The sequence below is a fragment of the Pseudonaja textilis genome, chromosome 2 (assembly GCF_049901715.1).
Source record: "Pseudonaja textilis isolate UNSWEBS1 chromosome 2, rPseTex1.2, whole genome shotgun sequence".
Lineage (NCBI taxonomy): Eukaryota > Metazoa > Chordata > Lepidosauria > Squamata > Elapidae > Pseudonaja > Pseudonaja textilis.
The window spans coordinates 139,948,608-140,089,737 of NC_141991.1; the positions used below are offsets into that span (position 1 = coordinate 139,948,608).

The 141,130-nt window shown below is 41.4% G+C and overlaps 3 protein-coding genes and 1 long non-coding RNA gene across 8 annotated transcripts in view; 1 reads left to right on the plus strand and 3 right to left on the minus strand.

Annotated features, from left to right (window-relative positions):
• Positions 1–193, minus strand: part of ENDOU (endonuclease, poly(U) specific) — a 28,384-nt gene extending 28,191 nt beyond the window's left edge. For both annotated transcript variants that reach the window (XM_087925498.1, XM_026713840.2), the window contains exon 1: positions 57–193. In XM_087925498.1, coding sequence (XP_087781624.1) covers positions 57–114 — 58 coding nt within the window. In that variant the 5' untranslated portion in view covers positions 115–193. The remainder of the gene's footprint in view (positions 1–56) is intronic.
• Positions 194–13,245: 13,052 nt separating this feature from the next.
• On the minus strand, positions 13,246–28,956 carry LOC113444875 (E3 ubiquitin-protein ligase TRIM58-like). Its single transcript, XM_026713793.2, has 6 exons — positions 28,308–28,956; positions 23,796–23,891; positions 18,922–19,152; positions 17,993–18,015; positions 17,266–17,366; positions 13,246–14,551 (listed from the first exon to the last, which is right to left on the minus strand). The coding sequence occupies exons 1-6, from the start codon at positions 28,737–28,739 to the stop codon at positions 13,968–13,970; spliced, it is 1,467 nt and encodes a 488-aa protein (XP_026569578.2). The 5' UTR covers positions 28,740–28,956; the 3' UTR covers positions 13,246–13,967.
• On the plus strand, positions 27,997–60,899 carry LOC148127116 (uncharacterized). Its single transcript, XR_015741947.1, has 3 exons — positions 27,997–28,055; positions 58,432–58,485; positions 60,781–60,899. It is a non-coding gene; the product is annotated as an uncharacterized LOC148127116 (long non-coding RNA).
• RAPGEF3 (Rap guanine nucleotide exchange factor 3) lies at positions 34,707–108,170 on the minus strand. 4 transcript variants are annotated; one of them, XM_087925494.1, is made up of 28 exons: positions 107,767–108,170; positions 106,580–106,795; positions 78,071–78,124; positions 74,629–74,735; positions 72,600–72,721; positions 60,770–60,932; positions 59,915–59,999; positions 57,435–57,495; positions 56,867–56,943; positions 55,651–55,797; positions 54,214–54,329; positions 52,706–52,794; positions 50,998–51,076; positions 49,794–49,944; positions 48,142–48,224; positions 47,735–47,774; positions 46,737–46,818; positions 46,376–46,522; positions 43,479–43,576; positions 42,375–42,500; positions 41,972–42,153; positions 41,286–41,376; positions 40,896–40,946; positions 39,601–39,688; positions 38,866–38,930; positions 38,547–38,601; positions 37,924–37,995; positions 34,707–36,965 (listed from the first exon to the last, which is right to left on the minus strand). In XM_087925494.1, the coding sequence occupies exons 1-28, from the start codon at positions 107,770–107,772 to the stop codon at positions 36,847–36,849; spliced, it is 2,772 nt and encodes a 923-aa protein (XP_087781620.1). In that variant the 5' UTR covers positions 107,773–108,170; the 3' UTR covers positions 34,707–36,846. The 4 variants fall into 4 exon arrangements, with proteins under 4 accessions (XP_087781620.1, XP_087781619.1, XP_087781621.1 ...); XM_087925493.1 differs by lacking the exon at positions 107,767–108,170 and adding an exon at positions 107,535–107,642; XM_087925495.1 differs by lacking the exons at positions 106,580–106,795; positions 107,767–108,170 and adding an exon at positions 95,031–95,366.
• Between the last annotated feature and the right edge of the window lie 32,960 nt (positions 108,171–141,130).

Genomic DNA, 141,130 nt, shown 5'->3' on the forward strand with positions numbered 1-141,130 from the left:
CACCCATGGTTGCAATTCTTCTAAACAATGAGAGGTCTATTTACAAGTCAACTTACATCCAGATGCTAGATTGGAAATCACTACTGGCAGGAGGAGAAATGCCCAACTCTTCATTTTCGCCACAGCCCATATGCTGAGTCTCCAAGAGGTACAGAAAACAGACTCAACCAACTTCAGCCAGTTGTCTTTGCGACATCAGTATATATTACATGGGTGGTTCATGTGGAGACAAACTAGGAGGAGCTTGAGGTTCAAAGGTAGATAGCACAGCATCCCACAAGGAAGGAAGAGGCGTGTCCACCAATATCAACCCTTGCCATAGGCATGAGTCTATGTGTTCTAGTCTGATATAAATCAAATTAATCCAAGCAGGAAATTCCTGTTTGCAGCTACTGTGACACACGCATCTGCCCATAAGACAAAAAGTGTGCTGAGATACAGCTATTTGTAGTGAATTCATTTGGGGAGGCCTTTATTTGTGTAGGATGCCCATTAGCACCTTCAAAGCATGATGCTAAAATGATAGCATCACTAAGAAGTTGATCCAGGTCAGTCTCATCTCTCAAATCTCAAATCTCACCTCTCAGACATAAAATTTGCAGCATGAGACAAGCTACATATTTTCAGCCACGAATCTTCATATCCATTAGCAACGTATGAGGATTCCGCAAATACCACCGGGATCCTTAGAGTCAGAGAAGAAGACTTCAAAGACCAGATGCCTTACAGATAGTAAATCCCCACATGGATGGGGAGGATTGGCCAAGATCTTTTTAAATTTTAACATTCTACGATTCTATATGCAGATTAGTAGCAGCCAATGGTATGCGCGCACATAAGAGGGAAGAGGAGGAGGTGGAAGAAGAAGGAGGAGGAGGAGGAGGATGGACAGGTAGAAGGGTGGATGGATGGATGAATGGATGGATGGATGGATAGATGGGGGGATGGACAAAGTGTAAATGGCCTAGAAGTGTAGAGACCCAGGTTCAAGTCCTCCCTTAGATATGGAAGCTGGCTGGATATCTTTGGGACGGCCACTGTTTTTCAGCTCTGGACTGGGAAATCAAAAAATCTCTATTTGTTATTTACTATGGTGGACATTTTAAAACAGGGAAGCTGAAGTTGTTCTAATGTAGAAGGATAACAGTTCTTTTAAAAAAAATAATTGCCAGGGTTCAATTTTCTGTTTCACTTGATCCCCATAAGATTTGAAGATAAGACATTAAGTAACTGGCAGAGAACCAATTTTATATGAATTAATGATAAAAGACCAAGAGTAAATTTCAATGTTTTATAAAATTCAAAAAAACAAGACAGATTGGCAGTAGTAAAATTTAAATTACCAAGATAAATGGATAATTTAATTTATCAAGATAATTTAAATTGCCAAGCTAATTTGGACATCAGACTGGATGATAATACTTTGTGGCTAGATTGCTTCTATGGAAGAAATAGGACCTTCAGATGTCAGCTCAAATACCTTTCTTTAATATAAATAGAAAAGTACAAAGTTTAAGAAACGACTCAAGAATAAATAGCATTTTAAATGTATGGGATGGAGCAAGAAACAATCCAGATTTATGGCCGCTTACTTTGATATTAAACTTACTTTGATATTAAATAATTTCCATGATAGAGAATGTACAAAGAAATGTAATCAGGAAAGGACAATAACTTATTAATAAGATGAAGATGTAATACTTCAAAAATTTCTCCTCCAAATTGCTAGAGCCACATCTTCAGTTTCAGTGTCTACAAATAAGCAGTATAGTTCAAAAGGGATTACAAAACTCAGACAGAATGCTGAGAAATTCAACTGTTTGGAAAAACCTATTACACAAAATTCAGATCATTCACTGGAGCTTATCTATATCTTGAAATAGAATTCAGAAAGGAACAAGTCAAAGACAATGAGTAAAGTGATGTAGAATTTAAGCAGATCAATTGATAATGCAGCAGTAAAAGTATCAGTGGAAGAAAAAAATGTTATATTTATGGTTAATATGCACTTAGAAAAAAATTGCTACACGATGTAAACGACAATGAGAAAGGACTTCAATGTAAGAAAGTATGCAATTGACTTACTAAAAAAATCTACCAAGGTTTTTCTCTCCACTGCCAATTCAAGCAGGAGTTATGAATCCAGGAAGATTCGCAAATTGCACATCAGTTCTACCTAAGGAAAGTGCAACTCCATTTAGGATGGAAAATGCAACTTCATTTAGGATGGAAAATTCCTGGCATAAGAAGAACCTTGCGTTGTGTAGCTACTTGTTCTTATCAGGGTTGCCTGTTTTTTGTTTTTTTGTTTTCAATTCAAACCACATCCACCTCCAAGTATTGGAATGAGACCTTGATATCATGACATGATTGACCTATAACTGAGTATCAATGCCATATTTGTGATACTTGATGTTGTGTTGACAGATGATCTCATCTACTAGCTTCATGTAGACATTGAACAGGAGGGGTCAAAGTGACATCCTACAGCACCTGACAAACCAGGGGGTTGAGTTCAACCTCTTCCCCTTCTCAACGCTGTTAGTAGCAGAGATGGAGAAAAGAGAACCACTGTAACCAAATGCCTTTCACTCCCAATTCCCATAATCAGTCTAGAGGAGCATCATGATTGATGATACTGAAAGCTGCTGAGTGATCAAAGAAAATTAGGATGACTGTACCATTTCCATCCAGTCTCCATCCAAAATCATCTATGAGTGCCATGTCCACCAAAAGCCTACCTGAAATGGGTTCAAATAATCCCATACTTCTAAATCTGCAATCTGATCACTTTCTCATCAACCATTCCTAAAAAGGGAAGGTTACAGACCTTGTCCAGAAGTGTTGGGCTTTGGTGGAATCAACATCTGATAGGAAGGAGGTTCTGGTAGAATGGGGGAAATTGAGTGATGTTCCAGTTGGGATTCCATCAGAGATAGTATTCAGCAGGTTCTGACCAGTTCTGGAAAACCGGTAGCAGAAATTTTGAGTAGTTCAGAGAATCGGCAAATACCCCCTCTGATTGGCCCCGCCCCCATCTATTCTCTGCCTCCCGAGTCCCAGCTGATTGGCTGGGTCTTCTTTTATAGCCCTGCACAGGAGAACGGAGCTGGAAAGCTGAGGTGGGGAGGGAATGGGGATTTTGCAGTATCCTTCCCCTGCCATGCCCACCAAGCCATGCCCACCAAGCCACACCACACCCACCAAGCCACGCCCACAGAACCAGTAGTAACAAAATTTGAATCTCACCACTGGATTCCATAAGTAGGAGGAAGCATATGAGATCAAACACTTAGGTCTATATGAGGCTTTTCCAGGGGAAAGCAGGCAATCTACTGAGATTCCTGTAAACTGGTGAATCAACAATAAAGAAACCTCTTGATCTAAGCTTCAGAGCTATTCCGGTTGCTCGTCCCTGACAAGGGTCGAGCAATGATTAATTAAGGAGGAAGGAACCACCTGCTCATCAGGTATCTATCTATTCATCACCATATCGACCCAATCACCTCACCTCATAGAGCAGTGGTGTCAAACTCATGTTGTCATGTGATGTATCGTGACATTTTCCCCCTTTGCTAAAACAGGGGTGGGGTTGACCAGCATATGACTCATCCAGCCTGTGGGCCAAGAGTTTGACACCCATCATAGAGGCTCTAGTCAACGAGGAGAAATATGGATTACACATCTACAAATAGGAATGTTTTTCGCCCACTGATTTTGTAAAACCTAAACAGGGTAAGGTAGCTTTATATCCTGTCTTGAGCAATACCATCTTCTCATGGGGCCTCAGAAACAGATCTGTTGCAAGACCTGCTGCCTGGAACAGCAGGCCACTCCACTGCCCTTAAGAAGTTTTATTAGTCCTGAACCTGCTATCTGTTCAACAGGTCTTGAACACTGGGCTTTTACTCCGATCCTGGATCGCATAGTTACCTACATTGCTTCATGTTGTATTAATTTATGGTGTATGTCTGTCAGTGGTGGGATTCATTTTTTTTTTACTACCGGTTCTGTGGGCATGGCTTGGTGGGCATGGCTTGGTGGGTGTGGCAAAATCCCATTCCCTCCCCACCCCACTAACCTGCTTTCCAGCTCCGTTCTCCTGTGCAGGACAACAGAAGGAGACCCAGCCGATCAGCTGGGACTCGGGATGCAGAGAATAGATGGTGTTTGCCAGTTCTCCGAACTACTCAAAAAAAGTTTTCTCAAAATTCTCCAGAACTGGTCAGAACCTGCTGAATACCACCTCTGATGTCTGTTCCTCCTTTTATGCTTATATTTTATTATTTTGATTTTATGTACTGTGGTTTTGTTTTTAATGTGAATGCTGCCCAGAGTCATTGTTGAGTCTCTCTCTCTCTCTCTCTCTCTCTCTCTCCCTCCCTCCCTCCCTCCCTCCCTCTGTGGGTGGGAGGGTGTTTGCTATACAGTATTATAGTTCAGGGTGTCAACTCCATGGAGCAATTTTTGGCCAGCTTGCTTCATTTTCGAGACATATTTTACTTCTGGTTTTTTTTTTATTGTTTCAAGAGAGCAATTTTTAAAAAAAAAAACAGCAACAACACTTCTTATCATTTGTGGCAGGAACATATCTCAAGTAACAAGGCCAATCCAGGAAATAGAAAAAGAAACTAAGTTGGTCAAAATCCCCAAAATTCAGCCTTCAACTCAGAAATGGGTTTTTATTTATTCTTATTGCTAGCAAGACAAAAGCTTCTAGCTGACATACTAGCCACAACAAAGAACCTAGATTCTTTTACTCCACCCATTTGGATGAGAAAGCTCATCAAATAATCTTTTAGCACAAATTCATACCTGCCAGCGCGTCACACAAAAGATTCATGTGAAACAATTGTGTACACGCAGTTGGCACTTCCCATTCAATCTCTATGAAAAATATCTGTCCGTCTTTGAATTTATGTCCCATGATAAATCTTTGCTAATGTAAACAATACTGGACAATCTGTGGGACTGCCTTTCCCTAAGGACATCTATCCATCCTACCAGGTAGACAGGATGAGTACACTCCTTGTCGCTTTCCCAAATGTTGTCATTTCTTGGGAACCAGGAAGTGTGCCTTTTCTGTGACAGTCCCTGTCCTATGGAACTCTCTTCCTCCTGAAGTTCAGCAGATCTCTGCCCTTTTTGCCTTCCATCAAGGCTTGAGAGAGGATTAGATAATGGCACATCTGGACTGGTGCCAGATGTGCCATTTTTGTTGTTTTAATGTTTTGTGTTTAACTAGTTGTGTTTTGTAGTTTTTAAAATGATCTTATATGTCTGTTGATTTTTGATTGGGAAACACCCAGTTGGCTGAAAGTTGGGTGTCTACATAAATATTTTTAATAAATAAATAGAGGGGGTGCCTTATACTGTAGGTCAGGAGTGAGGACCGATGGTCCTTATATGACTTGTGGACTTCAACTCCCAGAATTCCTGAGCTTATGAATTCTGGGAGTTGAAGTCCACAAGTCATAAAGGGGCCATCATTCCCCACCTCTGCTGTAAACAGTTGCAGTTTGCACATGAGGAAGATTGAACTGAAATGACATCTCACATCCAGTCACACCAGAGTCGTCACACCAGAGTCACATGACATATCGGGACTTTTCCCCCTTCGCTAAACCCTGCGTGGGTGTGGTCATCATGTGATGCATCCGGCCCACGGACCGGGAGTTTGACAGCCCTGGTCTATGCTGTGTCCATCTTTATTGTCCCCACTCACTGGAAGAGGGTTTGTATCACACAAAACATCTGTGTGATGAATCACCACGAATAGAAGTCCACCATGGGAAACACTAACCTTCCACGCATGAAGAACAAGGGAAAATGTGAGAACAGGATGAGCATGTTTACTCTAGTTTCTCTGAAATAATAGCAGGAGCTTTGTTCTTTCCTTTGTCTCTGTTTTTCAGAGGCATCTTCATCCTTTTCTGCACCTTCATCCTTTTGCCCACTTTTATTAATATTTTCCTTTACTATTTATTCACTTTCAATACAACTTCCTCTAGCAGCACATCCTTATTGAAAATAAAGCCACCACCACGCCATCACCCCCAATTCACAGGTGGAGGGAACCTCATTTAAATATAAGATATGGATATTTGGAGAAGAAAATATTCAATAAATGTACTCATTTTCCCATGATCTGCAAAGACACTATCTTTCTGTAAGCTAATTTCCCTTGGGACTTGCTATGGAGGAGTAGCCATAGTTGACAGCTATTTCATTTCCCCTATCCCAATGAAACCTTTGAGAGATTGTAGATAATGCAAGGCCTCCTGTTAGGTGTTTCATCTTCAAACTATCTAATTTGAAGATAGAATCGATAAACCAGGAAACTACTGTTCTGGCTTATCTAGATAAGCCAGAACAGTAGTTTCATCAGAACAGAACATAGTTTCATCTCTGTGGTATTCCAAGTTTGCATCAAATCTTAATGCCCTTTAGCTTGCTTAATTCAATAGAATTGTTCCTTGGGGAGAGGGGAGGGAAGCTTGGAACACCAGATTGGATGAAGGTTTAACATCATGGCATTAATATTAAACAATAGGTTCCTTAAATGGCTTTTGATTTTTAAGAGTATGCTTCAGACCAGATTTCCAAAGCAAAAGTTGATCAGAACAATGATCAGCTGCGAGTTCTTAAATACCAGGTTTAAACTGTGTGCGGTTTTTCTTGTAGCCCTAATTGTTTCCTCCCACCCACACCAAAAAAAAAAAGGAAAAGGAAAAGAAGTTGTTAAGAAATAATAGGTTATAGTGTTTGCAATCTAGCACAGAGGATTTTGTCAGCCCATTCCCTTTTCACAACAGGAGGGAGAAACTACACAGTGTTACAAAGTTCTCTAATTTCCATTCTAACTTAGAGTCAATAACAACAAAGTGTTTAGTATGGCAGCACCTGCAGGGTTGTTGTTAATTTTCTAGTGTAATTAGCAGCGTTGAGATTCCCTGATGGCCTCTGATCCAAATACTAACTTGATCTTGCCTTGCTTGACTTTTTCTGGATCCCTTCCTGTCTTAAGCACCTGTATGAAACTTCTGGGAGAGGAAGACACCGATCAGATATCACCAGCATGCACAGATACTCAGTTACCCATCTCCATTCCAAGTGAAAGGCAATACTTGAAGTCCTGACCAACTGTTTGGAGTCTATCAAGGTTCTGGATCAGTAGGAACGAACAAGTCAAAATGGCCCCCCAATTCAAGATTCTACTATCTTTGCACTCTCTTATGGAGAACAGGCTCCAAGACTGGGGTCGCTCCAATGTCATGGTTCCTGCTAGAACAGCCAACAGAATTGACAGTCAGGTGGGCATTTCACTTGCTGAAGTTGGACTATCACATTACAGATTTACCGAGAACAGAAGGGCCTTAAGGTAAACACTCACTCAAACTGATATGGATTGCTGTGATTTGCTTTGTGTAGGAATGCCTCTGAAGACCACTTGGAAATCTAGTTGTAGCCCACAGAGTTACTGAACACTCTTTTTATATCACATCATTGCTGGGGGAGCAGCACAAGAGCAACTCAAGGTGCTAATTATTACCTGTATAGCCCAATGTTGCTCAAGATATTTTCAAGACCGCCTTTCCCATACACAGATTCCACCCAAACAATCTAAGGACACAGAATATAACAGTATGTGAGAATAAGACAGGGGAAAGCACCACAGCCGGCCCAATGGTCAGATAAGAGACAACTTATCCCGCAGCAGAAATGTAGATATGGCAAACATCTTTACCTCCCTAATTTCTTGACAGGGAAGAAACAGTATTTTCAAACTTGCGCAAGATTTTGTTGACAATAAATTAGAATTAATTCATCTGGGCTTGCTTCTTTTCTGCACTACCGTGCAAGATGGACACAGAGCCCCAAAGCTTACTGAAGATCCTCACCTATTGAGAAGTGTAATGGGAAGGGTCCCAAAGATAGGCATTCTCTGAGGCAACCATCCCCCCTTGAAATATCTTAACCACTAGGCAGGGGAGGGATTCAACCTTTGTGATCTTACCCAAAACTCTTTAAAAACTATCTTGTTTGAGGTTTTGGGGACTTGAATGCTGTTATATTAATTAGAATAAAAACAGTAATTATATATTTTGTTTCTTTTATTATAGTTATTGTCACTTTTGCCATCAGAGTCACCTGAAAACAGCTTACAAATTCAAAAGTAAGTGTGTGAGGTGCTGCTGAGGATTTGAGTCAAGACTGTGGGCTCTGTGTTGTAAGCAGCCTTCCCTATTCCTAATTGTATCCTCCCACCCCCCAAAAAACCTTCTTCATCTCTGAGTAAGACCCAGTTACTTAGGCTGCTTAAAATTACATTCATCCAAAAGAAACTCAGTTGAGCAAAGAACAATTAAGACATCCTGGAGGGAATTGCTGAACTTCCCTACAATTGTATCCCAAGTGATCTCACTTGTATCGTTCTTCCCACCTTTAGGACGTTCATTTGCGTATCCTTGGGTGTCACTGTAATTTGAGCTGTTTGAGAAGATGAGGGTGATGGCTCCCATCATTAGGTAAGACAATCACAGAATCCAAAGTTAGGCATCTCCAGGGACGCGTGCAAGGATCCAGTGATTGTCATTACTCCCATTGTGATCTAGCTAGAGAAGAATTAGGATGCTAAAATAAGCAGCTGCAAGAAAAGGCGAGGCCTGGGATGTAAGGCCCAGATCCATCCGCATCTGGAAGAAAGCCACATATGCAAAATAGATTTGTCCACGTGATGCCATCAGGGTGTGTGCCACTTTACATAAGTAAAGTGCCCTGCATACAGATGGCATAATGAAATTAACAACTGCTGATGTTTAAAGAAGATAGTGAAAGGATTGGAACAACATCAACAAAATGAGTTCACGCGTAGCCTGTACTATTTCTGTAGCCATTCATCCTTTGGTTCCCCTTTTACAAATAACATTTCTCTATCAATTCACACACACACACACACACACACACACACACACACACACACACACCCTTTTTGTGGGGGGTAATATATTTTTGCATAGATTCTAAGCTTGATCTGGAAGCAAAAGGTATCCTTTTATTCTACAATGTGGTGGGAACCTTTGCCAGCTTTAAAAATCACATCACTATCTTCCGCTTTATGTTGCCTCCCAAGTTCTCCAGTTTTCCCATAAGGGCATTTGTGACCCTCTTTTATTAAATAATTGATTAAATGCCTTGGATGATGTTGACTGTTAAGACACCAGTCCGATAGATTGTCTCAGTTGTCAGCTTGTTTTTTAGATCTCAGTGAATCATTCATTATTGTTGAAATCAAGTCTGCTTTACTACAGACCCTCTCCACTCCCCTCTCCTCTCCTTCTTTCCTTTCCCAAATGAATATAGCCACCTGTCTCACACAAAGTGACTCTGGCAGCATACAATAAAACCAACAATTGAAAGTTGTTCTCTTTCCATTCTTACCAGCATTGTGTGGGAGCTGCGTCTTTCCATACAATAGTCTGTCAAGCATACAATAGTCTGAGCCTGTGCCTTGAGTAAAAAAAATCTGGATTAATTTGTTCTATGGTCTGGGGTTTTGTTTTGTTTTTTCCTGACTATTTATGGTATCCTCACAATGTCTTGGTAGGAAAGCTAGACAAAAACATTATTTATATTATCACTGGAACAAATTACAAAAAACCGAAAGGTTCACTTTCTGTGGCAGACTTCCTTCTCATGTTACTTTTGTGTTTTCTGCTGGGGTAGTTCTATGGATGGATCATTCATTCATTTAATCAATCAATCATGTGTCTAGGTCCTATTGCTTCTCTTTTTTGGTCCTAGATGAGTGTGGGACCTTTTATTTTAAAACTCCAGGATAGGAAAGCAGATTGGGCATTTCATACTTACACAATCCTTCTTGTACCATTTTTTTTTCCTGGTCAGCTTTACCTAAAGCAAGGGTCTTCAAACTTGACAGCTTTAAGACTTGTGGACTTCAACTCCCAGAATTCCTGAGCTAACATGACTGGAGGAGGAATTCTGGGAGTTGAAGTCCACAAGTCTTAAAGCTGTCAAGTTTGAAGACCCCTGGCCTAAAGCATCAGGCCCTTAAACTCACAAGAATCACACAGATATTTTGAATGGACCACTTGGGAAAGGACAAAGAGATTATTTGATACTAAACTGCATCCCTTCTATGGGCTGCAGATGGTCCAGAATGTAATAACTTGGGTAGATATGGGTATTAATTGGTCTGCTCTTAGCACTGCACTGATTTGGTTACCATTTGAATTCTGGGTGCCACTCATGGTGCTGGATGTTACCTGAAACCCCTTCTTGTCTCAGGACCTGAGGACCTTTGGGAACCACCTTTTTCCAGTGGCTTTTCCTTGTGCAGCAGGTTGGGTGGGTTCCCTTAGGAACCTACTGTTAGGGAAGATGGCTACTTTGGGGACAAGCTTCCTGTGTCGCTTTTCCCTTCCCAAACCCCACTTTTATGGAATAGTTCTCCTAATGGAGGCCAGACTGTCCCTTACACTTTTTAGTGTTCTGTATGGCAATTAAGACAAACGTCTGGGATCTAAAAAAAAAAAATCTCTTATGGCAGAGGTGTCAAACTCAGGTGCATTGAGGGCCACATCAGGGTTGTGTTTGAACTCGAGGAACTGAGTGGGCGTGGCCAGGGTGGGCGTGGCCAGCTCGACACCATTCATGTTGGGGGCATCTGTGGTGGCCCTGGAGGGACTGGGGGAGATCCTTCTGCAGCCCTCCGGCAGTGAAAATGGAGCCTGGGAGATCCTTCACGATTTCGAAGGTGGCCCCATAGGATCTAAGCACCTTGCGAGCCAAATCCCTTGAGTTTGACACCCCTGCCTTATGGGAAGGTTTACTGGTTATGGGATTTCCCAGCACTACGTTCTGGATTGTCTTGGAGTAATTGTTATTCTGAATGTTATTGTTCTTATGGTTGTTTCTTTAACCTGATTATTGCAAAGGATATGGAAGCTGCTCTGAGCCACTTGCTGACTAGAGCTTTGCATCTAATGAAGATATATATGAAGTTTCCGCTGAGATGAATAATCAGGCTCAAAAATCATAAGCTTGGCTCTTCTCTCTGAAAACAGGTCCACTCTGAAAGCAAGAAGGTAAGAGCAGTAGGTAGTCAACTATTTGTACAAGAGTAATGACGTTGCCCACCTGTACAAAACACAGAGCTTGCATTGTGACAGCATTACATTGCTTTCGGCATTTGAACAAAAGCATTGGATCCTGCGGATACTTCTGCATCAAGGCCAGCTTGTATACAATCAACTAGAACTGTAATAACCTAGGGGAGTGGGGGAGAGACTTTTGACTTCTTTCTGACAATTGGCAGAAGGATAGGGAGACCTCTAGGGGTGAAAGAGTATCCTGCAACTAAATTTTAAAGACATTCTCAGTAAATGACAAACATGAAAAAAGTGATAATGCTAAAACATTAAGTATATTATTAAACAAGACAGTCAATAGATAATGAGCAGACTAAATAGAAGCCACCTAGTCTTCATGCTGGTACCATCAACACACAAAGGAGTGAAAAGATGTGCTCTAGAGTAGCGGTCGCCAACCAGTGGGCCGTGGCCCATTGGTGGTCCGCGAGAAAATTTTGGTGGTCCGCAGATAAATATCACCCCCAGAGCACTCCCCAAAGCAATTAACCGCAGGAATAGAAGGCTGTGCCGCCCACATGGCCGGTCCACGGGAACACAAAGCTTGCGTCGGAACAAGAAGAGGTAGCGAGGGGAGGGGGGGAAAGGGTGGAGGGGGGGGGAACTTGCCTGGCTACCGAGCTGTTTTTTTCCACTTCTTTCTTCTTCTAAGCAGGCTAGGAATGTGGCTGCCTTGGAGGGTGTGTGTGTGTGTGTGTGTGTGTGTGTGTGTGTGTGTGTGAGGGATCTCTGTGTTAGATCGGATCTCTCTCTTCCCCTACCAAACGGAGCTCAAAAGCAGGAATGTGGCTGCCTTGAAGGGTGTGTCTGTGTATATGTGAGGGATCATGTGTGTGTGTGAATGAGAGAGAGAGAGAGAGAGAGAGAGGGAGATTAGAACAGATCTCTCTCTCTCTCTCTCACCAATGTCAGCAAGCCACCATCAGTCAAAATTCATATTAGTGGTCCCTGGTGTTAGGAATATAAGTCACCTAACAGGTATTTGGGTTAGAAATATATAAACCAGGATAAACATTTTCGTACTATGTCTTTAAGAGATTGCAAAAACTGCAATTGGGTGTGGTTTTTCAAAGGGCCATAAGATGGAGCCAGAAACCTGATTTGTTTAGTCTGAGTCTCAGAAGAGAGTGTGAGTGTATCTCTGTTTCCTTCTGTTGGAAAATATTGCCGTTCCTCCATTTTTTCTAATTGACTGATATTACTGGATTTAATGTAAGTCTGATACTGAACTGTTTTTTGACACTGGACTTCGATATTTGGATTATCCCTGGGTGAAAACTGACTGATTTTACCTGTGAATGACTTTGGATTGCTTATTTTGGACTTTTCTAAAACCTTACTGGAAGTAAAAACCTACATTTACTGTACAGTGTGTCTGTGTACTGTGTGTGTATTATTCAAACACTTCTCTCAAATACGTCTCCCTGTATGCGCTCATTCTCCTAACGGGGAATTACCTCAACACCTGGGATTTAAAATTATGAGTTTGGTGGTCCCTGAGGTCCAAAAGGTTGGTGACCTCTGCCCTAGAGTATAAGCACACTTAGTTTTAGTGACAAAGGAAGTTTTCCTAAAGCCTAGCATTTGGGATCTAGGAGTGTTCTCCATCAATGCTATTATAAAGCAGCTACCTAATACACCTCCATCCAAGAGAGAGAGAGACAGAAAGAGAGAGAGAGAGAGAGGGAGAGGGAGAGAGAGGCACAGAGAGAGAGGGGGAGAGAGAGAGAGAGATAGCCAAATTGGAGGAGAAAGAGAAGAAGAAACAAAAGTAATTTGAACAAAGAATTAAGGAAAGGGAGAGGTGTGGAAGGGGAAGGGCAGAAGAAAGTCAGAGAAAGACATAAAAGAAACAGTGAGATATTTTTTAAAACCACACATACAAACCACAGGATCAGAAGAAAAGATTCCCAAAGAAATTAAGCATCTGAGTTTAAATTAGACTTCCCTCAGATGTTATAAACACTTGTCCTCTCAGAAAACCCTTTTATGTCAATTTGGTTTCTTGCTGTTTTGAACTTCTGCATATTTATTCCTCCGGTAAATTAAATTCAATGATTTTGGATATTGTTGCCTTTGTTATTTATTTATTTATTTCAGGTACTTTTGTGACTTCCAACAGAAGCATCCAAGCAATTTACAAAAGATGTGGAAATAATATTAACTAAAATAAATATCCATAAAAATCCAACATCAACAACAATAATAAAGACTAACGCTAACATACATCCTCGGCAGTCAGTACCTACTCTATTACCTCCTCAATCACCAAGAATTGTTTTTCAGACGCCCTTTTGGATAAAAAAAAAGAGGAGGGGACTGATTTAGAGATAAAGGACTTTATGACAGAATAACTGTAGAAAGGCAACGTTGCATGAAATTACAGGAATAAGCCATGTCTATTCCATATCCAAAGATCCATTTGGAAACATTTTTTCTGATGCAGGAGTGACCTCTGTCTCAGAGGGTGAAAATGTGTTAAAGAGACCCAGACAAGAATAGCATAAGTAAGGAAATGTCCCAAAGATGCTTTTTCAAGAGGCAACTGGACTTTTTGGTTTTTCTTTGAAGACATTTCATTTCTTATCCAAGAAGCTCTGAATCAGAGCTGAAGAAGCTTCTTGGCTGAGAAGCGAAACGCTTTCAAAGAAAAACCAGAAAGTCCAGTTGCCTCTTGAAAAAGCACCTTTTGGGACAACCATGGCCTGGATGGCTGGGAATCTCCACAGACATAAGTACGGAATAGCATCACCTGGTTGTCCCATTCCAGATTAAATGCTTCGTCTGGAACCCGCCCTAGAGATGTGAAAAGGTCTCAATGGCCAGAAGAGAAAGTCCTGACTGGTCTTTGGCGGGCTGGATAATGAGGGGAGCATCATTGAGACCCCCAGCCCGGATTCCAGGATAGAAGTAAGGCCGAAGGGTCTCAGAGAAGGAATCCAAGAAGGTAAAGATGTGGGAACCGGTACTGCTATTATAGAAAGAAACCTCTCCTGCGTCATAGTCCAGGAAGATACCAACCAGCTTTGGCTTTGCTCTGACCACTAGTTCTGTGAGTGGAGAGGTAAGTGCTGCATACTCATCCCCATTCCTCAGCCATATTGTCCAGAACCCTGCTGCCGGTGAGGGGGTGAAGATACCTTGGCGGCTCACTGATTCTTTGCACACTCCCAGTGTCCAGCTGGACTTGCCTTCCACACACACCACCCAATAATGCTTTCCAAAAGTGAACTGCTCGCGGCCCATTAAACAGGTGCACGTTTCAAAGCGAGAAGAGCTCTTGGGCAGATCTTGCCTTTGATCCACCACTTGAACGCTGAGGAGGTCCTCGGATAAGAGCAAGTAAGGATTAGCTGTATCCGGATCAAAGGTCACCGATGCTGAAAGCAGAAAGAGAGACTATCAAGACTGCTCTCATTTTTCCAGTCGTAATTTAGCAGGGGTGTCAAACTCAAGGCCCTCAGGCTGGATCTGGCCCATGGGGTGCTTAGATCCCACAAACCCACACTGGAAGCAGGAAAGGACCAGCCCAGGGTGCCTCTGCCAGCAGCCCTTCCAGGCTCCACTTTCAGCCATGATGGCCTCCTGCAACCCTCCGGAAATGAAAATGGAGCTCAGGAGAGACTGCGCACTGCCCACCCGAGCTCCGTTTTGGGCTGTGACGGCCTCCTGGAGCCCTCTGCCTGTGAAAATGGAGCCTCAATGAGTGATATTAAACTCGCCAAAGCCACCCTGGCAGTGGTGGGATTCAAGGTTTTTTTACTACCAGTTCAGTGGGCGTAGCTTGGTGGGTGTGGCAGGGGAAGGATACTGTAAAATCTCCAATCAGAGGTGGTACTGTGTCTCTCCAACAATACGGCCTCCACCAATAGGAAGGACCAGCATGTTTTATCGGCATAAAATCAAATTAAGCCCCTACCCCCAAATTAAGGCCTATATTAAACATGCAAAATCGGGAGGAATGGTGGGGCGGGGCTTGCTGTTAGGAAGTACTTTTGTTGCATACCCGGATATGGTGCTGCCTGCGTTGACTTTGGCGTTGATGGGGCACTTCGTATCAGGAGACCTTCCTCCACCATTGCTTTCCCTTCTCCCTTGCTGCCATGGCGTTTAGAGCAATGCCGTGGCGTTTGGCACAGCCACGCACAGCCATCCAGGGCTCCTCCCTGCAACCAGACCGCGGCGGAGACACCCAGCTTCAGGCGCTCATGTCACCGCCTTCCCTTCGCCTTTGAAGGCAAAGCCAATTCTTTTAAAAACAACACCCTACTACCGGTACGACAAAGCCTCCCCTGCCCGAGAGGGCAGCCCAACCCCACTTGGGGAGGCAAATCTCCCGGGGCCGCAGCTCAGGATTGGCCCACCCCGGGAGAAGCACCCAGCCACCATCCCTGCCTGGCGCTGGACAGAGTGTGAAGAGTTTTGCCTGGGCCGCCCAGCGCAACTGACAGGCGGGTCCTCCTGCCCGGCAGTGGAGCTCTCACCAAGGCAGCAAGCGCCTCCCCACTGGACCCTCTGCTCATCCTGTCAGGGCCGCGCCAGAGCCGTACAGGCTGGGCAAAGCCAGGAAAGTGAGCCATGGGTGCGCATCTGCCTGCCAAGCGAAAGAGCCAGGCTGACCCGAGCTTGGCTTCCTTCCCAAGTCCCTCCAGCCCGAACCCGAAGGGGCCACCAGGAGAGGCTGCCCGAGGCAGTGATAGCACCCACCTGTCCGTGGACAGGGAGGCAAGGTGACAGCCTGCGCCATGTCCTCCTCCGAGCTGAGCCCCGCCGAGTCAGCACGTCTGCCTGATGCCCGTTCCGCTGCAGCATTTGGAGCTGCCGACGCATTTGGAGATGCATGGGGACAGGGCTGGGCTGGGCGAGGGGTGGAAAGGATGGGCAGCTTCGGGTTCTCTCCGCCAGCCAGGGAAGCAGTGCTGCCATCACCTCACCTCCCTGTCCGCGGACCGGTGGGTGCTATCACTGCCTCGGGCAGCCTCTCCCGGTGGCCCCTTTGGGTTCGCGCTGGAAGGACTTGGGAAGGAAACCAAGCTCAGGTTGGCCCAGCTCTTTTGCTTGGCAGGCGGGCACGCACCCATGGCTCACTTTCCTGGCTCTGCCCAGCCCACACGGCTCTGGCGCGGCCCTGGCAGGATGAGTGGAGGGTCAGGTGGGGAGGCACTCACCACCTTGGTTAGAGCTCTGCTGCCAGGAAGGAGGGCCCACCTGTCAGCTGCGCTGGGCACCCCAGGCAAATCTCTTCGTGTTCTGCCCGGTGCCAGGCAGGGATGGTGGCTGGGCGCTTCTCCCGAGGTGGGCCGATCCTGCACTGCGGCCCTGGGAGATTCACCTCCCCACGTGGGGTTGGGCTGCCCTCTCGGGCAGGGGAGTCTTTGTTGTAGTAAGGCATCGTTTTTAAAATAATTGGCTTTTCCTTCGAAGGCAAAGGGAAGGCGGCGACAGGAGCGCCTGAAGCCAGGTGTCTCCGCCGTGCTCCAGTTGCAGGGAGGAGCCCTGGCTGGCCGCATGTGGCTGCGCCAAACACCACGGTGTTGCTCTAAACGCCACGGCAGCAGGGGAGAAGGGAAAGCAACAGTGGTGGCAGGTCTCCGATACGAAATGTCCACCAATGCCGAGGTCAACATCCAAGCTGTCGCTGCCCGCCCACCCGAGGATGCAAGGGGGGGAATTTAGTCACCCCCAAAAAGACGGCCTCGCCGTTTTTTCAGGGGTCAAAAAAAAAAAAAAGGCCCGGCCTTATTTTGTGAGAAACACAGTATTTGCCGGTTCTCCAAACTACTCAAAATTTCCGCTACTGGTTCTCCAGAACTGTTCAGAACCTGCTGAATCCCACCTCTGCCCCCTGGCCCTCTGAGGTCAAACACAATCCTGATGCAGCCCTCAATGAAATCAAGTTTGACGCCTCTATAATTTAGGAAGCTATACCACTGTCAAGCTTTGGGCCAGACTCTTAATTTGCCCCTCCCCACCCTCGATGATCTTGTGATCCTAGGAGGGAACCTGTCCAAATCACTGAGATCCAAGTGAGAACTTGAATACATGACCTATCCAATACATTAAGCCCAGCATGACATAAGCACCTCTCAATTACCATTGTATCTTTGCAATGACTCCATCAACCCAGGAACGTCATAGGAGTCTTGCAATTCCAACGAAATCGGCTGTGGTTCTTTCAAGGTCAGTCCTTCACTCCTGGGGAGAAATAGCAATAGCATTTAGATTACTTCTATAGCACTTCACAATGCTTTTACAGCTGTTTATGGAGTCAGCATATTGCCCCCAACAATCTGGATCCTCAATTATCCCATTAAAAGCATCTTTTTTTTTTTAAGTCTAAGGACAACGAAAGTGACTGCAGGTAGTTCTTGCCATACAAGAATTTGTTTAGCGATTGTTCAAGCTTACAGTCGCCCTGAAAAAAGCGACTCCTCGTACTTATGACTTTTGCAGCATTTCTGTGGTCCTGTGATCAAAAATTTAGGCTCTTGGCAACCAGCATGTATTTATTTATACAGTTGCAACATGCCAGGATCAAGGTGATTGCCATTTGTGACCTTCCCAGCTGGCTTCCAATAAGGAAAGTCAATGGGGAAAGCCTGATTCACTTAACAACGGCAGTAATTCACTTCATCGTCACAAAGAAAGGCTGCAAAATTGCTCACAACTCACTTAACAACTGCCTTGCTTAGCAACAGAAATTTGGGGCCCATTGTAGTCCTAAGTTGAAGACTACCTAGCCTTTATCAGGAAGCAAACTTCAATCAGGATTTATTACAAAATTAAGTCTGCAAATAACTGTCTAAATTTAGTGGACTGACCTGGTCAAGGTCCTTTTCACATCCTAGAAGAAGAAACAAAAAAAATATGATAAATGCTTCAGTATTTTTTTTTAAATGTTGCTGAAAGAACTTATAAAGAATCCTATTGTTAACGCTGCTCAATCAAACATTATACTATTTGTTGTCTTTTTGTGTGTGAGGGGGAGGGTAGATATTTTGTTTCTAGTCCTCAAGGTTCTAAGGAACAAAGTCCAGTTAAAAAGTTGGGCAAGGGGAAGAATGATGCTTTCAGCAGCTTTGCTGTTTTCTTAAAATATAACATCAGAAGTTATCCTTCAGACAACACAGGATTTAACAACACAGGTTGTCTGAGGTATAACTTCTGATGTTGTATTTTAAGGGCTTGGTTATTCTATCTAGGATATATGCAATTCATAGCTTATCAATCACTTTGTATGCTCCCTCAACTTCCAAAGTCACAATTCTAGAAATGGCAATGAACCAATGTTGCCTTCTGTTAATTCTACATTCTATCCTTTTGCAGCACCAGTTCTGGAACAATTTGGTGATTAATATCTACAAGAAACCTAGCAAAACAACATGAAAAGAAAGTTACAAGAAATTATTGAGCTCTTTAGCAAGGAGTCCCTGCCAATTTTACTGTTATGCTGTTTACTGTATGCTGTTTCCTCCCCACCACAGTAGTACCTATTTATCGACTCACATTTACACACATTTATTCACATTTACATGCTTTCAAACTGCTAGGTGGGCAGGAGCTAGGCGAAGACAGACGCTCACCCCATTGTGCAATGCTTGTCGGCAGGCTGTTCCAGCCAACAAATCCAGCATCTTAACCACCGAGCCATTGGGCTGTCCTCTCCAGCAAGAGACCATGGCAAATTTGTTGCCTGTAGCCATTTGCTTTCTCTTACTCCTTTCAGCTGGCTTATCCTGAAGGACCTCACCTTGAGCAAGATGGCTGCAGGTTCTTGGCATTTATGCTCCATCTCTGTGATGAGGTTCTGCAGCCCAGCACACTGCTCAAGAAGGAAGTCTGAATTCCTCTCCAGCTTCTTCAGTGTCCCCAACTCTTCCTCTTGAAGATGCTTCAAAAGTAGCTTCTCTTCCTCAGCCATTGCCTGGCGACGTTTTTCAAACCCTAATACAATGAGCGTTCTGTGTTTCTTGACTTTGTCCTAGCAGGGGGATTGAGAGAAAGCAAGACTGGACATTGGATGAATCAAAGTAATATTAAAGGAATATATTAAATATATGAGAGAAATATATCAAAATATTTATTTCATTTGAAAGAAATAGGTTAAAACATTTCTTTCATATTTAATAAACATTTTAATAAATATTAGATATTTATTAATAAATATTAAAATATGGCTAATATTAAAATAATATCATATTATTTTCCTTAATAATACTAACCCCATTCAGGAGGTAACCCTGAAGCACCTGCCCTTTCTAGAAAGAAATAATCCATTAGGGAGCATATACAATTGCATTCAGGATCAAATTGACATCCATCAATGTATGACAAAGGAGCAATGGATAGTTAATAAATCCATTACAGAGCCGCTTTAGCTCAAAGCAGATTCCACCACATCCAGATGGCAACAACAAATGGAGTCCTTTATTGTCCTGCCCTTTAAAAAATCATTCAAATTAACCAAGTTTGTAGAAGGTAATATAAACGGAATGTAGCTTTGAGGGGAAAAGTAATAAAGATTGTTAATACTTGGGCAGGGGTGGGATTCAATTTTTTTAACAACTGTTTCTGTGGCTGTGGCTTAGTTGGTGGGTGTGGCTTGATGGTAATGTGACTGGCTGGGCATGGCCAACTCAACATCACTCACATCGATCTCCTCGCCTGGCCTCTCGTGACTGTGGGGATGCTGAAACAGTCGTAAGTGTGAGAAATGGTTATAAGTCACTTTTTTCAGTGCTATTGTAACTTTGAATGGTCACTCCACACAAGCAAAGTACCAGCAAAGGAGGGCAAAAAAACTCCAGAGACATTCCTGAGACAGGAAGACTAATCCTGCCAAGAATGTAATAAGGGTTAACGGAGAGGCAGCAACACCGGAATGTTTCCTTCCTACCTTCCTTACAGGATTAGGCCAGTAATTTCTTCTAAAACTGGTTCTCCGAACTGCTTAGAATGTTAACAACCGGTTCTACTGAATAGGTGCAAACCTGTAGAATTCCACCCCTGTACTTAGGTCCGTGTGCAAATGATCTACTGCCGTGATGTGAAACGTGTTGATTTGCATAGTTTGTCTCTATGTACTTTATCCTTTTTTTTTTGTCTTTGATTGCCACTTCAATGAATTTACCTGGGACCCACCTTAAACTGACTAGCCCATCCCCAATTTTTCTTGGTTCTTTTTACAATTGGTTTTACATTGGCTATCTTCCAACCTTCTGAACCAGAACGGAGGAACTTCAAATTGCATGGTTTTGCTTTCAGCAATGCTTAAATCATTATCACCACCTGTACTTCCTGGTTTTCCTGTCTTTAAAATAACCCCCTTTGCTGTTTCCCAAAACCATGTTTTATATGTATTTATACTGATAACTGCCAAAGTGCAATATTTTTTATTGTAGCGGATTTGTGGTTTGCCTTTAAAGTGTTACAAAACAAACTTTGTAACTGTAAGAAAGTACAGCAATATGTTGATCTTTCTAGAATTTTTTTTCCTGCTGAGTTTTGAGTTGCTCTGGGTATTTTAGCTGATAATTGGTGCTTAGAGATCCATACCTAGGTTACTTAGCAAATTTTAAATCAGTGCTCAAGGACAAGTCAGAGATGCAAGTCGATTATGGTTTGATTTGGGGAAAATGTTTGTTAGTGCCTGAAAATCCAGCTGCTTTTTAAAACATAGCTTTAGGGAGTGGCCCAGAAACCCTAAACTGGTCTATGCAAGCCCAGGATTTTGTGAATCTTCTTTGAGGGAAGGGGAGCCAGAGCAACCCCCATGGTTTGATGGTAAAGAGTCTCAGGCAAATGTGTCATTCTTCCTACCTGTTGAAGTTTAGCCACATTCCTTATAACCGAAAAAGCAAAACAAAGAATTGCAGTTCTTTCACATATAATAATCCCAATCCCCAGAGTCAAGAGCCTCTGAGAAATGGTGAAATACTTTACACACAAGCAGAGGTCAGGTCATCAGAACCAGCTCCTCACACTTGTGGGATCAGAAGGTGATATCCAGGCAGCTTTAAGCTCTCCAGCTTCGATGACATTTTTCATCTTTGAACCGGGAGAGCTTAAAGCCGCCTTGATACACCAACAATTTGAGCAACTGTGGATCTTTCCCAACATCTGAGCCAAATAGCTACTGCTGACTCACTTCTGAGTTGTAAGAGAGTTTGCGGGAAAGAAAGCCAACACACCCGAGGCAAATACACATGCAGTCAGCGTGTGCTGCTACTTCTTGCCTCGCTGAGAATGAGGAACCTGCCACATAAATCCATCACTTCTTTGGCACCTTTTGTCCTGCTTCTATTCCTTGTACGGGGCTGTTCTTCACTTCCCCCAACTACTATACAAATAGGCCCCCATAACTGTTATATTTTTCTGTTGCGGACTTCGGTTGTCTTGATTTTATGCTCAGCCCACTGTGGAGGGAGCATAAAGTCATCTATTTCAGTATTAAGATAGGGTTTTTATTCTTTACCCATTAGGATACCCTGTGGAAAATTGCATGTGGATGCTGATGCAGTCAGAATTTAGGGTCTAGTCCAGCTGCTTTAAAGTCACTTTAGGCTTGGTGGGTACCCTCTCTTCCCCCCACCTTCCAACCACTTCTGGAAACTGTCCTTCCATGACCATTTTGGCTTGGCTGAGAGATAACCAAGTTACATAGAGGCACCTGCTGTCTTAAGAGTTAGTCAGACCTTTCACAACTCTTCAAACTTGGCAAGTTTAAGACTTGTGGACTTCAAGTCCCACAATTCCTGAGCTAACATGACTGGAGGAGGAATTCTGGGAGTTGAAGTCCACAAGTCTTAAAGCTTCCAAATTTGAAGATCCCTGCCTTATATATTTGGGTTTAGCACTTTTGAAAAAGTACTAGACTGGTGTTAAAAGAAATAAGCATAATACTCTCTTGGACCAGTTCTGTCAGCTGTGTATTCCTGATCCTATTACCATTGAATCCATTATTACATTTCCTTTGCTTCTGTCGATGAAGGATATCATATGGTTCTACTTCTTACTGTTTCTATTACTTTAGTGGCGAAAGCAATGCTATTTTATCTACTCCATGAGTTACTTCCAGGTGTTACGGCCTCAGGCTCTCAGTACTGCCATACTCTTGTAATAGTCATTGTTGACCACTCTTTTCTGCTTCATCCTCTTCTAGACATTGTGAGATGCCACCAGGCTAGTTTTTGGATGCTGATTTAATTTATTTCAGAAGAATGCTACAGCTCTGCAGAAATATAGCCCAAATTGCACAGGTAAGAGACAAAGAACCTCTCCACAACGATAACTGATGAGCAACTTGGAAAGTGACCAAACTAGCCATTTTAAGCCTTGTCCATCCTCATCCATCACCTTTTAAGGACAGGAGCTGTTGCTTGTTCTTTGCAAACTGTTGCTTATTCTCTGGGCTTTGTGGTAAGAGATATGAAACATTGCTTTCTTCACTTATCCACATGAGCCACAGTGTCTCTGTCTCTGTCTCTCTTTCTCTCTGTCTGTCTCTCTGTCTCTGTCTCTGTCTCTGTCTCTGCCTCTATCTCTATCTATCTATCTATCTATCTATCTATCTACCTACCTACCTACCTACCTACCTATCTATCTATCTATCTATCATCCATCTATGACCCATGTGGCACAGTGGTTAGAATGCAGTACTGCAGGCTACTTCTGTTGATTGCCAGCTGCCTGCAATTTGGCAGAGCGAATCCCACCAGGCTCAAGGTTGACTCAGCCTTCCATCCTTCCGAGGTGGGTAAAATGAGGACCCAGATTGTTGGGGTCTCTAAGTGGTGAACAGTTTACAGAGGGCTGTAAAGCACTGTAAAGCAGTATATAAGTCTAAATGCTATTGCTATCCTTCATTAAAATGCTAAAAACAGTGCCACTTGTGGCTTTGCTCCTGAAAGATAGAGCACAGGCATCAGCAGTGAGGGCACCTTTCCATTGATTCATGGAATGCAATATAGCATTTTAATGTATCTTCCTAGCAATTCTACTCCTTCATGATTAGTAGGGTTGGTCGAATCTCTTCTTTGGGATCTGCAGTGGATATTTGGAGCTGTTCAAAAACTTTGTACACAATAGTGGTGAACATCTGTAGCTTGGGTATAAGATGAGGGTGGAGGTTCATCCTCCGAGTTGGTTTCTATGACTTGGTTTCTGAACGTTTCATTACCGGGCTAGGTAACATCTTCAGTAGAATTTAGGGGATGTCAGTGTCAATGTCTCCTGTTTATCAGGGCTTAGTGTGGTCAGCAGATCTTGTGATGTGAGGTCACATCAGGTCAAGGTCACATCAGGTTAAGGTCTTGTCATGGGTTTCATGATGGGTCAGGTGTGGGTGTGTCAAGTGAAGGTTTCTGAAGATATTACCTGGCCTAGTAATGAAACGTTTAGGAACCAATTCAGAAGCTCGAAGAATGAAACTCCATCCTCACTTTGTATATGGTCCTGTTGAACCTCTAAAAGGCTGTAGCTGCCTGGCTATGCACCTCCCCCACCACAAAGCTAGCAAGGCATTTAAAAACACCCCACTGAAAATTCTGCACATGACCCTGTTAGTTAAGATTCAGGGTAAAAAAGAGCTAGTCAAGAGTCATAGGGACATGATTAGGGGCTTGCCTTCCATTGGTCTGTTTTCTCCTTCTCTTGGACTTCCAGCTTTGTTGCTTCTGCCAGTGTTTTTCTGAGAATGTCCACAGCTTCCTGGAGCTTCATCTGTGAAAGAAAACATATATGAGACCTGGACGTAGATGAATAAACCTTCAAACCAGGGATGGGCTGCTGGGGGTTCGCTAGCTAAGATTCTGCACAGAGTTCAGAGAACCTCCAAATCCCACTCCTGACTGGCCCCGCCCACCCCACTCCACCCCGTCCTACCCAGGAGTCTCCATGTGGCCCGTTATGGATGCAGGTAAGTGTAGGTGCGCACGGAGGCTCGGGGAGGGCAAAAAATGGGCCTCCCGGAAGTTTGGGAAGGCTGGAAATGGGCCCGTTTCCAGCTTCCAGAGAGCTTCCAGAGCCCAGGAAGGCCATTTTTGCCCTTCTGGAGGCTTGAGGAAAGCCTCCGGAGCCCGGGGAGGGCAAAAACGCCCCCTTCCCTGCCATGATGCAGGAGGCCGACTAGGCCACGCCCATCAAGGCCAGACCCACACCGCAACCGGGCAGAGAACTGGTTGCTAAAATTTTTGAAGCCCACCTCTGCTTCAAACTAACATACTATACTGGGAAAGTTGGGGGCACAGGGCTTGGGAACTTCAAAGCTACAATTCCCAGCAACCTCAACTAGTAGGTCCAACAGTGAAGGAGAGGTTGTAGTTCATAACTTTTGGAGAATGACAGGCTCTTCTCTTTTCTTCAGGAAATGTTTCTGTGTGAATAGAGTTTCTCTAGCAATTGTTCTGTAGGACTATCATCTATGACCCACAAGATGATGTTCATGTCTAACAGCTCTTGGCTAACGCTTACCCATGTTGCCAATGTCCACAGTGATAATCATCCATGGATCTACCTAGAGCAAAAACTCCAAGGAAGGTTCTGTTAACCCATCTCTGTTTTGATGTGTCATTTATGAGGGAAAGGGGAGGGTGAAAGAAAAAAAGGCTTCCCCCTCACCACTTCAGTAAGGCCAAAGAATTTGAAAGAATACAATAAATTTTGTAAAAAAAAATGGTGATAGTTCACAAAGATTACTAGGTGTAAATAGAAATACATACTATTTCCATAGCAAGGAAGATAAAGCAGAGATGGTTAAATTGAATACTTTATTTAAAGAGGAAAATATGTTTTTATGTGGATATCATTTCTGGAATTTGTGTTTGTGAAGAAAAAAAATGAAACTTTGGTTTTGGTTTTGTTGATTAGAAAGATTTGGTGTTATAGAAGTGGCTAGTTATATATTAGCAATAGCAATAGCACTTAGACTTATATGCCACTTTATAGTGCTTTACAGCCCTCTCTAAGCAGTTTACAGAGTCAGCCTATATGTCCCCAACAATCTGGGTCCTCATTTTACCCACCTCAGAAGAATGGAAGGCTGAGTCAACCTGGAGCCTGGTGAGATTCAATCTGCCAAACTGTAGGCAGCTGGCTGCGGCAGAAGTAGCTTGAAGTACTGCACTCTAACTCTAACTACTGTGCCACAGAGGCTCCCTATTATTAATATGTAAAAGCAAAAAGTTGAGGTTGGAATATATTTATCTTGTACTTGTGCTGGGAAGAGTTAGAAGTCAATGCCCCTTTTTCTTTCTTTTTCTCTTCCCCCCTGTATTTCATACCCCCTGTTCCCCGTTCCCTTTCCTTCCCTTAATTTTCTATCTTCTTGTCTTTTTTTTTTGTATTTTATACAATTTTTTTAAAAAATTAAAAAATAGATGTGTCATTTATGGTTGATAGGAGAAGATTATCAACTGGAGAAAGTAATTATTGGAGAAATCACTGAACTTAGAGATAAGGTTTTAAAAACTTTTACACCTCAAGTTGACATTTAAAGCACAGAAACTCATTAAGTGTATGATAAGAGGGAACGGTCAGTAGAGTGTTGACGAAACCAAATTTCAGTGAAGGAAGTGCTTTACATTTTCCCAAGGGCTTTTCATTTATGGGGGTGGGGGTGGGGGGGACACAGCATGACATCCTGAGGAAAGTCGGTTTTATGATAAAGGTTGTGAAATGTGGAGATAAGCATTGTCTCCAAATGCTTTCACTTCCACTTGTTATTTTTAAAAAAGACAGGAAAAGAGTTGGCAGCAATGATGTGAGGTCACTACTGCTACAGGAGGAAAAAAGAGAAAGAAAGAAAAAGGGGAATGTACTGGCATTTTAATGAATAATGTCAGAATTTCTATTTATTTTCCAAATGTGTTCTGTTGCACTCTAGCAGCTGCTATATAGAAATGGGTGGCAGCGGGGGTGTTGTTGACTATTTTTTAAATCCATTTTTTCTGTCTGCTCAGGAAAGCTCATTTGGCTTAATTCTGCCCAAGCTGTAAAAAGTGAAGAAATGGGGGGCGGGGGGGGGGAGGAATGCCAAGTGAAAACGGAGAAGAAGCTAGCAATCCTAATTCCTAAATGTAACACTTAGAAGCACAAGGATCAGGAAAAATTGGTCAACGTCTGTTTGTAGAACATGCAAACTGCCATCTACAAATGTCACAGCAGAGCTGTTTCTAGCTGTTTGTTTGTTTTTTTAATATATGCATTTGTTAAAAATATCTACTTTTTCTTCCAGTTTTGATGCTCAGTGCCTATAGTAAATTTAATCTGGGAAGTGTATAAATTTAACCTGGGAATAGTTTGAGATTAAAGCCATTTGCAAGTTTTTGTCTTACCGAAACAACTCTTCTAGCTAGACAGTCATGGATTGTAAAGAAAGGAGGGGGAAGAAGAAATTGGTCCAGAAAAAAGGAAAGGATTTTCTTGAATAGTTATGCTTAGATTATACAAAAATGAATGGCAAAATTTCCCACAATTTTGTGGATGGATATACAGGAAAACTGTACTCTAATTGCTAATATATGCTTCCAAAACACACAAACAAAAACGCCCTGTTAAAAACTAACTTTCCAGGAAATACATAAATTATCCATCCTCATAACGAGATGCAATCCACTTTATAACATAATGCTGCTCAGTTAATTTCTAGTTCCTTATGTACACACCCATGCTCAATATAGCCTTTGGGAATAAAAAGAAAAAAAAATTGCATAACCTTTGGTACTAAGATGCAGATCTTTTTAGAAGCTATAGCTATTGTAAGAAGCAGAGATGTATAATTTGGTTAAATTGAAACAAGTTGATGAATAGCTTTTTATAAGTCTCATATTACAGAGAGGGACTTATCTCTCTTAACATTTTGCAAGGGCTTCATTGTTATTGCTTTTAGTAAACTACCAAAGCAGGCGATTACTTGTTTAAGGGGGAGAGAAGTAACTTTTTGGACTTCATTAGGAGTTCCACTCCATCCCAGTGCTACTTCTTCAGGGCTTAGAAATAAAAACAAATCACGGATAACATCCTCTCTGTAAACTTGTAACATTGCATGGTTCCTGCCAGGCTTTGTTTGGAAATTTCTCAGTTGTTGAAAGCTAAAAGTCAGTCAGTCAGTTTATCTGTTTCTCCCCCCTCCCTCCCCAAAGCAAATCACCTCTGGATTATAGGCAGCATTTAAAGAAGGCAAGGATAAAATTGGATGGGGATATGAGGGAATATTGGCTTTAAAATATCTGCAATTTTGAAAGAATCTAAGAGTTTCAAGCTAATCAAAACAGTATGATGTGACTCAGAAAGAAATCTCAGAGCAGACGATGCTGTAAGAGTTTGGAAACTAAAAGTGCCTGGACGGGAGGCCACAAGGAGACCCATATGTACTATTTCAAGAATCCTAAAAAGCCAAGAGAAGGAAGGCAACATTTCCTCCCCACTTTTAACGTTCACAAAATCTTCTAGGTTGTTCAGAGATCCCTAGAGCAAGGGTGAAGATTAATTTTCCCAAGCAATATGCAGTAAGGATTTTAAAAGTAGCAAAATTAACCTTGTGTTATTCTCCAAAAGCCTAACTAATGCTCTTGGCACAGTTTCATAGCCCTCAATGCCAAGGGGGTTGAGAGAGCCATTTCATCATTTATGTATTTTCCCCCCCACCAATATAAAGTTGATGGTAATGGAGGTCTTTTTAAAACAAAAACAAAAAAAGAGAACATATAGGCCCACACAACTGTTAGAAGCCACAACGACGTCCCCTACATGAGAATGTCATTGTGTAATTTATGCAAATTTCATCACTGTGTATTATTTACATGCAACAACACTGCCCTTCCAGCAGAGCTCAAGGGTCAAGGAAGAACAGTTGAATACTGCCTGAACAATTTGAATCTAAGAATGGTAAGAGTTTTCTGCATTTTTGCTTCATCTATACGCACCACCACCCTTTCTCTCCAACAGCAAAGGAAGTTTCCCTAAGAGGTCTCCCTTCCAAAACAGCAACCCTATCAGGTAGGCTGGATAGGGCATGCATAACTGGCCCAAAGCTTCCCTAGTGAGCCATGGAGGATTTGGATAGGCAAAGAAAAAGACCCCCAGCCTGTTTTCACTCATAGCTCTCTGTTTGGAATCCAAGCCCAGCTCCCTCCTTACCTTGTAATCATGAGCGGCCTCCTCGATGGGCAGGACCGAATGCATACGGTGCTCCCGAGATTTGTCACACACCAAGCAAATGGGCTCTCCATCATCCTGGCAGAAAAGCCTCAACTTTTTGCCGTGCTTCTCGCACAAGGCCTCAACAAGCCCTTGGCTGGGCCTCCGAGCCAGCCGCTCAATGCCCTCCACGATATTGGCCAGCTGCTTATTGGGGCGGGAGCTGCTTAGCAAAAACCCCACCCGGCACTGCGGACAGAGAGCTGCCCCAGTTGTGGTACCAGCTCCTTGGTTGCAATAGTCTGAGATGCAGGCCTGGCAGAAGTTGTGGCCACAGTCGATGGTCACTGGCTCCCTCAGATACTCCAGGCAGATGGAACAAGATACCTCCTCCTGAAGCTTCTCCACAGGGTCATCCACCAAGGAGGCCATGCCTGCTTAAAAGACCATTAAAATCTAGCTGGAGATGGGCAGCAGTCTCATTTCCAAAGGACTGTCAGCATACGAGGGAGTGGTTACAGCAGGGAGGAAGTTTGGGGCAAGAATTTCCTCCTTGGAACCCTTCCACCCCGTTGCTTTCGCTTGTTGACGCTTTTCATTCCAGAACAAGACAAGCACACAGAAACCAAAATTTCTTTTGCAAGGAGATAGAAAGGGGAGGCGGGGAAACAGGACGTCAGCCAAAAGTCAAAGTCACCACTTTACGTGATTTCCCAAACAAGGTAAACAAGTTTCGGGGGTGCAAAGCAAACAGGGCTGGGTTTTTCGGATTCCTGCAGAAATCTGTGTGATCTGAAGTCTCCTCTAAAAAAAGATCTGGGGGATTAGAATTGTGCATGGTTATTGATGATTTGGGGGTGGAGGGAGGCAGGCAAAAGAGAGACAGGAACGAAGGTACTAGATTTTGTTAAAATAGTTGTGACCTATTTTTTTCCTCCCAAAAGTACACTAGTCCTTATTGTTACAATGCAGATAAAACAGCTAATTTTATTATTCAGGGCAGGGCTTTCCCAGGATTTTTCAGAACAGCCCAAACCCTGAGAATTACTGAGAAATACACTCTATTGAAAGCTGCATCTAATATTTCCAACATGAGATATTGCACAAGAAAATCCCAGGCAAAAATTTTTCCAGCAGGAATAACCCAGATAGATGTGGTATCCGTTTTCCGTTAGCTCTAACTGTAAATTTAAGCGCTGAATGCAAAAATAGTCAGAGCATGCTTGGGAAATCACATTTTGTAGAAACGTGTCTTTTCTTCTGAATTAAAAGGATTTCTGCCCTGACCTCACAAAGTTGCTCGAAATTGAGTGGCGTATATATCAAATTGAATTATTATTTGGGATTGGTCACATAGCCAGCCAGATGTTTAAACTGGATTTGGCATTTTTATCCACCTATCAAGTTCTCCCCAAAGACCTGGGATAGGCAGATGTTAAAGATATTGTTGCAAGATGTAAGCTGTTCCAAGTAAAGTTGCCTTTTGCACTGCCGATGGTATCCAAGTGGTGCTTCAATTGTTTTGGAATTTCATGTAAGGTGCCTGTTGTTATTGATACTATTTTGCTTTCTTTTGCCACTTTTGTTCTACTTCTATTTGCCAATCTTTTTATTTTGTGATTCTCTTTTTTCTTTTCTTCTCCTCTCCTCTCTTCTTTTCTCTCTTCTGTTCTCTCCTCGTCTCCTTTCTTTTCTCTTTTCTCTTCTCCTCTCTCCTGTCCTCTATTCTTTTCTCTCTCCTCCTCTCCTCTCCTCTTCTCTCCTCTCCTCTTCTCTCTTCTCTTCTCTCCTCTCCTCTCCTCTCGTCTCCTCTTCTCTTCTCTTCTCTCCTTTCCTCTCCTCTTCTCTTCTCTTCTCTCTCTCCTCTCCTCTCCTCCTCTCCTCTCTCCTCTCCCCTCTCCTCTCTCCTCTCCTCTCCTCTCCTCTCCTCTTCTCTTCTTTCCAAGTACTGCAAAGTCCAGAATCCAAATAGTTTTGTCTTTCTTATCAACAATAGTTAAGTGCAGGGTGTTATGTAGAAGGTACCGGGTCTGTTTGAATTCTAAAGTCCCAGAGCATTTTAGCTTCTTCATTGTCTCTTTGTCTATTTTGTCATCCCACCAATTCTTGCAAATGATGTTTCCCACAGATATTGTAATGCACATTATTATTATTCGCCAGCAGAAAAAACCCAAAACACAGTCAGGAAGTGTAGTAAGAGTTGGAAGATAAGATAACTATTGGATTGATTTTTAGCAACAAGTAGCATTATTTTGGAGGCATAGTTACTATAGTTACTAAAAAGTGTGCTGCGGTTTCTGGTTCCAGGGTAGTCTGACCGTAGCAGTGCTCTGCAAACAATAAGAGAGAAACACTGTCATGCTTTCTTCCCTTCTGACAACTCCTGTCAGCGTCTCTTTCCCACATCCGCCCAAGACCAACATATCTTGAGGAGGGTGTTGAAGTTCTTGGCAAATCACTTCAGTTATGAAAGTCCACATTTCCCTAATGCAAAGAAGTAGCCTTTCCCTCCCCTCTTCTAGATGTGGAACTAGGCCAGCAGATCATTCACCTAGCACGTGGCTAAGGCTGCTCTCTCGATCCAGTGCTTGAATTTATTGCTAGGAGCAATAAACGGACGCCATCGAAAGGGATGCTTTTTCTTTTTAAAAGGCAGCTTATTATCTCGAGGCAAACTCCGTAATTCATTCTCGTGAGAAACGTTTGAGAAACGTCAGGGCAGGATTTCAGCTTTCCTACACATTCAGCGAGGTCCTGAGAGCTCTGAAATGGATTGCATCTCCTTCAGTGCATAAGGACATCCTTGTTTAAGAGTCCCATAGGACTTTAGAAGGGAAACCCCCTCCCCCATGTGCCAGGAAGGGAATTGAATGTTGTTCTGTCCCTCCACTATATCCAGGTAAAGGCTAGAGATGTTAGACAAGGGCAATGTAAGATGCCCCAAATCAGGAGAAGACTAGGATTTCGTTTCAGACAAACACATTATCTTGAAAGGCAGCTTTCAAAAGCGCCACTCACCATCAGAGGCACCACCTGGCTACACAGATGTAGGATATGAATTGGGATGATTTGGGGCTACCATAAAATGTCAAGACATTCTCTCTCTCTCCCTCCCTCCCCCTCTCTCTCTCTCTCTCTCTCTCTCTCTCGGAATGGTTGGTTTTAAAGATTTTGTATTTGGTGGTCTTGTACCTAGAAGTCCAAAACCATCAACTCTACTACAAGTAGTCTTCGATTTACAACTGTTCATTTAGTGAACATAAGAAGTTACAACTGCAACTGAAAAAAAGTGCCTTATGATTGCTTCTCACCCTTACAACCATTGCAGCCTCCACATGGTCATGTGATGCAAATTCAAACACTTGGCAACTAACTCATATTTATGACTGTTACAACTGCCCCGGGGTCATCCTCTTTTGTGACCTTCTGACCAGCAAAATCTTTGGGGAAGCCAGATTCACTCAACCACTGTGTTACTAACTTAACAACTTCAGTGATTCACTTAACAATTGCAATAAGGTAGTTTGTAAACTCTGGCTTTCCCATTGACTTTGCTCGTCAGAAGATGCCAAAAGGTGATCACATGACCCTGGAACACTGCAACTGTCATAAATATGAGTCATTGGCCAAGTGTCTGAATTTTCATCACACGACCGTAGGGACACTGCAGCAACAGTCGTAAGTGTGAAAAACAATTATAACATTTTTCAGTGTTATAGTTAGTTCAAATAGTCACTAAATGAACGTTGTTAAGTTGAAGACAACCTCTAATGTGAAAAGACAGTAAAGTATACAGTTTGCATGTACCTGGAAACATTTGTTACACTGGAGTGGAGGAGCAATAGAGCATCTTTGTAGGATGAGTGAAACACTGTAAGGTCTAGGAAAACTCGCCATGGCCAACTTGCCTTGGCCAACTCACTGTGGCCAATACAAATGGCCAATTTGCTGTGGCCAACTACCCTTTATATTAATGTTGAAGAAATGGTGGAATAGAATTAAAGAAAGGATGCAAAAAGAGGGACAAAATGAAATGTGAATGGCAAAAATTAAAATAATGTTTTTAATTATTTAAAATAATTGAATTGTAGAATTATCCTATGGCGCATTCTCTCATGCCAGGCTGGCTGTGGTGAGTTGACTTTGGTGAGTTGGCTGGGGTTGAGTTGGCCATGGCAATTGTTCTCCCATTCCAAGCACGATATGCTGCCATTGTACTGACTCTTAGAAGACTGGCTTGTCCTACAGTGAAAATATTGCCTGCCTGCTGCAAGGGAGTTCTTCATCCATGGTTACGCAAGTCAACCCTATGCATAATTAATGGCATGATTTCTTAATATTTAAGGAAGGGGCGTTCCCTGAAAATATGGTGTATCTTCTAAAATAGACTTCACCTAATTAACCCTCCCTCCCAACTCTCAAGGGAGCAAGGAATCAGAAAATCCAAACTCCTTTTCTTTTGTTCCATTTTTATACCAGCCAAGTCCTGGCTATCCAGAAAGAAAGTTAAGTAAGGACTCTGCCATCAGAAAGGTGCTCACCTATTTTGATCTCCAATTGATTTCTTTCCACTTATCCAGCTCTTAAGTGGAAAGATGTCTATCTCTTAATAGTCCTAGTGATTTATATGGATTCCTAGCAAATTCAGTAGTTTCTATCAGTGAGCTTGCTGCATCCTTTCTCACCTCTTGAAAACAGTGATGAACTGGTGATGGCATTGCAATTAAATAATGGCAAATCAGACATAAGACGATGATGAAAATGGTTTAGGAGAGGGGGTTTGGCATGTACAGTGCCCATCTTTAAAGCAGGAAGCTTGAAAAAAAAAGATGTGGCTGCTTTAAAGGTATGCTGTGCTTGACCCTGTGCAATTCCAACACTGATCTTCCGAATCGCTTTGAAGCAAAACCTTAATAACTGATGACCTGAATCAGAAATAAGAGTGGCTGAATTCAGCTGTGGAATCTAGCCTTGGCACTGCAAGGATTTCCTAGATGCAAAGTAGCCCAACTCAGCATCTACTGTACAAGTTAATTATAAATACAAACCATTTCCCAGATATGTTGGTTGTTTTGTTGGCAGACTTACCTCATCTGCCTCATTTATCGACTTGTAATTGTGCTGAAGAATGGAAGTAATCACATCTTCCTTCTACTGCCGATGGTGAATCTGTTCCAATTGCCATAATCTCCATAGAGAAAATGTAATAAGAGGCAGTCCTCAACTTATAACCAGCTATTGAGTGGCTGCTCAAAATTACGGTGCTGAAAAAAAGTGCCTTACAAACTGGTCCTTATACTTATGACCATCACAACATCCTTGCAGTCCTGAGATCCAAATTCAGGCGTGTATTTATAACAGTTGCAGTGTCCTGTAGTCATGTGATCACCATTCCAGCTGGCTTCTGATAGGCAAACTCAGTGGGGGTACTAAATTCGCATTAACAACAGTGTAGTTTCCTTAACAATGGTGGTGATTCTCTTAACAAATGTGGCAAAATGGTCATAAAATTCGATGTGACACAATTAACGATTGCATCGCTTAGCAACAGTGGTTCCCATTGTGATTGTAAGTCAAAGACTAATTATTTAAATTATAAAATCAATCTATATCACCAATGGTCCATGACAGCATTTTGACAGCATACAAGCTAAGTCTAAAAAAGCTTCTAATAACAAGTTGTCTCCATGTTAGAACCAAGAGAAATCCATAGGACTTCCTCCCTTCTAGTCCCAGCCACAAATTATGACCTGCAACACTTGTTATTTTCTCAATCTGGACTGTGAATTTGTGAAGGATCTCATTCCTCAATAGAATGTATTTGACTAAGAGGTGGATTCTGTGCTAAAATGGAACCTTGGCTGCTCTAATTGAAGTGAACTGACCCTCAACTACCTATAAGCTGATGCATGCAACTGCAAAACCTGTGGGGAGATTGAGTGAATGAACCAGCTGCCGAACAACACAAGAGAATCATTGTGGAAGACCATGAAGGAATCAGTTGGGGTTATCTTTACTAAACATGTCAACTTCTTTTTGAAGGCACCGTGAAATGAAGAGTACATCATTATAAGTAGTTGAGTAGCTGCCTAAGCTGTTAGTGCTCTAGCACCTTTATTTGGAAGCACTGAATAATTCAGAGGTGATCCTGTACATAAATTAGCTTTGGAGATACTAGGACACAAAACAATGGACATACACTTTCTGGGGTGAGGAAGTAAACCCTAGTTCCTAGTATGTTTTATGTGCGTGTGATTATTTCCCCTAATGCACATGTCTTTATCATGTTTTCTCTAAGCTATCCTTTTGCAAATCAGGTATGTTTATTTCTCTAACATGCATGTTCCTCTTTGGTTAGAGAACTGCAATACAAACAAAATACAGAGAATGAAAAAATAAATTGAAGCACTCCTGTATTTTGGCTGCCATATTAGTTAAGGACTTGCAAATTCAGCTTGCATTTCCCACTGAAATTGAAAAGAAAGCAATCACTGCTGCAACGATACACAGGCTGGTCTTGGACTCTCTCTCTATACCTTTTTTTAAAAGGATTTAAATTAAAATATTGAAGATTAGGAAGAACCTAAACTATTTCTTCTTGCCTTTGGCTGGTCCAAAGGATCTGCAGGTCCAATGCAACACTCGGTTAAGAACTTCTACCCCTAGTCCTAGATTAGCATCAGAGATACAGTAGATTCGTACGAACCGATATGTTTAAAGTTGTATATTCAAAATGGAATAATTACAAAATCAGAATAAAAAAATAAAGGATAATATAGAAAACATATTGTTTACAAAAATGACCATGCAATAAAATCCTTGCTAGGAAAGCTTGTGGATCCAGTGTCCATTAGCTCACATGGAACTGTTTTAATTTCTGGCTTGCCATACCTCCCCAATTGCCACCAGCACCAAGACCAGCACCCACTGCCTGCCCAAATAAGAAATTACATGTGCTAACAGGTAGAATTGCCCAAAGAAAAACCCCTTTCCTTAGTCTTTTTCTTTTCTCCTGTCCAATCACGTCCAATGCTCAGAGATGCAGTCTACATTTGGTTAATCTAGAGTTGCATGGCCCTATGAGAAGATCTGGTACCCGGAAAGTCTCTTATGTTAACCTGGAGTCCCATGATTGAAGGGGTAGGCTGCCCCACCTGAAAACCTTTTGAGCTCATTGACGGACAGAAAAGCCACATTACCTTAAACTTGCCTACCAAACACCTTGTCTGACTCAGGCAAACTGAAACACTCACTCTGTGGATAGAGAAACAGAAGTGGGCAGCCACCAACCACTTCTTGATGTTTGTACTCTCACCTTTAATCTGTTTCAGCCTGCCATCTGCTTAGAAGCTCCCCACCTGGGGGTGGGAGGGCAGCTCCAGATTTTACAACCCTCTTCAATCAGCCTCACTATTGTCTCCATGAAAATATAAGGCAGGAAGGCGCATGAATGGTAATTCCTGCACACCCACGTGTTGCTGTGCCAGAAGATGCTTGCAACTTCGCAAGTTTTTAAGGGCAAAGCTGCTAGTAGCATGAAAGGCAGCTTGTGTGCACTCTTAAGAAGCATTCCAGTATCTCCTGCAACCTTCTAGCCCAGGGCTGTCAAACTCCTAGATGCGTCATGTACTGGCTACGCCTCTGCCCGGTTTAGCAAAGGGTGGGGGGAAGTCCTGATACGTCACATGACGCCGCCATGATAACATGAGTTTGACACCCCTGTTCTAGTGCATCCCATTTCTAGCAAATTGCCTACTTGACATTACATAACAAGAGATGTGAGGTCTCATTGAAGTGAAGGCTCTACAGACTAGGAGCAGAAATATCCAGTTCTGAGTCCATCACATGCCGAAGAAGCTGCTAGGCCAGTCACTATCTCCTCACCAGTCCAGCTTACTTCACCAGTGAGGGAAAAATTTTGTAGTGGGAAGTGTTGTGTACTCTGCTTGAGGTCCAGGAGGAAAGCAAGATATTAATTTAATGAATAAATAAATACAACAGTATGTTCTGCTGAATAATCCAATCAACTCCACTGGAGGGAAGGAAATGGCTCCATTCAAATATTTTAAAGAATCTTATTTAAACCTGGCAGAAGAGAGGGAACTCCTAGTGCAGAAAATAACAATTCATCAGACACACCAAAACAAATCTTCCCATTTTTTCTTTTTCTTTCTTTTTTTTTTAAAAAAAAACCACATTTCTGTTGAACACTGGTAACTGATAAGTGGAGCTTTTGCTCCTTTCCCGGTAAGGCAGCTCAAAGTGTTCCATGAATCCGTCTTTTTTTCACACCAGAAATTTTGCAGCTTGTAAAACCTGAGGCAGGTGACACATCATTCCTTGGGCTCTGCAGAGATGTCACCTATTTTTCAATTATCAGGACAGATCAAATGTGCCACCAAGAATAGGAGAAACTTTCTCATTGGCTTGAGATCTTCCTCTGGCCAAATGCGAGGGGAGTTGGCCTAACCCATAAGAAGGTGCCTTCCCAAACAGTCCTTGGCGCAGTTTCTGTCCTTGCTTGGGCAATCTTCTCGCATCAAGATTCAAGGTCTCGTGAGAGCCGCAAAAGTTCCTTTTGTCTGTCAATCACTCTCAAGGGCTGGATATGGGCCCAGGTTGCAGCCGGACTGCGAGTGCTGAGGGATTGTTCTGAGCCTGAAAGGACACAAACCAGGATTAAGGAAATCTATCATCCATAATAGTTTGAAAGAGGAAGAAAGAATAGAACACCACTAAATAACATTTGACAGTTTCCTAGTTATATTGAGCAAGAAAATAATTAAACGGGCAGAATCCTTTCATTTTTTGGCTTCGAAGACAGATGTGCCCAAAGTCTCCTGAAGAACAGAGACCAACTTAGTTGGCCTGCTGAGGGACAGGTATGGGAGACAAAGACTATTTTAGAGCAAAGACTCATAATTGCTCAACCCACCTATTTTACTTTTTCCAATGCTCCAACACTACACCTCACAAATACATATGCTGCTAAAAGTTTCTCATCAACTTCTGGAAGAAGACACCTGTGGATGGAGTGGAGTTGGGGTATTTATGTGGCCCATAGCCAAAAAGTTGCTTATCCCTGCTACAGCCTAAACAGTAGCAGATTTTCAAGATTTAGGAGGTTCACCCGCTCTCCTTATAGATTCCAGGGGCTGAATCCAGGTCCTTTTGCATACAGACTCAGAACTCTGTCATGGAACTATAGTTATTTCCAAGGAGTTTTCATGAAAACCTCTGTTAGGATATAGTCCTTATCAGAGGTGGTATTCAGCAGGTTCTGACCGGTTCTGGAGAACCAGTAGTGGAAATGTTGAATAGTTTGGAGAACTGGTAAATTCCACCTCTGACTGGAGATTTTACAGTATCCTTCCCCTGCCACGCCCACCAACCCTCGCCTACAGAACTAGTAGTAAAAAAAATTTGAATCCCACCACTGGTCCTTATGAAGCAGCTGTTGTTACATTTGCGTTGTGTAGGGTGGGGAGAAAATACCAATACACTCTTTTGAAAAGGAGAGTAATATAAACCATGCAATGATTTGATGGTTCCAAAGAAAAAGTCTACACTTAAACAATGGTACACGAGACCCCTCTTCCCCAATTCATTTGCTTACAGGTTGAGGCACGTATTGCCCGAGCTTCTTCCAAGAGGTACTGGTGACGACTCCGCAAGGGAGAGAGGGGAACTGAGGAAAGGGAGCAGAGGAAAAATAAAAAAAAGGAAGTCAGAGGTTTACAGAGGAGGAATGTGTTATTTCCTAGGCAGCTCCTGCTAATTTCTGCTTTTTGACATCTACAAAAACATTGTTCAACGTTCCTGAACATTCCAGCTCTAACAGAAGTGCTTATTATTATAATGAAAGCATCCTTATAAAACATCGAGCCTGAAAGTTATTTCTCTCTCGATGCATCTCTCACTGTCTGACTCAGATTACCCGTAAATCTTCCTCTTTCAAATGTATGACTTTCTCAGGAATGGGACGAGCTAAAATTTTAATTGTTAATTGGTGTTAAAAATAGATGAAACATGAACCTTACAAATTAGTCTGACGTGCTTATTAAAAACTGCTTTGCAAAATGAAAGGGGTGGAGAGAATCATTCTATTTCATCAGGCCACCATATTTGTGCAAGAGACCTCTGCGGCAACCATTCTAAACTGCAGTGTACTGTAGGCTTTGCTTCCCTTGATCCTCACGGATCACAATTCCCCCATACCCAGCATTCTTCTATACTCACGGTTGGGATGACTCCGACAGTGATGTACAAGGTGAACAGCTTTGGCCATCATGCGCTGCACAGGATAGATATGGGCTTGTGTTAGATTATTCACTTGTTCTCTAGTTTCTCTAGTCAAGCTATTTGTAGACTGAAAAGACAACTAACACAGCATGCATGCTGAAGGTATCCCGACCTGCAGTCAAAATCTAAGAAACACCAGAGTACTTTTTTCCAGCTAGTGAATATTTTATTTCCAAAATGGAATGGCCTATTTCATTCATAAAACAGCACAACAGCAGGTCTACTCGAATTATCCCTGCCCCATATCTCTACTCACCAGCTTCTCAAAGTTGACAAGGTTCTCCACCAAGGTACGGTTGCCCTCGTGAATGAAGGTCATATCTGCAAAGTGAACACAAGTGTCTCATCATTTGTTACCAAAAAAACGAAAAGAAATAGAGACCTTTTCCCCTTTGTAATTCTAGGACAGGCTTGAAATCTTTTGAACATTAAGGAAGTGTTCCTCGAGCTTCACTTTTGGTAAGTTTTTAAATATCTACATAGGCAAAAATGCAGAATTAATTTGCCAGCAGTTTCTCTGGTTTCAGTGTAATTTCTGTCAATGGTCCAACTTGTGAACCCAAGAAAAGCAGATGCTATCAGAAACTTTATGGGAGACACTGTTTTGATACTGAAGAATCAGAACCAACTCTGCTTTTTCCCACGCAATGCTTGTATAGTTAAAAATAGCTTCTCTTTTCCCCCCACCCTTGGTTGGTCACACTGTCCAATTGTGAATCATCCTTTTGTTTTGAGAACAGTTCTGTCAAACACCTGCATTGGTGGCCTTGGTGAATATTGTCTACATTCTTTCCTCCCTTTCCTCCCTACAGTTCTTTGGCAAGTTGAATAGCAATAAGACCTAAACATTTCAAAAGCAGTTCCACCTTGACAACTGCACTACCTTTCATATTTTATAACCTCTGAACGAGCTATGGTTATTTTGAAGCTTTATCTGTCAGTTACTTAAAACTGCACTTGTGTATATTCGATAGGACTCCTGTGGTTGTACCTTTAAGAAGGAGAGGCATAAAAGGGATCATGGGTGGAGACAGCTTAGCCACAGCCAGTCTATAAACACGGTGATTCCAGGAGGGATCCTGGAAAGAAAAAGGATAAATCAGATGGGATGTTTGTAATCAAACATAATGGCTCCTACAAACCATTTTTCAATTGTGTGGCTTCATCTGGATTGTAAAGGTTGAAGAATTAGAAATCTTTTGGAAGCCAATGGCCACACTTAACTTTTGAGGGTGTAGCTGAAGGCTACAAAATCTGAGCAGAGCTGATCTTTGGGAGGAGTTGCTCAGCTTTAACGGATGCATCTATTCTAGAACTTGCTTTACAACATTTTCATGCATTCCCAGACTTCAGATGATGCAATACTATAGAAAACTGCAGTATCGGTTAAGAGGTGGTTCCAAGGGCTGCAAAAAGGGTAAAGCTTTGGGCTGCTAGCTTCCATGCTTATGCAAAGTCCCTAATTATATATTCAGCATAATATATTTGGGAGGGCGGGGAGAAATAGCTATGCCTCGTTAGATCACTCTCTCACAGGAAACATGCTGCAGTGCCAAAATCTTGCATAATTTAAACGGAGATTCAATGCTACTTGGACTTTAAGTGTTAAGTCTCATAATATCATATGGGGTAATGATATTAGGATATTGGGGCAATATTTAATAGTGGGTAGATAGATGGGTATGATGTTGAGGCCCTGATGCAGGATTGCACAGTGGCACCCAATCTCCAGACAGGTTTGCTGAGCAACTCCTTAAATAAGGGATTCTCTTCCATATCATTCATCTCCTCATATTTTCAGAGGTCCAAAAATAGATTTCCATTCATCTACTAAAAGATCTACTAGAGAGATTTCCTCAACAGATTTTGAAATTAAGAGCCAAAGAACTTGAGTTCCCACTGAATCCATTCAGGGAGAGATCTAAATTTGACCAACACAAATAATTGAGCTCGTATCTTTGTGAGAAAGTCTATAAAGAGAAAGTGAGGGAGGTCTGGAAGATTTCAGAACGTGGTCTAGGTAGATTATGCTCCATCAGCCTAGGTAATATTATCTCTCTGTGGAAGGATCCTGATAAACTGTAGACCACCTTAGAGTCAAAATGTAAATATTCTGACTAACATTCAAACTACTACTCTTAAAGCTACCTGTAACCCCTAATATAAAACTGGTGTAAGCCACACTCTTGGCACCAGTTCCTCATTAGTGAAATGGGAAACAGAGTGGAGGTAAAATGAGAGAAGAAACAACACTTCCAAAGACAAAAGGAATACCTCTCCACTTACCAACATCCGTTCCATAGTGCCGTATAGCTTTCTCGTCTTGTGTGGAAGTTTCTGAGATATGAAGAAAAGTCAAAGGGAGAATTGTCAGAAATGACCAATAAAAGGCCAGTGCAGAAAGTTGGGGAATTTATTCAACTTATATTGGTTCAAACAGGACCCATGAAAAGAGAGTGGACCCTTCAAACCCATAGGTAGAATTTTCATTTGTACGCAGAACAACGTTAAAGCTTTGTCAACTTTGTTAGGTCTGGGAAGAGGCTTTCAAAGTGGCAAGTGTAAAATTGGAAGATAGTACAAAGTTGAACACGGTTTAGGTTAATGTAGGAAAATAGTTTCAAACCAAACATGTTGATTCAACTGTTTCCCCTTCTCTGGAGAGTAGAAATGTACCTCCCAAGTCCTAGAAAGGCGGCTGATGGCAGAGTGGCTCAGGCCAAACATCACAGCAAAGAAGGAATTCAGGTTCCTTTGGTCTTTTAGGCTGAAATCCAAAATACAGAAACAGCATTCAGATACGAAGGAAGAACCGAAACAAAATTGATTATAAACTGCAAGCGTTTCCACGGGAAAAACAGCAGATGCTCCATTCCTCGAGCATCAAGTTCTCTCCCAGGGAAAGAAATATCTGCTTCCTTTTCAGAGGTCTCCAAAAAGCAAATCAGGATCTACAAGGTGAGGTTTCAATGCTCTAAGTGAGAGAGTCATCCTAATGGTTAATAATAGCAAGAGCACAAGGCAAGGAAAGGCAATCTGCTTTTTATGGGTGACATCTCACTCCATCTCTTGCCTTTGGTCAGGCTGGCTGGATTCCTGAATTACACTGTTTTAAATCAGAAAGTTGAAAATAGGAAAGCTGGTGAAGAAACCAAAAAAAATGGAATTTTCCGAGGAAGGAATATAAACTATTCTCTGGGGAGGAGAACAAATGTGTGGGCTGATACTAAAGGTATCTTATTGCGTAATTATTTTTGTCTTGACTGATAGACCTCAAGGAACTCATGAAAAGGAATCAGATCTTGCCAGCCCACAGTCTACCCACTTCTAACCGGATATTTTCATAGTTAGTAGACGCTTACTGTGCAGCCAGCTTGATGAATTTGCGGAGCAGCTGGGCTCTTTTGATAACATCGGGACAAAGGCAAAGCTCAGTGGTGATCCAGAACTGCAGCTCATTGAAACGACGCAGGAAACGCTCCACATTGGCTGTGGTTGCGCTGGGAAATTTCTGTGGCCCAACCACGTAGTAAATCAACTCCACCTTTAAAAAAAAAGCACAAGCTCCAGCCCTAAGACACAAGGCCTTGCCTCGCTTTCTCTTTCAAACGAGCAGGCTAATGGGCTAAGGCCTCTGCTTGCCTTGACTTTAGGCACCAAGCAATAGTCAGAAATCTCAGCTCAATACCAACAAGGATGGGTGAATAATTCATGGCAAGACTGGGAGCATCAATCCTTGTAAGCAAACGAATAGAGTGCCCTTACCTGGTGAATGCTTTTGAAGAGGTTCCAGTCATGCTCGGTGAACTGATTGGCCAGGTCCTTTGAACTAATGAAATCCAAACTTTCCCAGGAACCAACACTGGGGCCGAGCTGATCAGGGTGAGGCGCCTTTGCAAGCAAAAGGAAGAAAGGATGGCATTTTTGCTATATACAGATGCACTGTGCATGTTGAGTCCTGGAATGGAACCTCAGGAAATGTTTGAACACTAAGCCCAGGTCACATTAGAAATGAAGATTATATTAATCCTACCACACCCATTGCACGCAACTGTACTACAACCTTAACTATCCTGCAACCCCTTTTAGGAGCTTTGGATGTTTGTTTGGCATTTAGGAAAAAGGACTGAATGTCTTCGGTTATAGATAATTCTGTCCTCCTTTTGCTAATCTGTAACTCCAAAACCATATGCAGAAGACCCAAATCATTAAACATTAAGCAAATCATTTAGTTTGGAAATATCTTTTATCACTATCTTGCTTCAAAAAGTGTATAGATAAAGCTTCAGGTGTTCCAATATTTGAGGGGCTTCCACAAAGAAGAGGGGGTCGACCTATTTTCCAAAGCCCCTGAGGGCAGGACAAGAAGCAATGGATGGAAACTAATCAAGGAGAGAAGCAACTTAGAACTAAGGAGAAATTTCCTGACCGTTAGAACAATTAATCAGTGGAACAACTTGCCTCCAGAAGTTGTGAATGCTCCAACAGTGGAAGTTTTAAAGAAGATGTTGGATAACCGTTTGTCTGAAGTGGTATAGGGTTTCCTGCCTAGGCAGCGGGTTGGACTACAAGACCTCCAAAATCCCTTCCAACTTTATCATTCTGTTATTCTGATTTGGGATACTCGTTCCTTGGTCTTGGTATAGATTGTCCCTTCTCCAATTTTATGCAACTTCAGAGATTTCATCCCTTCAAATCAGTGCAACATTTATAACTGGGGGGAAAATCCATTTTCTGTGTTGTAAAGTTTCTTCCAGATATTTTCTATATGCCAGGGTTCACCTTTTGGATAATTGTGCTGAGAGGGTGGGAGTAACGGAAAAGATGTGAGAAATTTCCCCTTGTTGTGTATTTACAAGGAACACTCACCAAGTTGTGAAGCTCTTGAACACTGACAGCAAAAAGTCTCTCGTTCAACCCCAGGGATGTAAACACACCAAAAGCTTCCATGGGCAATATGACTTTATCTGCCAAAATCAAATGTTAGAAAGCAGGTTGAAAAACACAATTGTTTCTCAACTGGCCACAAGGAGGCAGCATAGGCGAAAGCATCAATAGTAACTGTCCCTCAAGTCTCTGCCTTTTCCGTTCCACAACCACGATAGAGAACGCACAGCTCACTTTATTAGCTCTTACCTAGCTAGTAAATTTAGCACTCTTTACTTGTCTCTGCCTCAAAGAGGCCCATTTTACATTCATGATAATACATCCTTTTTCTCTTCCAGAATCAAGCAGTAGCTGGCCCTACCATGACATTAACTGGCATCTAGTTTTGCATTTAAAAACAAACCTAAGTAGTGGACTTTCACTGGGTCTTCAAGGGCTGCATGTGAGAATGAATAAAAGCTAGGCCAAGAGTCTTCAAACTTGGCACATTTAAGACTTGTGGACTTCAAGTCCCAGAATTCCTGAGCTAGGGCTGCATGTGAGAATGAATAAAAGCTAGGCCAAGGGTCTTCAAACTTGGCACGTTTAAGACTTGTGGACTTCAAGTCCCAGAATTCCTGAGCTAGGGCTGCATGTGAGAATGAATAAAAGCTAGGCCAAGAGTCTTCAAACTTGGCACATTTAAGACTTGTGGACTTCAAGTCCCAGAATTCCTGAGCTAACATGACTGGAGGAGGAATTCTAGAAGTTGAAGTCCACAAATCTTAAAGCTGTCAAATTTGAAGACCCCTGAGCTAGGCATTACCTGTGTGCACATATAAATGTACATCCACATACAACTTTCTTCTTACTACAAGATGCATGGATAAAAGGGTTACATCACCCCTTCTCCGTGCATTGAGATAATTTGACTTGGTCTGTCCCTTCCCGTCCTGGAGGAGCAGAATGCCATTTAAACAGAAAAGGAGGAGAAACTTCGCTGCTTTTTCCATTGAGACTTCTTGCTCCATGGCTTGACTGACAGCTGTTTGGCAGACAGTCAGGAGCCAGGCTGTGCTGGGGAGAAGGGCGTCATAACCTTCCCGGCACAAACAAGGAAACAGAGGAGGAAGTGTGAAGAGAGAGAACTGAAGGAGGGGTCAGGAGAAATCAGCCTGGGCCTCCCCATGGCAGACTACCCAAGAGAGCTTCAAGGGGGGCAGTTTATCTTTATTTGATAGGCCACAGGACTCCAAACTTGGCAAGTTTAAGACTTGTGGATTTCAACTCCCAGAATTCTCCAGCCAGCATACTTTGGATGGCTGGAGAATTCTGGGGGTTGAAGTCCACAAGTCTTAAAGTTGCCAAGTTTGGGGGCCAGATGGTGATAGACCTAGATAAATCCACGTGTGGCCTCTTTCTCTTGTGTTCTGAAGGAAGCCAGGCCATTTGAAGCAGGAGAGAACAGATACAAACAACAGCTGACCCAACATTCAATGTGATAAATGAAAGTTGTGGATAAGCAAGTTACAAACCACACAATAACAGTGGTAGGTAAACTTACTTTTCTCTTAGCTCGCTGTAGGAGGAGATAGGCTATGGCAGAAAAAAAAAAACCCCAAGACTGTGGGAGCACCTTTTCAGGCTAACAAGCTCTGTTAAAAGCCAGAAGCTATTAACTCCATCAGATGCATAGCAGGGTTAAACTGATACAGGATTTAAATTATTTGAAAATTAGAAGTGTGTCCTAGTGAATCAGATACACTACTAAGGTCAGCCCTGTTCTTCTCCCAGTGCTTCAGGTGAGACCCCTGCCATTTTTAAAATTTGAACCAGTGCCGCAAGGACATTAATCCGTCATAGATATTCAAGCATTGCCTTCCTGATACAATTTTAAAAATCAGAGAAATAATTTCCTCAGACTATAAAACTTGGCTAGAAACGTGAAAAGGAAGTTTCAGAATGATTTCATGGATACTAACTCACCTGCATGCTCTTCTTCCCTGCCTCAAACACCTCAGCTTTAAACAGACAGGAACCCTTTCTGCAATGGTTTTGACTCTTACTGAAATACATCCATGACTAACACCAATTTGGATATGACCCTCGGTTGTTCCAGGACAGCATTGCTATAGCGGAGCCACTTGTCACTGCATAAAGGCAGGAGCATTCTTCTCCCAAAATTGCTACCCCCAATTTCATTTATGTGCCATTGAGTCATTGTCAACTCTGACTGTCCAGATACAGTATATACATTTTCTCCATGATGATCCCAAACTTGCCTTTCAAGTCTTCTATTGGTGCTCCTGCTGACCACGCTATCTGCTGCTATGGCTATTGCTACAGCTCTTTGCCTCAAAGTAAAGGAGTTGAGGACAACAGAGTAGGGGAATTTCCTTAAGTTGCCTCATGCTATTGATAAATTCTTGAAAAAGTTGATTTCCAATGACAGACGTGCCTGGACCGAGCACATTTAGAGGACATCCAGGTAGCCAACAGCTGTAAATTGTTATGTTTGTTTGTATCCTCAGAAAAGGGGTTTTGCCAGGTGGGTCATGTCTAGCACTGGGATGAAGGAAAAGAGCTGTGGTGGCGCAGTGATTAGAGTGCAGTACTAAAGCTAATTCTGCTGACTGCCAACAGTTTGATCCTGACCGGCTCAGGGTTGACTCAGCCTTCCATCCTTCCGAGGTGGGTAAAATGAGGAGCCAGATTGTTGGGGGCAATATGATGACTCTGTAGACCGCTTAGAGAGGGCTGTAAAGCGCTGTGAAGTGTTATATGTGTCTAAGCGCTATTGTTATTTACATGACTGGCATCTCCATGTAACTCCTGCAAAGCTAGCATGGCTTCCTTATCTTCCCAGGGAAACGGTACCTAAAAGGTTAGAGGGGACTCACCTCCTGTTGAATTGACCTTGACTAGGATCCAATCTTTGGTCCAGTCCTGACAGTCTACTAACGACGCAATAATTTCCTGAACGGAGGCATTCACCTGTAACAGTCTGGTAAGGCAGGAATAGTCGGGCCTGTATATGTCATATGAAACTATGGAGGAAGAGGGAAAGGAAAGTGTTAGCAATAGAAGCTATTCCTTAGGTATAGAACATACCCTAGCCCATCAAGCTAAGCAAAACCTTGCCATTATCTCCTGGAGCCAAGCTCCCATATCTTGGCAGACTAATAATTGTTCTGATTACACAATGGAAAATCAATCTCAAAGCAGATTAGTTTGCACCCTAAGCAGGGAAATCATGATGACCTTTGTCCTTGATTCGGATGGTGTAACTGCTGTTCAGAAAAGGTTCTTCTTGGGTGGCAAACCAGTTCACAATGTTCCTGACCTGGGAATGAACAAAGGAGAAGAGACAGAAAAGGAAAGATTTCTTACCATGCAGGATTATACGAGTGGATGCCTATGGCTAATGCGCACTAAAATTTAACAGGAGAGTCCTTTCTCCATAATGCACACATCGGTCCCTTAAAGAGACTTCATGCAAAGGTGGGTGTCCAAAAACACAGGTTGGCCTTGACTTGCAACAATTGTGCCCAACATTTCTGTTGCTAAGCAAAGCATTTGTTAAGTGAGTTTCCCCCTATTTAACTACCTTTCTTGCCACCGTGGTTAAGTGAGTCATTGCGGTGGTTAAGTTAGTGACACGGTTGTTAAGTGAATCTGGCTTCCCCCATTGACTTTGCTTGTCGGAAGGTCACAAAAGGTCACATGATCCTGAGACACTGCAGCCGTCGTAAATATGAGTCAGTCGCCAAGCATCTGAATTTTGATCATGTGACCATGAGGATGTTTCAAGTGTCGTTAAGTGTGAAAAATAGTCATAAGTCTCTTTTTTCAGTGCCGCTGTAACTTAGAACAGTCCCTAAATGAACTGTTATACTGTTAAGTCAAGAGTCACCTGTCCTCCTTTCTTACGCTCCCAACCTTTCTCTATCTAGCTCAGGGGTCTATAAACTTGACAGCTTTAAGACTTGTGGACTTCAACTCCCAGAATTCCTCCTCCAGTCATGATAGCTCAGGAATTGTGGGAGTTGAAGTCCACGAGTCTTAAACTTGCCAAGGTTGGAGTTCTGAGCTACTTCCCTTCTTGAATTCTGCTTTACTTCCAACAAAACAAAACAAAAAAGGGGCAGTGAAAATAATTAAGCAAAATTAGGCTTGTCTACTTGGGAATGCCAGCTGCAACCGCTGATAAAGGATCAGAAAATAATGGAAGAACCTCTTGTTAAAGGCAAGGCATTTACCTGTAACTTTGGGGATGCACAGTTGCTGCCATTTTCAATCCTATTCAAAAGAGGAGAAAAGCCCGTGTCAGATCACCATGGTTACTCAGACTGCCAGAGGCCTTTGTTTTTGAGAAAACACAGTAGCAGCACTAAAACTGCAAGAATTCAAGTAGCCCGACAAACCACTCATTCAATTGTTCTACAGTTCTCTGTTACAGTTCTTTTAATTCTAAGTATACATCAACACACCTGCGTTGTTGTGCAAACATTTGCCTGCAATTGTTTAACTTGACGTCTGCCTATACCTGCGTTCAGACTTCCCAGAAAACTGGGCTTTTTGCCATGATCATCCCACTTATGGCTAGGCTTTTTTTCTGACAGTACACAAACAATTAAGACAGTTTGAGATGATATAGGAGACTCACACTCGATTTCTCCGGCGATCCTGCATTTGTTCTCGAAGCAGGGGGCCCAAACGAGCATCTTGAGTGGCACATTCTGACATGGTCTGCAAGACATTGACCAAGACCGATTAGCAGAAGCAGCAAAGCAGGCTATCTTGGAGAGGAGCAAGCAGCTCCTCTCCAACAGTGGTGGGATTCAAAATATTTAATACTGGTTCTGTGGGCATGGCTTGGTGGGCGTGGCTTGGTGGGCGTGGCAGGGGAAGGATACTGTAAAACCTCCATTCCCACCCCACTCCTGGGGGAAGGTTACTGCAAAATCCCATTCCCTCCACACCCCACTAACCTGCTTTCCAGCTACGTTCTCCTGTGCAGAGCAACAAAAGAAGACCCAGCTGATCAGTTGGGACTCAGGAGGCAGAGACTAGATGGGGAGGGGGGGCAGTCGGAGATGATATTTGCTGGTTCTCTGAATTACTCAAAATTTCCACTACCGGTTTTCCAGAACTGATCAGAACCTGCTGAATACCACCTCTGCTCTCCAGATTTCCAAGTCCACAATAAGGGAGAAGAATGCTAGACAACTAATACGACCTATATAAAAATAAATACGCGTGGGACACATTAGCCCGTTTTATAGTATGAAGTGTGGTGGCAACGGCAGTAAAATTAGGAGGGAGATTAGGTACTTCAGCCTTCCAATAATCTCAGCTGCAAAAATTGCTGGAGAAAGTCAGGTTTTGCATGCATGTACGTAGGTATGCTACGCGAAGGCATGGGTAGGTGTGGGTTCTCCCAGCCAACACCCAGAACTGCTGGGACAAGGGCAGCGTGTAATAACAACTGCGGGATTTCTGAATGCAAATTGATGGAATCTTGACACATAACCCACCAGATTTAACTGTGGTTGAAAAGAAGAAAGTGTGGGCAATTGATGTGGCAATACCAGGAATAGTAGAAGACAAAGAATTGGGAAAGATCACACAATATCAAGAACCAGCTGTGGTGGTCTCAGTGATTATCAGCACATACGGAAAGAACTTGGATTGTATTTAGAAACTCTGCACATTGATAAAATTTCCAATTGTCAATTACAAATGCCACACTGCTTGGATCCATTGCATACACCATGCCAATGCATTACGTTACTTCCAGTCTAAACATGTGGCTGGCTGTAACCAACCAAACATCATCATCATCATCCAAAAGCAACAATGATGCCACTGTCATTGACAAAATTACCATCGGTCAATTGCCAAAGGCAGCCTTACTTGGAACTGCTTACATCCTGTGGCAATATCTTTAATACCATCAAACATCCTACATCTGCCTACCCCAGATCCTTGGGAAATACTCGATAGGTGGACAAATGTGCCAAATCCAGTCTAAACATCTGGCTGACTGCAACAAACCATAATACCACCCACCATCACCACATATGAACCTGGGGTGGGGGGAGGAAGTTGCCTATTTCACAGGTACTGTATCCAGGCAAAACATGCCTCCCAAGCCACACCAAATTATTTATTTTTCACATTTTGGAACCTCCCATCTCCCTCCATTTTTTATGGCCACTGTCTCTTTCTATACTACAATTGATGTCCAGCCCCACTGCCCCGTGTTGCTCCCTGAGGACGATTTTCGGCCTTGGGTCCTCACCAACCTCCCCTTACCTGCAAAAAGGCCACAGCACAGGCCTCTGCTTGCAGCAGCCGTCCGTACAGGGACACCCACTGGTTGACCAGCCACAGGATCTTTTGCCTTTTCCTCAGGATATAAGCAGCTTTATCCTGCTCCGAGCCCTCGGAAGGTTCCGAATGGAAGGTGAATGAAAGTCAAGGAGGCGCAGGTCCAAAATGATGCAATAGACCCCATTCAGGTTCTGAGGGGGGAGGGGTTTTGGGGGGGAGGGGCGGGTGGGTGGTGAGACTTGATTTCTTTGCATGGTAGTATTATCTGAGAGTAGCAGGCATTCAAAAGCATATGGAGCTTGCCCACAATGTTCAGTGTAAGATTAAAGACATTGGGGGATATTATATAGCCAACCATTAAATGCTGTTGGATGTATTCCAACTAGTGAGATGCAGGCAGGTGTCAACAGTGGGCCTCTGAGTTGCTGGGTCCCATTCTAAGGTGACCAGCCTCTTTATAAACTGTAGACGAGGCTTCTCCACATGGAAAACAGAAGGTTGTAATTCAGCACCCCTGGGAGACAATGCGTTGGAGAAGGTTGCTGATAACACAGCTTGACTGACACTTCATCTTAAAGGTGTTGTGTGTCCCCACCCCCACTCTGCATCCTAATGCAAAATTCTGCAACCGAGAATTATATGGGTCTCATAATTGTCCGTGCTTACAGTATGGAAAAGTTAAGAGAAAGGAGACTTCAAGGAAAGCAAAATATTGGAAGTCTATACCCATCTGTGTGTGTACACAGGATTTGTAGGATTTTCCTGTCATATCAAAATTGATCGGGATTCAGAACCACTATATGAAAAGGGATTGACATGATGCTGCTGGAGAGAATTTAAATCAAAACCCAGTCCTCTATTTGGTTATAACATGCCTAGCGCGGCTTCTAGAACTCCAACAGACTGAGAACCATGGAGGTTGTCATTTAATCCATGTGGGTGGCATTTAGTTGTGGAACATTGTCCTAGGATAAAGGTAAGATCTTAATAGACTTTGGACCAAATCTGGCCCTCCAGAAGTGCTATCTCTTCCCTCCATTGTTCTGCAACAATAGAGAAAGAAAGGATGCATGGAGGGCATTATAATGCTCTTTGCTAAAGCAACCCAGCGAACTCCGAAGAAAGCCTTTTGCTGACTAGGCTTCTTCCTCTTAAGATCCAAGGCAGAGGCAACCAGGAAGGATATTGTTGGAGCAAGGTTCGGCACAGCTGTGGCGTCGGCATGAACACACTGTACGTCAGGAGAAAATCTCCCAGAAATGTATCTGCAGGGAAGAGAGAAGCCATTTTGAAATAAGACTTTGGGGCTAGGCACTGTTCTAATCTACTGCCCACTAGCGTAGAAGATTCACTCTCTCCTCTGCCTTGACATAACGCTCCACACATGTTCCAGCACAAGAACAGCCACAGACCACTTGGCCAAAGAGATGAACGAGTAGAAAGCCGCCCCCCCTCTATTAAAATAAAAGCCAAGGATGTTCTTCCTGCAATGGTGGGGTTCAAAAAGTTTTCCTTACCAGTTCGGTGTGAACGCACACGTTGAGCACAAACAGTGTCTGCAACTCACCTTCTGCTGCAAGCCCTGTGTGCAAAACAGCTGACGCGCGGCAATTGGCTGTGCCACGCTAAGCCACTGAGGTTGAAAAGCAGGAAATAAAGGTCAGAATAGACCCGAGGCAGGTGGGAGGGCGCAGCAGCTGATCCTCAGAGCTACCGGTTCAGGTGAACCAGGCCAAACCGGTAAAATACCACCACTATCTTTCTGTCTTAAAGACCATCTATGTGATTAAGACTGGGAGTCCTTCCAGGCAAGGTATGATTCCCTAAACAGATAGATTTTTGTTGGGAATATGGATAACACGGTTACTTTCCTACATCTTTTTTCATCTTGCTTCTTTCCAAAAAAGGCCATTAAGAAAATGATAGCAGAGCGGCACAGTGTATTTGAATTGACCCCACTAGAACAGGAATGCTGTTCTGGGCCTTTGAGTGAGAACCTGGAGAAGGGAAAGGAAAGAGATCACACCCAATAATGGATGGGTTGAGGAAGAAAAGTAGGAGGGGCCAGGGCAACCATTAAAATGATTTAAGTTACGTTTAGTTGTACTAAATATTTACTTTTGCTCATGTTGCCAGCGTTAAAATAATGCAATATGGTGAATCAATTGCACAAAATTAGTTAAAATCAGGTATAGGACGTCCTTGGTTTGTGACCGTTCACTTAGAGACCATTCAAAATTACAACAGACCACACACACACACACACACACACACCCCAAAAAGATACTTACAAGCCGGCCTCCCCACCTCTGTGGTCACATGAATGCATTTTGGGCACTTGTCAACTGGCTCACATTTATGGTCCTTTGCAGCACCCCATGGTGACAGGGTCACAATTTGTATTTTTGCCAAAAACAAAACCCAAACCCAGCAATTACTTCCGTTTTGGGGCAAAAACGTCCCATAGCAAACAATGGGTTTGCTTAACAGCTACCGGATTTGCTTACTGACTGCCTTAAAAAAGACATAAAATCGAGTCAGTCAAAAAGATGATGCACTTCACAACAGTCCTAATTGTAATTGCCAGGCTCCATTATGGTCATAATTAAAGGACTATCTGTAATATAAACAGGTAATAGTCCCCAGGAATCTTCCTTTTGTAATACAGCAAAAGTGACCATTCATAGCAATATTTGAAGGGTTACGATTGTGTGCAACTGTTGGTTGTACATGTCTGCCTTGGGAAACTTTAATTTGAAATCATTCCCAGAATATAATTCTCAGTTCTGCTTTGGACAAATTAGCTGCCTGAAATCCTCCAACTTCACGCTATATTGGGTTATAGAACAATTGTTCTGGAGAGTTTTCCTTTATACAAACTATTTTGTACTCACCAACAGGGTCAGAAAGGGTAGAGTCTGAACGCATGGTTTCCAATAGGTAATCAAGTATTTTTTCAGGGGTTCCAGCCATCACTGAATATCTGAAGGAAAGAACAAGATATTGCGAATCCAAAGTAGCAATTGTGGCGAACTGTAGCAAAGTAGCCTTTTGGCGAGATGGGCAGCAAACAAATGTAATAAATAAATAAAGGTAGTTCTTGACTTACAACCATTCGTTTATAACCTTACCCCAAAAAAGTGACTTATGACCATTTTCAAACTTACAACTGTTGCAGCATCCCCATGGCCACACGATCAAATTTCAGATGCATGGCAACTGGTTCATATTTATGAAAACAGTAACTGTGAGAGGGACCTTAGAGTCCTAGTAGATAATCATTTGAATATGAGCCAGCAATGTGCAGCAGCAGCCAAAAAAGTTAATACAATCCTGGGTCGTATTAACAAGAGGCATAGAATCAAGATCACATGAAGCATTAGTGCTGCTTTACAAAACCCTAGTAAGACCACACCCGGAATACTGCAACCAATTTTGGTCAGCATAGTACAACAAAGATGTTGAGACTTTGGAAAACTTTCAGAGAAGAGCAACTAAGATGATCAAAGGCCTGGAGACTAAACCATATGAAGAACAGCTGCAGGTTTTGGGTCTGGCTAGTCTAAGAAAAGAAGAATTAGGAGTGACATGACAGCAGTATTCCAGTATTTGAAGGGCTGCCACAAAGAAGAGGGGGCCAAATTATTCTCCAAAGCACCTGAGGGAAGGACAAGAAGAAACTAATCAAAGAGAGAAGCAACCTGGAATTAAGGAGAAACTTCCTAATAGGAGAATTAACCAGTGGAACAGCTTGCCACCAGAAATCGTGAGCATCACTGGAGGTTTTTAAAAAGAGACTAGACAGTCACTTGTCTGGGATGGTATAGATTCTCCTGCTTGAGCAGAGGCTGGACTAGAAGACCTCCAAGGTCCCTTCCAGCTCAATTCTAATTTATTCTTATTCTACAATGGTTGTAGTATTCCAGGGTCATGCAATCATGTTTTGTGCAAAGTCAATGGGGAAGCCAGATCCATTTAACAACTATGTTGCCGACCTAAGAACTGCAGTGATTCCCTTAACAACTGTGGCAAGAAAGGACATTAACATGGGGCAAAACACACTAAACAACCGAAATTTGGGGCTCAATTGCAGTCGTCAGTCGAGAACTACCTGTATAGATCCCACACTTGCATATATCTAAAGCGGTGCATACACAAACAAAATCAGCATGCAATTTACAACGAGGCAACTCACACAATAAGCCTTACTGAAACAAATATATTTTAGCATTACATTCACAAGAATTAGTGGCTTCCCTATCAAGCATATGGGGTGCAGGAGAAGAGACTGCCTGCAAGGGAAGATTCCCTGTTCTATCAAAGGGGAAAGGGGGAGGTGGGGACGAGGAGGCAGGTATATCGGAGGAAGCAGCAGGGAAATGTAGGGGGCAGATTGCTGTACCTACTGCTCCCCAGAGTCCCAGCAAGGTGACTGGAATTACTGCCTTGTGAATTCTTCTCTAAAACAAGCACCACTTTCCCATGTTCCTTCAGCCGTAGGGTGTTAGCTTCGACATCCTACGAAGAAAACAAATGATTATACACTAGCTTACACGATCGCAGCCTAGCCAAGAAAAGAAAAGAAATAATTCCATTTGTGAATTCTTTACTAGTTTTGATATCCATGTGCCAATCTTGGGCAACCCTTACTACTAGGCTCCTGTGACTTTGTCACAATGTTAACATAATAAAGCATAACATCCAAATAGAATAATTTAAAGTATCAAAGCAGGGAGATGTATTTTTAATCACTCTAGCACAGGGGTGTGCAATTTCATTGAGGGTGGCATCAGGGTTGTGTTTGACCTCAGGGGTCTAGGGGGCACGGCCAGGGTGGGATACCAGCTTGATGTCACTCGTGTTGGGGTGTCTGTGGTGGCCCGAGCACTCTGCCAGTGAAAACGGGCTCCCGAGCTCCGTTATTGGCTATGATGGCCTCCTGCAGCCCTCTGCCAGTGAAAACAGAGCTTGGTGGAGCCACATGCAGCCCTCCTGAGCTCTATTTTTTGTGGCAGGGGCACCGTGGGCCAGTCCTTCGCTATTTCCAGGGCGGCCCCGTGGGCTAGATCTAAGCACCCCGTGGTCCAAATCTGCCCCACAGGCCTTTAGTTTGATACCCCTGCTCTAGCATTTTTCCTTGCAAGAAGTCTACAATATGCAATCAAGTACTGCAAGCAGGCTGATTAATCAGTGTGATCAAGACTGACAACTGTTGGAATTTAGCAGGGGGTGGGGGAAAAAAATCTACAATTCCTATCCATCCTCCATTTGGGACTCTGCATCATTGCTCGACTATTCTAACTGATTCTGATTAATATATATTAGAGGGAAAAGAAGCAGGGGCAAAAGAGAGGTTGTATACCATTTGTGTTAGACCAAGACAAAGAAAGGCAATGATGCAGACAATTGTGCAATGTGTGATTTTCCAGCTGTTGATTACAGTAGTCGAGATCATGAAACATGAGAATTTGCATTCACCATCATTTTGAAAGCTACATATTGCCACTAGGAATAAATAAATTCAAGTAAAACAGATTAAGGGCAGGAAAGTTGAAGCAAAGAGAAGGGTAACTGGGCTCTGAAACAGATACAACCACGAGGAACAATGTGGAAATCCAAATAACGGAACACACACAAAGTGTCTAAGCACTTCATTGTTGAAATTTGGAGTCGACTATGACCTTTATTTATACACCTGCCTCTCCATCCTTCAGTGCTCTCAACTTCCTTATACAAGAGGTAAGTTTCCTCCCACCAAACAAAGCATACTGAATGTTGCAAATTTGTTCCACAAACACAACAGCTTCAGTCTTCCAGCATGATGGATTTTCATGCCTACCTTGAGAATCCGGTTGAAATCCCTTTTGTCCACTCGCAAGAAGTGGCAACTGTCTTCACGAAGGATGATGGTGGCAGCACGGGGGGCATCATTCACGAGGGCAAGCTGGCCAAAGTCATCACCTTCATGTAGGGTGCACACTAAGCCCTGCAAAACGAGTGAGCGAGCCAATTATTTTACTCACAAAATCTAAATACCACCTTGGCAAATATGAGTTGCCCTCCTGAGATCATTTGACTACTAAAACCACAAAATTGTTCTTTTGTATCTTATGTTTAACTTAACCAGGAGGAAACCAGATTAAACACAGCTTAGGAAGAAAGGTTTTAAGGACAGAAGGTTAAGCACACGCAATTATATTATTTTTGCCTTGTAAAGGCACACACCCCTGAATGTCTTACATTATATGGTAAACCTGTTTTTATTCAGCAACGTGGAGTTCCACCTTACTTTAACCTCTTACATATACAGTATTTATTTTCTATTGTATGGCTATTGTACCCCGTGACACCGTTTTATGATAAGTAAATATAAACATACATAGGAAGTGAGCACGCCAGACAAAAGGCCAAGCCAATTTCCCACCTTACCTTTGTACCCTACTCTTTCTCTCTCTCTCTATAGACACATATGTTTGTATGTAAACGTAAGGGGATGGGAAGCTGATTTGCAATGGGCGAATTCATTCAGGTGGACAAATTTTAGCACTAAAATTGTCCAGGGAGGAAGGGGAAATTTTGGAAGACAGAATTTTATTGCAATGAATTTTTCTTTCATGAATTTATCGATTAGGAAGGTGGTGAGGTGATGTCTAGGAAAATTACAGGTGTTTAAATTGGCCTCGTATGGGAACCTTACAGAAAAGTAAATTTTGACTCCAGACTTTCCCCAGTCGACCTGAATGTTGTTGAGAATTTGGAGAGTCGGACAGACAGCTGGAAAATGCCTGGATTATTGAAAGGTGGGTTGTTATGTAACAAGGGAAGGGTTAGAACATGACAAAGGAAAAATTTGTAACCTCGTAAAAGTTTGAGATAAAGCTATACATTAATTGTTTGCAAATACGAGCAACTCTAAAGTCAAAAGCATAAATCCAAGGGCTAGAAACATTGAAAGAAATAAGAGTTCACTCTCTTCTAGTATCTGAATGCCTAGAATTCTTGGACTTATTCTGAAACCAACCCTTTTGATGCCTAAATACATGAAAAGTTCACACCTTATCATGTGTAACAACATTGACTGATCCTTTCCAAATGATGTACCAGGAGGTGCCCTTGTCCCCTTGGCTGAACACTGTGGAGGAGGGGGAAAAAGGACGATATGTTAATTACAAGGAAATTACAGCAGAGGCAAATGTAGTACAGTTAAAAACGAACATTTTAAAAAACAAATTAACAGAAGAAGAAAAGGGCATCTTGAGCTGGAGTTAAGAACAAAAGAGCGAACTGGGAACCTTTTACAAAGGAATACACAGATTTTAAAGAGAGAAAAATGAACAGCAATACTGACAGCTTTCCTCCCTGGTTTCACAGAACAAAGGATTGTTGAATGCCATCGCTGTTCCTTTTTTACAATGGTTGGCATAAGTTGTTGTGATACTGCAAGTGGCATGCATAAAGATGCATATCATTTCAAAGAGGCCAACTCACAATGGCTATACCTGCCAGCCTAGCTACAGCCAAATGGCTGCATATAGTAGCAGTTTGGGGTACTTGAAGGCCACTGTCAGAGACAGAAAGAGTATTTCCAAAGTGACAAAAAAAAAAAACCAAACTGCGACTCACACACAGTTCCAGCCTTGGCATGGGACTCAAAAAGAAGTACAGCAGCCAACTCTCTCCTCACCTGCAATGGAGAAACAGCCAGTGAGTAGGCCCTATAACACATTTCATTGAGCTATCACACATTTCAGAAAGCAACAGTTGGTAATTGAAGTCAGCATGTAGCGTAAGACAGCATTTAAGCTAAATCCTTACATTTCTAAACTCAATCCACGCTGAGACAAACATGTTGAGACAAACAAACTGAAGGTTTATAAAATAGATGCCGTTTTTTATGTTTTTAAATCTTCTTCAGGGGGGAAAAGGAAGGAAGGAAGGAAGGAAGGAAGGAAGGAAGGAAGGAAGGAAGGAAGGAAGGAAGGAAGGAAGGAAGGAAGGAAGGAAGGAAAAAAACAGGTGTATAAATGGGGAATAATGTATGTATGTATGTATGTATCTTTGGTTATTTGGGTTTTCTCCCGCATAAAATTGGAAGCACAGAGCCGAAGACACAAGCCTGAAGATGATGAATGAGACTTCATCGAAACATTTTCCCACGTCATTCTAGTTGTGCTTTTAAAGTTGTAGCAACGTTTCGGCAGAATCTCATCTGCCATCATCAGGCTTCTGTATATATCAAGGATCAACTTTAGATATAATGTTGGGCATTGGCAGAGGTACAAATGAAGACTATAAGGTAGAGAAGTTGAATTAATTCACAACACAAAATTCCCCAAAGCACACTGGAAAGGAGAAATATTCAAGTAATTGTCAGTTCCTGATTTAAGAACTATAACATTTGGCTGGAAAATACTGTTGGCATCTATAGATCCCTTAGGAGAGGAAAGCAAACAAGGGAGCCATGGCAACAAAGCAATGATTCCTGTAGGTGTCTGGTTCTAGATTTTCTGTAGCTTTGCAATATATGTCAGTTGTGCCAGTTATATCCTGTTTGTTTGGAGTTGTGGACTGCTGCACTTCTGCATTATGCCATAGTTCCTTCCTGTCTTGTTCTCCACAGACATCTACAATATGAAGCACGTCATCTGAGAAATCTCAATGCAATCAACCAAGGGTTTGTTTTCTTAAGTCAACATGTAAATTACACAGTGTACTTAAGCAACTTGAATGGGTACATGGCAAACAAGCAAATAAGAAAACGCAGTGGTGCCAGTACTTAACATGATTTCATTTTTTCCATAAGACTAATCAGTAGACATTCAGGGCATATGGACAGGAGAGTAAAAACCAGTATGAGAGCAAAGCTGAACAGGAACCGTGCCAACCCTCCCCTAAGCATAAACCATTCATTTAAGGGGAGCATCAAGTAGAATAGAAGTGAATCCAGCTCTCACTGCTGGATTGGATGCATTTAGAGTGACTGAGATTTGGTTACATGGATACATAGCTATTAGACAGTCTGGGAAATTCATGTAAAAAAGTACATTCAGGGAAATCTTATTTGTTTTGCTACTAAAAAACCTTGATTTATAAGTAAGACTCTCAAAAAGAATGCAAATGACCAGCCTTCTGCAAGGAATATAAATCCTTCCATTCCCCACCATCCAGTCAGAGCTGAAGAAGCTTCTTGGATGAGAAGCTAAATGTCTTCAAAATAAAAACAAGCAAGTTCAGTTGCCTCCTGAAAAAGCACCTTTGGGACAACCATGGCCTGGATTGATTGAGAATCTGTACAGACTTTTAGACACATTAATGTTTATTACTTACATCTGCAATAGAAGTAGAAGAATAGCTGCCATTTTGTTTTCCTATCCACCTCACAAGATTGTTGTTGTAGAGAAAATAGGAGGAGGAAGCAGCATTACATATATTTGCCTCTTTGAATTACTTATAGAAGTATAAGTAATCCTTGACCTCAGTTGAATCCAGAATTTTGGTCACAGGCTGTTGCAGTTGTAAGTCAAGTCACCACATGACTGGACTTGATATTATGGTTTACATTATTATGGTTTATAGATATTTTTGTGATCTTCAGGATCTTGCTTACAGTTGTTAAACAAATCACATGATCACAAATGTGATCCAGTTGCGAGGTGCCCAAAATGTGATCGCATGACCATGGGATGGTACAGCAGTCATTAGTTTGAGAATGGGCAAGTAGTAAAATTTTCAAGACCTCGTAACTTCTAATGGTTGGTAAGTGACCAGTCATAAATCAAGGACCATTTGTAATAAAGGTGGGATTTAAACAATTTAATAGTAAAAAAATAAATTAAAAACTGGAAGGCTGCAGACTTGGACCATTTCATGGTATTCTGAGGAAAAAATGTGGGCACTGCCATAGACTTGTGTGATGGCTGGGCTGTAAAAAGAAATAAAACGGGCATCCAATCAAGTTGACAGAGAACCAGCAAACAAGCCCTTTCAACTATATGATGGATAGGATGACAAAAACAAACCGAGTCTTTCCTATTTGTTATTCACAACATATTTGTAACAAATTAAAGTTAGGCCAAATGAGACAGAATCTGTTAATCACTCACCGAACTGGAGAGATGGGCTACCGCCTTGACATGCAGTAACTCCTCAAAGATCAGTGCAAGTTCTTCATCTGTGCGTTGGTTAGGACTGGAAGAGAAAGACCAAACGAAACACACATTCTCCCATCAGCTGACATTACATTGCTGATCTCAGATCTACGCATACAAAAACATCTTAAGCCCATAAGATTACATTCACAGCTGTGTGTAGTCCTTCTCTCTTCCCAGGAAGAACCAAGACCTACTCAAAGTATGCATGTTTCCTTCTTGACAGGAAGTCAAGCTGTCTTTTAGCTTTCTCAGCCATTCTTGGCTTTCAACACCAATATTAGGTCCATTACCGAGAGCCTGCAAAGCTTAACTCTGAAATATTGAGGGCCATAAATTCCATTTTAAGAAAGTAAGACATGATTATGACTCTACATTGCACTAAGGCACAGAAAGAGCTTCCAAAGTTTGTCCGTTAGACTTTTTTGAAGGAGTAGAAAATTAGATCTTCTTGTGGTCCAGCAGTGTCTTAATTTCTGGCACCATTGCATGAAACTGTTGTTTCTTCTGATGTTTTTTGCTGATTTAAATGTATGTACAAAAATACATACATAGGCATATATTTTTATAAGGGATCACCATGGCAAAGTGTTTGCTTCACTTGCAGAGGGGATCCAGTTCAATCCTCAGTGTCCTTAGTAATTTTTTTCCTTGAATAGAGTCTATAGAAGCTTCTTTAATTCCGTATGAATTAAATACACCGAATCCAACAATCATTATACTCCATTTTATAGAACTATGATCCATGCACTAACTTCTTGAAATTTTCTTTTTTTTTTTTTCCTGGCTGCTACCTGATTCAATGCTTACGGTTTGCGTAGGATGGTGGTGAGCAATGCCGTCGGGCCCAGCTGGGTCAGCAATGCCAACCCCTCCAGTAGCTCCTCTCCATCCCTGTCTTCAGCACTGGGTTCCAAGGCCACAAATCGGAAGAACTGAGCATCTCGGTCTTGAAAGTAGCTCTCCTGTCGTACTGCATGAACAAAGGAAGGTGATTCCAGGCCATAAAGAAGGAAATGAGGAGGATCAAGTCAATAAACAGTTTGATTCCACCCCTAAGAAGGCAAGGAAGATATTCCACCACAACACCATCTCATTTACCTCTTACTAAAGGTAATGAAAGTGATCTGGATTTACAAAAGGAAAAAAAAAATATTTGGGGTATATGTGGACAAAAGTGCCCAGGAAATGAATTAAGACTCAGCCATACAGCTCCCTTATACTAACATGAACAACTCCATTTATCTGTTTCTGAGGACAGGACACTGGCTTCATCTCACAGACCACCCACTCCTGACACAGGCTGCAGCTGGTCCAAGCTCTTCCAGTTTGTCAATAGATTTTGCTGGAGTAACCACGGTATATATGACAGAGAGCAGAGGCTCCCAGTCCAGGAAAGAGCATATTGGCCCACAAGATGAATATGTCCAAAGGTCCCCTCCCACTTCTCAAGCAATAGCTGCAAGTCCAAGAGAATCCCCAAATTGTAAGCCAGCTGTGTGTAGGGAAGTCTACTTCATTGAGAGTCAGAAATGAGACCTTACCAGATCAAAGAGAGTGAAAAACCCAAAGCCATTCCATCTTGTGAGGGTTGAATTCTCTCTCCCCCTCCACCAATATTGTCACAGCGTCCAAGCACTAAAACAACATCTGAACAGCTGGAATATAATTCTACACCTGGCTATCACCAGCATACTGCATTGTCTGTGTCACATAATATATGTGGTATATGCATAATTTTGTATGTATGTATGTATATATTTATTTATTTTGTCGTGCTTATATTGGAGTTGGTGACCCTTTGAGACTGTATGCAACGAAATTTCATTTTAATTACGCCAATTAGTATACATTCAAAGTGACAATAAAGTTATTCTAAATTTCTATGCCATTGAATAACCACATCCAGCAGCTTCATATAAATATTAAAAAGGAGCAGTGAGAAACTTGAACTCTGAGACCACAAATATGAGAGGGGCCTAGGGTTAGACCTCTCCGCCACCATGACCAATACTGATGGAACCCCAAAGTATTTCCAGAAAGACCAGCACAGTCAATGGTATCAAAGCTATCAAGAATTAAAAGGACGATCAAGACAAATTTACCATTCCCATCCTGGGCATCCAGAAGTCATCATCCAGTGTGACCAATGCCATCTCAGTACCATAGCCCATCCTGAACCCTAAATGAAGAGTCCAGTTAATCCACTTAATCCTGGGCCTGTCAGTCTTTCTTGAAAAGGGAAGGTTGCAGCATTCACAAAAATTGTCAAAATGATTGGGTCCAAGGATGGTCTATTATTATTATTATTATTATTATTATTATTATTATTATTATTATTATTATTATTATTATTATTATTATTTTAAACATTTTGAATACAGTATATTATCAGGACTTATCATTTACAGAAAGCAAAGAAAGAACAAAAAAAGAGGCATTAATCAAGACTTGGATCCAGAAGGTGGGTCCAGTACATAGATAACCAAATGCATGGCATGAAATAGAAAAAGCTACACATAGAGCCAAACTAAAAACCCTTCGGCTGGGTTTTCTGGCAATGCAAATGAACTTTTCAAAATCAATCAAGGAAAAAAAAACAGTTATCATATACAGTGAGATCTCTATAAATAGAACTCTCTTTTTCCAGGCTACCCCAGGCTACAAAAAAACCAATTTCTGATTTAAAAATAACCTGGGTTGCTTGCTGAGAGAGCAGGAACACTACCAGCTTTGTTACAGCAGTACAATGAAAGGAAGGCTGTGGGAGGGACTTCCAATAGAGGCATGGCAAGCTAAATATGTCTTCAGGAGACTAGAGAAGATTAACACAAAAAAACACTCAAGTACCAATGACTAGACCAATTTTTCCAAATCAGATAAGGAGAAGATGGGAGATCACCCACTTGTTCTCTGGATAACTGCTCAAGAGGAAATTGCAAGACAGTGGTCTAACAAGGGTCTGAGTGCCAGGAAACAAGGGGATCAATAATGAAGCTCAAAACCACAGCAGAGCTTGTTGAATGACATTCAGTTTGCTAACCTTGCTTCTAGTAAGTTACGAAGATTGCCTACTTCGTTATCTTAAGGCTATTAGGTATCTTATCACCTGCTGAGTTTTATCTTCATTTCTGAACAAAAGAAAAATTAACCATAAGTTTAAGAATGTAAAAGAATATGAAATAAATAACAAAATGCAAAATAAGAATTTGAGCCAAGAAAGCCATAAACAGAGTAAGAATCCAAAAAACCTGGATTACTAAAGCTTTTACTATAAAATTTTAGAACTCGCTATATAAAATAAACAGCTTTTCATGGGAACCAGAATCATTTTGTCTACTGTAAGTCATAATAGATTTAGAGACCTTATGATTTAAGTTGGATGCTAGACTGGACTAAAAATTCCAGGCAAAAATGAAAAAAATACTCGTGCTTTTAGTTTTGATTGGGATTGGGATCTACAAAATAAAACACTGTAACATTTGAAATATTAAAGAAGGTTGAAGAATGGGTCAGAAATCAATATCAGCAGTGTTGTCTGCTTTAATAGATTTGAAAGGAGGTAAATGAAGGAATGACAGAATGTGAAAAAAATCTTGCTTGATATAAAAATAATGGAATCCAAAATATTGGATAAAAATGCAGATTGCAAGATAGAGAAAGTGTTCCGGACTAGCAGGCTCGAAAGCCTGCAACTCTGATTAGCCCGCGAATAGCCGATCATGATTGGTCGCCATAGACTGATGCGATTGGCCAGTAAACGGGTTGCCACAATTGGCCCTGCCAAGAGCGGCAAACTCAAATCGCCTTCATTGGCTGCCTAGCCGCAGCCAGCCCTATATAAGGGGCTGCTGCGGCTGGGATAGTTCGCTCAGATCTGCAGTCACTAATAAAGAGCTGTTGTTGCTATCTGAGTCTTGCCTCCGTTCTTGAACCATCCTCCCAGATCTAACAGAAAGTATTTAAAGTAGAAATACAAGTGACAGGATCAGAGAATGACCCAGATAGGAATGCTTTACTGGATATCAAAAGAAGCTGAATTAAAAATTTAAAAATTAAAAGCGAAATGCAAATGATAAACTAAGATAATGATCTGAATGTCTTATTAGATTTACAAAAGAGACTTCTTAAAACCTCAAACAAGCCCATGCAAAGGGACAAAGAAAAATTGAAGAGATAAAAATCCCACAACAATATTTCCAAGCACTAAAAATTATGATTTTCAGAAATAAAAGGAAGCAATATGAAATTGATTTTGATCAAGGTTTAAAAAAGATGCTTTGTAAAGTTCTGGCAATTCTTTACAGACTTTTTGCTGACATCACGGCTGAAAAGTTGGTGTCTTATGGATTTGCTTATAGATAAGCAATAGCTTATGGGAAGAAGAGGTCTGTGTGTAAACCTATACAGAGTGAAGAGCTTCAAACTTGTTTATACTTGTGAATAAGATTGGAAGTCATGTCTAGATAGATGGATGGATGGATAGAAAGATAATTCTTTTTCCTTTTCTTTCTTTCTCTCTTGACTTTCCCTTTTCTTTCTGAGTTTGGTTTGTATTCATTTTTATTACTGTAATTAAAATCAGAGGGGGGGAGGGGGGGGAGAGAGAGAGAACTTTCTATGGATATATTTTTCATGTGGGAGAGACCACCACAGTTTCTTCAAGGGATTACCAAGCGGTCCATAGTATCTTTTCTCTTTTAAATGCAAATTATTGCACAACACTTTGCCTTATAGCTTTGTTTTATCTCTGGAATTCAGTCATGATAGAGAATGGGAATCAAATTATAGTTTCCAGGAAACCAAAGCTAAGAATACATGTTTGATCTGGAAAGGAGATTTGGGCAGCACTGCCCCATTTACAAATCTAATCTGAACTGGGTAGAGGGGTTAAGGGGTCAGTGAGCAAAAGAATATTTAAGACTGGGCTCAGTAATACCTCCTCAAACATCTTCAATGTTCTTTTTATATACTGTAAAGCAGGGGTGGGATTCAATTTTTTTAACAACCGGTTCTGTGGGCGTGGCTTAGTTGGTGCGCATGGCTCTGTGGTCATGTGACTGGGTGGGCATGGCTTGGTGGTCATGTTATTGGCTGGGTGTGGCCAACTCAATATCACTCACATCGAGGCACGCATCTCCTCGCCTGGCCTCTCATGACTGTGGGGATGCTGCAACAGTCATAAGTGTGAAAAATGGTCATGTCACTTTTTTCAGTGTCATTGTAACTTTGAATGGTCACTCCACACAAGCAAAGTACCAGCAAAGGAGGGAGAAAAAACTTCAGAGAAGTTCCAGAGACAGGAAGTCTAGTCCTGCCAAGAATGTAACAAGGGTTAATGGAGAGGCAGTTTCTGTAAGCAACACCAGAATGTTTCCTTCCTGCCTTCCTTACAGGATTAGGCCAGTAATTTCTTCTAACAATCAGTTCTCCGGACTGCTTAGAATGTTAACAACTAGTTCTAGCAAATAGGCGCGAACCTGTAGAATCAAACTCACGTTGTCACTGTGACATCATGTGACGTTGGGACTTTTTCTCCCTTCCCTAAACCAGGCATGGGCCTGGCCAGCATGTGACACATCCAGCCCAGGGGCCAGGAGCTTGACAGCCCTGCTGTAGAGAAATCAGAGCCTACCTCAAGAGTTGATCAAAGCAAGCTCCCTTGAGGCAAATGAGAAAAAAAATGAGTGCTGGGTGGATGACCAGCATGTACCTCTTAGTGTTAGTAGGGAAGAGACTGATGACACAATAAGATATGTAACTGGCTTTGTGACCTCATTGCCAGACCAATCAATCAAGCAACCATCCAATTTCTCACAAAAACAAAGATTCTGAGGAAGTCTTTCAACCTTGGGAACTTTTAGAGCATGCTGGCTGTGAAATTCTAGGAGTTGAAGGCCCCACTTTTTTAAAGTTCCCATGGTTTAAAAACACTGCTCGGAGACTCCATTTCCTTTGATTTACAGATTGGATTCTATTTTGTACCTTGCCTTTCTTCCACAAAATTCAAAAGTGGATGTCCTACTGGTCTTCCACCCCAGGAATTGATGGATTACATCTGTTTAATTTCAGCAAGGTTAGTACATCATGTGTCTTTGGATTATGCTCATACTTTGTTATTTGTTGGCTTTATAAAAATATAGCTAACATCTGACTAACAAAGAAAACAAAGAGTAGAAACAAAATACACCAGGAAGGAAGGAAGAAAGAAGACATAAAAAGTACAGGCTTGCTGCACAGATTTAGATTTCCTTTGGAAATCATAAAATGAACTAAGACATGATATGAATTCCCTATACCTAAAGGTTAATGGCATGTCTCCTCCTACTTTTCCACCATTCGCGGCAAATCAGACAGAAATGACCACTTTCACCCACGTTTTTTAATATCTGCGTGGGAACCCTGGATGTGAGCTGTGAACACAGAGAGAGATACACAGAGTAGTACATAACACTTGAGCACAAATTGGTTTTCTTTGCAGTCAACCATTCTTTTGTTTCTTAACATCGTATTACTATGCCAGTGCTGGTGAAATAAAAAATATAAAATTGTAACTGCTTATGGTCATAAAAAAGACACACACACATATATATATATATATATATATATATATATATATATATATATATATATATATATATATATATATATATATATATATATGTTTTCTGAGGTTCTGCGGGTATTTATATGTAGATCTTTGGTTGTTGGGTTTCTCCCGCGTAAGATTCGAAGTATCTAGGCAACGTTTGATGAAGTCTCATTCATCATCTTCAGGCTTCTGTCTCCAGCTCTGTGCTTCTCAGAGTAATGGAGATTGCAGCTGCTTCCTCCTTTTAACTGCCAGTGGGGTGGAACTTGATTGGGTGGGGCTTGGCTGTGTTCTGATTGGGTGGGGGTGTTCTCATTGGTAGGGGTTTGGCTGTGTTCTGATTGGTTGGGGGTTAGCCGTGTTCTGATTGGTTGGAGGCGTGTTCTGTTCAGGAGGGGCTTGGTTGTGCTCAGGTTAGTTTTAGTTGCTGGGGATTTGAGCTGGAGAGTTGTGATCTTGCTGTTTGGCTTCTAGTTCGTGGTCCTGCTGCATCTTCATAGTGGGTGTCAGTTTGCTTCATGTATGGCTCAGAGGGTTTGAAGTGGGTAGTGATGCAGCTGCAGTGCAGCTTCTGGTCCATGGTCGTTTCTCATTTTCTGAATGGGTGGGAGTCTGTTTTCTACATGGAAGTGTGGTGGTGGCATCTTGTGTGGCTCTTATGGGTGTGGGTCCAGTGTCCTTCTTCATGTTAGGTACTCGTCTGTTCATGAGGGCGGGTTTCCAAATGGCTGGAAGGCGGGAGGTGTCATCTCGTTTGTTCATGCTGTGTGGGCGTTTTTCTATCTCTATGGCTTCTCTGATTATTCTGCTGTTGAAGTGTTCGGTTTTGGCGATAGTTCTGGTATTTTTAAAATCAATTTCATGTCCTGTGGCTTTGAGGTGTTGGACCAGGGAAGAGGTCGTTTCTTCTTTTTGATTGAGTTCTTATGTTCTTCAATGCGTGCACTTATTCTTCTGTTAGTTTGTCCAATGTATGTGTTAGGGCAGGCAGTGCAGGGGATTTCGTATACTCCTTGGTTTTCTAATTCGATTTTGTCTTTGGGGTTTCTTAGGATGGTGGATATTTTTTGTTTGTGCAGAATGCTGTTTTGATGTTGTGTTTTTGGAGGATCTTGCTAATTTTGTCTGTAGTGCCTTTTATATATGGGAGGAGGGCTTTTCCGTTTTCTTGTTCTCTGTCTTGGATTTTGGTAGGGGCTTCTTTTTGGATTAGGTGGGTAATCTTCTTTCTTTGGAATCCATTGGCTGTAAGTACGTTGGTGAGAGTGTGTAGTTCGGTTTTTGGTGTTGTTCATCGGCTAAGCATTTTGTTCTGGAGATGAGTGTCTTGCTCTACGGAATTGATCTGTGCTGGGTGGTGGTGTGAGAGTGCATGTAGATAGCGGTTAGTATGTGTTTTCTTCTGGTAGATGGTGTGTCCTAGGGAGCCATTGGATCTTTTGTATACCAAGACATCCAGGAAGGGAAGTTGATTGTTGGCTTCTGTTTCCATGGTGAATTGTATTTTGGGGTGTAGACTGTTGAGGTATGTGAGGAAGTTGTTCAGTTTTTCTTTCCCGTGTGGCCAGCCCCCTCCTGAACAGAACACGCCTCCAACCAATCAGAACACGGCTAACCCCCCAACCAATCAGAACACAGCCAAACCCCCTACCAATGAGAACACCCCCCCACCCAATCAGAACACAGCCAAGCCCCCACCCAATCAAGTTCCACCCCCACTGGCAGTTAAAAGAAGGAAGCAGCTGCAATCTCCATTACTCTGAGAAGCACAGAGCTGGAGACAGAAGCCTGAAGATGATGAATGAGACTTCATCGAAGCGTTGCCTAGATACTTCGAATCTTACGGGGAGAAAACCCGAACAACCAAAGATCTACATATAAATACCCGAGAACCTCAGAAAACAAATATTGCACCTCTACGGGAGGAAACCCACCATCTGACCAGGACTTATGAAAAACTTGAAGTCCAAAGAGCCTCCATTTTATGTGACCTTGCATTCCTATGCAACTGCCGAGATCAAAATTTAATTCCCACAAGCTTCCAATTGAAATTCCACACCAACAGAGCAGCCACCAAACGCATCCTTAAAAGAACAGAACTGGCCCTAATTAGAAATGAACTTCACACAAAAAGGTTTCTCCTAGACCAAATCAACAAAGATCTCCTCACACTCCACCTCAGACTCAGCAACAAGATTCACCCTCTACTTTGGGACAAATCCAAACAACTCGCTGTCTGGAGAGCCGAAACACAGACCATCCTCAAGACAGACACACAGACCAACAAACTCAGGAAACTACAACAATGCCAGAAACCAACTCCTCCCCCCACAGCCACACATGAAACAAACAGTGCACAACATCTCAGACAAGATCCTCACTGAAGCTGAAACCAAGATCCTCTCAAAAGGATTCAACTTTGCTGTCGCTCCCAAACACATCCCCACAGAAACCATCATATGTGGAGTTGAAACCAGCCTGACCAAAACCAACCCTGATGATGCTAACAAAATCAGACTCAAAATCACCAACATCCTCTGCACTAGCAAACCACCCAAAAGCAACTTATCCAAAGAAGAACAAACTGCACTACTTAACCTGAAAGAAGACACCAGCATAATAATCCTACCAGCAGACAAGGGCAATGCGACAGTGGTAATGAACACATCTGACTACCAAACCAAGCTAACCAACCTACTCCAAGACCCCACATACAAACCCCTAAAGACAGACCCCACCACCTACCTAGAAAAAACTACCAAATCCAAAATAAAAGCCTCCCCCATCAGTGAAGAAATCCAGCAAGGAATCATACCCAGAGAAAAATCATCCAGATGCCCCAAGCTTTATGGTCTCCCAAAATACACAAAGAAGGAACCCCACTCAGACCAATAGTCAGCTCCATAGGCTCACCTCTACAAAACCTGGCCAAATTTCTTGCCAAACAACTACAACCCTATGCAGAATCCATCAACTCACACGTAAGAAACTCATTCCAGTTCATCGAGATCATAAAGAAACAAAACTTACAACCTGGCGACCTACTAGTAAGCTTCGATGTCATATCCCTCTTCACCCAAGTGCCAATAAAAAGAAGCCTTGACAGCCATCCAAAACAAATACAACCCCCAAGCACATCCTAGATCTAACCAACCACTGCCTATCCAATACTTACTTCACCTACAATGGACAAAAATACAAACAAATAGAAGGAGCACCTATGGGATCACCCTCTCACCTGTCATCGCAAACCTCTACATGGAACACTTTGAAACACAAGCTCTAGAAAAATACGACCACAAACCCAAACTCTGGCTCAGATACGTAGATGACACCTTCATAATCTGGCCACACGGGAAAGAAAAACTGAACAACTTCCTCACATACCTCAACAGTCTACACCCCAAAATACAATTCACCATGGAAACAGAAGCCAACAATCAACTTCCCTTCCTGGATGTCTTGGTATACAAAAGATCCAATGGCTCTCCTAGGACACACCATCTACCAGAAGAAAACACATACTAACCGCTATCTACATGCACTCTCACACCACCACCCAGCACAGATCAATTCCGTAGCCAAGACACTCATCTCCAGAACAAAATGCTTAGCCGATGAACAACACCAAAAACCGAACTACACACTCTCACCAACGTACTTACAGCCAATGGATTCCAAAGAAAGAAGATTACCCACCTAATCCAAAAAGAAGCCCCTACCAAAATCCAAGACAGAGAACAAGAAAACGGAAAAGCCCTCCTCCCATATATAAAGGCACTACAGACAAAATTAGCAAGATCCTCCAAAAACACAACATCAAAACAGCATTCTGCACAAACAAAAAAATATCCACCATCCTAAGAAACCCCAAAGACAAAATCGAATTAGAAAACCAAGGAGTATCTGAAATCCCTGCACTGCCTGCCCTAACACATACATTGGACAAACTAACAGAAGAATAAGTGCACGCATTGAAGAACATAAGAACTCAATCAAAAAAGAAGAAACGACCTCTTCCCTGGTCCAACACCTCAAAGCCACAGGACATGAAATTGATTTTAAAAATACCAGAACTATCGCCAAAACCGAACACTTCAACAGCAGAATAATCAGAGAAGCCATAGAGATAGAAAAACGCCCACACAGCATGAACAAACGAGATGACACCTCCGCCTTCCAGCCATTTGGAAACCCGCCCTCATGAACAGGCAGTACCTAACATGAAGAAGGACACTGGACCCACACCCATAAGAGCCACACAAGATGCCACCACCACACTTCCATGTAGAAAACAGACTCCCACCCATTCAGAAAATGAGAAACGACCATGGACCAGAAGCTGCACTGCAGCTGCATCACTACCCACTTCAAACCCCTCTGAGCCATACATGAAGCAAACTGACACCCACTATGAAGATGCAGCAGGACCACGAACTAGAAGCCAAACAGCAAGATCACAACTCTCCAGCTCAAATCCCCAGCAACTAAAACTAACCTGAGCACAACCAAGCCCCCTCCTGAACAGAACACGCCTCCAACCAATCAGAACACGGCTAACCCCCAACCAATCAGAACACAGCCAAACCCCTACCAATGAGAACACCCCCACCCAATCAGAACACAGCCAAGCCCCCACCCAATCAAGTTCCACCCCCACTGGCAGTTAAAAGGAGGAAGCAGCTGCAATCTCCATTACTCTGAGAAGCACAGAGCTGGAGACAGAAGCCTGAAGATGATGAATGAGACTTCATCGAAACGTTGCCTAGATACTTGAATCTTACGCGGGAGAAAACCCGAACAACCAAAGATCTATATATATATATATATATATATATATATATATATATATATATATATATATATATATATATATATATATATATATATTACTTTTGGTTGTATTTTTTCCACTTGTTTGTTATAGCACTTTTTATGTGTGTTTTGTTTTCTCTTTGACAATGCATGTATCACTATCACTATTATTATTATTTTTTTTTCCTTATTAATTTAAAACGCAGTAAGCGACTTACAACAGTTCATTTAGCACTTGCTCAAAGTTACAACGGCACTGAAAAAAGTGACGCGACCGTTTTTCACACTTACAACCAGTGCAGCATCCCCAGGGTCATATGATCAAAATTCAGCCGCTTGGCAACTGACTTGTATTTATGACGGTCACAGTATCCTGGGGGGTCACATGATCTCCTTTCATGATCTTTAACAAGCAAAGTCAATGGGGAAGCCAGACTCACTTAAGAACCGTGTGACTAACATTAACAACTGCAGTGATCTACTTAACAACTATGGCCAGAAAGGTTGTAAAATGGGGCAAAATTTACTCAACACCTGTCTCACTTAGCAACAGAAATCTGGGACTCAGTTATGGTCGTACATCAAGAAATATCTGTAGTAAATAAATATAGAATTCCCCACTAGGACTTGTACTGAAACTAGGAGCATAATAATACGAAAGTTCTCAAAAAATCTAAAATAGTGATTAAAAATAAACCTTGGGTATAAAGTTTGAGGATCAGTGGTGGGATTCAAAATTTTTACTACCAGTTCTGTGGGTGTGGCTTGGTGGGTGTGGTGTTGCTTGGTGGGTGTGGCTTGGTGGGCATGGCAGGGGAAGGATATTGTAAAATCTCCATTCCCACTCCACTCTTAGGGGAAGGTTACTGCACAATCCCATTCCCTTCCCACCCCACTAACCTGCTTTCCAACTCTGTTCTCCTGTGCAGGGCAACCAAAGAAGACCCAGCCCATCAGCTAGGACTCGGGAGGCAGAGAATAGATGGGGGCGGAGCCAACTAGAAATGGTATTTCCCGGTTCTCCAAACTATTCAAAATTTCTGCTACCAGTTCTCCAGAACTGGTCAGAACCTGCTGAATACCACCTCTGCTGAGGATATTACACGACCAATAAATATCATTAGATAAAACAAAGAGAGAATCAAAGACTAGGATTTTCACTAAAAGCAACGCAGATAAGAGTATTTTGCAAACTGCCATATATTTTTTTTCTCACACAGAGAGTGAACTTACCATGAGCCAGTACTCCTTCATCCATCAACACTTGACAAAGCCCAAGAGCCTGGCTCCGGGTCTGCACCGAAAGTCCTGCACTAAGGAGTGCATCTACCAACTCCTTCCCAGAACAACACTGCCTGAAAGAAACACAAAAGGACGGTGATTTCTAAGTGTTTTTGAGATCAAGATAACTAAGAGGGCATGTTTCAAATTCCAGGTTCACTGATAAAGCTTCAGGTCAATGTTTCTCACATTTTCTGCAATCATGGATCACTAAATAAATGTTTGGAAAATGCAGGGATCAAAGAAATATCTCTCCTCTGAGCATGGGAATTCTTTGGAGCTGAGTAAACTAATGGTTATACTTGTGTTTGTGCATAGCTTCATGTCCCTCCATTTTAAAGAGATCATTGTGGTTTGTCATGGATGCTACTGTCCCTTTTCATCCATTGTTGGGGACAGAAAACAGGTACATATGTTACTGAAGTTTCCTGATTTAGGTCCTTTAGAAGAATTCCAGACATCATTTAACCAAAAAATTGTTCCCATAAGTTGGCAAAAGCCCTACTTTGTGACTCCCAGATCAGAGTTAGCATGCTGGGGAGCAACAGAAGAGAAGACTTCTTGCATTAAGCCATAGTTTTCCAAGAAGTATCCACTATGGAATCAACATCTTAAATTAGAACGATTTGGCTTTACCAGGAATGGAAGGATAAAAACAGAGTGTCACATTTTTCCAAGATTTATCAACCTTTAAGGAACACGGACTATAACTCTGAGAATTCTGCATTCAGCACTTTACTCCATACTCCCAAAAAGTCCAACGTTAGGTATCTTGGAAACTTAACATTCTAATTCCACTTCATCTCTAATCAGGAAACTCTAATCAATTCACACAAGAGCATCAGAGAGAGTGGTGCTATTCTACCGATTCGGCTCAGTTCTGGCGTACCGGTAGCACCGAAGAGGAGCAGAGACCGAACCAGTCCTCTCTGATGAGCTGCTGTTGGGCCCACCTGCCCACCTGGGCTCCCATAATGAACTTTATTCCCTGCTTTTGAAGTGCAGCTGCTTTTTGCGGCACAGCAGATTGCCACGGGTCAGCGGTTGAAGCTACAGAGAGAGTGCAGGGTTGCAGGAGATGAGAAGGAAAGCCTCTGCGTGTGCGCAAAGTGCGTGTTTGGAGCAAGCGCAAAGTGCACACGCGCACGTACAAAGTGTGCCCATCAAGCCACGCCCACCGAACGGGTGGCAAACTACTTTGAAACCCACCATTAATCAGAGAGCAGGTAGTATAAAACCACTTTGATATACATGCATATCCAATTTTAGGGCATGTCAAATTTTTCAATTTTCAATTTCCAAACTTTGGGGGTGCTCAAAAGTTGAGGCAGGCCTTGGGGGTTGTAAAGATATTTTGGTTTTCTTTCATATAATTTAGATGTGCTTGGTAAGTAACTACATAAATATTATAACTTTTTAAAGATTTTGTTTCATTATCCCTATGATCATGTAAACCTACAGTATATATACAGGTAAAAATGAATGCAAATAAATGCCCCCATAAGTCATACCGGTCAGAGATCCTCTCTAAGGAAGATGGACTGTTAAGAAATATAAAATATAAATAAAAGATAGATAGATAGATAGATAGATAGATAGATAGATAGATAGATAGATAGATAGATAGATAGATAGATATGGCTTCTTAATGATTGCAGAAACAAATAATTCTTATACAAGATTCTGCAAGGTTTTTCTTCCAGAACAGCTAATTCAACGAACACTGAATACTGTCAAGTAAAGAGTTCCAGACTTGTGCAAATCTACACTCAGAAGCCTCATTGTTCTCATGTAACTCTTCCCTGGATGTTTTGCTTGTGAGGGCACTCATAAAATCTTTAGAGAAAATGGCAGCGTCATCTACCTGTACCTCATTTTCAATCTAGGCCATGAGGGACCGGGGACCGGAGTGGTGGGGGGAAGAAACAGAAGTGACAGTTGCTTTTAATTTCTTGCTCCAGGGGCCCACATGTATATGTACCTGTGAAGCCGGAGGTGATGCTTATGATCACGGATTAAATCTGGATACATGACTACCAAGTGTGCGCAGAGGAGCCTTCCTGCTCTCCGGATTTTGTTGGAGGAAGCCTGCAAAATAAAATGCAAGAGGGGCTACTGCACTTGATCTCATCTTCCAGATATTCAGTGAAAGTGAAAGTCAGTGAATACTAACTTGGCCATGCCTTAAGAAGTCATCTCTAGCCAAAGCATCAGCAGAAACACTTGCACTATATTGACAAACACTTCTCTTTGCAAATACCCGTATTTTTCTCTCCATAAGACACATCTAAGTTTCGAGGAGGAAACGAAGAAAACAAAATATGAATCTGGAGCGCCGTCTCCCTGGGCATGTGGAGCGCCGAATGTGGAGCAGTAGTGTAGTGAGGGAAGGAGGTGGAGCCTGAGAGGACCACAGTTAGGTGTCCTCTCATGTGCCAGCTCTGCCTATTGACTCCTGCACTCCGGCGAGGTTCAGCACCTGTAAAAGGACCCCGCCACCATGTCCCAGCTGCGATATTCGCTCCATAAGACGCACAGACGTTTCCATCCACTCTTGGAGGGGAAAAGTGTGTCTTATGGAGCAAAAAATACGCAATCTTTATACAAGTAAAAATAATTTTTTTAAAAAAAAATGAGAAAAGCAACACTAAGCTCTAGAATTGTACTCCCACAACGGAGATGGCCTGTCTAAATATCTCCCAATTCATATCAGCCAATAAATGTTATTGCAACTCACACTGCCTCTGATTCACAGGGTGTTCCATAATCATCTTGCTTCATAGCCATCGATACAGGTGATCCTTGGCTTGCAACCGTTTGTTTAATTACTGTTCAAAGTTATGATAGCCTTGGAAACAAGTGACTTATGACCTATACTCACACTTGCAAGTGTCGCAACACTCCCACGGTCAGTGATTGCAATTTGGATGCTTGGCTACTGCTAGCTTGCATTTATGACTGGTTGCCAATTTCTGGGAAAAGGTGGCATAAAAACACCCGTTGGGGAAGCTGGATTTGGTTAATGATCATGCCATTCACTTAACAACTGCAGGGATTCGCTTAATAATTGCCATAAAAATGATTGTAAAGTTTGGTATGACTCATCTTATGACTACAAAAACTTTAGGACAGAAATTTCAATCACAATTGTGGTCCTAAGTTGAGGACTACCTGTAATCTTATCCCTTGTGTCTTACAGGCAGGGGTGGGATTCTACCTTGTCGGACTGATTCTACAGAACTGGTTGTTATGATTCTGCTCAGTTAAGAGAACCAGCAAATCATACCACTGGCTAGCCCCACCCCTCCTCTCCCTGCCCACTCACTCCTTACCTGGCATGCACGCCATCCAACTTGCCTCCTTGTGCCTTCACCTAATTTTTGATAAGTTGCTATTTTTCCTTTTTTTTTCTCCGACCATCAGCTGTGATATTTAGATTAGCTAGAAAGCAGAAATCGTTGGATTTCTTGCTTTCTAGCTAATCTAAAAGCAGAGCTGAACCTTCCTTGGGACTGAAGCTTCTATTTTTCAGTGCAGACTCGGGCAATAGATTGCAGAATGGTAGATCTCTGAGTGAATCTGTGATTCTGGGAGCAACTCAATCTGCCTGCCTGCTTTGCCTGATTTTGGGTAAAAGTTGCTCTTTTTTATATAAAAAAAAAATTCAATATTTACATACATGGTGTGTTGTGAGTTAATTTTGTGAGTTTGCTTGAAAGCAAATTTTATGTGACAGACTCAGGCAATAGATTGCAGAAAGGTAGATCTCTTGGTGAATCTGTGATTCTGTAAGCAACTCAATTTGCCTGCCTGCTTTGCCTGATTTTGGGTAAAAGTTACTCTTTTTTATAAAAAAATTCAATATTTACATAAATATTTACCATATTTATATACAAGCCACACCCAGCCAGTCATGTGACCACCAAGCCACACCCACAAATTAGGCCATCCCCACAGAACCAGTTGTTAAGAAATTTGAATCCCACCCCTGCTTATAGGTGCATTTAAAAGTGACTAAAAAGCATGTGGGTGGTAAAATATTTTTAAAATTCGATAAAAAGATCTATATTATCTGTATAGGAATAGAATAAAGCTAGAAGGGACCTTGGAGGTCTTCTAGTCCATCCCCCTGTTCAAGCAGGAGAATCTACACTATTTCAGAGAAGAGGCCAGACAGTCACTTTTCTGAAGTAGTATAGGGTCTCCTGCTTGAGCAAAGAGCTGGACTAGAAGACCTCCAAGGTCCCTTTCAGCTCTATTCTGTTCATATTCAGGTAATTCCTATAAAAACATGTTTTCCTGACCTCAAATGCATTTGTTGGCATCTCCTGAAAAGCTACTTAAATCAGAGTTGTAAACAAATACATTTTGAGCTCTGATTATTTTTTTAAAAAACTCTCATGTAAAATTTAAGCAGGTTTTCAGGAGATGCAAACAGGTGGTATGTGGGTGTTTTGAAATGCCTGTTCTGACTTTGAATCTCAAAAAATGTGTGACCTGAATTTGCATAAATTCTGTATGTTCACAACAAAAACACCAATCAAAAATTAACAACCAGGATTCCTAAATATAAATGTTACATTCTTGTGGTCAACAGAATCAGTAAGGAACATGAGATGCCTCCAGCTCTTATACTATGAATAAATACCTTTACTAATAAACAACTTTAAAAGTTAAGTAGTATTTTCATGTGATCACATTATTCTACAAGGACCAACTTATTTTAATAATTAGAATAGTTCACCTAGACAGTGGAAAAAATAGGTCAAATACAAAATGAACAAATTCAAAGCAGAATACAGATCTGAACAAAGGACTTCCATTAGTAAATTCGTTGCTGGCTGAGATGGTTACTACTACCGTGTTTCTCATATAATGCTGGGTCTTATTTTTATATTTTTTTGAGTGCCGAAAAATGGCTAGGCCATCTTTTCGGGGATGACTTAATTCCCCCCTTGCATCTTCAGGAGGGTGGCGATGGCTTGGATGTTGACCTCGGCATTGATGGGGCACTTGGTATAGGGGTCAACGCAGGCAGCACCATATCCGGGTGTGCAACAAAAGTACTTCCTAACGGCAAGCCCCCACCATTTCCCCCCATTTCGCATGTTTTAATATAGGCCTTAATTTGGGGGGAGGGGCTTAATTTCATTTCATGCCTATAAAACATGCTGGGACTTCCTATTGGGGGAGGCCATATTGTTGGAGAAACAGGGTATGTGTAGCATTACAGTGAACCACAGAGGTCCACCTTCCCAAACTTGGAATCTTCTGGAGATGTTGGCATTACAACGAAACTGCCTGGAATGGGCAACTTTTGTAGAGAATACTTATTTAGAGATGGTGGTGCTAGACCTCAAGGAATGAGTGTTATATTATAGCTGATACTTTTTTTCTATTTGCACACATGTCATATTTATTACCTGGTTTAAGTTGTGGCCAGGCACCAGAGTTGATTCACTCTCTGGAAGAGGAGTCTGGAAACAAAAACCAAGACAAAAATCAAGGACATTTCCTTAGACATTTTACAAAGTGAGGAAGGAACTATCTCTTACATTTGTTAAGTCCAGGGCAATACACATAGTATCCTCAATTCAAAGGAAATGACCAAGAGCCCAGTGTGACATTTATTTTTATGTTATGTTATATGTAATGTTAGTATAGTTCCAAGTCTTAGTTTAGAATTCAGCATAGCTACCTACTTATGGCAGCATGTGTGCATTCACACAAGCATAGGCCAGTTTTAAAGAATCTCACAGCACTTTCGATCTGTTAGTTCTGGATTTCCAGAAAATTCAATTATTTTCTACAATAATATGCAGTTTAAATGAATAACCAAACAGGAATCATAAATGGTTTAAAGAAAATACTTTGACTTGTGTCTTCTGACTGCTTTGACGTAAATAAAATGATACTGTAAGCAACTATGGCACTTTAAAAAAGGAAGAAAGGAATATTCCAAAGACTGGCATTTACTGAAGAAATATCATTCTTGCTGCTTTTTTACGCCAAAGCAGCTGAAAATGAACATTGATCAACCTATCTAGATACATAGATAGCTGTACCTAAATACATGTGTAAGCCTGACTTTACAAGCAGATGGAATCAAAGGGAATGTAAAACAAAAAATTGTTTGAAAAGGAGGTGAGAGGTCATGTTTAAAAAGATCAAATAATCCCAGTCAAGTGAGTGTATATTCTTTGCATTAAAGACAACCCTGAATAAATGCAAACCATTTTCTCCTAGGAAATAGGCTTAATCTATATGAAGTGGGCAGGATTTTGCTCTTCCATGTTTTTCCGCAATTGAAAAATAAATGAAATACAAGTTTGTGGAGCATCATGAGAACTACAGTTGATTACTAATAGTGTAACATCCCTTTAGCCAAGACAGATGGAAATATTTATATAAGCTGCTTTGGTATAATAGAATGTGTTGAAAACATGTAAACCACCCCCACTCCAAAAACTAAAATAAATATCAGAGCATTTTTAACAATTTTTCTTGTTCCCTTCCTTCCACACCCTCTTCTACTAATTGTGATTCACACTGATTTCCAACTGTGTGACTTGCATAGGAAGAAGAGTCCCAGTTCAGATCTTCCTGCAGCTGCAAAGCATATACTATTTTGCTCATGGAGGACAAGAGTCATTTTGAGAGAAAATCTATGCTGCCCCTCTCTCCAATTAACATTTGATGAGGAAGGGTGTTACATTACAGCCATGGGTCAGGCATAGAAGCTACCACTAAAAGCAACTTTGAAAAGTAAGTAAAGGTTTGAAGAGATAACTCGAATTCCCATTTCACCCCCAAGAAAACCAGCACTTGTAGAGGCTTTATTATTTATTATTTATTATTCACGTACTCCTTCCAGACCCACAACATAAAGAGATAAATGGCTGGGTGGATGCTCAATTGCTACAACAGCTTTTTCAAATGACATGCTTGCTAGGCAAATCAGACCGCATTCATTTCTGATTAAATAAACTGGAAAAATTCTGTGTGTGTGTGTGTGTGTGTGTGTGTGTGTATGTGTGTATTTGTAGTCCCTTCTTAAACTCGCATGCTCTGCCAATAGCCCAGGAGTGGTGACTTGGTGACCCTGCAGATGTTGCCAAATGTCAGCTTTCAACGGCTCCAGCTAGCATGGTCAGTTCTGAAAACATCTGGAAGGATACAGGTTCTCCAACCCTAACATACAGTAATGGAAATGTGACAGGATGTCACCAACGAATGCTTATCAGGAAGATAAGGGAGTGAAGGAAAGAATGCTATTATAAGATCATTCAGGATCACATCATGTATATTTGCTCAAGGTTGTAGTGTTACATCTCTGTGTAGAAAACAAAACCACAAAGAAAATGTCAATATCCCTGTTTCCTTGTGGATACCAAGGATGTATAGTCTGCTGTTAATGAAAAATATTATTATTACAAAGATGTGAAAGTTTAACATGAAGTTCTGGTGTGACTAGTCCCTTAACACATTATATGAGGTAATATCTCCTATTTATAGAAGCAACCTTTCCTTCAACAATTAAACTTGCATCCAAAAAATGTCAAACTAAGCCCCACTTTCTTTGGAATGCAAATCAGTACATATCAGGAAAAAAGCAGAGGTAAACCGACATTCAACAGGCCAGTTTCCTTATGGTGAAAGAATAATGAGTGACTAACTCAGGCAGCAAAATAGGAAGGAATGGCATTTTGATTTTTTTTTTTCTCTCAGCCCCCCTCTTGGGCCAGCTGTACGTAAACAAAAGAAATGAAATGACATAACAAGCAGGCAGCAAAGTACAAGAGATACTCCCTTTGACACTTCAGCAAACTGCAGAGTGGCTTGGCTGGAATGCACTGGAATGCTGAGTGCTTTAACAAGAGCCCACGAAAACATTTCCATAAACACAACTGTTTTCCTCACATTCTTTTCAGTAGCTGCTTCAGATATGGATCAGCTTCCCACATGGACATGAAAGACCAGCATTTTTCTGGCACAGATGGCCAGCTTATATTCAAAACAGAAGAAGAAACCAAGAAAGAGAAAGGGCAGTGGAAGTTCAGATGGACATCTGGCAAAACACAAACGTGAAATCAGAGATAAGGCAAACACGGTTACCGTGGAATAAAAACCCATTGAACACAATGCGTAGTAACTTGTTTCAAAATAAAAATGCATAGGAAGGCTTTGTATGATTTGAAGCTGAAGACAGCAGGCAGCAGCAGGGTTCACACAACCTGCTATAAGGCACCTTATATAGCAATAGCAATAGCACTTAGACTTATATACCACTTTATAGTGCTTTACAGGCCTTTCTAAGCAGTTTACAGAGTCAGCCTATTGCCCCCAACAATTTGGGTCCTCATTTTACCCACCTCGGAAGGATGGAAGGCTGAGTCAACCTGGAGCCTGGTGGGATCTGAACTGCCAAATTGTAGGCAGCTGGCTGCAGAGGTAGCTTGCAGTACTGCACTCTAACCACTGCGCCACAGAGGCTCCCTCCTATATGTGAGTTCAGTCACAGCATCTTCTTCTGCAAGCTATTATTAAACATTGTAAGGAAAGCGAAGTAGCAGGTGGGTTACTATGGAACTTTGAAGCAGAAAGCACCTTAACATACCATGCTGGTGCCAAGAACACTGGTGTCATTAGCAAAACTAAACTCTGTTAGCTGAAGAGCACCTTCTAATTAGGTGTCCAATAATCACACTCAACCAGATGATTTACTTAACAACTGCAATGATTCACTTAACCACCATGGCAAAAAAAAAATCATAAAATCAGCCATAACTCATATAACTGTCTGCTTAGGAATGGAAATTTTGTTTCCAATTGTGGCCACATGTCAAGGACTACCTGTATCTTACTATAGCAGGGGTCCCCAAACTTGGCAACTTTAAGACTGTGGATTTCAACTTGCTGGCTGGAGAATTCTGGGAGTTGAAGTCCACAAGTCTTAAAGTTGCCACGTTTGGAGATCTCTAACCTATACAATCCTATCCCAGCACTTCAGTTTAAAAAAAGTCAGGTCTCAACTGCTTTCAAAGGCTAAAAGTTAGCGGACTGTTGAATCCCTGGTTACTTCCAGGACCCATCACTAAAAATAAAGTGGCACGTTCTTTCTTCAGCCCCTCACAGCCACCTCATAAGAAGCCACCAGCCTCCACTGTTGCTCCCTTCTGAAAACCAGAGCGTTCTCCTCTCCACCTTGGCACAGCAATATATCCTATTTTCTTTTAAGCTGGGGTGTCCAACCTTGGCAACTGTACGGCTGGTGGATTTCAATTCCTAGAATCCAACTTAACTTCAATTCCCAGCCATCATGCTTTAAATCGAATCAAACTCAGTTCTCCTCTCTCTTTCTCCATTGAATTCAATCCGATCCAACATTATCTATTTGTAGATGTAGCCTTCACTTAACAACCGAAATTAGGACTGGGAACTCCGTTGTCAAGCAATGACATCATAAATTGAAAAACCGTATGAACACGTTGCTTAGTGATGGCAGTTCTGGCAGACCTGGTTGCCATCATTAAGCAAGACCTGCACAGAGTCGCTAAGCAAGGATCTCACATGACTATTACTTCCAATTTTCTGCCAGCTTCCCTGTTGGCTTTGTTTGGGTAAAACCAGTAGGAAAGGTTCAAATTGGGCTCACCTGACCATGGGATACTGTAATATCATAACTACAAGCTGGACCCTATGTACCCGGGTCATAGTCACATGACTATAAGGACACTGTGCCAGCTGTAAGTACAAGGTCCATTGGTGTAACAACCAATCAATCAGTGCCACTGTAAGATTGAATAATTGTTAAACAAGTGGTCATTAAATAAGGAGCCATGTGTGTCCACTCTTCAGCAGATTAAAATATATGATGATTTATCAGATCAGAGAAAGGTAGTACTACAAAAGAGCTGACAAAATAAACCAATTAAAGACATCCACACTTCTACCCTATCAAAGGCCATTAAAACCTATTTCTTTCCTCTATACATTTTTATTTTTGCCACACCTCTTTCATTATCCTTATTCCAAGTCACCCACATTCCTAAACACTCTCTACACACAACATCTTTTACCTGATATCATTTTCTTTGAGCTTCCTTACTATCTCTTCAGGGTGCAAAATGATATAGCTGTAGCTGTACTTTGCAATGTTATTTGTCCCTAAGTGGATCAGCAGGAAAAAAAAACTAATTTTCAAAGCCACAATCCCTAATATTGGAAGAAAACACAATTCATGAGGTAATATACATTTGTTTTGGCTCCTTTTTGGTCGTTGGTCATCAGCTGATATAATTGTTCTTTGTCTCCTATTGAGCGTTGTCTCTCCTTTTTTTCCCCTCCCTCCATAAATGCTCAGAGCCTGTTTCTTTGGTGAGCATTTCAAATTTGTCTCTCAATTCCTTTGGTGCAAAATTTCTTCTAATTGCTTCTTGCTTTTAGTTGCTCATCCAATGTATTTGTCGCTTTGTTTTCTTTTGTCAGCTGTTTTGTACCACCTCTTTTCTTTCATGTGATAAAACTGTACCTGTGCTGACCTGCTGAAAGGTGGCACACAAGAAGTTCCAATTCTCTGACTTTTTCTTAATCATAAACATTTTAGGTCAGGACTATAGATTTCTATCTTTGTTCTCTTTTGTTTCTTCAACACCATTAACAGAACATTTTTATTTCTTCATGTTCTCCCTTCTCACTCTCTGAAGGCACCAAAAAGATGCTACTCATTAAGAGGAAAAAGTTGTTAGGGACTCTACCAACAAACTCGTATTAATTCTCACTGATCATTTGTTCACTGGAAATTTGTTACCTTATATTCCATACAGGTAGTCCTCGTCTTACAACAGTTCATTTAGTGACTGTTAAAAAAGTTACAATGGCACTGAAAAAAGTGACTTGTGACAATTTTCACACTTACGACTGTTGTAGCATCCCCATGATCCTGTGATCAAAATTCAGCTACTTGGCAATTGATTCATAGTTATGATGGCTGCAGTGTCCCGAGGTCACGTGATCCCCTTTTGCGACCGTCTGAGAAGCTAAGTCAATGGGGAAACCAGATTTACTTAACAACTAATTTGACTAATTTAACCACTACAGTGATTCACTTTACAACTGTGGCAAGAAAGGTCGTAAAATGGGCAAACTCACTTAACAAGTGTTTCACTTAGGAAAAGAAATTTTGGCCTCGATTGTGGTCGTAAGTCGAGGACTACCTATACTACAAGCAGAGAGGAGTTGTTCAATCACCCATAATAAGCAGCCACAGTTATTAGGATCCAGCCAAGTGGTGGGATTCAAATGTTTTCACTACCAGTTCTGTGGTCGTGGCTTGGTGGGCGTGGCAGGGGAAGGATACTATAAAATCTCCAGTCAGGGGCGGTATCTGCCGGTTCTCCTAACTACTCAAAATTTCCGCTACCGGTTCTCCAGAACTGGTCAGAACCTGCTGAATCCCACCTCTGATCCAGCCGTTGGAATCAGCAGCTACTATGATTTTTTTACACTTGCAGCTCCCAGAATGCACTGCTTTTCCTTTTTTCCTTGTCTCTTCCTCCTGCTCAATTGTATTGATGAAACGTTGTCACAAAACATTTTGTAAACAATGTTATTTACAATGAGATAAAATGCTGCTTGCTCACCCTGTTCACTTGCTCATTACTGCTTATGCTGTGCTGTTTTAGAGTTCTTTTAAAACAACATTTGTTCCTTTTCACTCACATAGAAATATTCTTCTTGCTGTCGACATTTTTTATTGAATTATGAAGTATTATAAAATACAAAATACAAAGTAAATAGAAAATCAGTGGGGATATGAGATTGATGTGTAGAATAATTTGTATAATAATGATGACACTACTGTTAAAGTCAAGATTAATGTGTGTGAAAGGTGAAAAAGAAGAATAAAAAATATTTTTAAAAAAGAAAAGCAGTGGTGGGGGGAAAAGGGAAAGAGAAATGAGGAAAGATAAGAAAAAGAAAAAAAAGAAGCATTGATTTCCTATTCTCTCTATTACAATAAAATAAGGCATTAACATCAAATCACAACTTTTTGCTTTTTCATAATAATATGAACAAACCATTTCTATAAAAATCTATCAGTCTAAACGATTAAACCCAAGGTCAGATTTTCATTCTTTTCCACATCAAGCACCAAGCTTTCTCCATGTGGAAACAAAAGTACTTATGTTCTTTTCTTTAATCAAAGTTGTCAGTTTTGCCATTTCAGCCAACTCCATCAACTTCTGCAACCATTCATCCATAGTAGGAATCAAAGTGTCCTTCCATTTTTGTGCATGCAATAGTCTTGCTGCTGTCAACATGTATAATAAAAAGTTCCATTTTTTTTCTAATTCTTTTTCCATTAAATCCAAAAGAAAAAGTTCTGGTTTCATTTTTATCTCCATTTTCAAAATTTATTGTATTAAAGTATGACTCATACTCCAAAAAAATTTTCTTTATCACATGTCTGCTCTATATGGTAAAAAGGTTTCCTCTTTACTTTTACATTTCCAACATTCATTTGACATACCTTTATGCATCTTAGATAACTTATCTGGTGTTAAATACCAAGGATACATCATCTTATAGAAATTTTCTTTTAGGTTATAATATACATATAAATATTCTTTTCAAAGTGGTGCTAGCTGTCATGTGTATTGGCAAATCATATGCAATCCATAAGGACATTCTTCATAACCATTATTTAATTAATATGCAAATACACAAAGATGAAATAAATCGAAGTGCTTATAAATAATCTGTTAAGTCTATTTAATTAAGCTAAAAAAAACCTAGGGGCATGCCATATACGCAGGTTTAGACAACCTTCTCTTCTCCTGAAGGGATAATAACCACATAAATTACCTGATTCATATAAACTTCAGGAAAAATGTGTGAACTTTCCAATGTTATTATCTACTCAAGACATACCATCTGAGGTTTTTTTTACATGTTGATGAAAATCATGCAGGTGGCAGCATGAGGCCAATTTTGACTAATCTCAAAATTAGGGGTTTCATCTGGCTTATACTGTAGTATATTCAGAGGGAAGATCAGCAGGATGCTAACTTCAAAAGTATTTTTTAAATCCTGCAAGAAATTCACGGCAAGCCACTTCCTAAACATTGGCAAGAAAAGCCAAAGAGATTTGTGAAACCACAGGATGAACCTAGCTTAGGATAGACCTTCTTATGCTGTAAGAAATGATGCCATACCACTGTTATGAAACATACTGTACTTCAGTGAAAGAAGGCTGAAAGAGCAAGATTTAATCAGCACAAAGGAGGAATTATAAGGACTGACAGGAATATACTTTGATTGAATTTGTTTGTTTATTAAATTTATATGCTGCCTATCTCACTATTAAGTGACTCTAGCCTGTCTTCCAAAATCCTCATTGAAGCAAGAAAGATTTGGCTTTCTCTTTGTCATAGGGGGTTAGACTAGAAGACCTCTAGGTCCCTTCCGACTCAATTATTCTGTTAATGTTGTTAAGCGAGTCAAGCAGAGGCAACAGAACAGAAGATGGGCCAGCAGCCCGGAAGCCACACCAAGGCAGACTTAGGAAGCACATTCAGCCCTATTTGCATCTACTATCTCCTCAAGGGTGATGGAAAATTCTCTTTATTTTTATTTCTTGCTTCTCAACCTGAGCCAAACATTGAAAATGATCTCAGCCCTTAAGAGTACCAGTTCAGGCTTGACGTAAAGCCCCTTTGTCCCTTTCTTTCTCGATCCTGGAGATTTCAGGAAGCGATAGGGCCACCACTAATGTGTGTTTTTTTTTATGGATTCTAAGAAATGTCCTCTCAGGAGAACACTTTCTCCCTTCCCTCCCAAGGTGTCCTGCCAGCTCGTCAAGGCTGCTCATTTCCCTCACTGGGTAGTACAAACAGCACCCGCCTCTTAACTTGTTTACAGGACAAACATCATAAGGGCTGGCCAGCTGCTGGAGTGAGCAACAGTGCCTCCAGCCTGGGCTGGGCTCCAAGCAGAAGCGGCAACTCACAGGCAAAAACGTCTGCTGGCTGAGGCCAACCTGACATGCCCCAATTCTGCACAGGCCTCTTCATGTCTTCTTTCCCTTTGCCAATTAGCCAAAATGGGACATGTTTAGGCCCAGAATTCATAGGGGGGGGGAGAGAACCATTAGGTTGGTCACTGTTGCCTTTTCATTTAATTTGACTGATCAGATATTGGAGGAGAACAGTCAAGTTAGTTTATAGAAAAACTGAGGGGTCTGGTAGAACTTTTCCTGACGACCACTTACAGTATTAAAGATGGATGTTCTCATGAGCCACAGTTCTACCAGGTGCAACTGAGGAAGTGAGCAGCAGCTCATCAATGCTTATGCCTTTTAATAACATTTGCTAGTCAGAACATGCTAGCTGGCTCCTTCCTTTCTTTTACATATACGGAGAGTATTTGCACCAAGACAAATTCCTTGGGTGTCCAACCACACTTGGCCAATAAAGAATTCTATTCTATTCTATTCTATTCTATTCTATTCTATTCTATTCCATTCTATTCTGATTTCTTGACTGATCAAGTGTCACAGCCTTAAGGAAAGTTGCAAGGAAAGGAAAGCAAAAAAATGGACACCACTTTACCGCCTTCCATACGAGATTTCTCCCTCCATTATGCCATAAAGAACAAGCATGCTTTTACGCAACACAAGACTGAGGGAAGCGGGGGAAGCATCTCATTCTTTTGAAATCACTCAACTAGAATCATGGATCAAACATTATATTAATCATGCAAACTACCGATTCCCTTTTTTTTAATTTCTGACCTAGGATGAGTGTAGAAAACCCCAGCCAAAGAAATGAGGGTTAAATCCTATCATCTACTCTGCGGGTCAGGCTTAAAGAAAAGGAAAGGCCATCCAAGAAAGACAGCCATTCCCATCACTGCAGCAAGCCTTGGTTTAGTAAGAAACTCTGCCTGGTCTGCAATCTCTCGATGCAGTTATATCAGCTGAGTAGGCGTGACTGGCTGGCATTTGTACCAAGGGCCAGATGCCACCGTCTGTACTCAAAGATAATACTGAAACTGTAAGCGATTCATCTGACGAACACAATACAGAAGCCTGATGATGGCAGATGAGATTCTGCCGAAACGTTGCTACAACTTTAAAAGCACAACTATAATGACATGGGAAAATACCCGAACAAAGCTGAATACCATACACACACACACACACACACACATATATATAATTTATTCTAGAGTGACACTGCATGGGCTGTCTGTGTGTAGGCATGTGTAAGTGTTCATATATGTATGTATGTATGTATGTATGTATGTATGTATGTATGTATGTATGGCATTCAGCTTTGTTCGGTATTTTCCATCATCATTGTAGTTGTGCTTTAAAGTTGTAGCAATGTTTCGGCAGAATCTCATCTACCATCATCAGGCTTCTGATAGTGTTCATCTGTGATCTATATAGAAGCCTGATGATGGCAGATGAGATTCTGCGAAACATTGCTACAACTTTAAAAGCACAACTACAATGACGTGGGAAAATACCTGAACAAAGCTGAATGCCATACATGTAAGTACCTGAAAACTTAAGACAAAAAAATATGTTCGGGTATTTTCCCACGTCATTATAGTTGTGCTTTTAAAGTTGTAGCAACGTTTCAGCAGAATCTCATCTGCCATCATCAGGCTTCTGTATTGTGTTGCATCTGTGAGTCAGACTTTTACAGTTGTTTCAGTTTTAAATTTGGGGCTAGCCTACTGCTGTACCAGAATGGTTTTTTCTTCATCCTGATTGGTTGGGAGTCTTGGTCTGTGTTTATTGATCTTGGAGTTTGCTGTGTTCTTCTTGATTGGTGTTTCTAATATCTTCTGTCTGTTTTGTGGCTTTTTTTGTCTTGATTGGCTGGCAACATTGTATTTCCCGTATTGGAGGCTTTTAGTGCAGCTTGGCTCCAAGTAAATGGACGGCTATCATTTATTAGGAAGTTAGGTTTCATCTGGGTGCCTGGTTGGGGTGTGTTTGAGCTGGAGGTATCAGGGGGGAACTGTTTGTGCCCAGGTGTTTGCCTGGCTTGTGGTGTGGAGATTTTTTTGTTTATGAGTGCAGGCTTCCAAATAATTGACAGACTGGTGGAGTCATCTCTTCTATTCATGCTTTCAGGTCTTTTTTCAATCTCTATGGCTTCTCTGATAATTCTGTAGCTGGGGTTTTCTATAGTGGCTAAGGTTTTGGTGCCATTGAAGTTGGTGCTGTGACCTGTGGCTTTCATGTGTTGGACTAATGAGGAAGTGTGTTCCAGCTTTTTGACTGCATTTTTGTGTTCATCCAGGCAGGTACTTATTCTTCTATTGGTCTGTCCAATGTATGTGGCAGGGCATGATGCACAGGGGACTTCATATATGCCTTGGTTTTTCAGGTCAATTTTATCTTTGGGGTTTCTAAGGATGGCTGCTATTTTTCTGTCTGTTTTGAAGGCAGTCTTGATGTGATGCCTGTGTAGTAACTTACTGATTTTGTCTGTAGTACCTCTTATGTAGGGCAGGACAGCTGTTCCATCGGTCTGTTCATCTTCTAGGTCTCCATTATGTCTCAGTGTGTTTTTGTGGATTAAACCGGTGATTTTGCTTTTGTGGAAGCCGTTGGCTGTCAGTACTTTAGTCAGGGTGCATAGTTCAGTCTTTATGTCTGTCTTGTCTGCCAGCCGTTTGGTTCTGGTGATTAGTGTTTTGGCCATGGAGTTTATCTGTGCTGGGTGGGGGTGGGATTGGGCGTTGAGGTAGTGGTTGGTGTGTGTTTTCTTCTGGTATATGGTGTGTGCCATCTGTTTTTTTGTAGATTAGTATGTCTAGGAATGGTAGTTGTTTGTTTGTTTCCGTTTTCATGGTGAACTTGATTTTGGGGTGTGTGCTGTTTAGGTGTGTTAAGAAATTGTTTAGGTTTTCTTTTCCATGAGGCCAAATCACAAATGTGTCACTGATTATCTTAACCATAGCTTGGGTTTATGGGTAGCATTAGCCAGGGCTCTGGATTCGAATTCTTTCATGAACAGGTTTGCAACGACGGGTGACAGTGGTGATCCCATAGGGGCTCCTTCAATTTGCTTGTATCTTTGTCCTTTGTATATGAAATATGTGTTGGTTAAGCAGTGTTCTGCTGGTTCCATGAGGTGTATACATATATATGTATACATATGAATACAAATGTATACATATATACATTTTTACAGGATATATTGAGCAATGTTTTTTTTTATCTTTATCATTGATGTGATCTGCCTTGTTACAATAACTCCTTCGTTCTTTTAATGTTTTAATTTCTCTATATAGTTTATGATTAAATGCACATCTTCTGTCATTTCCATAACTTATCCAAATATCAAATATTACCTTTTCTTTAACCACTCATACCAAATGTTCCATATTTCATAATAGTCACTATCTTGTTTATTTTTTAACAATTTGGTTAGGCTATCCATCTTAGTGCATTCATGTATTTTTAATTACCATATCCTCTGCAGGAATGGAAGCCAGTTTCCAATTTTGTGTGCAGGTTATTCTGGCCGCAGTTATGATGTGCAAAATTAAATATTGATATTTCTTCTCCATGTTTAAATCTATCATACTTAGCAGAAAGTTTTTGGGTTCAAGTTTTAAATTTTGTTTTGTTAAATTTAAAATCCAATTTCTAATATTTCTCCAAAATTTCTGAGTACATGGGCAAGTCCACCATATGTGAAAATATGTTCCTTGTGCGTAGTTACATTTCCAACATTTGGGTGGTAGGTTGGGGAACATCTTAGCCAGTCTTGCAGGAGGTAGGTGCCAGCGATGAACCATTTTATATAAGTTTTCTTTATATGAGACTGACATGGTTAATTTGTAATTTGTTTGCTAAATGTGTTCCCACTTATCTAAAACTATGACCCATGTTTTTAGCCCAAATTATCATAGATTCTGTGACTGTTTCTTCTTTTAATTTGTAGTCCAAAAGATATTTATATGTTTTACTCATTGTTTTCTTTTCCTCTCCTAGCCATATTTTATCTAATTCTTGTGGGGTCATATTAAAGCCAAATTGTTCTCTATCTTTTTTATAATGGGTTTGTATTTGTGCAAAGGGCCACCATGCTATCTCCTTTCCTTGAATTTGTATTTGGTTCCTATTTTTAAGCTCTCCAGTGTCATATAATAAATCTTTATACCTGACAATATTTTCATAATACAGTACATTTGGATGTGTGATTGCTTCCAATGTAGATAGTCACAATGGAACCTTTGGGTAGTGGGTTTTTTAATCTTTCCCCAGATATTGAACAACACATTTCTTAAACAGTGCCTTTGGAAATAAGAATGTTGTTTAGATTTTCCATCCCACATGAAGGCGTGCCAGCCAAGTTGGAGATCAAAACCTTCTAATACTAATAACCTTCTATTTTCTAATTTAACCCAATCCTTAAGCCAGTTTACTATAGCAGCATCATAATATAATTCAAAATCTGGAAGGCCAAATCCTCCTTTTTTCTTGGCATCCTGTAATAATTTATATTTCACTGTGGGTTTTTTCCTCTGCCATATAAATTTAGATATACATTTGTTTAATTCTACAAAAAAATTCTTTTCCAACTTGACTGGCACTGTCTGAAACAAGAAGAACAATTTTGACAAAATATTCATTTTGTACAGTTTTTTGTTAACACTTTTGTTTTTTCTTTGTTAATTTTTAACCCTGCCACCTTTCCGTATTCTTCTATTTCTCTTAGTAGTATAGGGCTCACTTCTAAGGGTTCTTCTAATATAAATGCCATATCATCGGCGAATGCTCTACATTTCTCTTGGATAATATACCATAATGAGATCCATCTGCTTTTGGCTTAGTTTACTGAATGAACCTTTTCACTGAGATTTCTAATTCATTGCATGAATCTTAGCTAAATGACAGTCAGACACATCTTGCTCAGCACAATTAGTTTGACTATAAGTTAGTGTTCAATCAGAAGATACAATGTCCCTCCCCTCAGTTCTTCCTTCTCAATTTGTTCTCAATCATTGGGAATTCCTGAGCATATTAGATTGGATTTTCTGTATGTTTTGTCCTCTCTTTTTTTTAAAAAACAGTATTCTTTCACTATTATAAATTGTTGGACTCCCTTGGAACATGTCATTGATTCCCTACTATTTCTTAGTGGCACTACCATTTTTTGTTCCCGTTTAATGTTACTCCCCACCTGTCTGTAGGCATTACAAAAAGATATAATTTTTAATGACCAAGTCATGAAACACCATGTGCTGGATATTTTTTAATGACAACCTCTGATTGGTCTGTTAAATTGGACATCAAAATCTATTATCACAAAAATAAAAAAATAAACTTTTTCTGGGCTAGATTAGCAACCCCTCCAAGATGCATCAAATTTACCCTTTCATCTGCTGATACTTAGAATCAATAATGTATTACTCTTGACCATATAGACATCTAGTCCAGCTAGGTTTACTTGTAATATAAACTAGCTGCTCTATGATTAAAAGGGTACTTAATTAAGAATTGGTATTCACAATTCAAAATGAAAAATAGAAATAAACAGAAGAAAAAAGTTGAATTCTCTAGGTTAATTAAACCACTCCACCCAATCACATTTGGAAAATAAACCAAACACACAGAAATCTTGTTGAGGTGCTCTTCATGCAAACATGCTGCAGAACTGTCCTTCATCCTGACATAGCCATTCTCTTATTCAAATTATATCTATGTCACACTCAGCGAAGGCGGAATCCACTATCAGTCAATCATGCTTGAGGGTGGACAAAAGATTTTTGATTCCTAAATACATACATCAGGCTAGAAACCAGGAGACCATGAGTTCTAGTCCCACTTTAGGCACAAAATCAGCTGGATGACCTTGGGCTAGTCGTCTCCAACCCTAGGAAGCCCTAGGAAGCAGGCAATAGGCAGGTAATGGCAACTACTTCCAAATAGCCTTACCAAGAAAACTGCAACAACCTGTCCAGGCAGAAATCAAAAACTGACTCAAAGGTGCAGGCACACACACGCACACACAGATGCAGATGTACACATGCACATATACACAAAGGATATAACAAAAAAGGCAGGAGCCATAAATAATTTGTTATAAAAATTACATTAAATGATTTTTTTTTTCTAAACAGATCCTTGTTTGAGACATAACCTTTGAACATTCCTAAATACAGTACTAAGTAACATCTTCTCTCTCTAAAAAAGAAGAAAGAAATAATACATAAAACATATTGGAATTGACTTTTGGTACAATTTGTGTATGTATGTGCATATGTGTGTATATGTATATACATACCCACACCATGACTATGTTAGCCAAACTAAATCTAGAACTATTTCCCTCTCTATCTTGTTCCTTACTTATAGATTTATTTTACTTAGTTTCATCTCCTATTTTTTCTTCTTCCTGGAAATAGAAATCCATGTTTTCTTCTCCCAAACTTAGCTACACAACCACAATCTGGCTATGTGATTAAGAATTACTGGCACAAGGTCACCTAAACCATTTCATAACAGAATGGAGACCTGAAGCCAAGTCTCCCTAAATGTCATCCAACACCACAGTTCACCGCTAACAACATTTCATTCTTGAAACCTCACCCTGGCACTTCACTGGAGAGGCTTGATTTTAATCACACATTACTAGGAGAATCATCTTAATCGTTGCAATCTTTACTGATATGACAGTACAAGGTCACCTCCTCCAGAACAGCCACAATCAAACGAAAAGGAAACCATTTGCATGCATCAAATTTACCCTTTCATCTGCTGATACTTAGAATCAATAATGTATTACTCTTGACCATATAGACATCTAGTCCAGCTAGGTTTACTTGTAATATAAACTAGCTGCTCTATGATTAAAAGGGTACTTAATTAAGAATTGGTATTCACAATTCAAAATGAAAAATAGAAATAAACAGAAGAAAAAAAGTTGAATTCTCTAGGTTAATTAAACCACTCCACCCAATCACATTTGGAAAATAAACCAAACACACAGAAATCTTGTTGAGGTGCTCTTCATGCAAACATGCTGCAGAACTGTCCTTCATCCTGACATAGCCATTCTCTTATTCAAATTATATCTATGTCACACTCAGCGAAGGCGGAATCCACTATCAGTCAATCATGCTTGAGGGTGGACAAAAGATTTTTTTGATTCCTAAATACATACATCAGGCTAGAAACCAGGAGACCATGAGTTCTAGTCCTACTTTAGGCACAAAATCAGCTGGATGACCTTGGGCTAGTCGTCTCAACCCTAGGAAGCCCTAGGAAGCAGGCAATAGGCAGGTAATGGCAACTACTTCCAAATAGCCTTACCAAGAAAACTGCAACAACCTGTCCAGGCAGAAATCAAAAACTGACTCAAAGGTGCAGGCACACACATGCACACACAGATGCAGATGTACACACGCACATATACACAAAGGATATAACAAAAGGCAGGAGCCATAAATAATTTGTTATAAAAATTACATTAAATGATTTTTTTTCTAAACAGATCCTTGTTTGAGACATAACCTTTGAACATTCCTAAATACAGTACTAAGTAACATCTTCTCTCTCTAAAAAAAGAAGAAAGAAATAATACATAAACCATATTGGAATTGACTTTTGGTACAATTTGTGTATGTATGTGCATATGTGTGTATATGTATATACATACCCACACCATGACTATGTCAGCCAAACTAAATCTAGAACTATTTCCCTCTCTATCTTGTTCCTTACATATAGATTTATTTTACTTAGTTTCATTTCCTATTTTTTCTTCTTCCTGGAAATAGAAATCCATGTTTTCTTCTCCCAAACTTAGCTACACAACCACAATCTGGCTATGTGATTAAGAATTACTGGCACAAGGTCACCTAAACCATTTCATAACAGAATGGAGACCTGAAGCCAAGTCTCCCTAAATGTCATCCAACACCACAGTTCACCGCTAAGCAACATTTCAATTCTTGAAACCTCACCCTGGCACTTCACTGGAGAGGTTTGATTTTAATCACACATTACTAGGAAGAATCATCTTAATCGTTGCAATCTTCTGGCAGAGCGAGGAGTCTGATATGACAGTACTTAGTGATACTTGGCTCCCCTCCTCCAGAACAGCCACAATCAAACGAAAAGGAAAACAAGGAAAATATATTGCTCAAATATCGGATAATAAATAGCTATTGAAGAGATCTGTCAAACAGATCTTCCTGATAATGGGATACTTTCAACAGCAGATCACAAAGAGAAAATCGCTTTTGAGACTAACTTAGTCCTGAAGAAATCAAACTTAATGTGTTCCATATATAAACATTGAATGAAAAAAAAAAATTACGGGTTCCTTCCCCGTTTTCTCTCCTTACCTTAACATCGGGCAAGTGAACAAATTCTGACTGGCCCATCGCAGCTGCAAACGTTGGCTTTTTTAAATAAATAAATAAAAAAAGTTGCAGGATCTGAAAGTTGGGAAGCTGGAGTTATACTTTTGCTGCCACGTTGTGAAAATATCACATTTCCTTTGGAAAAACAGACGAAAGATATCAAGGTGATGGTGGTGGTGGGACTTGGCTTGAAGGGGGACCAGTCTGACCTGTTTTGTGGCAGAAGAGGCTGGAAACTCAAACATTAACTGATTCAGCTCTTGTTCTCAAGAGGTAGAGAGATACACTTGCTGTTGCCAAGCAGATTAGTTAAGAATCGCTATGCCAAGACTTGTAGCCAAATCTGGCTTGCTACCAAGGCAGAAATATACAAGAATCAAGCTGTCCTTGCCTTTTGGCATCTGTTCTGCCAACAGCAGATAATACGTCACCTCTCAGAGCTTCCCTGCCTTCCCTGTTTACCTTCTGGCTGGCTCCACACCTTGCCCTGAAAAGAGAATCTATAACTCAGTAGAAAGACAATTGTTCAGTCCTTAGCATCTCCAGTTAAAAGGTCTCAGCTAACAAAAGTAGGAGTCCAAAAAGACAACATTAACTCAGTTGGGCTAAAGGGCTGACAATATAAATGCAGTGAGAAACCCTGTCTTCTAAATATTGTTATACAGGTAGTCCTCAACGTACAACAGTTCATTTAGCGACCGTTCAAAGTTACAACAGCACTGGAAAAAAAATCACTTATGACCATTTTCCACACTTATAACCGTTGTAGTATCCCCATGGTCAAAAACCAAATGCTTGGCAACTGACTCACACTTATGAGGGTTGCATTTTCCTGGGGTCGCGTGATCATCACCTTTTGCGAGCTTCTGACAAGCAAAGTCGATAAGGAAACCAGATTCATTTAGCAACCATGTTACTAACTTAACAACTGCATTGAATCACTTAACAGTTGTGTCAAGAAAGGTCATAAAATGGGGGAAACTCGCTTAACAAATGGTTCACCTGGCAACGGTAACTTTGGGCTCAATTATGGTCATAAGTTGAGGACTAGCTGTTCCAGAATTCTGAGCATACACGGCTGATTTGTTCCTGTTGCTTCCATTTTTCCTCCTAGATCAGCAGTCTCCAAACTTGACAGCTTCAAGACTTGTGTGTTTTGACTGGTAGTGTAGAGCAGGGGCCTCCAAACCTGACAGACTTTAAGCCTGACAGACTTTTAACTCCCAGAATTCCCCAGCCAGAGAACCTTATTCCTGAAAGCATGCTGACAGTAAGAAAAATGGGGATGCGGAGAGCTGAGCATATTCGTATTATAGTGCATAGGATTTTCAATATTTCCTTGGTAGCATTTAATATTCAACAGTTCTTAATTAGAATTGTACGTATATTGTCTTCCTGTTCTAATATAATTTTATTGAAGATTTTTACATAGTAAAAGATAAATATAAAAGCATATTTAAAGTTAGAAAAAAAGAAAAAAAAAGATGAAAGTATGGGAGAAAATAGAAAAAAAATGTGTATTTTAGAAACTAAAAATATCTTTTCTTTAATTTTTATTCTTTCTGATTTAAGACAAATAATAATTTCATGGGCCTAATAGCCCATCCTGAGCCCCAAAGTAAGCAAGAATACTATACATTAAGTAGAAAAGTGTTTTTAGAGATAGAACGTGTATAAACTGAAGCAGGGACAAACTCAGTTAAAGTCCTCAGTTATTAATGCAGTTTTGGTCTCAGTTGGCATTTCCATCCAATATATATTTGGTGTGCTCTGAGCCCTAGCGGTACAATGGTTAGGATGTGATATTGCAGGCTAACTCTGCCCATTGCCGGGAGTTTGATGTTATGGGGCTCAAAATTGACTCAATCTTCCATCCTTCCGAGGTCGGCAAAATGAGTAGCAAGATTGTTGGGGGCAATATGCAAATAATGCTTCTTTATTGTAAACCACTCAGGGAGTGCTGTAAATAACTATGGGGAGGTATGTAAGCCTAAATGCTATGTGCTGTTTTATCTCTTGTAATGTGAACTGTTAGAGATGGCATCTACTGAAGAAGGAATTATCCCGATGACAGTTGTAAGTTTTACAGCAACCTCGGGCTTTGTGCTGCTATTATCTTTTAATAGCGCAACTCCAAAATGTTATACAAATGATACCATTAGCTGAAAATGATGTCTCTTGCCTTCCATGAGCCTCTGGCTCTTTTCCTGAATGTTGGCTGAACTCCGATCCTTTTCCAACATCTGAGCAATTCACTCGAAAGGGAGAGCAGATGTGGAAGTTCAGCGCAATGACTTCCAGGATAGGGAGAATCTAGGACAAGGATCGTCAAACTTGTCAAGTTTAAGACTTGTGGACTTCAACTCCCAGAATTCCTGAGCTAACATGACTGGAGGAGGAATTCTGGGAGTTGAAGTCCACAAGTCTTGAAGCTGTCAAGTTTGGAGACTACTGATCTAGGAGGAAAAATGGAAGCAACAGGAACAAATCAGCCATGTATGCTCAGAATTCTGGAACAGCTAGTCCTCAACTTATGACCATAATTGAGCCCAAAGTTACCGTTGCCAGGTGAACCATTTGTTAAGCGAGTTTCCCCCATTTTATGACCTTTCTTGACACAGCTGTTAAGTGATTCAATGCAGTTGTTAAGTTAGTAACACGGTAACACACCCTCTCTAAATGTTCAGATTGGACAGAGAGATTCAATCCTACCAATCCTGTATACTCTGGTGTGATGCTATGTGGGATTTTAAAGGTAACAACCAAGTAAGCAGTAGAGAATATTTCCCAGGACTAGACTAGAAACCTAACCGAAAAGGATTCAGATACTTATTTCCTCCAAAAACTTCCATGGTTGCCCAACAACTTAATAACTTTTCCTGATAAGGAAAGGTTGGGTACTGGGTGAAAGAAGATCAAATCTAAGGAAGGCTTCTTCAACAAAACACACCAGCTACCTGCTTCAAGGCAGGTAGCATTATAACCATAAAGAGGTGTTGATTATTTCTTGGATCTTGCCATTCTGCCCTGTTGGTAAGTTTGAACTATAGAGCAGCTCAGCTGTTCTTCAGGCTCCACACGGTGCAAAATCCCCAGATTATGACACAAGATGCCCATCTCAATCACCACAAGGAATCCAGAGGGAATGTGTGCAATTATACACCTGCAAATAAATCTACAAAATCATCTGATGTGGTTGCAGAACAGGTGCTTTTGCCCTGACCAGCTTTGCCTAGTATCGTCCAGGTTATTCTGAATAAGGGTAAGAATCAGCAGATAAAATATGTGCAGAGGATAATTGATGCTTTGCCGTTGGTTTGCTTGAATGTGGATCAAATACATTTCTTGAATCACCCCACCAGCTTACTATGGAATCATCTCCATGATTCCATATCTGACTGCTACCTGTTTTTTCCTACCCATCAGAAGGGAAGCGTATAGAATTCTCAAGAGACAGAGCAATAAGGTTTTCCTATTCCAGGTATTACTTGAAGCTCAGCTTGTGCCTTCTCTACTTTCACAGCAGTCTTCACACAAACATCACTTTTATTCCCCTCTCTGCCATCCAAATATAAATCCTCTCAAAATAACAAACTGAGTAGGGCCCTGCCCACTCTCACTCACATTGTCAGCAGGAATTCAATGGGTTCTTTCATCAAGAACAGTTCCCCAAATATAGAAAATTAGACTGCAGTTGCAAAGATCCTAGTCTAGCATTTTTCCTGTCATGCTAGTTTCCTGCAGGTACCATATTTAGATATTTCCATGGGGGGGGGGGATAGTATTTGTTATATTTATATCATACGTTTTGCTGAGGAGCAGAACAAGCCTTCTATTTTTCCAGCCTCCTCGTTTGTGCAAAGAAGGAATGGTAGCACAACTGACCTGGAGGAGGAGTGCAGAGATCCAGATTCAGAGATAAAATGGGATTCAGGAGTGCTTTCCTTGGGATTGTGTATGAGGCAGCCATACAAGCTCAGGAAATGGAGCAGCTATTTAAAGCCTTCCTGATAAGGGCTACACCGTTTCCCTGCAGGCTCCAAAACCACATTTTGCCCTTTGAATCTGGATCTCTATGCTGTCCTCATAACCACCTGGAGTTTCACAATATCTGGGCCATTTCCTCTCTTTACACTTTGATTAAAGGCACAAATGATGAATCTTGAACTTGAGATATCGGTGAAATAACAGAAAATGCTTGCAGCTTGGGTTTTAGATTCTGGCAGTGGTTTGCTCTCCAAGCTTGTTTCAGTTTAATTTCTGAATGTTTTGTTACCAGACTAGGTAACATTATCAGCAGGATTTTCCTGTCCTATTTTCCTTTGTTTATAAATAAATGTCCTGTGTGCCAGTGTGGTCAGTTGGTCATGTGATTGGTTGTTCATCTGGAGTTGTAGAAAATTAGCACCCACCCCTCTCCTAGAAGAATGAAATATTCTAGGAAATGTTAAAAAGGCGGAATATTATATTTCCCTGGATGAGAAAAGGAGAAACATGTTTTTAAAGACAAACCAGCTTCCTGCAACTCCCTCCCTGCCCCCCCTTCAGCTCCAGGGTGATGGGATTAAGACATGGCCCTCAGGACATGATAGGATAAGCTCTCTACCCATCTCACCACATGGCACCTGGGAAGATGACATCACCCAGCAAGAACCAAGCCTGGGACTCAAGGCAACCCACAAAGTTATCCCTGCATGGCCCCCTGCATGGAGTCTGACAACCAATCAGAATACATTTCTTTCACAGGAACAGGAAGCTCACGTTCAAAGCCCAAGAGAGGGTGTAAATAACGCTCACTACTCTCCACTCCATGTGGTCAGCTTCAAACCCATGTGGTCCTGTCCAACATTAAACCATCCTTCCAAGCAGTCTCCATGTTTCCAGTGTCTTTCTCCCCGCTTGGAATCGAACCCAGAGGGACATTTCTCCCAACAGAGTTGTATTTAAATTTTGAGCAGCTGATTGGTCCCCTTGTTGAGAATTTGGTATTGGGATGCCTCTTCTCCAAGAGCAGGGCACCTCTTTAATTCTAAGAGATCATTCAGAGGAGAGGATAAGAAATGTGTCATAGGGAAGATTTATAAGAACGTATAATGACGTGGTTTTAAAAAAGAGAGAGTTTGTCCTCACTGCAGTAGATCAACCTTCCCCATTGGATGCTCCCACAGCAACACCCAGAATTCCAAATCATTCCCTATTTGGAGCCCTAAGGCAGCTGCTAATCATCTACCAGCAAGTTAGATGAGAGACAGGGTAGTGATTAACACTGACAGGTAACAAAAAGTGAGCCCATCCCCTCTTCAGCTCTTCAAGTGTGCTCCTGCCCAGCATCTTGCAGGGCCGACTTAAATTTTTGCCTCTGTGGATGTGTGGGGCAGATGTGCGTGGAGCCTTCTCTCTACATTGTCTCATTGACTTCCGGAGTCACGATGCCGCATTAAACGAAGACCTCCCACCAGCCTTATCTTTCAACTACAGTTCTATCCTCTGTTGCATTGATTCAGCTGGCACATATAGCGATCGTGCCAAGCCACGGCTTTTCTTAGTCGTGATAGTTTTAAAAAAACTCAGCTTGATGGGTTCTGACTCGTGAATTCTGCAAGCACAACAATTGGGTACACAGACCACTGCAACACTGCCACTACAACACGACCCTGGAGCAGGGAATAACTAAGATTATACTCTTCCACAGGTAGGTCAAACTTATCCTCATTCTGCACTGCCTGCACTTGATTTCACAGTGATTATACCTTCCTACCGTTGCCGGTTTTGAAGTGGGGAACAGATAAAATCCCTGAAACCGTTTGAGACTGACTGCGCCAGGGGATTTTTTTCACGAGGAATCCACTTGGACTACCTGCCTTGCTCTCAGGGTTCACTGCCCATGAGATCAATGGAACGGCCCTCTTCCAGGCAACCGCTCAAACTCACAGAGGCCAAGCCACTTCCGAAAGGAGCCGTCACCTCCCCTTTCTCCCCCTTCCACCCCACCCTGCTTTTTCCGGCTGGTGGCTGCAAGAGACCAGGGAGTCCGCCTGTCGCCAGAAATCCGGTCAAATTAGGCAGGAAGCCAAACCAGGAGCCTGTCCTTTTCTTCCTAGCTATGTTTGGCTATTCCTTGGTATCGCCCTTCCTTAGACCAAAGAAAAAAGCCAGGAGTTCTCTGGGGAAGTTGCTGTCCTTGAAATGGGAGTAGTAGGGAGTGTGCAGATCTTTAGTCAGGGAAATGAAGACTTTCTTTTGAACAAAATCCTCTGACTCAAAAGCATGAGGATCTCTTTGCTGGCTTACGTCCTCCGGCCTTAATTTAAATCACACCTAACTCCTGGAATATATATTTTTCTTTTCTCCCTGTTTAGACTAAGATTCAAATCCCAGAGCACTTTCCAACCTTAGGAAATAATTAGAAACCAAATCACTTACTCTAAGCTTGCACCAAGTGCTTACCCACCCCCCACTTCTAAGTAAACGGAGGCTATCTTCTTACTCCTTAGATTCTAAAAGGAAAGCTATTATTTTCGGGGGGGAAATAGCTTTCAGGCAGGCGTGGGTGCTTGCACATCCTGCTTTAGAAGGAAAGGAACAGGCTTTTTTTGGTTTGTTTATTGGTTACTTGTTGGTGACCAAGGAACTCAAAACTGCTACTTGAAGTTTAATCACAATGCTGAGCAGTTGGTCAGATCAACGTTTCTCAACTTTTGCAACTTTAAATTGTTTGGACTGTCAGCTTGAGATTCTAGGACTTGAAATCCACAAATCCTAAAGTTGCTGAAGTTGAGAAATATTGGATTAGGCCTTTTTTTTTTGTTTTTTTTCAGGAGCACGAAGGATGCATTCCTTCTCTGAGCCATTCTCAAACAGGAGAGGTCCCATTCCCAAAACTGGTAGGTCTTCCCTTTTTGTTCTTTCTCTCACTATAAGATTTTAAGGTGACTTTGCCTGAAAAGATCCGTAATAAAAAGAAGGTTGTAGTGATAAGAAAAAAGCAATAAAATAAAGTGGGGATCTTATTTATATGTTTGCTGAGTCATGATTTTCAGTCAGAGTGTTACTAACAGAGCCACAGTGGCCAGGTTCGTGCAAGCAACAGGTGAACCCCAATAAACCATACCATGGCTCCCCCCAAGGTGTGACCTCAGTTAGTGAGACTGGCTCTAATTGCTGCCATCTGCCTGGGAGCTAAAAGAAAGTACAGCCCCCGACAAAGGATGGAGAATAAAGCCAGTGATCAAAGTTGGAAAATTCAAAAACAGAATCTAGGGATCTTATAAGTTCGTAATGGTGAACCTATGGCACGTGTGCCCGAAGTGGCATGTAGAGCCGTTTCTGCCGGCATGTGAGCTGTTGCCCAGAACAGATCCACTGCGCATACATGTGTGCCAGGGGAGGGATTCAAATATTTTAACAACCGGTTCTGTGGGCGTGGCTTCATTGGTGGGCGTGGCTTGGTGGTCATGTGACTGGGTGGACATGGCTTGGTGGTCATGTGACTGGCTGGGTGTGGCCAACTCAATATCACTCATATCGAGGCATGCGTCTCCTTGCCTGGCCTCTCATGACTGTGGGGATGCTGCAACAGTCGTAAGTGTGAAAAATGGTCATAAGTCACTTTTTTCAGTGCCATTGTAACTTTGAATGGTCACTCCACACAAGCAAAGTACCAGCAAAGAAGGGGAAAAAAACTCCAGAGAAGTTCCTGAAAAAGGAAGTCTAGTCCTGCCAAGAATATAATAAGAGTTAATGGAGAGGCAGTTTCTGTAAGCAACACCAGAATGTTTCCTTCCTGCCTTCCTTACAGGATTAGGCCAGTAATTTCTTCTAACAATTGGTTCTCCGAACTGCTTAGAATGTTAACAAGCGGTTCTAGCGAATAGGTGCGAACTGGTACAATCCCACCCCGATGCGTGCCCCTCGCCATCCATTGGGTATCTGCCGCATGCACAAAGGGAGACGCACTAGCGGGAGACAGAGGCATGCGGCGCAGGGGGATAGCATGCACATGCAGAGGTGTGTGGTACACGGGGGGAGGTCATGCATGCATGCACAGGGGTGGGGGTCACGTACACATTGCATTATGGGTGCAGGCACGCATGCACACACACACTTTCAGCATGCAACAACGAAAGAATTAGCCTTCACTGTTATAAGTGATGCCCGTTTACATATTCTATCTGCAAGCTCTCCAGCTCATTCTGGCAACCGGGGGCCAGATCATCTACCCCACGTCTGGTTGAAATCACCAAAGGGAACCCAGTGACAGCCGCGAGTATCATGAAGCCGGTGCCAATAGATCTCCACAGACAAGATCAAAAGCAAGAACTTAGACTACCAAGCCCGACCATGAGAATCCTCTCATTCATCAAAGACTGCTGAGAGTAGTCCTAACCACAAATGGAGCACAAAAAAAAAAAAACACCCTCCAAACCTTGTGTTTAAGTGCACACAGAGGTGCCTCCAATGAGGAAATGTATATTTTCCATTGTGATCAGAAGTTGGGGAAGGTGCCAGATTTCTCCTGCAGAATGTGGATCAGGATCAAGCATTTTGAATTTATTCAGTCAGTGTTCTATTATCAGCATCACTGGGCTCCCTAGCTGTTTTCCTTCCCAATACAAAGTACTAAGCTACTAGATAATGTACTTCTTGGCTAGGAACCACAGTAACTGAAGGAGTACCTGCCCTATAAACATCTTCAGAAACTTTGATCTGAATGCCCTCCCAGGTTGATGGTGACCAGGATGATGACCAATTAGAACAGGGGCGTCAAACTAGCATCGTCCTGTGACGTATCGGGACGTTTCCCCCCTTCGCTAAACCGGGCAGGGGCGGGGCCAGCACACGATGCATCCGCGCCTGCAGGGCGTACGTTTGACAGCCCTGAACTAGAAGCTGACCTCCTTAGTGGTAGTCCCAATTCTACAGTGTCCATCCCAGAGAAATAACCCCTCCTAGTATTTTATTCCTTACTTGAGGCCAAGCAAAATTATTTTTTATTCGTCGAACATTTTGATATACTAAAAGTGCCTTCTAAATCTTACCGGGAGATTTCAATGTGTTACAAACCCACCCACAAGAAAACTTCGAAATGCAACATGCAGCTTTTTTGAATTTTTAAAAAAGCTGCAAAAATGTTTTCCTCCATTATTTCCCACTTCAGCTGTGATGGGTGTATGTGCATACCAAGAGGGGGAGGGAGGGAGGGAGGGAGCCAAAGGATGAACAGATACTTTAGAGAATGTTGTTCCTCCCCCCCCCCTCAAGTCATCCACATATCTCTGAACATCTTGTAACCCTAAAGCCACAGATCCTGGAGTAGAATATTTGTAAAAAAAAAAAATATCCTCCCACATACTTCCAGTCATCTGAATAAAGAAAGGATGGGAAGGAAAGAGTACTCCTAGTTCAAACTGATAATTTAAATAGCGGAGTATTTATTCACTGGCCACAATATGGGACATGAAAACTGTGGAAAGAAGCCACCCTATTTACATCTTGATCTTGTGTAAAGGGATAAGCAACTGGATGCAACTCATTATTATACTGGAAATAGAATTATCTCATCACCAGTTAAACTCTCAAGCTTATGCAAGAAAACCATCCCATGTATCAAGGATCAACAAATGGCTTAATGAAAAAGGTTTGGAAAGAGTTGAAACAGCCCTAAAATCGAGGTGGCACTTATCCTTTTTAAAGATACAAGTGGTTGCTTATTTCATCCTACAAATATGCACTTTTTAACTATGGGTAAGATACCCCTCCATTGCAATTTGCATACAGTATGTATTAGTCAATACATGAATGGTTATGATAACACACTATGGAGAGAACAATTAACATTTACTTATCTTAAATGGTTGTTGTGGGGATCCTCCATGAGTTTGACAGGATAATTTTACAGAATGCTTGTTAATAACATTTCAGTGTACTAATCCCCCAAAACAACAGGATGAATATGCAAAGACCCTTCCCAAACAGAATGGCTACAATTCCCATGATCCCTACCCAGCATATAACATTCAAATTCTTGCTCAACTATGAAATTCATTAATCCGGTTCTGGCATATTAAGCCATGCTGCATTTCATCACATTTAGTTGAATGCATGGTTTCTTTTCCCTTAGAGCGGCTTGTGGAAGGCCACATTCCCAAAACTGCTAGTGGGACAAAAAGTAAAATCGATTTAATTTACTTTGAAGTAAAACCCAGTATGGGTTTTAATATAGCCACTTTCCAGTTGTGTATTTAATTATCTTTCTCAATATTACCTAAAACATTTAAAGATCAACAACAACTTTTAGAACTCTCTGGAGGTTAAGCTCAACATTTTCAGGGGTGGAGGAAACATGGAGTGCTGCAGCCCGTAAGAGTAGATAATTCTGCCATAAAACCATTTAAAACACTAATGGCTAGAACTGGATATTGCTAAACAGGTTCTTGCTTTTTGCATTTACAGTACTATTCTCTTTCTTCTAACACAGGTAGTTCTTGATTTACAACAGCTCATTTAGTGACCGTTCAAAGTTACAGCAGCACTGAAAAAAGTGACCTATGACCATTTTGCACACTTACAATCATTGCAGCCTCCCCATGGTCACCTGATCGAAGTTCAGATGCTTGGCAACCGATCCATATTTATAAAGGTTACAGTATCCTGGGATCATGTGATCACCTTTTGCAACCTTTTGGGAAGCAAAGTCAGTGGGGAAGCCAGATTCACTTAACAACCATGTTACCAATGTAACTGCAGTGATTCACTTAACAACTGCGGGAAGAAAAGTCTTAAAACAGAGCACCACACACTGCCAATGTATCACTTAGCAACAGAAACGCTGGGCTCAATCGTGGTCGTAAGTTGAGGACTGCCTGTCTGATGTTCTGAGGATCGACTCAAGTAACCCTGAACTCATTGGGAGCAGGCAGGTTTTCACCACAAGGGATAAACAAGGCCCATGCGTGGGACAACTTTAGCCACTCGCTCAATAGCATCATTCTTAGAAAGCAAAAATAAACAAACAGAACCACCAACACATTTCTGTTAAGAACAGCAATGTTAAAAAATAAGAGAGGGGGAATCAACCACAGACCCCTCCTGACAACAGAAAAGATCTAAGGGACACGATGTAAACTTTCTCAGGACACACAAGGAATATTTGTTAGGCCTGTGCTAAAATAAAACGCACACTCAGATTCTGGTGATGTAAAAGAGATTTCACATCCTGCTTGAAAGCGAAAGCACGCTGGTCCCTTCGCCCCGCTCATGTCAGCACTCTGCTGCCACTCTGACTCACAGGCACAATATTAAATGAATGGTTTTTTTTTCTTAGCCGCACCAATGTTGGGAGGAGAACGCTCCTTGAGACTACATGGACATAGACATCACGTTTTTCTTCGAGTTGCAATCCTTCGGGTCTCCAAGGGGTCTCCTTTCCAGGACCAAGCGTGCTAGCCTCAGAGCCTAGAGAATTCGGCCAAACAGCTCCCATAAAATAGGACCAACCCAATTGTCTACAACCACCAAGCATTTTTACTTACCCATCGGATGCCCTGGATCCTTGGGGCATTGGTCATCTGCCCCTCCAGCTGGATCCGATAGCTGCAGCTGCGGAACAAGTGCATTTTTTTCCAAAGCTCGTAGAGGAGGTTTCTTTCAGGGGTCGAATCCATGAGTCCCGTGGAGAACTGGGACAAGTCTGCAACCTCACCGGGTGGAAGTTCGACATTCCACCTTCCCTGCCCAGTCCAGGCCAACTTTGGGAACAAGAAAAAATAGCTTAAAAGAAAACCCCACAGGAACGATTCCTTTTCCCCATCCTGTCAGCCTTGGGTATTGTTCTTTAAAGAGCAGTGTTATTATCACAAGTATACAGGCAGTCCTCGACTTACGACCACAACTGATCCCAGAATTTATTTTGCTAAGCGAGAAATTGGTTTAAGTGAGTTTTTGCCCCATTTTGCAAATTTTTCCTGCCACATTTGTTAAATGAATCACTGCAGTTGTTAAATAAGTAATACTGTTGTTAAGTGAATCTGGCTTCCCCATTGACTTTGCTTGTCAGAAAGGTGCAAAAGTGGATCACATCACCGGATGGATGGATGGATGGATAGATGGATGGATGGATGGATGGATGGATGGATGGATGGATGGATAGATAGATAGATAGATAGATAGATAGATAGATAGATAGATAGATAGATAGATAGATATAGTTGATTGATTGATAGAGACAGAGAAACAGACAGAGATATATAGATAGATGATAGATAGATAGATATAGAGATAGAGATAGAGACGACATAGATAGAGATATATAGATAGAAGATATATAGATGTATAATATTTTATTGCACTTTAGAGCAGTCAGAGCTTTTTACTTCTGTGATTTCAGCAATGAATGCCACAGCATTCATTGAAGGAGGGAGGAAAAGAACTCAGGAGAAGAATGGTTTGCCTGAAATCCATGTTCTGATATTAAACAAGAGATCTGACCTGAAAATCTGATCCGATCACGGTTGCTTTGAGAACACCCCTTTTCCTTTTAATTCCCATCTGGTATTTTCTTCTACCAAGTTTTGAAGCGTTGGACGACCAGGTGCCACAAGTTCTTTATCCCCCTCTTTTCTCTCACAGCAGGTTTAACAACCCCGCCCCTTTAAATCCGGGCGTGGGGACCGCAGCAAGCAGGAATTTTCCTCCTCCCCAGAAGGTGACCCACGCTTACCTTCATGTCCGGTGCCTGGTCCTCATTGAGGATTCTGGGCGCAGCGGAGCCCGCAGCCTACGGGGGTCACACGCGATGCTGCTAGGATAGCAGCGAAAGGGGATCATGGAGCGGTTGCGGGGGATCGTTAGAAAGCGCACGAGCTCGAGATCTCTTTTAGTTTGAAGTTGCGACCCGGTCGATGCGTGCTCCTTGGAGAAAAAAAAATGTTTCGCCGGCACGCCCGGAAGCCACCAGGATCTTCTCGCTCTTGGTTTCCTCCTCTCTCGCTCTCTCACAAACACACAAACACATACACACAAGAGAGAGAGCGAGAGGGAAAAGGAGCGAGCGCGTACGTCCCTTGCTTTCGCACCTTCCCTCTCCTGGAGCCGCGGGACGGGAGCAAAAGCAGGAAAAGCGCCGCCAAGGCTGCCGCCAGGAGAGCCCTTGGCCCCGAGCCCAGAAGCATTCAGCTGGAAAAGCCCGGGAGCAACTTCCCTCAGTCCCACCCCACCCCACCCCCTCCCCCCGGAACCTGGAAACGGGCGGGCAGCGACGTTTTCTGGTAGAGCGAGTCCTGAGCCTCAAAGCGGCCGCCGGCTTAGGGGCCCCCCTGAAAGCCGCCCAGGGGAAGGCAAGGCGCTGCCAGGAGTCACACTTAAGCCATCCCGCCCCCAGTCCCCCCCCCCGCCGCCGCCGTGGAGAAGGCCACGGGCGCTCAGAAACCGGACCTGCCTCGCTTCTTCGAGCCTGTCGCCGCCAGAGTGGGCTAGAAAAACCACAGGCGATTCTACACAGAGATTTTCTCGTTTCTCTGGTTTTGGGGTCCGACTTCTAGCCTGACTTTTCCTCTCAAGAGCTCCGTTGTACACCCACAATCTTCACCTTGGGAGGTTGCTGGGGTGAGGGCGGCGGCGGGGCTTCTATGACTGAGGGAGACTTGAACTTGGGTCTCCTCGGTTCTATGCGACATTGGAAGCAGTATACACACACCACCCTGGCTCTTCCTTTTTCCGTCCGGTTCTTTACAATTGTCCGGCTGTTTGTACTGTATTGTCCTTTTTCTTCCAAACATGCTGTGCCTGGTACCTTTAGAGCAGGGGGTCTTCAAACTTGACAGCTTTAAGACTTGTGGACTTCAACTCCCAGAATTCCTCCTCCAGCATGTTAGCTCAGGAATTCTTGGAGTTGAAGTCCACAAGTCTTAAAAGCTGTCAAGTTTGAAGACCCTTGCCTTAGAGCAGGGGTCTCCAACCGGGGCCACTTTAAGCCTGGCGGACTTCAACTCCCAGAATTCCCCAGCCAGCAGCTGGTTGGGGAATTGTGGGAGTTGAAGTCCGCCAGGCTTAAAGTGGCCAAGGGCTGATTCTATGGAGGGCATTGAGCAACCCTGGGCTACAGGATGGCAGTAGCCCCCCTTTTTTTTTTAACCCTTCCCAATCACAGTGCTGTTTGCGGTGGGATAGCATCTTGGTTAATTCCCCTCATCGTGGTTTACATCTTAAAACTCAGGAAAACATGGCTTATTCAAACAGCTATAGCACAAAGAACATGCATAAACTAATACCCTCAACGAGCTGTACAATAACAATTCTAAACATCTGATTGACTGGGCAACAAATCATAATATATGAGAACCAGTTTTAAGGTCGTGGCTCAGGGATCAGACTAGAAACCTGGAGGTCGTGACTTCTAGCCCCACTTTGAAGCCAGCTGGGTGACCTTGACCCAATCATTCTCTCTCAGATCTAGCAAATGGGGAATGGCACACCAGGATTTGGAAATCTTGCCCAGAAAATTACAGAAACCTGTCCAGGCAGTCACCAGGAGTCTACACTGACGCAAGGCACAAAAATAATTAAGAATAATAGAACTGTGGTTTGTTCTAAACTGATTTCATTGAGGCTGCATCAGGGTTGTGTTTGACCTGGAGGAAGAGGTGGTATTCAGCAGGTTCTGACCAGTTCTGGAGAAGCAGAAGTTTTGAGTAGTTCAGAGAACCAGCAAATGCCACCTCTGACTGGAGATTTTGCAGTATCCTTCTCCTGTCACGCCCACCAAGCCAAACCCACAGTACCGGTAGTAAAAAAAAATTGAAACCCACCACTGCCTGGGGGGTGAGTAGGTGTGGCCAGGGTAGGCATGGCCAGTTTGACATTGATGTAGGTCAGGGGTGCCTGTGGTGGCCTCAGTGCTCTGCCAGCGACAACGGGCTCCCAAGCTCTATTTCTGGCTATGACGGCCTCCTGCAAAACTTTCTGCCATTGAAAACGGAGCTCAGGAGGGCCGCATGTGACCGTTTTCACCAGCAAAGGCACTGAAGCATGGTCCTTCACTGTTTCTAGGGCGGCCCTGTGGCTGTGGGCCAGATTTAAGCACCCTGCGGGCCAGATTTGGCCCGTGGGCCTTGAGTTTGACAATCCTAAACTGAAAGCTGCGATGGTTTTTCTATTGCACGCTGCAGTAAAGAAAGCCAGTTTTGTGTAGTGGTGAAAGCATCAGGCTAGAAACTGTGAGTTCCAGTTTTGTCATAGGCATGAAGCCCACTGGGTGACTTTCAGCCAGTCACTTTCTCTCGGCCCTGGGATGCCGGTTATAGCAAGGCACTTCTCATCCAAAGCACAGCTAAGGTACTCGTGTCAACTGACCTACATTATCTTTGTAATCACATTTTTTAAAAATGTTTATATTTTCCCTAGCTAATAATAAGTACAGCCCAATAAACATAAATACAGGAGCACGTGGCTCCTTTTTTTCCTCGGACTAATGGTGCTACAGGACTGATTCAGCTGGAGGCTTTCTTCCTTATCTGATCAAAGAATCTACAGTTTGCTACATTTTGCAGAGTTGGTTTGCAGGAGTTTATCCAGGGAAATTCAGCAAGCGTGTAACAGATCAATGTTAGATTCAGTGGACATACTATTTAAAGAAGGAATCACTGAAGGTTGGAGTATTAGTGGAGGAAATGCAAAAGATAATAAGTGAATTAGAATTCATGAGCCCCTAAAATTTATGCCCACTGAAGTGCCACATGTGATTAAACAAATCTAAAATAATGGGAATTCAGTGCAATTCCAGTGTTGACATCTAAGACTTAGATTGCACAACATATAATGCATGGTGTGATTCGGTATACTGTGACTTCCTCAACTGAAAGATAGGTTAAGATGCAGTTATACAGAAGCATCATTGTTACCAATGATTATTTGCTAATGAATTTAACTTAGCAGTCAATTTACAATCTCTCGGGGATTGTAAAAATCAGAAATAGGAGCAGTTACAAAATGGACTTGCCTCGGCACGTTATGTTCACTTCCTTAACGCAGGAAATAAATTATCTTCCATCAAATTCAGTCGTTATAATCTCTGTTTAAATCAACAGGGTGGATTGCAAACCTTATTAAGTTTGGTTGTTAAGTTGAAACTAGAGTCACATGAGCACATAAAGAAGTCACCCAACCGAACCAGTCCTGCTATAAAATGCCACCACCTTACCATCAAATCACCCATTGAAATGATGTGATGCCAGCCACAAATCACGGGATTTAGTGATCATGTGCAGCCCTAAACCGACTGATCGGTAAGGTAAATACTCAAGCATCAGGTTTCATAACAAAAGGAGAGCTACCATTTAGTCCGATTTCCTGCCAGTTTCTTACCGTCATGAATGAGATGGGACATGTAGATTAGACAATTATTACAAGGTTGGCTCCAATACTGATAAAATCTTGGCTGTCAGCTGTATTCAGCTGCTGCAAGGAAGAGGGCAAATAAAGATGTACATGCTGCCTTCTAAGCATTGGGATTTTGCCTCTTTGAACTTGTATTCCTCCTTTCCAGGGCTTGCATGGTTTATTATTATTTCAAGGGTAGCACTTTCTATTATTAAAAGTTTTTACTTGATCAGTTTCATTATAAACTAGATTATACCCTTTCCTGAGCCCTTGTTAGGCATACCTAACACACTAAGCCGTATAGCATAGCATACAATTCACAGTGACTGACTTTGTACAAAACACTAAGCTGATACCAAACAAACTATATTATCGATTCACCCAGTATGTTGGTTGTAAGTAAATATAAATAGATGAAGAATATTTAGCAGCCTGGGTGATCTAACAAAGGGAACATGAAAAAATACTCAATCCAGCTGTTCTCCTTCTGCCTGGTCCTGGCTCTCAGGAGAAGGAAGACAAAATTATTTTCCATTATCTGTTCCCTGTTTTTTTTTTTTTACTGGAGATGTCCATGAACTGAATTTCAGATGTTCCGCATGCAACACAGATGCTTCCATTAGAACTGTGGTCCTTCCCCTGGCATTCTTTCCAAAAGCATTTCCCTGATCCCTATTATATTTGATTCTCTTTCCCTTTATCTCTTTTCTAGTACAATAGCTTATTATGATGCTGGCTTAGTCACTCTTTGAGAACAACTCCAGCTATAACTTTTCCACTAAGTGCCAAATCCTTATCAGTAGAATGCCAGACTCTTGCATAAGGTTCAGTCTTGGAATAAAAGCAGCACTTAATTATATAAGACCTATTAATTTGCAAGGAGGGGGAAAAGGGGAAGACATGTTTAGAATATCATCAAGTACAGTAAGGTAAAAGCAGTATTTAATTTTTAAAAGAGATCAGAAACATTTCTAGTACAACCTTACTGCATGTCTAAAGGAAGCTTCTGAAACATTAAAGGAACTAGACCTGAGAATTAAAACATGAATGAAACAATTTGATTGGTAATTGTTTATAGAAGGGCCCGGTGATAATATTTATACATCACCCTATCCTAAGTCATAAATCCTTGGGAGAAATCACAGTACAAACCTGCCAAACTAAGTCCAACAAACTAGTGACTTATAGTATGAGCCCAGCTAGCAGACCTGAGCAGTAAACATCTGAACCATCAATAGACAGCAGCAAAGAAATGCTTTATTACTATCTAGCAGCTCAGACCTGGTGGTTCTAGGCCAAGGTGCTAAAAGTCCAGGTGATGTTAATGAAGACCCTAGGTTTCAACTGTCCCAGGTAGGGCTGGAAGAAATATATTTCATGAAACCTTTTAGGATTATTATTGTCAACTAAGGCAGGCAATATTGAGCTGGCACTCAAAGCCTCTGATACAAGGGGGTGTTGCCCCGTTGTCAAGCAGGAGCATTCCAATCACATTAACATTGGTAAATTGTTGGCAGAAAAGTGCTGCAAAGATAAGCAGGTGTACAATGTAAATGCTAGTGCATTCACAGCAAGAAAATTGGGGCTGAGCTACCTGATGGATTTATCAACAGCAGATTGCTGGTGCTAGAGGTCCTAAGTGCCCAATGGTGGATGGATTGAACATATGTTTAGGTGGAGAGACCTGAAGGTTTCCAAACATCAAATCTGTTCAATGTCACAAAGTTTGGGAGTGCCAGCTGTAAATTTTATCAAACAAATTTTGTTTAACAAGGAACTTGGCGAGTCTCTAATTTCACAAGGGGTTCACAAACTCCCTCCAATTCAGCCCTGCTATAATGGGAATAGATAACCACATTTAAAATCAACCTAACTCAGATTTTAGGATTGTGCAAAATCTTCAGAATAATTGTTCTACCATTGCAGATACATTTTGAGCTGAAAACAGTTCCTCTTTCTGGCTCGAAATGCCTACTAGAGCAAATTGAAAAACAGCTTGTTTTGAACTCAATCAACTTTTTATTCTCACAGCAGGGGATTTGAAGGAATGTTGAAAATGCTGTGTGAAGCATTTACATTTATAAACACAAATGTAAATGTTTCTGTAGTATCTTTTAATGTTGTAGGCACTCCAAAATGTTAGGGAGTTAGGCAGTCTTCTCAATTCGATAAAACAAATTGTTTGGTGTGCCCCCATTGGGCACAAGTTCTAGTCTGAAGGAACATGGATTGCACCTTTGGTCAGGTTTCTCCTTAGCTGACCTTTAAGGTAAAGGTAAAGGTTCCCCTCGCACATACATGCGAGTCGCTTCTGGTTCTAGGGGACAGTACTCATCTCCGTTACAAAGCCAAAGAGCCAGCACTGTCCGAAGACCTTTCCATGGTCATGTGACCTGCATGACTAAACGCCAAAGGCGCACAGAGCACTGTTACCTTTCCAGCAAAGTAGTCCCTATTTTTCTACTTGCATTTTTACATGCTTTTGAACTGCTAGGTTGGCAGAAGCTGGGACAAGTAACAGGAGCAAACTCTGTTATGTGGTGCTAGGGATTCGAACTGTCAAACTGCCGACCTTTCTGACTGACAAGCCACCACATCCTAGATGATCTTTAAGAAGGTTTAAAAACCAAAGGAAGCTCCCATCAGTAATTAGGCAGGAGGCAATGTATGCAATCTATGCAATTCCAGGACCACCATTGCTACTTGCTGCTAGGATCTTTCCTTCTAAGGAGTATTTGTACTCTTGAGGACAAGGTCAGTAGTTGTAGGGGATGTTGGTGTCCTCTGGGACTATCTCAGGACACCACATAGCTGATCTTAATAGGACTGAAGAAACATTCAGAAGTGCTGTGTAAAGTACCTTGTTTTCCTTTCCCTGCCCATCTGTTTCTTTGTTTTCTTTCTTCCTTGTGTATTTTCAGAAACTGTTTATTATTATAGAAGCTGCTCTGGGAGCTATTCAGATGGAAACCAGGGTATGATTCCAGAGAAGCATGCTATAGATAGGGACGAACTTATAGAACTCTAGGGGTCCTTGAACTACCCCAATGCAGATGAAACTGTTGGGAATTTGCATCTGGAGGGCTGCTGGTTGTCCAGCCTTGTTATAGATGCAATTGATAGCATCAGCTTTAGAAACCCCATCTTAAGGGACCTAAAAGAAGGAGACCAAGAGTGAATGTGTAGTGTACTTGTTCGCATACTCGTAATACTGCATTCCTATTGGACAGATACCACTGCTTAGCGATTGGTAGATAACAACAGTTCTGATTGGCCGCCTAAACAGCGGGAGTTTTAAATAAATGCCATTGGTTGCGAGTCGCGAGCAGCCGCTATGAAAGGGGCTGCCGTGGCTCGACTTTAGTTGAAGTTACTGACAGTTTAATAAAGAGCTGAACTCAACTCCGGTCTCGAGTCTACTTTGTTCTGGTGATAGAACAGAATGTGCCACTTCTCATCCGGTGAACAAATTCTTTGCTTTTCCACCAACTGTTGAAAGCACATTAGAGGCTCAACATAAAACCCCAAAGCTATTCCCGATGTAGGGACAACACTGGCCATTTTAACCTTATTATTCAGATTAAAAAGAAAACAGGCTCCTGAATTTTCCAGGCCAGAACAATTGGGGAGGGATACTGTTGGAGACAAGTTCTTTTCGCTTAGTACAACAGCCACAACAAAGGCCAAATAATGAGTCAAGCAAGAACCCAGACTTACCTTTAAAAGAGACTATGATGGCCTTGGGCTGCCTGTAGCTTGCAGAGAATGGGTGTACGTGCTATCCCCAGCGAGTGGTGCAATCAGTCTAATCTCTTCCTTTTAAAGGCTGGCCTTCTTTCTTTCAGAGCGTGAAAGTGGGGGGCTCAAAGAAACAGAGGGTCCTGAAGAAGCTTCAGATTTCACAAAGGGGAGGGAGAAGAAAGTCAAGCCTGAGAAGCTGCTCCCTTTCAATAGGAGAGGTGGGGGGAGGGGTGACCTCCATGAAAGTCACCTTTGCTAGCCAAGAGCTGAGTTCATCAGCTGCACAAAGTATCACCTAGTTGGAGCTCAACTCAGGTGGATTAAATGCTTTTCTTTGCTCAGATATATATATATATATATATATATATATATCCCCTAGTTCAGTTTTTACATTCTGGGCGTGTGTTTGTGTATGTAATACACACACCCAGAATGCAAAAACCAAACTACAGGACCAAACATTTATGAAATGCAAAAGCCACAGCAAACATGTGGACTTAGCTTTACAATGAATGCAGGATAAGAACAGAATAGCTCATATGCCCCAAGTATACCCACATGTAATATGGCACCACCTCTCTAGCTATCTATTCCAGGATAATATCTGAAGTGAAAATGAAATCCATAGATTGTATTAGTTACATTTATAGCAGTGGTGGGATTCAAAAAAATTTACTACCATTTCTGTGGGCGTGGGTTGGTGGGCATGGCAGGGGAAGGATGCTGTAAAATCTCCAGTCAGAGGTGGTATTTGCCGGTTCTCCCAATTACTCAAAATTTCCGCTACCAGTTCTCCAGAACTGGTCAGAACCTGCTGAATACCACCACTGGTTTATAGGTTATGCTAGGCCATGATTAATTTAACCATAGTTTTGTTGAATAAGCCACAGGAGGTTGAATACATACCCCATACTAAGCTATAGATCACTCAATCATATTTGGATAATAGGGCCTGAATCTAATTTTTACAATTCAAAATAATAAAAGACCTGGTTTACCAAAACATAGTCCTGATCTGTGTCTTCGAAAAGGATGCTGGCTGGGTTTACAAGACACCTTGGATAAAAAGAAAAGTACTTTCGCTCTTAATACCAGCTGGTAGCAAACTGCAAGTGCCACCTGTTTTCTTTCTAAATCGTCATGCAAGTGGACAAGTTTAAGAACTATACTGTCTGTGAAGAGACAGTAATGAATACTATGGACAGTTTGTACTCCTAGCTGCTGTTTATATATTTTTTTTTCTACTATTCTGGGGATTGTGGAAAATTAGGATAGATGGGCTAGAACTTGTATATGGAGTTGTAAACTGTGGATAGCCTATAACCTATAATTGCTTTGAGAATACTGTACAGTATTTGAGAATATCATATATAGTATTTGAGATTACTGAGAAGTTGCTTGTTTGATGGTCTTTTAAAGCACAGAACACATAGGAGCATGTATGGCTCCAGACAGAACTGGTTAGTGTGTGGTTCTCACTATCCATTCTGATCCTTGGTCTTTGTGCAAGGCAGTTGGTGCATTACATTTATTAGGCTTGGCCTTTGACAAAGTTGAGTTAATCTCAGAGCTAATCCTATTGTAAACTATTTCACAAGATATCTAAAAGGCAGGCTAAATTCAGGTGGATTAATGCTTTCTTTGACTTATGGGCTAGTACTATATCTCTGCCTTTCACCTGGCATCCTTGCAACAATTCTGGCTGCAGGGTAAAGGCCAACTCTGTTTTTCCTTAATCTGCCCGAAATAACACTACTGAAACAATTATCTTCAGGCTAAAGCCCTTGCATTAAATCACTTCTAGCTTACTTATTTATTCATTTCCTGCATTTATTATATTTTGTAAATAATTCAAGGTGGTAACATAACTAATATTCCTCCTATTTTCCCCACAACAATAACCCTGTGAGATGGGTTGGGCCGCAAGAGAGTGATTGCCACCAAATCCCCCACCTGGTCTTCATGCCTAAAAGAGGACTAGAATTCACTCTCTCCTGGTTTCTAGCCTGGTATCTTAACCACTAGATCACGAATGTCCAATCTTGGCAACTTTAAGACCTGCAAGGGGATTCTGGGAGTTGAAGTCCACAAGTCTTAAAGATGCCAAGGTTGGACACCCCTCCTCTAGACTAAACTGACTCTTATCTTATGTTGATGGTAGCTTTCACTCACCAGATTTTCAACCACATCATTGAATTTTTATTTTAACATCTGTACTGTTTTGGAATGAAACTTATAACGGTTGCCCTTTTCTTTGGGACAGTTGGGAGAGCAGCGTGTAACTTCTTTGAAATTTTGGAAACTTTTAGGGTCCAGATATACAGTATTATGCTGGGACATTTGTTTTCTGTTTTGAAAGCTGCTAGACGTAAGTAATTAATAGATAAGTAGTTACATTTTGATCCCAATCACATGAGAAACAGATGTTACCACATTACTTGAATATGAAAATTGTGGATTAGATGTTTTATTGCAACGCTCTTGTTAAACAAGGGGTTGGTACAGTAAATCAGTTGATTGCCAATATTTCAGGTTTTTGAAATATTGTATTTAGAATTTGCTATGCTTATAATATGTGCTTGGCATTGTATGCAATTGAAATGTGTATTAACTAACCAGCATGGCCCCAATGATTTAACAGCCTCCAATTGCCCACAATTGTACCTTTTTAAAGAGATGCTGCACTGGAACAGAAACAATTCAATTTTATAAGGCTCTACAAAGAGAAATTGAAGTCACACATAGTTATGTAGTTGGACTATGTACTAAAAAGTATGAGTATCCAGTTTTAAATAATGGATCATAATGTTATAAAATGAGAAATGAAATTAATTCACTATAAATTATTTTGTGTTTACTGGAACCCCTCAAAGAATGATTTTAAAAGGATGAATATTAGATATCCAAATATAAGAAATGTTAAGGTTCTTTAACTGATTTATCAGTAAATTAGACAGAGACTTGTCCAAACAGTCTATGAGAATTGGATACAATTGGGAAAAAAATACTATATAATATTTAACTTTTTCACAGAATATGGGATGGAAAAAGTGTAGTGAAATTATTTACCGTCATGCCCTGAAGATGCAGTCACAAGTACTGTAAATTTAACAGATTAACAGAGTTGGAAAGAACCTTGTAGCCATCTAGTCCAACCCCTACCCAAACTATATAGGATGCTGGAGTTTTTTGCATTCTTCACCAATTCCCACATCTTTTTGCTCCCCTTTTTTTGGTTTTGTTCATCAAGATACAGTACTCGTCTGCTTCCCCTTGAAAGACTTTTTAGTACTTCCTTTCCCAGGCCTAACAATCATTAGGCTGGCTGGGAATTATATGAACTGGAGTCCCAACCTGGCTATCAGTCAGTTAACTGACTGGGATCCCATTTGAACAAGTGGCTATCACTGCAGCCTGTGGCAGCAGCTTTCATAAATGCCAGGCAGTGTGCTATAACCAACATTGCAGGATAAGACACAGTGGCAGATTAAGACTCACTGGTGCCTAAGCACTGACAAATCTTGGTGGTCCCCTCCTTTGTACATACCGTACAAAGCCATATTCTCAACTTGTGATGCCCCCTTTGGGGCTGGTGGCCTAAGTACATGCTTAGTCTGCTTAATACACCACTGATTGGACATGCTCTTGAGAGTTGCAGGCTCTTTCAGAGAGAAGCACCTGAATTAGAGTCACTAGGACTTGGTTCTCACATTGCACTGAGGTATAGTTTCTTTGAACTGGCACTATACATAATCCCTATTCTTGCAGCTTTACACATGATTTGCAGTATAGTATTATGCGAACCATCTCACTGTGTCTCATTTGACACAGTGGTAAAGACAAATTCTAGTACGAGGTCCTTGGTGCTCTCTGAACTTAGCTGTTTTCTTGCAGACGTTTCATTACTAAACTACATAACATCACCAGTGCTAGAAGGGAGCAGGGTTTGCTCTTCCGGCACAGATGGCAGAGGTGATATTCAGCAGGTTCTGGCCAGTTCTGGAGAATCGGTAGCAGAAATTTTGAGTAGTTCGGAGAACCAGCAAATCCCACCTCTGACTGGCCCCGACCCCATCTATTCTCTGCCTCCCGAGTCCCAGCTGATTGGCTGGGTCTTCTTTGGTTGCCCTGCACAGGAGAACGGAGCTGGAAAGCAGGTTAGTGGGGTGGGAAGGGAATGGGATTGTGTAGTAACCTTCCCTTAGGAATGGGGAGGGAATGGAGATTTTACAGTATCTTTCCCTTGCCAGGCCCACCAAGCCACGCCCACCAAACCACGCCCACAGGACTGGTAGTAAAAAAAATTTGAATCCCACCACTGACCGATGGTATTATCTAGTTTGGTAAAGAAGTGTCTGCAAGAAAACAACCAAACTCAGAGAGCACCAATGACCCCATAGTTCAGTCTTGAGCTACAGATAATTCTCTTTTGTCAGTACAAATTCTGATTAAGACAACAGTTAAGCTCAGCTATCTCTGCTTCTTTTGCTTTCCTAGGGATCGGAGAAAGGACTACATAAAGAAAACTTTAATGTGCTATGTTAACACTGGAAGAAGGATAAGAACATAATAATATAAATAAATCAAGCATTTTATAAGAACACAGTTTTTATTTATTTTTCTAACCTCCATTGGACATCCTAATCATTGCAGCAAGACTGCTGGGTTTTTTTCTTCAGTATTTACCCAGCTGTGAATACCTAAGCCAGCAAAAACTGGGCAGTAAAAGAAAGGATGCATGTAATTGTCCTATTAAATCAAGCACTTAACTCTGTTCAGTCTCATATGATCAGATTATTTCACAAGCTGTGCCTGAATCATCATTAATTGTTTACAACAGCAGCCAAAAACAGCCCCAGGTAGGTGAGTATCGGGCTTTGCCAGGAAAAACAGAACAACTTGGAAGGAGATTAAGTTTTCAAGCCAAGCTTATCAAATTGTCCTAAATGAACTGTCATTTAATTTTTAAAAAAAAAACCCTCTTATTTGAGGAATACCAGTTTTTTCCCTTTTATCCTGCACTTTTAATGAGCAGCAATTAGCAAGTGATCCCTGCTTATGCCTAAGCTAGTCAAAGGTGCACCTGCTGACTTCTACGTCTCAAATGGCTGTTTAAATAGACTGGAGTGGAACAAGCCAGATCTTTGAACTGGTCTAATCTTAAACCTGATACCATCTAGATGACATAAGGGGAAGGGGTTTCAGCTGCCTAAATTTCTCCCAAGTTCAGGGTTACTCCTGCTGGTTGGGAATGCTTGGAAGTTATAGTTCAAAGGTGAGGAAAAACTGGTCAGAGTTATTGGGGAAAGCCCTGATTTCACAGAGCCCGTGGTTTTCTTTGCTAGTGTTGATAAATGTCCTGATTTGCAAGCTGGTTTACCCTTTATTTATTATTTATTTATTTTGTCAAGCAATTATAAGATAACAGGTATAAGTATAAACATAGTTATGAATACATGAAATGGATACATATAAGAAAAATAAAAAGAAACAATAGGACAGGGACGGGAGGCACATTGGTGTGCTTATGCACGCCCCCTACAGACCTCTTAGGAAAGGAGTGAGGTCAGCAGTAGTAGACAGTCAAAGGTTAAAGTTTTTGGAGTTTGGGGAAGAAACCACAGAGTCAGGTAGAGTATTCCAGACATTGACCCCTTTGTTGCTAAAGTCATATTTCCTGCGATCAAGTTTGGTGCGGATTACCTTGAGTTTGTATCTATTGTGTGCTCTTGTATTCTTATGGTTGAAGCTGAAGTATAACCTTTATGGTTAGTCTATGGCAGGGGGCTGTCAAATTCCTGTCCGTGGGCCGGATGCATCACGCACTGACCATGCCCGCACCCAGTTTAGCAAAGGGGGGAAAAGTACTGATACCTCACATGATGCTGCAGTGACACCGAGAGTTTGACACTCCTGGTCTATGGATTAATGCACATGTCATTCCCCCAAAATTACATTTCATTGAATAAATTCTACGCGTTAGGCCTGTTGTATGAACACTGCCTTTGGTGCTTCCCTCTTCAAATCCCCATACCTCTCCTGTCCTGGAAAAGATGGTGCTTGTTTGCTATTCCCTTAGATTCCCTGGCAGAATCCAAAAATATCAAAAACAGGGAATATCTCATGTCTTTTTGAAATGCCAAGAATTAAATCTAATTCTTTCATGAACTATGCCAGTGAGACTTGAAGTGAACATTTTGCTAACATACTTGAAACCCGCCTCAGCCCAGCCAAAATTCAAGAGATATATTTATACTGAATTCCTTCCCGAATGGAAAATGCCTGTTTTCTTTGCTCCCTCCTGCTATAGATAAGAAACACATCTAGTTTGTTTTTGTTCCCTTGAGGCAGGCGTGGCCTGTTAGCTCTCTTTTCCATGCTCCCTGACCTTGGTGCAGATGCAGGAGATAAAGATCGGGAACAGGGGAAAGGGTGGGGGGACGGGACTTTTTAGTATTGGTAAGGCAAGGGGTATTTCTGGAAAAAATGGATGCATAATCTTGTAGGGAGGGGGAAGAGTTTCTTTCCAACCTGGCAGCTGGATCAGGCAAGTCACCACCATTGTAGAAATATCTAATTGTGAGAACTTTGAAAACTTCACAAATCCAGATGTTGCAAGGTTGATCAATGTGAACAGTTAAAGAATGGAGCAGGGAATACATAGAATTGATTTTTCTGGTCTTTATAAGGTAAAGGTTCCCCTCGCACATATGTACTAGTCGTTTCCTGCTCTAGGGGGCGGTGCTCAAAGCCAAAGAGCCAGCGCTGTCCGAAGACATCTCTATGGTCATGTGGCCGGCAAGACTTAACGTTGAAGGCACACAGAACGCTGTTACCTTCCCACCAAAGTGGTCCCTATTTTTCTACTTGCATTTTTACATGCTTTCGAACTGCTAGGTTGGCAGAAGCTGGGACAAGTAATGGGAGCTCACTCCATTCCACGGTGCTAGGGATTTGAACCGCTGAACTGCCGACCTGATCGACAAGCTCAGCACCTTAGCCACTGAGCCCCCATGTCCCTTGTCTTTATAACCCCCACCAAAAAAAGCTTGGGGTGGCAAATGGTTAGTTTCTTCTCTCCTTGTACATTCAAAGCCATCTTGACTAGAAAGCTACCATAACTGTAAGCCAGAGATGACATCTGTGATTCATATACTGATGTTCTACAATCGTGCTTGAAAATTCCGGTTGGTTGAACAAACTAGAATGCTCTGCTCATTTGAGCCACCAACCATGTTTTAAAACCACAATGATTAAGTGCATGTATCAAACTAAATCAGAATCAAGTAGACCACCAAATCAAGTAGTAGACCATTGATAGGGACTGGAAGATTTAGACTGCAAACAACCCCAGAGGGTCAGGAGACACCAAGTTCCATCTTGTACTTGTCCAGATTGTTTGCAGGGCTGGGCTTAATATTATAGTTTAGTGAAAGGCATACTTTCCTCATCGTGCAGAAAACAAGGGGGGAAGAAATAAATGCAGACCATTACATTTCCAGAACTAACTAAAGTTCTATTGATTTCTATTATAAATCTGATTAAACTTTAATCCAACTCAGGTATTCAAAATAAAGCCATAAGCATTTGCCTGCCTTTGTCCAATTCTACGGTGTGGATGGATAGGGCCTAAAAAATTCAGTCATAGTTATTGCCAATTGAAAAAAAAAGTTACATTTCAGTAAGGTTGGTAGAAGCATGTTTTGGATGAAGCTTGTATGAAAAATAGTTGCTTACAGCCAAGTGAAGGAGGACCTCTTGTGGAAGGCCTGTAGAATCTCAGGTCCTTTTAACATTTATGGACAATGCATTCCACAAGGCACACAATTATCTTTGCTGCTACTGGTCTCATCTTAAGTTAATTTTGGAATCTACCTCAACGTCTCCAGAGAAAAGTGACAAAACGATTTCTATAAAACATTATCTGTCTAGTTTACTGGCAAAAATGCAGAATACTGTATATGTATGAGGCTCAGAAGTGTGAAGTTAAAATCCAGTGGTCTATACCGTATTTTACATTTGAGGAAAAACAAATTGTACTTTGTTAATTCATATTTTTTATTTCAAGTCAGCTATTCCTATTGTGAATTCTTAGAATTCATCACATACACATTCCTTTTTAATAAAAATATTTTAAATGATACAGATTGATTTTTGACATATCCCTTTTCTGAGGTAATATCAAATGTATACACAAATCTTTATCTGAATTTCCTCAATCCCATGAGTTTTTATCATGTTAAACTAATTCAAAATCCATCCCAGTGTCTGGTGCCTCTATATTTGTAAAATTTAATGACAACTTAATTTTAATTTGTTTGTCCAGGGCAATATTTGCTGTTTGGCATTTGCTAATTAATGTCATGCCCCACAACACCCTTAACTGAGACATAAGTAGGGTACTGTATTTGGAGAACACCTACATCTATTTAGAAGTTCAACAATTGTCCAGCCTTTCCTACTTGATATTCTAAGAAAAGTCTTGGGGAGATAGAATGATCAAGAAAGCCCAGATTGTAACTATAGGCAAGCGGTAAGAGGGCTGATGATTCCTGTCTTCCTAATTCAGGGGCTAGAAATTACTCCTACAAGCACTTACAACCAGGAAGTAGAACCTCTGGCATTCACACTCTGAATGTTCAGTCACCCTCACATGCTTTCTCACATATAAACAAGCAACGTTCTAAAAAGCACTTTTTAAGAGCACAGCTTACATTCTCCATACAGATGATGAGTTAGCATCTGGGCCTTGCTGCTATTTTCCAGGACCTGTCAGTCCTGGCTGTGTGACCTTCTGGATGCCAAGAATGTGTCCTGAATTAATTCTAGAAATCTACTCGACTTCCTCCCTGAATTACTCAATGGTCCCTGTGGGATCGCTACGGCTAAGGGATAGCCATCTCCTTCATTGCTGCTTTTCTCGCTTACTGTGGCAGTTGTTTTCCTTAAAAGGAGTTGGAGAAAAAAAAAATTCTTATGGGGCATTTAAGCTGGACATGGAGCCATGGGGGTGGGGTGGAGTTGATATGACAATGTTCTCTTGTCTTTTGTGGGCATACTGGTGAAGGGGAGGGGAGCAAAAGAGCTATTGAGAGCTATTGAAGAAGAAAGTGTGTAGAGTTGTAATTGCAGGAATGTTCCAATCTCAGATGGAAAACCTCAGATAAAGAATGTTTCCAAGCAAGTACAACTCAGGCAAACAAAGTCACTAATCTATGGATAAAGGAGGATTAGAGAGGGGAAGTAAACATATGTTAGACTTTAACTAGAGATAATTAATTGTATAGATTACTGTACTAAACAGTTATGAAAGTTAAGCAGTAACCAAAGTTAACCAATGATGGAGGATAACTAAAAATGTGTATAAATGCAAGAAAGATCATCATAATTCAGCTGTTGATAATCAAACAACTCGACTGTCTCGTCATTACAACAAGTGGCGCCTGAACAGGGACCCTCTTACTTCGTCCAGCAAGGATTTGGTGCACCTTCAAGCCTTTGTGGTTTCTTCAACCTTTTGGTTTCTGTAAGTATCGGGTCTTTGCTTTCTGAGGAACAAAGGAAGCATGTAGATGAATTAGGCTATTTGTTGAAGAAAAATAATACCGAGGTACCACAGAGAAATCTCTTAAGGCTGGTCCAGGAGATTACAGCTCAGTGCCTATGGTACCCAGAAAAGGGGTCTTTGAAATTAACTGATTGGGAATGTATTGGAAAAACATTGCATACTGAACCTCGAGCAAAAATAGAAGTTTTGCATGTGGGCCATTTATGTAGGCATGCAATTGAAAAATTTGGTCACAATGAACTTTCTCTTTTAACACCTCCACCTTCACGTTATACTAATGCTGTCATTTGTCCCCCTTCTTCACCTGAAGGCAGATGAATCCTTAAAGGATGTTGCATCTTTGTCTGCTGATCCTGTTGCTAGTCATTCTCATTTTCATCAAAATGCCAAATTGTTTGCAAAGCAATTTAAAATTTCATTATCTCAAGCCCAGGATATTGTCCGTGCTTGTCCAGCTTGTCATCAACTGGCAGTTCCCTTTCCAGTGGGTGTCAACCCACGAGGAATCCAAGCTAATCAAATTTGGCAAATGGATATAACTCAATTTTCAACCTTTAAGCCATACTGTTATCTTCATACGTCTATTGACACTCATTCACACTTCCTCTGGGTTACTACTTCAAAACATGAATGGATGTTGTCAGATGTTATTTCTCATTGCCTATCCTCTTTTGCTGTAATGGGTCAGCTTTTTCAGTTTAAAATTGACAATTGCCCCGCTTATATTAGTAAGGAACTTCAAATCTTTTGTCAGAAATGGAATATTACTTTAGTGCATGGAATTCTTTACAACACTCAGGGTCAAGCTATAGTTGAGCGAGCTCATCGTACTTTTAAGGCATTGCTTCAGAAACAATTACAAACTGAGTCTGGCCCTTACTATCTGCGAAAGATTCAAAATCTCATTGCTGTAGCATTATATACTTGGAATTATTTAACCTTTTTAGATTCTCTTGCAGACTCACCAGTTAATTTGCATTTTCAAACTCCTGAATCTTTAGCAAGGCCTTTGGTAAAGTATCGCCAAGCTCCAGATCCAACCTGGAAAGGCCCTACACCGCTAATCACCTGGGGTTGCGGTTACGCTGCCGTCGAAGATCCTTCTACTCAACAAGCAGTGTGGGTTCCAGTGCACTGTGTTCGTCTGTATGGCATGGCATGGCATCAGGGCCTTCACAACCCAATTTCGGATTTCAATCTTCATCTGAACACGGAAGTCCGTCTTCCAAGGTCGACGTGCCCGCAACCCATCACTTGGGGCCAGGTTAAATCTACTACACATCAAGCTCAACAACAACTGCAACAGGCCTCATTACCTCAGACTCCTGAAAATCTTGTTGCTGCTGTTTTTGCTATTATTACTGCTAACTCTGTTACCATTTTACTTTGTATTTTCTTGTTTATGGTTAATGGTGTTTCTGCTCAAAAAGACACTTCTGTGGTTCATCTTAACCCTAATTTGTGGTTTCGTCATGCCCAATACATGTTTATGACCCATGGCACAAATATTACTTTATACTATGAGGCCCCAATGGCATTTGGTCAAATTTCTTTTACCCCTAACTTGATCATGTCTTCTACACTTATTGTCTCACAACTACAATCTATTTCACACTCCTGGCTATTTTCTATACTCCCTATGCAATTGAATTCTGTCCATTGGCGTTACTTGAAAGTTAGTCAATTTACAAGGGGTCTGTGTTTCTGTTGTCACGCTAAACACACTTGGCTTCATAATTGGTCTGATTATGATGCTGCTCAGCACATATTAAAAAAGCTAGGGAATTATAGTTATTGTTCTGACTACTATTGGTTATCAGGTACCTTTAATTCTTCTTTGCATGGAATTAATGTAGCTCCTGATATGTATCCTGACAACTTTCCTATTTTTATGCCTCTGATCAATCTAATACGGGATCGATATGCGCTGGTTGGCAGCTTAAGGATCCTAATATGTGGTTCTTTTTTGATAAATATGCCACTAATGTTCATCCTCAGAATTATCAATGTGCAACTATAGGTTATTTTACTCTACCTGTTCAAATAGGTACGCTCCCATCAACTCGACAGCGGCGTTCCTCTCTGGGGCTTCTTGCTTCCTCTCGGGGCAGACGATCTATTCTTGGTCTCACCTGCAGACTTGAAAAATCCATCAATGCTACTGCTGCTATTATTCGTGATTTGCAGCATGAAATAGAAGACTTAAATCAAGATGTCTTACAGCAGCGTTTTGCCATAGACTATCTTTTAGCCTGTAAGGAAGGGTTCTGTACATTAGTTGGACGCCATGGATGTGCTGTGCATTTTCATTCTTTGAATAAAACTATTGAGGATGAGCTTGCCAATTTACAATCATACATTCAAAATAATATCCATGCTCATTACTCACCTTTTCAGTGGCTAACCAATTGGCTCCCTGATTGGTCTTGGCTCAGACAGTTTTTCTTTTATGCTATAATTATTATTATTGAACTAATTGCAACCTGTTGTTTTATTCAATGTATTCCAAATTTATTTGCATTGTTTTGTCCCACTTCCCCCTCTCTTAACCCTCTGTGATACATTTATAAATCTTTGAATCCTCCATTTAAAATAAAAAACGAGGATATGTGGAGTTGTAATTGCAGGAATGTTCCAATCTCGGATGGCAAACCTCAGATAAAGAATGTTTCCAAGCAAATACAACTCAGGCAAACAAAGTCACTAATCTATGGATAAAGGAGGATTAGAGATTTTAACTAGAGATAGATTTTAACTAGATTTTAACTAGAGATAGTTAATTGTATGGATTACTGTACTAAACAGTAACAAAAGTTAAGCAGTAACCAAAGTTAACCAATCATGGAGGATAACTGAAAATGTATATAAATGCAAGACTATACTCCAATAAAGATCATCATAATTCAGTTGTTCGTGATCAAACAACTCGACTGCCTCGTCATTACAACAAAAGTGATGTCAAGGACAGGAACCTTGGGAATTGTTAAATTGTGTGTGAACTGAATCTAGGAACAAGGTCTTTTCTCTTTCCCCCCTTCCTCCTTTCATGTCCATTGGTTCTTGCCAGAGCAATGGTGAAGAAGAATAATGTTGTGAAGCCTTGCCAGTTTTCTCTTGGGGCAAAGGTCTAGGGCAAGGGTGTCAAACTTGCGTTATCATGGCAGCATCATGTGACATATTGGGACTTTCCTCCCTTTGTTAAACCGGGTGTGGGCGTGGCCTGCGGGCCACCAGTTTGACAGCCCTGGTCTAGAGGATGCTAGCTAGGTAATTCCTGAGGGAAGAGGGAAGAGACACTGTATTCCCCAAAAAGTGATATTTGAACACAGTAATGTAACTGAACACTGCTAAAGGAGGTCTGGCTGAGTTAGTAGCTTATCCAATTATTGCAGTTAGATTGTGGGAATATTGGAGGTTTTTAAGAAAAACCTTGTCCAGGATGGTATAAGGACTCCTGCCTTGGACAGAGTGTTGGTCTCCAAGGCCTCCAAGCTCCCTTCCAGCCATATGATTCCATTATTCTAGTACAATATGCACAATGTGAACAGATAGAATCTGTTACCTGGAATGTGCATAGATAGATTCCTGATTCCTGCATCCTGAGACAGAGTAACAGAATAACAGAGTAACTGTCTCTTGGGAGACAGGTGGGTCTAAATTTGTTCCCTTCCAAATCGGAGCCTTACAAAGCCACAGTCTTGGTCTGTTGCTTCAAAGTTTGTCGCTTACCAAACAGAATGACGATGGATTGTTTGATTTCATTGATTGAGTAAACCATGATGATGTAAAGCTATTCAACACCACAGATAATACTGCTACCCTTCAAAAAGACCTTGACTATGTATCAGAATGGTCAAACAAATGGCAACTTCAAATCTCAGCAAATAAATGCTCTATCCTACATATTGGCAAAAAAATAAATAAATCAGAAAATAAAATACAAGCTGAATAGTCAAGGCCTTGTTGATGATCCAAACTCTGTCAAGGATCTTGGAGTACTCATCTCAAATGACCTAAGTGCTAGAGCCCACTGTAACTACATAGCCAAAAAGGCATTAAGAGTTGTTAACCTAATCCTGCATAGCTTTTTCTCTGGTAATATTACACTAATAACTAGAGCATACAAAACATTTGCTAGACCAATACTCAAATACAGCTCATCAGTCTGGAACTCACATTACGTATCTGATATTAACACAGTTGAGAAAGTCCAGAAATATTTCACAAGAAGAGTTCTCCACTCCTCTACTCGTTGCAGAATACCTTATGCCACCAGACTCAAAATTCTGGACCTAGAAAACCTAGAACTACGCCACCTTCGGTCCGATCTAAGTATAGTATATAAAATCATACATTGCAATGTCCTACCTGTCAATGAATACTTCAGCTTCAACCATAACAACACAAGAACACACAATAGATACAAACCCAAGGTAAACCGCACCAAACTTGATTGCAGGAAATATGACTTCAGAGTGATCAATGTCTGGAATACTCTACCTGACTCTGTGGTTTCTTCCCCAAACCCCAAAAACTTTAACCTTAGACTGTCTACTGCTGACCTCACCCCTTTCCTAAGAGGTCTGTAGTGGGCATGCATAAGCGCACCAATGTGCCTACCGTCCCTGTCCTATTGTTTCTTTTATATATTTTTTTATTTTTCTGATATGTATCCATGTATTCATAACTATGTATTCATAACTATGTATTTAAGCAATTGACAAATAAATAAAAATAAATAAATAAATACATACATAAATAATATGGAATGGAAGAACACTTAATTGGGGGGGATCTGAAGATCTGCTCTCCAATCCAAATGGCCACCCTTGGTCACTCTATTTACAGTCCTTGCATGTGAGAAATACTTGATATATTTTTACCATTTAATTCTGGTTCTTGTGTCTTAAACTATTGTGTGATGGTGCTTTGTTTTCTGAACTGCATCAGTTAATTGACTTAGCCTGGCACTTATGCAGAGGATGGGGAGCAGTAGATAAAGACATGTGTATTATGACATAATTTGCACATTTGTGTCAGATGCCATGATGCAATATATAATCAAAGCATTTATATAAAGATGTCATGGTGCAAATGGCATCTCGATATCATCAAGGCTTTGTAAGAGCCATGCTACCATTGATTACTTTTAATCCTTGTTGACATGTAATTCCAAAACATAGAGGACAGAATCCATGGTTTTTGCAGCATCGTTGTAAAGCAATACATACTAAAATAAATAAGGAAGGAAGACTGATGAATTCTACAAACCTGAGTTTGAATACTAGCATGCTTTGAATAAATAAGCATCACTTGTATTTAGCAAATTTACATTTCTTTATAAATACCCTGTTCCTTTGCACAATACTCCTAAACTTCTCTGTTTTGCACTAGTGTTCCTCAGTGATCTCTATGGTACCACTGCAAATCCCATTATTTTGTTCCCAGCAGTATAGTTATAACCACTTAAAACACAGTGACAATTTTAAGACTGGTGGATCTATTTATTTAATCCTTGAAAAGTGCTAGTTGATCCTAACAATTCACCTTTTATTGCTGAGGAAACAACTTCCACAAGGGTTGTTTTCTGAAATTAAATTTGAGGAGCAAAAAAAGAAGTGTGTGTGTATGTGTGTGTTAGCTTCAATCTGTACCTTGGTTTTGGTATCAGATCAGATTGGACCACATCCATAAATACTTGAGCTGGATTAGATCATTTCCAAAATCTGAATTAAAGCCTCAAGCCATATTGCTTAGATTTTGCACACCTTTGGTGTTTACTCATTAGATGCATGCAAAAATCCATGCCCCAGGAACCTAATATGCCAATTCAGCATAACATTATGTTTTCCCCTGGAGTACAAAAAATTTGGCTGTTGTGGGAATGGCTAATCATTTTCTGGGAGTGATTATTCCAGAGAAGAAGCAGTTCGCTCTGTTTGGATATAGCCTAACCCTGAAACACTTCCAGACCACAGAATCTTGCATTCCATTGCCATATTATCGATACAGCATCATCAAAAGATGCTGAGATGTCTGCGGCATTTGAATCTGGGTTTAGTTTTAGTAACAGCATAGTTTGGTGTTTAAAATGTGACTGTCCATATTGGAATCTCTTGGATGCCTTTTTCTTCTTCTTTTTTTTCCCTTTGGAATGGAGATTGTGCATTTTGAGCAGAGAAGCTCAGAAATGTCAAGATGGTGTCCATGTTCATGTGGTGAAAACTCTGTCCCCCTTTAACTTGTGTTGCGTGTGCAATGCATGCAAAAAAAAGCCTGGGTTTTGAACATACCGTTACAACCAGTATCTTAGCTTTCTTCCACCGTTTCCCACTACAGATGTGCCTGGAACTACAGCTCATTTTAGCCATTAAATTCAACTACTGTTTATAAGGTTTTTTTTTTTTACTCAACAGTGCAGTCGAATATATAACAACTTCATTGCTGGCTGGAATACATGACCATTGGTCTGTTTATATCGGAGAGGGGAAATTATTAACATTTGAAACATTTTTGACAATCTCTAATATTTATGAACATTAATTGTTTAAGCATGGTTGAAATATGTAGAACATCATCAGAGTTGGAAGGGACCTTGAAGGTCATCTAGTCTAACTCCCTGCTCCAACAGGAGACCCTATATCATTTCAGGCAAAGAGCCCTGAAAGTGCATGGTTAAAAAGAAAATGGGGGGGGGGGGGCTTTAAGAAATCACTTTGAGTTTCTCTTCTTCAAGCCGGAGATCATTAGCCGCCTCCTTCGCAGCACAAGAAGCCTCCCCCAACTGGCCAGCTGCTCTCTTCCTTCTCTGCCTGTTTGTTCTGTATGGCCGAGGAGGAGGAGACCAGCCGGGTGGTTGTGGGAAGCTTTCTGCGCCGAAAGAGGCAGCTACTAATCTCCGGCTTTGTTCCGCTTCTCCAATGGTCCGGCACCACCCTGTTCTATGCGCCGGCTGCTCAGACTTGCTGGGCCTGACACATAGAACAGAGCATGCTGCAGGCATCTCATGACAAACCCCAGGACATGTGGTCACCTGCTGGCTGGCCGGGCCAGTCCGGGCTGGAAGAGGCACGTTCTCCAGAAGGAAGAAAGCGTGCTCCGGGAAGGCGGGTGCCGGGCAGGTGGGCGGATGTTCCGGGACCACTTAAAGGTCGACTTTGAGAGTGCCCCCATGGAAGAAGCCGAGCAAACGTAGTGGCGGCAGGGGTGACGGGGCATATGTGTCCCTCCACAAGGAGTATGAAGGGAGGCAGACACCGCACATCTCAGGAAAAAAGGAGGTGCCAAAGCCCTGGCTGTCACCTGGGAGGGGACCGTGGAGGGACCCATCACATGCCCTTGTTGCCCTCACCGCTTCTACTTTTGTTCTCGTTCTTGGCTTCTTCCATGGGGGCGCTCTTAAAGTCAATCTTTAAGAGCTGGAAGACGTTTTGTTAGATCGCCACCAACTCATCGTTGGGAGAGGTGTAGCCCCTGAATACACGAGAAGTTTTGGGCAAAGTTCTCTGACTTTTAAAACGCATCCGTGCGGTGTTTGCTTCCCTTCATGCTCCTTGTGCATGCCGGGAGTACCTAACTGGAGCAAAAGAGAGTGAAGTTGACTGCTATGAAATGAGCACCTTGGCTTCTCCTCTTGCTTCTCACAGTTGCCCTGAGCTGGTGCGGTTCTTTACTTGGGCAGCCAGACACCCGCAGCAGCGCCCGCAGCAGCAACAGGCAGTTCCGCCTGGGCTCCGCTCAGGTGTCCGGCTGGGGCTGTCAGGAGTTGCTACCGCCGGCGCAGCTCTGCGCAGCTCCAGTCCCGTGTTGCCTTGGGAAGGGAAAGGCAAAACCAGGAGCCGCTGAGCCTGAGCCTCCGGTGCCGCTGCTGCCATTGCAAAGCACCACCGCGGCTCTTCCTTTTTGCCTTTCCCTTCCCGAGGCAACGCGGGACTGGAGCCACGCGGAGCCGCGCCGGCGGTGGCAACTCCTGACTCAGAGGGCCTCCAAGGGGAGGGGAAGGAGGAGAAGAAGGGGGAAAGGGGCGGGGCGATTCCCCAAAAATCTTGTGCTGACCCAGCCCGTCTGTCAAATTTTAAAAGTCAATGAGGCCCCCGAGCCAAAAAGTTTGCCCACCCCTGGTCTAGCAAATGTTTTGTATGCTCTAGTTATTAGTGTAATATTACCAGAGAAAAAGCTACATAAGATTAGGTTAACAACTGTTAACACCTTTTTGGCTATGAGTTACTTCCCACACCATATGATTGCTTACACGGATGCACAATTGTAGCATGTAAGCTGACCAATTATGATGATTGGCAGCACTTCCTTCACTCGCAGAAAGGAAGTCTGAGAGTTGCTGTCCATCAAGTCAAAACTAATTATAGGAGAATTATAGGAGATAAGCTCAGCAGAATTACAGCATTTGCTTTCCTTCCTTCCCGCAGATTTTCTGAGGGGGCTGTGACCAGATTGGGAAGCCTTCACCTGCTGAGGTATATGGCATTAAGCCAGGGTTTGTTTAGCCATACCTTGCTCAATAAAACATAATCATGGTTTTCAGAAGACTCTACATCATAAACTATGACTTATAAGCTACAGCAGTTGGGTTTGTGTAGCACCCAAAGACAAAACCAAATGTAAACAAGTAGGATGGACTCTTCGACTCCCTGAAGAGATTTAATAAACCAAGAATCTTAATAAGCAGGGAAAAAATTAAGCAAACATTCCTAATCTGGAAGGAAGGAAGCAGCAGCCATTAGCATTTTGGGGGTAGGTGGGAGGATCCATCCTGAATCTGGCCGGGGGAGTGGGTATCAACATTTTTAATTAAATACTTGTACTGCCTCAAGCATTTTCAATAATGTAGGGCGTTCCATTGTAGAAATACTGGGAACAGTGCTGTGAATTTGTCAAGCTCCAATTTCATGTTATTCCTCTTCCTCCATTCAACAATAAAAACTTCAGGTTTTTTTTTTCAAGTTGATTCATATTTCTGGAAAAGATTCAGACCTTGGCGGTTTTTAAAAAAATCAGATTTAAGTCCCTTCATCTGTTGTATGATAGGAAAATATTATTCACACTTTGGAATCAACAGATGCTTTATTTATTTATTTATCATATGGCATCTACAGAAGTCATGCAATCACTGATGAGGGAACAGGCGAGTGAAAAGACACAACTAACTGAGATTTCATAAAGCTAAATTAGCAACAAAAAAGCGGCTGTTTTAAAATTTGCTTAAGGTAGGCTTGCAATGTACCTACGTGGCCAGTGATAGAATTCAGGCCTCACCGATACAGGAGAGAGTAACTAGACACAACACCTTAATGTTGAAGGTAGTCCTCAACATATAACTTACATGTAAATTTCTGTTGCTAAGTGAAACGTTTGTTAAGCTTTACCCTTTTTACGACTTCTCTTGCTACAGTTGTTAAGTTAGTAACACAGTTGTTAAATGTCTTCCCCGTTGACTTAGGAGGTTCCAAAAGAGAATCACATGACCCTGGGACACTGCAACCGTCATAAATATGAGTCAGTTGCCAAGCGTCTGAATTTTGATCGGGTGACCATGGGGATGCTGTGATGGTCATAAATGTGGAAAGGTCATAAGTCACTTTTTTCAGTGCTGTTGTAACTTTGAACAGTCACTAAATGAACTGTTGTAGGTGTAGGACTATCTGTATGTAGTTCAGTGTTTCATAGCCTTGGCAACTTTAAGAAGTGTGGACCATCTCCAAAATCTGTCAGTCAATATGCCTGATTTAGGTGACTGAATGTAATCCTGTCTCAGTATAGGGATCCAAACTTAAGCATGTTCAACAGGTGGGGAAGAAGAATTATGGGTCCAATTCTCTATTGAACCTATTGGGGATAAAGTAGATATTGGGGAGGAGCAACAGAGGTGGAGCTGCTCACAGAAGACGGGGCTAAATTTATCCATTGTGTAAGTAAAGACTCCCTTGAGTTAAACATAAATCCTGGTGTAATAACATAGAAGTAATTTGTCACTGGCTTCTTTCATTATGTCGAGTATCCCACTCTAATATACAATTGGTGTTTCCTGCTGATCTCCTACCCAAATATGGCAGCAAATAGAGATTTCAATGAAAGCTCATCTGCTTGTATGATACAATTATAGGTCTGGCTATCTTAAGTCCCAACGGAGGAGGAGGAGGAGGAGGAGGAGGAGGAGAAGGAGAAGAAGAAGAAGAAGAAGAAGAAGAAGAAGAAGAAGAAGAAGAAGAAGAAGAAGAAGAAGAAGAAGAAGAAGAAGAAGAAGAAGAAGAAGAAGAAGAAGAAGAAGAAGAAGAAGAAGAAGAAGAAGAAGAAGAAGAAGAAGAAGAAGAAGTTGTTATTCATGAAAATAGGAAGGAAGAGAAGTACCTTTCCTAGCCCAACAGAATTATTAAATGCATTGCAAAAACCTCTTTTATGTTTATATAAAATTTACTTCTGTTTATTCCATAAAATGTCTGAATAAATTTGCTTCTGGAAACCACATAAGCCAACCTTTCCCTCCATGGGAAAACCAGGGCATTCACACTTTAAAATTTTAATATATCTCCAAGTAGATGACTATTATAGCTTCAGGCTCAGCTTTCACATGAGACTGGTTAGTACCTGATGACCTTTTACTCAGGGACCCATTTTTCACTTTTTGGTGGCTTTGTGCCAAACCACAGGCATGGGGGAATGAGAGGGGATGGGGGAGTGGGCTAGGCCTCTTCAGACCTAAGATTAGATAAAGATGAATTTAAAGCTTTGCTGAATCAATCTCCATTAAATAAAGGGCGTAAACTGAATGACCAAACAAATGAACTATTAACCAGTTGGATCAGTACCATGGACAGAATTTGGAAGCTGTCATTTATAGCTCATAAAGACATAACACTTGTAAGGGGTTATACCAATTTGCCTTCACACACACTCAAAACTAGTAAATGAATCAGTGGTTCCTCTTTTGTTTTTAAAACTCTTTTAAACCTCTCTTCCTCTTTTATACTTAAAAGACGAAAAGCAGGAGACGTGTGCAAGTTGCTATTCTCATAGTAAGGATCACAAACCTCTATCCCACCTTATCTCCATGCACACTAGAATGTCCAGGCTTCTATTATATGCAAGGAATAGTCACACGGTTGGACCTCATGGAGCTGTGGTGAAGCAGTGGTTGTTGGCTACTTCTGCTGACTGCCAGCAGTTCAAGTCTCACCTGCTTAAGGTTGACTCATCCTTCCATCCTTCCGAGGTGGGTAAAATGAGGACCCAGATTGTTAGGGGCAATATACTGACTCTGCAAACAGCTTGGAGGGAGCTGTAAAGCACTGTGAAGTGGTATCTAAGTCTAAGTGCTATTGCTATTATGATGTCATCAGACAAGTCTTTGTGACTTGTTAAACTAACAGCTATATTAGTTTATGGTATCTGCTATCTCAATCCAGTGTATGGGAGAAATGCCAAGTCTTTACAGCTCTACAGAAAGCCGATAGAGTCAGGGTTATTGAACTTTCAGAGGAGCTAATTTTCAAGGACTGGTAGAGCAACAGAGATGGAATGACATTTAGGTGGCTATTAGGTAGCATTGCCTCAAGAAGGGACCTGAAATATGCCCATTCTGTGTGACCACAGGCAACAGGCAGAGACATCTGGAGGGACAAGTAACCTGGTCCTCTGTCATGAAGGGTTTTATAAGTGATGACTGGCACCTTGAATATTACAAAAAAAGCTGACTTGAGAATTGTGGACACAAAAGTCACAGTAACTACACTATATGTGTTTGGGGACAAATGAAGATGGGTGGCCAAATGAATTTGCTTCAATAAATAAATATTATTCTAAAGTTTTCAGGAAGAAGACCAAATCCAGAAGAATTAAAAAGGCATTTCCAAAAGTGAGAAAAGGGGGATAGGAAACAAAATGAGGGCATCTACTTACACCAGGTAAGTTGTTTTTTACAGGTTGAGTCCAATACCCATCAATCCCAACTAGGATAGCCAAAGGTCAGAGATAAAAGGTATTTTTGGTTGGCCAGTAACTTTTCAATCAGTTCCCTAGGTCCCAAAAAACAGAGTTTCTACCTGGCAAATAGAGGAGTATGCCAACTCATATGGTTTGATCCATCAGCCTCCCATCATGCCAGAGATACATTATTGTAATACTCTTGAAGGGACTAATTATCTTTTGTACATCACATGTTACTGATGATCTTGAAAACAAAATGATGCTACATAATTGGTATAATTTATATGTCAAACTTTGCCTTGGCTTCCTGTTTCCTCCATCCTTACGCTTCATCTTTCATGCTCTACATCCACCCTTACTTTAGACTTATTTCTTGTTCTTCAGGCTGTTTCTTTTTCCAAACCAGCTTTCTTCAACCCGCAGCCTCCTGAATGTGTCAGTCTCTTGGCTGAGGATTATAGGAGCTTTAATCCAACTCATTTGGATGGTGGGAAAAAGGTTTTCAACCCATTTCTCTGTGGACTCCAAATTCTGAACCCTTGAAAATTCATTTTCATCTCTCCACTGAATTATCATTTTATCAATCCTTGACCTGATCAGGCAGTTCTCTGTCTTTGAACAAGCATGCATTATTATTTTTTCTGCCCTTTTTGGGCTCAATGCTGAAAATATCTACATTGCACTTTATAAAAGCCCCAAAGCTAATTCTTTCCCTCTACAGCTAGAAGGTTCTATGGCACAAACTCTACTATGAGGATGCTTGTATCCCCAACTATTATACTTACAGCATACATGGATTACCTGGATGCCACACAACTGTGGGAAGAGACACAAAACTTTCCTGTAAAAGTGTGTGAAGGCAATTCTTTTTACTTGACAATGGAGAAACTAGCTGTTTACAGATCCTGAGCATTACTCAAAGTTTACAAAGGTAGAAGTTTTCTAAACAAATACTGAAGGAAGCAGAGAGATTGGCATTTCAGAAATTTCAGAAATAAAATGGTTATGAAAATAATAACTGTTATGCTAAGAATTCAGGATGGAAGTCTCCCATCTGGTAATAATGATAAAGGTATGTCCATATGTGAAAACAATAAATGCAATCTTAAGAACTGTATAAGATATTGTCACTTTGCAGTGATGCTTATTACATTCATGGGACTCAGTGTGGGTGTATTAGACTCTGTCTGAATTACATATTGCATAACTAAGTCTTACCACATACTGAAGCTGAAAAATTACTTTGTTCCACATGTGTGCTACATCTGGAGCACATTATATCCAGCCTTTCTTTCATCACATGTAGATCAGATTCCTTAGCCACCTTCCATTCCAAATCTGTTTAGGTTTTGTCTGATAGCAATAGCACTTAGACTTATTTCACAGTGCTTTACAGCCCTCTCTAAGCAGTTTTACAGAGCCAACATACTGCCCCCACAATCTGGGTCCTCATTTTACCTTTCTCAGAATGGTGAAAGACTGAGTCAACCTTGAGCCTGGTGAGATTCAATCTGCCAAATTGCAGGCAGTCGGCAGTCAGGAGAAGTAGCCTGCAGTACTGCACTCTAACCACTGTGCCACCATGGCTGATAGCTTTATCATCTGCCCACAGACCAAGCAATGGAAAATGCTATACTCTTTGTGTAGCCTATATAATTCAATCATGTCCCTGCTATTTGTAAGTTTTCACTATGTATATGTGCACTGTTAAGCTATGCAAAGATTTGTGCAAGTGTGTGCTCATGAGTCTAGTGAGTGTATTAACACATTCAAACTATGCAATTCATGCTGCCATGTATCACATTGTCTATGAATCACCTTCAGAGTAACCAGTCAAGGCAGATGATTGTCAGCATCAGCATCTCAGACAGCCCAAACTGGGTCATGCATATAGCGTGCATATTAGTCAGAATATAATTTGAGTTAGAGCCTAATTCAGAACATCAGATTAAGTGAAAGCAACACATTAATAAGCAAGTACGAAGTCCTTCCTTCAAAGCAATATCTATGCTTATGGGATTCAAATAAGCTCTTCTCATCAAGAGCCATGGTGGCACAGTGGTTAGAATGCAGTACTGCAGGGTACTTCTGCTGATTGCTGGCTGCCAGCAGTTCAGCAGTTCAATTCTCACTAGGCTCAAGGTTGAATCGGCCCTCCATCCTTCTGAGGTTGGTAAAATGAGGACCCAGATTGTTGGGGGCAATATGCTGACTCTGTATACTGCTTAGAGAGGTCTGTAAAGCACTGTGAAGTGGTGTATAAGTCTAAGTGCTAGTGCTAGTGCTAATTGTTGTGGTGGTGGCATAAACAGCTTTGTATCTAGAAAGATCTTATCAGAACCCACATTTTTCAGAACTGTAGTGATTTTTAAATGTATCATTAAAATATCATTATTCATGATAGGATGAAGAAAACATAGTGGTTATACCTTACAAAGAAGAGTACTTTTTGTTCCGGAAGAAAACCAATTTCCTTCTTGGTAAATAGTTCAAGGATCTTCTCTTAAAACCATCAACATCACTGTCATCAGCTTGAATAAATCTACTGCAGGATGAGGGTCTCTTACTTGAAGTTTATAGAATGTTATCTGCATGTTGGTCCTGTAAAGTTCAGTAAATTGATGTTTTTTGGATTTCCACATCAGGGCTGAGAGAAAGTGACTGGCCCAAAGTCATTCAGTCAACTTTTGTGCTTAAGAGGGGACTAGAGCCTGGATCTTGCCACTCCTTTAACCATTATACCACATTGGCCTTCTTTCTTAATTTTCTCATCACACACTAAATAATAAATAAGAAGCTAATTTAGTGATAGAAGCTTAATCTCTGTGCTTAAAAAAAAAAGGAAGGTGACTCTGCTCTCAAAATCCATCACCTTTCTCGCTGTCAATAACAGGAAGATAATCATGTCCAAATCATCAGCTTCTACCATATGAGGAAGTAGTGCTATGAAATTCTGTCAGCTTTCTTTCATATGTTGTAACTGATGGTTTCCACCACTGGGAGGTGCGGGCAGGGGCATTTCTGGAGACATGGAAGGCAAATTAGCAATCACCAATTCACACAGGTTTAGCCATTGTCATAAGTACACTGGTGCTCTTGACCCAGTGGACTAGCAAGTAGATCAAAGACATTGGAGCAACATTCACTGGCCACCAACACAGCACTAATACACATGAAATTCTAGCGAGTTGGATAAAGGCGTTTTGCTGTAGGAGATTAAGAACAATGCAGCTAGCAGTGGAATTTGAGTCTCTGTTTAGGAGTTCTCCACTTCATTGGAGCTAGCATGTTTCATGCCAGCCTGATAATTTTGTAAAGATGTTTCTTTTAATCCCATGCTGCTCTTGCTCACAAGAACTTCAGAGCATATCTTTTGTGCAGGACTTTCATTCAGGACTCCTACCATACACAGGTGAGATGCCAAAAGAAACAGAGCCACAGAGGAGCATTGAGAAGGAAAAGATCCACGATATTTGCAGAAGTGCAGGAACCTATGGACATGGAGCTTTTCGGTATCACAAACTATTCAGTTGAAAAGGTTTGGAGGTTCTTAAGATGACTTGCAGATTGGAACTTCTATTAGTTGGTAAGGATACAGCGGAATGCTCTGTTAAGGTCATGTTTTTTCTCTTATTTATTATATCACATAATAATACATAGTAGCCAATAATCAACACATCACATGCTTTAATATCATTAAGATTGTATATTGATTCTCCAAAATATAACATTACCTTCATATCTTTTAAAACCTTTTTTAGATTTGCTGCAGCAGCATTGTTCTGAATGTGCTCCCTGAGCTATTCCAGACCATTTATAAAATGGCTTTTATAAAGAACAGACAATCTTCAGTGAGATATTGCTGAACTCCAAATGAAAATTACATTAAGAAACTACTGTATATAACTTTCTATTAAACTTGAAAATGGAAGATGAACAAGTTAAAAAAAACAAAGCAAAAAGCTTTGGATATAATATAGAGTTAGAGAAATGGCAAAATATATGGGAAAGAAATTATAAATTAACAACAGCAACTTCTTATAAAGAAAATTTATATAAAATGATTTATAGATGGCATTTACCACCTGCTAGGTTAGCCAAAATGTTCAAAAATAGGTCTAGTAAATGTTGGAAATGTAACCAAAAATCTGAAACACGGTGGACTTGTGCTAAAGCAAAAAAAAAAAATTGGGCAAAAATACACGTGACTAAGGAAAACCTTTTTTTATTAGGCATACTATCAGAAAACTGATAAATGAAGTGTATATTTAATATTGCATGTATTAAACAGCAGTGAGGGTTGTATTTACTCAGCATTGAAAAAAATGAAGACATACCAGTAGATGAAGAGATAATTATGAAGATATTGGACTGTGCAGAAATGGAGACATACAGTGAAGATTAAACAGAAAGAAGATACAGAATACTACCAAACCATGGAATTTATTTTATCAATGGC

Coding starts and splice junctions, on each gene's coding strand:
- RAPGEF3 (XM_087925493.1), bottom strand. CDS start 107,594: ATGGGAATTAAAAGGAAAAGGGGTGTTCTCAAAGCAACCGTGATCGGA. Junction 49,945..50,997: donor TGCCGAACCTTGCTCCAACA/ATATCCTTCCTG, acceptor ACTTTCATTCAC/CTTCCATTCGGAACCTTCCG. Junction 38,602..38,865: donor TTGTCAACTTTGAGAAGCTG/GTGAGTAGAGAT, acceptor TATCCTGTGCAG/CGCATGATGGCCAAAGCTGT.
- LOC113444875 (XM_026713793.2), bottom strand. CDS start 28,739: ATGGCCTCCTTGGTGGATGACCCTGTGGAGAAGCTTCAGGAGGAGGTA. Junction 19,153..23,795: donor AGAAAACAGACCAATGGAAG/GCAAGCCCCTAA, acceptor TCCCCCTGCTAG/GACAAAGTCAAGAAACACAG. Junction 17,367..17,992: donor GTGAAAAGGACCTTGACCAG/GTCAGTCCACTA, acceptor ATTTCTCCCCAG/GAGTGAAGGACTGACCTTGA.